Below are 144,179 nucleotides of genomic sequence, written 5' to 3'. Positions count from 1 at the left end.
TGCAGAAAGGAGTGCAGTATTCTGCTGCATCCATTTTCAATAAGCCACCACAAGAACTCAAGTCTTAGCAGTAGCCCAAACTCTTTTAAGTCTAAACTGAAGAGTTTCCTCATGGCTCACTCGTTCTATTCTGTCGAGGAACTCCTGGAAGAGCTAAAAAATTAAGCAAATTCCAGTGTTACATTGTTGATTTTCTTTATTTAAACTTACGACTTGTCACCTGAATATGTTTTTTTATATTTCATTTTATGTTTCTAATATCATGTTATAATTTCATGCATTGACTTGTTCCATGACCATGGAGACTTCTCCTTAATTTGGTCCCACGGAACAATAAATAAATAAATAAAAAATAAAATAAATTAAACTGACATTTGCCTAGGACAAGTATTTCATGGGTGGGCTGAGAACTTTTCAGTCACTCCTCTTAGATAAGACCACTAAAAGAAGTATTAAACTTTACACTGAGGTGGTAAAAGTCATGGGACAGTGATATGCACATATACAGATGACGGGAGCATTGTGTACAGAAGATATAAAAGGGCACCACACTGGTGGAGCTGCCATTTGTATTCAGGTGATTCACGTGAAAAGGTTTCCGACATGAGTATGTGGCATTAGCAAGTTGCATGGGATATTCCACTTTGGAATTCTTAAGGGAATTCAATATTCTGAGATCCACAGTGTCAATAGTGAGCCACGAATACCAAATTCCAAGCATTACCTATCACCATGGACAATACAGTGGCCTACGGTCTTCACTTAATGACTGAGAGCAGTGGCGTCTATGTAGAGTTGTCAGTCCTAACAGACAAGCGGCACCGGAGGAAATAATCGCAGAAATCAATGTGGGACTTACAACACATACATCCATTAAGACAGTGGGGTGAAATACAATGTTAAAGGGCTGTGGCATCAGACAATTGGCACAAGTGCCTTCGCTAACAGCACATTGCTTGCAACACTTCTCCTGGGCTCGTGACCATATATGTTCAACCCTATGCGAATGGAAAATCATGGCCTGGTCAGATGAGTCCCAATTTCAGTTACAAGGGCTGATGGTAGGGTTTATATGTGGCACAGACACCACAAAGCCATGGACCCATGTTGTCAACAAGATACAGTGCAAGCTGGTGGTGGATCCACAGAGGTGTGGGCTATGTTTCCACAGAATGGACTGTGTCCTCTGGCGCAACTGAACCAATCATTGACTGGAAATGGTTATGTTTGGCTACTTGTGAAGACCATTTCCAGCCATTTATTGACTTTCTGTTACAAACAACGAAGGAATTTTTATAGATGACAATGTGTCATGTCAGAACATTCTAGACAATTCAAGAGAACAATTTGGCCACTCAGATCACCCGTCATTAATCTCATCGAACGTTTATGGGACGTAATTGAGAGGTCAGTTTATGCACAAAATCCTGCACCGGCAACACTTTTGCTATTATAAACAGCTATAGACATGCAATGGCTCAATATATCTGCTGGAGAGTTCATGCCACATCGAGTAGCTCCAATATGTCAAACAAAAGAGGTCGACATGGTATTAAGAGGTATCCCATGACTTGTTACCTCAGTGTATGGACATCTAGCGAGTCACATATAGCCACCAGTGGACACTGTGATGGAGGCAGACAAGTTGGTCTAGGTACACCTTTTGCATCATGCTGAGCGTTGTTGCAAAGTGCTGAGCTGACAGCCAATTGCTGATTTACCATCATGCACATCTCTACAAGGGTCTGGACTTTGTGCTTCCCGTAGACTGACTTGGATGGCGAGTTACCATTTCCCCTCATAGGTTTGTGTTTCCCTGTTATTACAGAACCGCTGTTGGGCCGAGTAATACCTGTGCCGACAGTGCAGTGTAGTGACGTTTTCAGGCCAGTGCAAATACTGCAGACGCGATGAAAGACGTTCTTACATGTGACACCCCATTTTTTGTTTCCCTATCCCTTATGTTAATTTTGGGCCATCCTGGATTTGGCATTTCTGCAATGCTGGCACCTCTACAAGGAACAACAGCAGCACAAAGAGATGAAGGAGCTGATGAACCAGAATGCAGAGTTTGTTCATACCCTCGGCCAGCTGGTGGGGTGCTAGGTACCTCTTGTGCAATTTCCTTCTCCGGCCCCACCATCATTTTTGATAACTCGATGGAAAGGTTGGAGAATTACCTGCAGTGGTTCTTCTCGCACTGCCAAGAAGACATTACTGTTGATCCAGTTTATAAAGCCATCTTCTTGTCATCCAGCCGTACGAGTTCATGCAACCTTGTCCAAAGTTTGAAGCCCTCTACTGCGCCTGAGAAACTTTCCTTTGACAAGATTTGTCAGTTGCTGTTACTGTATTTCAGACACCAAACTCATGCTGTGGCAGCATGATTGCAGTTTAACCAGCACCACAAACACTGTGGGCCACTGTATGCATCCTGGATCCCCGATTTGCAGGGACTCTCAGCAAGTGCCGCTGTGAGTGTCCCAAATATGGTACCTCTACCACAGTCTCATGAATTTGGGATGCAACAGTCTGGTTAGCACCTGATCTTAAGGTTCGGACTAGGGAACTGACCTTGTTGATCCTTCTTTAGGCGATATTTCATAGTTGCGGACTTGCATGAGCTGATGGTGGGAACAAGGGACATCCTTTCTGATAATTGGCAGGTTACTCGATTGAATGGGAATGTTAAGCAGCTCCCAGTGCCCCTTGGGGTGCCCCAAATACCCTTGCCTCCTGCTGAGTGGTCATGTGTTGATTCCAGAGCAGAAGCATTGCAGCACAGCCTATCTTTGCCAAATTCGCAATGTCACAATTCCTGCCCACTGTGGTTTTTGAGTCCTCGGGGTCATTCTCCTTTCACTTGTTGGGTGAGCCAGTAGTCCTGTCCCAATTGTTTTTTTTTTTTTTTTTTTTTTCTCCATGTTCATTGAGAGTGCCTGCACACAGAATCCATGTGTGAGAATGCCATCAGACAGGACTTTTGGGAACTGTTCTGTGAAAATCAGCACGTCACATTTCAGACATCAGACACCCCTGTGTATTCACTGAACTGTCGGGGCAAGCCATCACCCGTCACATTGCTCCAGGGTATTTTTCTGATGCTGCTTGTGGAGGGGCAGCTGGTCAAATTTAAAGTCGACGAGAGTCAGGCAGCTTCAGTAACCTGGATATGTACAGGCTCTTGGGGTGCCCACAGTTTCAACAGCCATTGTGTCAGACTGTGTCTTACATTAAACAATGCATTTCTTGGCAGGGGCAATTCTCTATCCTCATGTGTTATAAGAATGAGTAATGGCAACTTCCATTTTTATTGGTTGATTCAAAGTTGCCACAAAATGTTCTGGGCTGACGCTTTTACTGTTTCCAGCTTTCAGACTGATAACGAAATGCATTTTGTGTCTCAATTGATTCCTTTTCGTGAATTGGACTTCTTACTGCAATCTTATGGGCCACTGGTTGACAATAATTTGGGGATGGCTGAAAATTTCAAGGAACATGTTTCTCTTAAGCTGTTGGCAGTACCTAAATTTTGTCAACCCCCCCAACCGCCCCATTCTCTTCGTGATGCATGATAAGGTAAAGGCAGAGCTGTAGTGTTGGCATGATCAATATGTCATTTATCCTGTTTTGTCAGCTCAGTGGACCACCACTTTGGTGATTCAAAATCCCAATGCCATCATGTGTCTTTGCTGTGATTTCAAACAGACAGTCAGTGCACAATATATCACAGATTCGTATCCAATTCTGTGGCGAGAAGAGTTGTTGGTGAAGCTGTTAGGAAACCAGTATTTTTCATGCATCGACTTGCATGATGAATACATCCAGTTGCCATTGGACACAGTCTCACAGACTTTCTTTGCCCTGAACACCAACTTTGGACTTCACCAGTTTAATTGCTTGCCTTTCAGAATCTCGTCTATGCTGGGAATTTATCAACAGTATTTGGAGCAGTTAATTTAGGACATTTCCTATAGCTTCAATTATCTTGATGACATATACATAATATACTATACCAGAGAGGAGCACTTACGAAACTTTCTGTCAGTTTTCAAACTCCTCCAGTATTTGGAGCAGTTAATTTAGGACATTTCCTATAGCTTCAATTATCTTGATGACATCTACATAATATACTATACCAGATAGGAGCACTTACGAAACTTTCTGTGAGTTTTCAAACTCCTCCTGGAGAAAGGCCTAGATTGTGAAGCGGAAAAGTGTAGTTGTTTGGGATACATGCTGAGCAAGGATGGCCTTGTCCTGACAGATGACCACAATAAAGCTGTCATAATCTCCCAGTACCCAAGTCCTGAAGCAGCTCCAGTCTTTTGTGGGTAAGGTTTTCTATTATGCTCAGTTCATCGCCTGGGTCACACATCTGCCATCCTCTTCACTGGCATTGCCAGAAGGGCATTAAGCTTGTTTGGTCTCCAGGTTGTCAATGGGCTTTCCACTGTCTCAAGCAGTGCCTGTGCTCTGCTGCCTGTCTGGCCTGTGACACATCTCAGTATGGCATTGATGTGGTCATGTCCCATAGGAATCTGGATGGCTCAGAGCAGCACATCATCTACCAACTGAAGACGATTTACGCAGTGTAATGTAATTATTCACAAGCGGAAAAGAAAGCACCAGTTATTATTTTTGCAGTTTCATGTTTTTTCGCATGGGGCGAGGCTCCTCCTCTTCACCAACCACAAGCCACTGGCTTCCATTAGAGCCCTCATTCCAAGGTGCCTAGCCAATTGGAGAGGTAGGTTCTCTTTCTCAGTAAGTACTGCGATGACATTCATTATCACTCAATCACCCAGCATGCTGATGCACTATCATAGCTGCTGGTGAGGCCTGATCCGCAGCTCGATCAGCAGGAGGCTCTCATATTTGTGTTGGATGATGCCTTGCAGCAAACCCTATTGGATTTTCCACTGAACCCGAGAGGTCGCAACGACCACGGCCACTGACCTGCTTTTCTGGAAAATTGTTCTAGCGGTGCAGAAGCATTGGCTGGAGTAAAGCCCGGTATGAAGGAAGTAGTGCCAACAGAGCGGCAGCTGCCATTACTGGGCCAAGCAGCTGGCATGCTCCCGTAGCGCAATAAAGGTCACAGCTTTAAAATGAGTTTATAATCACTTTCTGATGGAAGTGAAGGTGCAAACTACAGTGTAGTAATTAAATTCGCACTGCAGCAGCACAGTGTTTTGTCATTAAATAACAGAACTACAGAGCAGACAACACAGTAGAATTTGTAATCCTTCCACCACAACAAATTCTTAAGCACATTCTTTCATTTCTACTTCTACGAGGGTTGGAACTTAAATAGTGGCAACTATTTATTCACAACTGATACAAAAGAGTTACATGTTTGCACCTGTTACTGTCCGTCAAAGTAATCACCAGTGTTGTGTAGAACCCATTGCCAGTGATGCGGAAGGCATCGTATACCATTAGCAGAGCCTGTTCTGTTGATGGTATGAATGGAGCGATCTACTGACTGTTGAATCTCTGGAACTGTTATGAAGCGAATGCCACGAAGTGGTTCCTTCATCTTCGGAATCAAATCAAAGTGAAAAGGACTTAATTCTGAGGAGTATGGTGGGTGGTAGTGTACTTCCCAGTCCCATCGACCGAACAGAGCAGCCACAGCTTGCGCTCTATGCCCCCGCACATTGCCATGCAAAATGATGGGTGGGTTGCACAAAAAGTGTCGCCGCTTCTTTCGCAAAGTTGGTCGCAGGTGATGCTCCAAAAACGAACAGTAATACTGTGCACTGATAGTCTGCTGTGGAGGAACATAACGCGTTAGGATAATACCATCACAGTCGTACACGAGAATCGCCATAACTTTCACCATACTGGGGCTCTGACACACTTTCAACTTTCGTGGCAACCCATAATGATCCATTCGTTGGATTGGCATTTCAGTTTTGGCTCATACAATGTGGCCCATGTCATATCCAGTGTTACGATGCAGCATAAGAAAGCCTCTTCTTCTCACTCATAGCGCTCCAAGTGCATCTGAGCAGCGACGTAATGCATCCACTTCTGCATTTCCATCAAGTCATGCAGAACCCATCATGATGCAATTTTTCACATGCCCAGGCATTCCTTCAGGATACGAAGACCAGTCATATGTGCTAATCCGGTTTTGTGGGCGAGCTCACAAATCGTATTACATCGATTATTGTTCACTAACACAGCAACAGCATGCACTTCTTCTTCAGAGACACTAAGATGACCTGCCCAATGCATGTCTGCCACAGTTTGTTGACCTCCGTTGAAGGCTTTTACCCAACATGCCATGTTCTGAACGGCAATGCCGATTCCCTGCACACCACTTGAAGACCTAGATGACACTGTCGTGCTGTACGACCTCTGGCATATTCAATCTTGATCCAACTCCATTGTACCTGTTTCAAAAACATAGTGACACCATTACGTTAGACTGCTCACTCACAAATGACTGTTTCCCTCCATTGTGCGCATGTCAGTGATGTAGGATGGGTGAGTCCATTTGCTCGGAGGTAAGGAAGTTATGTCAACAACGTGTGCTATCTGTGACAATTGTAATTCCATTGGATAGTGTCTCCACAGCAGTGTTGCCACTATTTAAGTTTCAACCTATGTATATCATACTTCACAAGCCACATAACGGTGTGTGGCAGAGGGGACTTCTGGTACCACTAACAGGTCCCTCCTACCCTGTTCTATTCACAAATGGCCTGTGGGAAGAATGATTGTTGGTAAGCCCCTGTGTAGGCTCTAATTTCTTGAAATTCCATGTTAGCAGGAATGAAATCATAACAAATTTTGGTGACAAGGAATGTTTAATACCTTATTTAAATGCTGTCAAAAATTTTAGTAACAAGCATTTACAATTACTTTGAAATAACATATAGTAACATAACAATATAATGAAAGTTGCTACTCACCATATAGCGAAAATGCCGAGTCACAGAGAGGCACAACAATATGATTGTCAGAAAGTTTGCTTGCGGCCAACAAGGCCTTTGTCAATAATGGACAGTCACAGTCCACTCACACACACACACACACACACACACACACACACATGCAAATGCAACTCACATACACATGACCACAGTCTCTTGACACCTGGAGCAATTCATTATATTGTTATATTCCATCCTGGATTTCCATTGTTTGATACAGTAATATAACACTTGTGGAACTAAACGTTTTTGACAAATGCGCCACAAACAAAAGTTTTAGATTATAATTATGTTAATGTTTATGTCTTTCACTACTAGTAAGTGAATGAAAAGACTGACTTATAATAATAAATAATTATTTTAATGTGCTGGCACTTGAGTTATCATCACATATACAATTATTTACAATCTCATTTTACATTTTCCATACATATACTGTTGCTGCTGTGTTGTGATTCTGTTGCCATCTGAACAAGTTAATTATGCTTCAAGAGTATGTTTACCATTGTAATGAATACGAAAACAAAACTACAACAGAGCAACAGGACGGTATATTGTGAGCCAGGTCCTTTGCTGCTGCAACAGAGTTGGTCTCTAATACTTTTGTTGACAATTGGGAATCAGTAAATTTTTTATTTATACAAAAAATATTTACCGCCACTTTCAATGCACTAAAATCTGCTTCTGAAGGAATAATGCCTCACTGTTGTGTCATTAATTGAAGCTCAAGGATAAAAGCTATTCAAAATTCCACAAAGAGAAAGAACTGCAGAACATCGCAGGGTGTGGCTGCATAGAATTGGGAAAAGGACCAGTTCTCTTATGAATCAGCTAAACTGTGTGAGGTAAGAAACAGCACCTACGGGAAATTGTTGTACCCTACCAAGGAATGATACCACTTTCTTCCACTGAGTTCAATTGTTGTAGAATTATTCGAGTAAGCCATGAAAAAAGTTTAAATAAAGGGCCTCCCATAAATTCATCTTCTTTTTTTCTTTTTCAAACTTCATTTTGCACCTGATCAACTCAAATATAATCGAAATGATGGTGTTAGTAAGCTAAAGCTAAATGCTTTACCATCTATTTCCAGCCAGCATCCTGCAAAGAAAGAAAGACAGTCATTCTGAATTTTACTGTCTTACATTTACAAAAAGTTCAATCAAATGAAAATCTGCATTGTTCAGACCCATTATTTGTTTGCACTGTTATGCCTGTTACAAATTTAAAATAATAAACTTGGATGAGGACTGAATCCACGCAAAACACTTTCCCATTTAGATGCAGACAACTCGCACTACAGCAACAGTAGAGGCAGTAATCCTTTTACGCGATGTTGTTAATGTACAAATGGCTTTATAAGTAGACTATTGCATGAAATGATAGAATTACACAGTTATTTTTTGTTTTTACATTAGACAGCTTAAAAATATTATCGTAAACATCATACAGAAGTGAACTGACTTTTAGATTCCCCCCCGCCCCCTCCCCCGATACCGAAATATGAGCAATATCACTTACTGCACTACAGTAATTGATAGACAAAATGTTGTATCTTGCCTTGAATCCAATACCATGAACCAACGTTCTACTGTTAATTCAAAATGATCTTTCACAACACAAAAACCCTGTATAAAGAAATAAACCTTAAGTTAGTAGATTTCTGCAATTTCCAGAAATGGCTATGGAGTACCATGTGACATTCAGCTATCCAATGGCAAGATGCAATTGTTGGCAATTTACACATAAAATATTGTTGTCAACTTTCTATAAAGAGGGCTTTAGGTCAGACTGGGTATCTTTGGGTGCTGATCCAGCATGGCATAGGTTTTTTCTCCCACGTGAACAACTCAGTGTTGTCCAGGGGACCCTCATGCTTGCCAGAGAGCAGCAATGCTCTCGAATGGTCACCTTCCCCCATCACTCCACCCGCCCCTGCTGTTTCATCCTCACATACTCCAATTGCTGCAGGCATCACACTGGGACATGACTCGTATGAAAGCACTGACACATCATCACGTCTACTGGACTGCAATCGATCTTGACATGAAATATCTGCTCCACACTTAAGGTGCTTGCGCACAGAACCAGGATGCACCACAGTGCCAGTTACCTCCTTGACCATCCCTGGAGCACCTTTGGGATAGGGTGCACGCTGACTTCGCTGATCTGTTTTAGGGCAGCATGCGGTTGTTGGTGGTAACTGCATTATGCAACTTCCCATACGTAACATGGTACATTATTAGTTATTTTCTGGCTACTTATCAGGCAATTCTGGTCAACAAGTGAAGGCCAGCAGAATGTTTGCATGGGTGTCAGCCGCAGGGTCTTCTGTATTTGTTACACCCTGAGTCATATATGCTGGACCACAGTGGCCCCACCACATTTTTCTCCCAGGGCTGCCATTTAGACCTGATCCTTTGGCCGACTGCAGGGCTTTAGTGGTAGACTACAAAAGTTGGTATTTGTTTGTGGTGGATTGTATACTGATTGGTACAGTTTTATGATAAAGCATAAATTGTGTAAGTGATATCGAACAGGGTGATCAACATTTGTTCCGCGAGGTTGGGATTTCTGCCTTTTGCAGGTAGTGTACTATCAATTGCACTGTCTGTGTATACTTCACAACTCAACATTTCAATTTGCTGCTTGTGTCATTTCACACCTTCTAAGCTCTACAGAGACTCTCCTACTACGCTGCTGGACTAGCAACTGTAGAAGGAAGGATACAGCGGTGATTTAGACTTAACCACACCTTCGTGGTTGACGTTTTTCTACTCATTAACATAGCGTCCATTCTTATGAACATTGTGTTGCCTAAAAAAAGACTGGAACCTGGACAATTTTTGGTAGCTTGGGCTCAGTCACATAAAACTTTTCGAAAGGCGTCATTCCAGACACTGACTGTTGAAACTATTTATCCCCAAAATCCACAATACAGCAGTTTTGGTCGTATAGCCATTCTGAAGCAGAGCACAGCAAATATTTTGTGCTTCAGCACACGTAAAAATCATAAAAATTCCAGGCACATATGCAAGTCATTGGCACATCTGTAGACAGAACACCATTCACATACTTTGTACACTATTGGCCATTACAACTGCTGTCCATGAAGGCAGAATGCAACAAATGCCAAATTAGCATGAAATATGCTACATACTTTGGTATGTAACTTCAGTATAACTGCACAAAGTATGTAGCAAAAATGCTGTATACATTCTATATAAAAGGGAAGATCACGCAGTGGGTTTCTCATTCAGAAATAGCATTTGAATCTTGGCTGTTTGTGAGAAGATCTTGTCATGTCTCGTGTAATAAGGAGAATTGACTTCTGTCAGCAGATTGAGGACTACGAAGACTGTGGTCATTCTCCAATATTACTGCCTGCACTGAATAGGATCCCCTGACTGTCAAGTGAATACACAACTCATGGGTTTAGTGGCAACAGGTCATCTTTTCAGATCAGTGTCCACTCTGCATGTAGCATAACGATGTACAGAATGGGACAAATAAAACTGGCTCGGACGAGTGGATGCGACTGGATGTGAATGTACGTATATAAACACACATCATCACATGAACAGCACATGTATGCCCACCACATGATCTACACAAGTTCACACTAGTGCTGGATGTGTCAGTGTGAGTGGAACATTGGAAAGGGACAATTGTACTCACAGTGGAGCAGCGGGTGTTCATTTTGGAAAGTTATGTGGTAACAGTCATGTTATCAATTGTTTACTGAGAAGTCAACCCACAGAATAACAGGTTCTGGGCAGCGGAAAACCCACGCTTCCACGAAACACCACTGCATGATCAGAAGGCTGGGGTCTGGTGTACAGTGTCTGCACGCCGCATTATTGGTCCCATCTTCTTTCATCAGACACTGGCTTCAGCACATTACATTGCCAAAAAGCATTAACAGAGGAGGAAAAGACCTACAGTTACTTCCAACAGGATGGAGCAATTGCCCATACAGTCAGCCAAAACTTGGAGCACATTTACACAACCTTCACACCTGACAGAGCTGTGAGCAGAGGTCAGTCTGGTTGTGGCCCTAGCCCGCCACCCAGATCACCTGAACTGTCAGTGTGCAATTTTTTTTGTGTGTGGAGCCCTCAAGTCTATGGTGTATCTAACAACCCTCTTAGTCTTCAAGAAATACAAGCAGAACATTTCAGACAAAACTGCAGGGGTTACAGCAGTCCAGTTTTAATCCACCTTCAGTAACGGCACCTGACCTAAGTGTTTGTGGGTTCACTAGGTACACAAAACAATCAACTCTGGTCCACATTGTGGGTAATTTGCATAACAGCCATTATACTTCTGACATGTTACTGCTGGATTCTGTGTTCTTCAAGGCATCTAGGACATTATCTTTCAGTAAGATAATACAAGACCGCAAGTTGCCTGTGCTGCCCTGTTATGCCTCAATATGAAGAGTGTTCAATGGCTGTCCTGGCCAGCACGTTCTACAGATCCCAAACTCACTGAAAATATCTGATCACACATTGCTGAGAGACTGGCTTTCCACACTTGCCACCCATTATGATTGATGAACTCTGGAATAGAGTTGAAGCAGCATGAACTGATATATCCTTCTGCAAGCTCTGTTCAACTTGATGCCCTGCCAGACGGGAGTCATTGCCATTGCCAGAGCTGGAAGCACTGTGTATTATATTTTGCACCCTGTTTGCCCAATATTGCCCACAAATTTAATCACATATTGTTTCTACTATACTGTACATGTAAAATTTCATTATTTGCTACTCCTCCTGGTCTTGCTGTTTTAATGGCCAGCAGTGCAGTTATGTGAATCTCCAATATAAATTTGCTGAGTTACCCCAAAGTGGTTATTCTCACTAAGTACACTATACGATAATGGAGATCTGGAGCATTGGGCAAAAAGCTACCAGCTATATAGTAAAATCTTTCTCCAATTCATAAAAAAATCACATATCACATCAGCAGACTGCTAAGAAGACATTGTTTTAATAGATAATAAAGATGGATGAATATTTGAATACTGTAAATGACTTACACACCTCACTTACCACGGCAGGAGTATACAATGTAACATATCTTTTCTGGGTCGTGTTTTTGACCACTGATGGTCATTATTGCAAACAGCAGTGCCCATTTTCCAGTGAGACAGTAGCTATTCTATAGTCTGGAGCTAAACAGTGTTGGTCTGGTCAGACCTTGCTGTTTTCAAAATAGAGTGATTTCCACAGGTTGGCTGATGTAACACCTTTGGGAACAAACTTGTATGCGTCAGCAGGAAGCAGCTACTTACTGTGGTTCTATGAGCATTAAGGGGAAATCTCTGAACAAAATGCCTACAGTCTGCTCCGGAGGCTGACTGGCCAAAAGTCAGCATATCAAAATAATTATGGTGAGCAGTTTGAAGCTGTCAAAATCACGGTGTTTGCTGGTAGCCTACATGGAGCACACAATGCTAGTTTTGATCTCTCTTGGGCATAAGCAGTGTTGCAGAGTGGATTTTGAAAGTTGGTAGTCAGTGATCAATGAAGTAGTTTTCCCCATGTGAAAAATTTCAATACAGTTCACAGGTATAACCCTGTGCACAAGTGTAGATCCTGGATTAGTCGTTTATGTGTTTTCAAGAAGAGTGTTGCTGTCTGGTGGATGTAAACCTACTCTTTAGCAAGAGGCTGCATAACAAGCTGTGGAGCTTTCAGCTAGCTGGTGGTGTTGTTTAATGAATGAAACGGAATTGACTAGGTTATTAGGACACAATAAATTCAGTTTTGTTTCAATGGAAATTTGAAGCATGGAGTTTTTTGTATGTGCGCTTGTCATTTTTTACTTTAGGCTGTGATTCTCTGCTGTTTCATTTGTGGGCAGAGTAGTGACTATTTGCAGTGTTAGCTTGCCAATCCAACAGAGAGATCTGAGAGGCTTTTTAAAGCAGCTCGATTATAACATGGCACTGATCAGTGGTACAAAGGAAGTGACTCTCATGGGTCAGAGGCTGGTGACCCTTATTTAGCATGATAAGATAAGTATAGTAGTTCATAAAAATACTCCATGTTCGCCAATGGATATTTCCAAACAAGTCTACAGAGCACTATGTCATATAACTTTCTCACACCCTTATGGCACAAAAAGTGCACTGACTATGGCTACACTCGTGAGTGGGATATCACCAGATGATATGGGAGCTCAGTGGACAGGACACCAGAAGGCAAGTCTTATCAAAATCCCCTGTACATACAGTCAAGAGTATGTACAAACTACCATAAGAGGCACCATAACCTGGCTTAAAGAACATGAAAGTGATTGTTGTCTGGGCAACATGGATAAACCACCAGTAGCACATTGAGTATTTGGACCAGGTGAGTATCAAATTCACTTCTCTGGTATTAATGTTTCATCAAAATCCAGTCTTTAGTAACTTAGAATGCAGAGACAAACCTTACAAATTCAGGGACAGATAAACAGGACTAAGATTAGACAAGTTGTCATCAGTGTTCTGATTGCTTTGATACAGTCCACCACAAATTCCTACCCTGTGTCAACCTCTTCTACTCAGAGTAGCACTTGCAACTTACATCCTCAATTATATGCTGGATGTATTCCAATCTCTATCTTCTTCTACAGTTTTTGCCCTCCACAGCTCCCCCTTGTACCACATAAGCCAAACGCTGATGTCTAAAAAGATGTCCAATCATCCTGTCCCTTCTCCTTGTCAATGTTTTCCACACATTCCTTTCCTCTCCAGTTCTTCACAGAACCTCCTCATTCCTTACCTTATCAGTCCACCTAATTTTCAACATTCATCTATAGCACCACATCTCAAATACTTCAATTCTCTTCTGTTCCAGTTTCTGCGGTCTATGTTTCACTACCATACAATGCTATGCTCTAATCGCACTTCCTCAGAGATTTTTTCCTCAAATTAAGGCCTATGTTTGACACTAGTAGACTTCTCTTGGCCAGGAATGCCCTTTTTGCCAGTGTTAGTCTACTTTTGATGTCCACCTCGTTCCACCCATCATTGGTTATTTTGCTCCTAGGAAACAGAAGTCCTTAACTTCATCTACTTCATGACCATCAATCCCAATGTTAAGTTCCTTGCTGTTATCATTTCTGCTACTTCTCATTATTTTTGTCTTTCTTGCATTTACTATCGATCCATATCCTGTACTCATTAGACTGTTCATTCCATTCAGCAGATCATGTAATTCTTCTCACTTTCACTCGGGACAGCAATGTGATAAGCGGATCGTTTCTTGATATCCTTTCACCTTGAATTTTAGTTTCACTCCCGAACCTTTCTTTTATTTCCATCATTGCTTCTTCAATGCACAGACTGAACAGTAGGGGCGAAAGACTGCAGCCCTGTGTTACACCCTTTTTAATCCGAGCACTTCGTTCTTGGTAGTCCGCACTTAATATTCCTTCTCGGTTCTTGTACATATTGCATATTACCCATCTCTCCCTATAGCTCACCCCTATTTTTCTCAGTAAATTTACTAAGGCCACCAGTAGTGCTGAGCAATGTAACCATAACATGGTTGGCGCAGTGCCAGGGCCGAGCGGAGTACAGTGTAATACATTGGAAAATAACATCGCTACTGCCATAGCCAGTGCCAAGCGGGGCCTTGAGGAACAGTTTCGTCTATATAAGTAATGATCTTGTTAAGAAGGCATCAGTCTTCATGCAGCCATTCAAGCAACAGCATTGGACCGCTCACACAGACGATGCCACGATATTATAGGAGGAGAAGGTGTACCCGCCTTACAGTGTACAAAACAAAACCGAGAACTATTTAAGTGCACAAGTCATCTTGCATGGTCCATCAGTGTTCTGTAGTAGGGTTCTTAACTTTACCCTTAGCAACAATTATGCCAATCAGCACGGTAATGGCTGGGTCATTGTTGCCCTAGTATATGAACCTAAAGTCGATAAAGTTGCAGGTCTAGAAAGTTTTAACAGCCGTGACATAATTGCTTATCGGACATTTCAGATCGCAGAGGTCTACAATAGAGATATGGGTAAATCATAATACCTTTCTTCGATGCCTTTGGTTCTCAGGACCAGGAATCATCGTAAAATAGATGAATCTGAATGTGTGTCAGTATGGGTCAAAGGTGTTGATAACCGTAAGAAAATAAAAATAGTTGGTGATCTCACACATTATTACAGAAATTAAACAAATTTATCCTTGCACCATATTACACTGTCTTGATTTTTCTTTAGTCTTGCTTTCATTATCAACTGCAACATTAGACTCTGGTGCCTATACCTTTCCTAAAGCCAAACTGATCGCCATCTGACCCTTCCTCAATTTTCTTTTCCATTCTTCTGTATATTATTCTTGTCAGCAACTGGGATGCATGAGCTGTTAAGCTGATTAAGTAATAATTCTCGCACGTGTCAGTTCTTGCAGTCTTCATAATTGTGTGGATGACATTTTTCCGAAAGTCTGATGGTATGTGGCCAGTCTCATATATTCCACACACTAACGTGACTAGTCGTTTTGTTGTCACTTCTACCATTGATTTTAGATTTTCCGACGGAATGTTACCAATCCCTTTTGCCATATTTGACTTTAAGTCATCAAAAGCACTTTTAAATTCTGATTATAATACTGGTTCCGCTACCTCTTTGCTATCGACTCCTGTTTTTTCTTCTATCACGTCATCACACAAGTCTTCTCCTCGTAGAGGTCTTCAATGTACTCCTTCCACCTATCTGCTCTCTCCTCTCCATTTAACAGTGGAATTCCCATTGCACTCTTTATGTTACCACCCTTACTTTTAATTTCACCGAAGGTTGTTTTGACTTTCCTACATGCTGATCGTACTTCTGACAATCCCCGACCAGTTCCATGCACTTCTTGTTTATTTCATTCCTCAGGGACCTTGTATTTCTGTATTCCTGAATTTCCCTGAACATTTTTGTACTTCCTTCTTTCATTGATCAACTTAAGCATGTCTTCTGTTACCCATGGTTTCTTCACAGTTATCTTCTTTGTACGTAAGTTTTTCTTTCCAAATTCTGTGACTGCCCTTTTCAGAGACGTCCACTCCTCAGCCTTAGAGAACTTCAAGCTTATCTCGTCATTCCTTAGCACTTCTGTATCCCACTTGTTTGCGTATTGGTTCTTCCAGACTAATCTCTTAAACTTCAGCCTACTCTCCATCACTACTACATTGTGATCCGAGTCTATACCTGCTCCCGGGTATGTCTTACAATCCAGTATCTTGAGTTCAGAATATCTGACAATGATGTAATCTAACTGAAATCTTCCTGTATCACCTGGACTTTTCTGCGTACACCTCCTCTTGTGATTCTTGAACACATACTCACTACTACTAGCTGAAATTTATTACAGAACTCTATTAGTCTTTCTCCTCTCTCATTTCTTGTCCCACACCTTCATTCTCCTGTAAGCTTTTCTTCTACTCCTTCCCCAAAAACATCATTCCAGTCCCCCATGACTTTTAAATTTTCATCTCCTTTTACGTACAGTATTACCGTTTCGTCATCCTCACACACTAGCTAAATCTCATCATCTTCGGCTTGCGACGTCGGCATTTATACCTGAACAGTAGTTGTCAGTGTTGGTTTGCTGTCGATTCTGATTAGAACAACCCTATCACTGAGCTATTCACAGTAACACATTCTCTGCCCTAACTTCCTATTCATAATGAATCCAACTCCCATTATAACATTTTCTGCTGCTGCCTATATTACTCTACACTCATGTGACCAGAAATCCTTGTCTTTTTTTCCATTTCACTTCACTGACCCCTACTATATCTAGATAGAGCCTCTGCATTTCCCTTTTCAGATTTTCTAGTTTTCTTACCACATTCAAACTTCTGACATTACATGCCCTGAATCGTAAAGCATTTTCCTTTTTTTAAATTTTTATTTATTAATTTGGCCAGCTATGGACCGCATACAACTTAAGGCTTATGGTGTTTCTTTTTCTTCCATTCTTCCCAGTACTTCTTCATTTTCTCGCCAACTGCTTATCTCTGCTCATCTGTCCACAGTCTCTTGGGTCGAGGTTTTGGCTCATCTTCTTCATAGTTTGTTTTTTCTATCAGTAGCCTGAAGTGATTCATGTCATATATTATTTCTTCTGTGACACCTATTTTGTTGGCATCTTTCTTTACTGCTTCTATCCATCCTACAGATTTTTTCAGCTTACTAATGCAATTAAAAATTTTCTTTGTAATCCGTGTTTCTTCCATTCTTTTTAAATGTCCATAAAATTTTAGCCGTCTCTTACTAATTGTATCTGTGATCTTTTCTGTATTTTTGTATAAGTCTTCATTTCTCCTTTTAATCCACCTACTTTTATTGTTTTCTCAGGACCTAGAATGTTTCTTAGTATTTCTCTCACTCTTTTATTCTAGTTCTCGTAATTCGCTTTTTTTTATTCAATGTTAGGCACTCTGATCCATATGCTGTTTGTGTCCTAATAACTGAATTATAATGTCTAATCTTTACTTGTATGTATATTGATTTCTTATGGTAGTAGTTTTGTGTTAATTTATATGCAGATTCTAATTTTTTTATTCCTTCTTTATTTGTAGCGATATCCAGTCCATTGGCTTGGATTCACTCCCCTAAGTATTTGAATCTATCAACTCTTTTAATTTTTCCATACTTTGTTTTCATAAACTTTTCTGTATTATGTTTGGGGGTTCTATATACTCGATTTTTTCATAGGATATTTTTAGCCCAGTCTTTTCAGCAATCTGGTGTAACCAGATCAAGCATAACTGTTGCGTCAGTTCGGTTTTCATTTATCAATGCCATATCATCCGCAAAGGCTAAATATTTCACTTCAAATTTGTTCTTTCCTTGGCCCTTGCTTATATCCTTATATACATTATCCTTTTGTTGGTTATTTAATCTTTTTTCTCATGTTTACTTCCCTCCTTGGCAGCCCCCTCCTGGAGATCTGAATGGGGAACTATTCCGAAATATTTTGCCAATGGAGAAATCATCATGACACTTTCTCAATTACAGGCCACATGTCCTATGGACACGTTATATGTCTTTAAGGCAGTGGTTTCCATTGCCTTCTGCATCTCATGCCATTGATTATTGCTGATTATTTTGCTTTTAGGGGCAGTTCTCCACTTCCAAGGACAAGCGAGTGCCCTGAACATCTGATGCTCCTCCACCCTCTTGGGCAAGACCGTTGGCAGAATGAAGGTGACCTCTTATGCCAGAAGTCTTCGGCCACCAATGCTCATTAATAATCAAAATTTAAGCAGTGGTAGGTTTCAAACCTGGGACTAAGGACATTTTGATTAATAATCAAAGAGCCTGCCCCAGGACCACAGGTGTATTCTGCTGTACAACCTCCGTAATATATGCCTGCACAACTCTGCAATATTTGGCAACTGTCAGATGATGTCACAACTCAAACACTGCATGGTTGTAAATAAACAGGCTGACCAGATGAGTAAATTTATGTTTGACAATCATCTAACTGCTTCTGTGTATCCTCTGAAGACATCTCCTGTAGTGAGACATAAAAGATTAGGCACAAAATATGCTTTAAATCACAGCTGAATTCCCAGACACAGTTTGCTAATGATATAAAAGCTATGCCATATTTAATGTTTCTGTTGCATGTTACATGCTAAATACTATCCATTTGCTTTGTGTGTGTTGTAGTTCATGATTCGTACTTTAGTATCTTGTTTAATAAATAGTGCTCCTATCAGGCTGAGAAGTCAAACTTCATGTGGATGTCTTTCTGAAATATATCATGGATCTAACTATCACAAAGTCTAAGAGCAGAAACAGAGGAAGCAACACCACCAGAAGACAATGGCTAAAATAAAAATTAGAGTAGTAACTATTTCTGTACAAGAAATAATTTCAGCACAAGTGGTTCGAACATCTGTTACCACCCAAACTTTTAGGTTTTTATAAAATGGATCTTAGCTCTTTATTCTCTTGGAACAGTTCTTTTTAGGTTTTAAGAAAATATTTTAGCCTTTCTGGAGTCTTAAATGAAAAATATAACAACAGTAATGTTAACAGAGAAAATCTATTATAATTTTGACAAGTTATCCTAGTTCATTGTACAAAATAAACAATTAACTATTCCTATACAGGCACTCAAAAAAGTGCATAGCAATTGAGATATTTATCTGTGCCAAATTGTTTTCTCTTTTCATAATATTTTAATGAAAAGCCTTCCATGCAAAATGCTTTTCACGTGTAGTTACGTACGACCACAATACAGGGCCTCATGCTTCAGCTAACAAGAAATTTTATTTTACATTTTGCTATTGGAGTATACAATTAACCACATTTGTAAGTTTTGTAAGTAAAAATTTTTCTACTGTCTCCCACCACATTTCTGTAGGATGAGAAAGATCTCTCTACAGCACAAGAGGTCTATGGTACTTATTTCACTGACATAATTGCTTGTGGCCCCCAAAACATCCACCTCTGAACTTCTCCCCATAAATAATGGTAGACACTTTCTTTGTGTCTGTGGTTCCTTAGAAGAATATTCATTAATTTAGTGACACTACTGTACCCACTGAACACATCTGCACCATGTAGATCATATCTACAGCATCTTTCAGTGGTAAGATATGCACTCAAGGCAATGAACTCGAACAGGTAGGTGCCAAAGTGGGCTGTTCGACATAATATAAAGTTGCCTAGAGCCAGGTGCAACAACATGTAAGCATGGATTCAGGTGGGTGGGGAATGGAGCGATTTTCTTTAAGGATGGAAAGCAGATGGGAGCTTTGAGAAATACTTTTTTAACAGAGGAAATGATACAAAATTATTTCCGAGTTCCTCTCTTAGATGGTGTAGACCACAGACAAAGCAGGTGTGACAAATCACACTGGGATACAATAGTTTCAGTCTTGCTCCCACTTTTAACATATGGGCAGCACAGTCTGTCACCAACACCAAAAATTTCTCATCTCTGCTTCCTCCTGATCACTGCATGTAGAGCATCACTGACAATGTGGGCTATAATACTGTGATTTGTCTACTCCAATTCTTTACACAGGAGTAAGTGGGGTTTTTCTGGTGCAGTTAAATGTTAATACTGAACAGGATATAAAATCTGTTAAATCTGAGCTCAAGAGGGTAATCAGTAAGCCAAAAATTGATTATTTTAGGACACTCCTCAGAGACATTCACTGGACTGATGTTTACAGTGCTCATGGCATGAATGAAAAATATAACATTTTTGCTAATAAAGTGCTTACCTTATTTGAACACTGCTTTCCCCCAAAACTTACCAAGGTTAGAGCAAAGTCTACAAAGAAGCCATGGATTACTCGAGGAATAGGGGTATCTTGTAAAACAAAAAGAAAACTGTATCTGTCAATCCGAAACATTTCCAATGTTGATGCTATAGCACATTATAAGAAATACTGCAAAATATTAAAGACTGTAATACGGATGTCAAAGCAAATATATTACAAGGAAAAGATAGTCATATCAGATAACAAAATAAAGACAATATGGGATATAGTGAAGGAGGAGACCGGTAGAACCAGACATGAAGAGCAACAAATAGCATTAAGAGTAAATGATGCATTGGTGACAGATGTGTATAGTGTTGCAGAACTTTTTAACAAACATTTTATAACTGTTACTGAAAAGATGGGGTTGTCAGGTTCGGTAGATGCTGCTATGGATTACCTTAGACCAGACATTTCAAGTAACTTCCATAATATGAATTTGACCCTCACTACCCCAACAGAAATAACGTCCATCATAAAATCTTTAAAATCAAAAACATCTAGTGGGTATGATGAAATATCAACAAAGTTAATTAAAGAATGTGATTCTGAGCTAAGTAACATATTAAGCTATCTGTGTAACCAGTCGTTTATCAGTGGAATATTTCCCGAATGGCTGAAATATGCTGAAGTTAAGCCACTGTTTAAGAAGGGAGATAAAGAAATAGCATCAAATTTCCGTCCAATTTCACTGTTGCCAGCATTCTCAAAAATTTTCGAAAAAGTAATGTACAGTCGTCTTTATAACCATCTTATCTCAAATAACATACTGTCAAAGTCACAGTTTGGATTTCTAAAAGGTTCTGATATTGAGAAGGCTATCTACACTTACAGTGAAAATGTACTTAATTCATTAGACAAAAAATTGCAGGCAACTGGTATATTTTGTGATCTGTCAAAGGCATTTGACTGTGTAAATCACAATATCCTTTTAAGTAAACTAGAATATTGTAGTGTAACAGGAAATGCTGCAAAATGGTTCAAATCTTATATCTCTGGCAGGAAACAAAGGGTGTTATTAGGAAAGAGACATGTATCAAGCTATCAGGCATCATCCAACTGGGAACTAATTACATGTGGGGTCCCACAAGGTTCCATTTTGGGGCCCTTACTTTTTCTTGTGTATATCAATGACCTTTCATCAGTAACATTACCAGATGCCAAGTTTGTTTTGTTTGCTGATGATACAAACATTGCAATAAATAGCAAATCAAGTGTAGTCTTAGAAAGATCAGCCAATAAAATATTTGTGGACATTAATCACTGGTTCCTAGCCAATTCTTTGTCACTAAACTTTGAAAAAACACACTACATGCAGTTCAGAACTTGTAAGGGGTGTCCCAAGAGTATATGTCTAACATATGATGACAAGAAGATAGAAGAAGTGGACGGTGTTAAATTCTTGGGATTACAGCTTGATAATAAATTCAACTGGGAGGAGCACACCACAGAACTGCTGAAGCGTCTTAACAAATCTCTGTTTGCAATGCGAATTTTGTCAGACATAGGGGATATAAAAATGAAAAAGCTGGCATACTATGCTTACTTTCATTCCATAATGTCATATGGGATTATTTTCTGGGGTAATTCATCAAGCCAAGCTAAAGTTTTCCGGGCACAAAAACGTGCAGTAAGAATTATATGTGGTGTGAACTCAAGAACATCCTGCAGAAGCCTGTTTAGGGAACTAGGGATACTAACTACAGCTTCCCAATATATTTATTCCTTAATGAAATTTGTCATTAAAAATATATCACTTTTTCAAACCAACAGCTCAATTCATGGAATCAATACTAGAAATAAGAATAATCTTCACAAGGATTTAAAGTCACTTAGTCTTGTACAAAAAGGTGTGCATTATTCAGGAACACACATTTTCAATAACTTGCCAGCAGCCATAAAAAGCTTAACAACCAATGAAATTCAGTTTAAGAGAAGCCTAAAGGATTTATTGGTGGCCAACTCCTTCTACTCCATTGATGAATTTCTTAGGAAAACCAACTGATTTGTATATAAGTACAACATAACTTCTGCACAATTTCAGTGCAGTAATGTGTTCACTGAAAATTTGTGTGTGTGTGTGTGTGTGTGCTTGTGTGTGTGTAAGTGTGTAAGTATAATCTAACTTCTGCACCATTTCAGTGCAGTAATGTGTTCATTGTAAATAAGTATTACAGTAGTTGTATCACATGTTTCTTACCTTATAAATAAATAAAAAACTTTTTTATTTTAAATTCAGTGCAATAGTATTTGTAAAATGACTCTTAGTGTTCATTAAAAAATGACGATCATTCCACTTGGGACCTGTGGAATGGTACATTAGCTTATTTGTTTTAGTTGTAAATATTTGTCATGTATTGTTGTTTTTCTGACATGTTCCACATCCTGGAGGACCTCCTCACTACGGATCAATTGGAATGAAAGTAAATCTAATCTAATCTAATCTAGTGGATTCTAATTTCCCCACCATTATATTAGCTGTAAACCTACCAAATGTGTCGCCTGGAAGCCAAATATAGTGGTGACCAATGTCTGGTTTAATGTCATCAATGGCCTTCACAGATCTGTTTCAAACAATTTTTGCGAAATATTAACTCATCTGGTGTACTGCAACCACTGATATTCTCCTGAAACCCCTAAAAGTAGGGTTCTTTACCATATCCCATGGCACATTATCAGACATTAATGCCTCACAGAGCTCTAAATATAAGCTATTTACTGTGCTACTTGTCATAGAGCAAATTAATGACTGAATTTGTTTTTGTTATTCTTCCTAGTGATTCTCATAATGTGAGCTGCAGAATCTCTGTATTGAAGGAAATGTGACTTTGTATCATGGCTTACCTTAAAGTCAAAGCAAACTAACACTAATAGGATGGCAATAACTAAAAAATAAGAAAGGTCAACTTCAACTGAACCACATATTCATGTCAGTAAACTAATTTTACATTTTGACTTGAAGATCTGAGGGAAGGAGACTGGTAGATAAAATGAATGATAAAGTAACCTGTGTTTGCTTATTTGTTTCTGACAGGCTTGGCAAAGATTACTCGACCAGTTGTGAAACTGGCATCTACCTCAATCCCCTGCCAGAAATGACAAATTTTGGATGATTTCTGTTCAGGCATGACAAAATTACTCTCAAAGCATAATACTCAATGCAAGTCAACAAATCATGCAACTTTAATTCTTATGGATTCAAGTATCACCAATTTGTTCCTTTAATATACCCTTCTATTGTCCGATGGCATTTAAGTAAACGCTGGCTGGGTCTGTCCCAATGCAGCAATGTGTGGACAATGTGAAAGCATCATACACGGTGTGGCCTATATTTCTTATAACTTCTGAACTACAAAAATTAGTAACCTTCAGGTATCACTGATGCAGCAACATGCTGACACAGTATCAGGTTATAAAAACAAGAGACACTGTGCCACACACATTCTTGATTTCAGTGCAGTGTATAAATTTATTTATAATGTGTACCCTTAAAATGTGCAAATTGACAGTATTGACTTTCCTTAGTTTTAATTTAGAAAATATATTTAAAAACTATATTTTTCTGCAGATGTGCTCTTTAACCAATACTTTCTCCTTGAAAGTAATGTTTAGCCCCATTTAGAACTTTAACTATGATTTAGTCCTTTTTAAGTTCTCTAGGGTTAAAACCGCAGAATCACAGCTCCAGTTACCGCAGTCCAACAAAGGACTAGCATTGCAGCTACAACAGCAAACCCACAACCCTGCCATCGTTTGCCTCATTTGAGCAGTCCTACATACACTGTCCGAAGCAGTGTATCATGCCATCAGGTAGTAGATCCTGATTTACAATAGGCATTTTTCTCAGTCTCAAACTCATTATGAGGGCATCACTACCGATAGAGCCTAAATTTTGTCTTTTGGAAGCTTTGTGGAGTGCTGAAACCTTTCATACACACACAGAAACAACATGTATTTTCAAGGCTGCAGTTCCATGACTAAACAACAAGCAAAACTCATCTACTACATTAAGTGTCTCATTTCCTAATCTAATTCCCTCAGCATCACCCGACTTAATTCGACTACATTCCGTTATCCTCATTTTGCTTTTGTTGATGTTCATCTTACATCCTCCTTTCAAGACACTGTCCATTCCGCTAAAATGCTCTTCTGCTCTTCCAGGTCCTTTGCTGTCTCTGACAGAATCACAATGTCATCGGCAAACCTCAAAGTTATTATTTCTTCTCCATGGATTTTAATTCCTACTCCAAATTTTTCTTTTGTTTCCTTTACTGCTTGCTCATCATACAGATTGAGATAGGCTACAACCCAATTACAGAGTTATAAATACAAAATCAAGTAGGGGTAATGCAGGAGTAGGTTTAATAATGAATAAAAAATAGGAGCACAGATAAGCTACTATGAACAGCATAGTGAACACATTATTGTACCCAAGATAGACATGAAGCCCATGTCCACCACAGTAGTATAAGTTTATATGCCAACTAGCTATGCTAAGCATATGATGAAGGGACTGAAGAAATGTATGATGTGATAAAAGAAATTATTCAGATAGTTAAGGGAGACGAAAATTTAACAGTCATGTGGGACTAGAATTCAATAGCAGGAAAAGGAAGAGAAGGAAAACTAGTAGGTGAATATGGAATGGAGATAAGGAATGAAATAGGAAGCCGCTTGGTAGAATTTTGCACAGAACGTAACTTAATCATAGCTAACACTTGGTTTAAGAATTATGAAAGAAGGTTGTATACGTGGAAGAGCCCTGGAGACAACGGAAGGTTTCAGATCGATTATATAATGGTAGATTTATTAACCAGGTTTTAAATTACAAGACATTTCCAGGGGCAGATGTGGCCTCTACCCACAACTGATTTGTTATGAACTGTATATTGAAACAGAGGAAACTGCAAAAAGGTAGAAATTTAAGTAGATGGGGCTTGGATAAACCGAAAGAACTAGAGGTTGTAGAGAGTTTCAGACAGAGCACTAGGTAACGATCGACAAGAACGTGGGAAAGAAATACAGTAGAAGAAGAATGGGTAGCTTTGTGAGATGAAATAATGAAAGCAGCAGAGGATCAAGTAGGTATAAAGACAAGGGCTAGTAGAAAACATTGGCTAACGGAACAGATATTGAATTTAATTGATGAAAGGAGAAAATATTAAAAAAAAAAATGATACTGACAGGAAGTGCAAAATGGCTAGAGGACAAATGTAAGGATGTAGAGGCATATATATGACTAGGGGTAAGATAGATACTGCCTACAGGAAAATTAAAGAGACCTTTGGAGAAAAGAAAACCACCTGCATGAATATCAAGAGTTCAGATGGAAAACCAGTTCTAAGCAAAGAAGGGAAAGCAGAAATATGGAAGGAATACATAAAGGGTCTATACAAGGACGATGTAGTTGAGGGCAATATTATTGAAATGGAAGAGTACATAGATGAAAATGAGATGGGGGATTTGATACTGTGTGAAGAGTTTGACAGAGCACTGAAAGACCTAAGTCAAAATAAGGCCCCCCAGAGTAGACAACATTCCATTAGTACACCTGATAGCCATGGGAGAGCCAGCCCTAAAAAAACTCTACCATCTGGTGAGCAAGATGTATGAGACAGGTGAGATACCCTCAGACTTCAAGAATAATATAATAATTCCAATCCCATAGAAAGCAGGTGTGACAATTACCAAACTATCAGTTTAGTAAGTCATGGCTTCAAAATACTATTCTTTACAGACGAATGGAAAAACTGGTAGAAGCTGACCTCTAGGAAGATTGGTTTGGATCCTGTAGAAATGTTGGAGCACGCAAGGCAATAATGACCCTGCTACTATCTTAGAAGATAGATTAAGGAAAGCATTCGTAGAACTTACAGAAAGCTTTTGACAATGTTGACTGCAATACTCTCTTTCTAATTCTGAAGGTGGCAGGGGTCAAATAAAGGGAGCGAAAGGCTATTTACAATTTGTACAGAAACCAGAAGGCAGTTATGAGACTCGAGAGGCACAAAAGGGAAGAGCGGTTGAGAAGGGAGTGAGATAGGGTAGTAGCCTATCTCCAATGTTATTCTGTCTGTATATTGAGCAAGCAGTAAAGGAAACAAAAGAAAAATTTGAAGTAGGAATTAAAATTCATGGAGAAGAAATAAAAACTTTGAGGTTTGCCGACGACATTGTAATTCTGTCGAGGCAGCCAAGGACCTGGAAGAGCCGCTGAATGGACTGGACAGTGTCTTGAAATGAGGATATAAGATGAACATCTACAAAAGCAAAACAAGGATAATGGAATGTAGTCGAATTAAATCAGGGTGATGCTGAGGGAATTAGATTAGCAAATGAGACACTTAAAGTAGTAGATGAGTTCTGCTATTTGGGAGCAAAATAACTGATGATTGTTGAAGTAGAGAGGATATAAAATGTAGACTAGCAATGGCAAGGAAAGTGTTTCTGAAGAGAAATTTTTTAACATCGAGTACATGTGTAAGTGTCAGAAAGTCTTTTCTGAAAGTATTTGTATGGAGTGTAGCCATGTATGGATGTGAAACATGGACAATAAATAGTACAGACAAGAAGAGAATAGAAGCTTTCGAAATGTGGTGCTGCAGAACAATGCTGAAAATTAGATGGATGGATCACGTAACTAATGCGGAGATACTGAATAGAACTGGGGTGAAGAGGAATTTGTGACGCAACGTGACTAAAAGAAGGGATCAATTGGTAGGACACATTCTGAGGCATCAAGGGATCACCAATTTACAGGGTGTATACGCGGACAAGGAAAAAAAATTCCCGGATTTCCCGGTTAAAAATACATTTTCTCCCGGATGAAAACACACTTTTTCCATGTTATTAAGTGACAATATATTTTCCCTCGGAACTGTAAAACTTATCAATCCTTTGAATGGTTATGTTTTTATACACAGAATTAGAATTTCCCGGCACTTTAGAAAACGAAACTCAGGGAAGAAAACTCCTTTTGGAGAGATTTTGGATGTGCAGCAACATGTACGCTGCATATTTTCATATTACGAAAGTATACATTTGAATTCCACCAAACTCCGCATGTTACTTTCCGAACCATACATAGTGTTCACTATGCACTCATTCAACATTCAACTTATGATTTTTTTTTTACCTTGGGACTAAACTGCTGATGTCATCAGTCCCTAGGCTTACACGCTACTTAATCTAACTTACGCAAAGAACAACGCATACACATACACCCATGCCCGAGGGAGGATTCGATCCTCCGACGGGGGGGGGGGGGGGGGGGGGGGGGGTTATCAGCACCCATACAAATTCCCAATCTTTACTCAGTCCAATCTCGTTGCGAGCCATGACAAGTCACTTCAGACAGCACGGCTACCCCGCGTGGCTTATGATTCATTCAGAAATTAACTTACAGAGTGTGTTCAAAAACCAACAGGGATGCGCATCAAAATCATATGAGTAATCGATAGACCAACATGCTTGTATGAGCACTGTGTTTTGTTGTTGTATATGGCACATTTCCTTTGCAATTTATGTTTTATTTTCGTTTTTTTTCCTCGTTCACATTTTATGCTGCAGTATTATTCTGCAGTAACGGGATACAGTAATATCCTTTGTTAGAGTATTGATTCTTACCAGTCAAAATTACAAAAATTTAACTGAAAACTAGATGAAAAATTCTCGGAATTCTAAAAAATTCCCCTCCCAGATTAAAAAATTCCCGGGTTTTTCCCGGATCTCCCGGGTCGTATACACCCTGATTTAGTATTGGAGGGAAGCGCGGAGAGTAAAAATCGTAGAGGGAGACCAAGAGATGAATACACTAAGCAGATTCAGAAGGATGTAGGCTGCAGTAGTTACTCGGAGATGAAGAACTTGCACAGGATGGTGTAGTACGGAGGGCTGAATCAAACCAGTCTCTGGACTGAAGACCACAACAACATCAATAGTATTATGTTACTGAAGGAAAACAAGCTTCTTTCAAACAATAAGCACATATTCAGAAAATACGAATTGTATAGAACGCCGCTTGCTTCTTTCAAACACATTATCTTACAAACAATAAATGTAATAGAACAAAAAGTTTCCATCTTCCTGCACTTAGCACACAGTCAACTACTAACCAAGACACAATCATACACAGTATCCTTCCAAATATGCGAATGGACTGATAATTGTTCGACTAATAGGACTTACTATATTCTAGTAGATGGTGAATATTCTACAGAAACGAAAGTAATGTCAGGTGCGCTGTGAGATTACAAACTTAAGTTTGCTCTTAGCTGAAATACCAGCAAGCCATATGGCAATGAGACAGCCAAGCAAGGAGAGCTGAGAGTGTCGCACAAAGGTTTTAGGAGACAGGAAGCAATAGGGAATATCCGAAGATAGGGGAGATACGCACGTCTGTGGTCAAGCGACACTTCCAGCTACTGAATACAACTTGGAAATACAGGACATATACTTAAATTGAATTTAATGGAGTCTCAAAGAATATGAGGATATCAAATTGTGCATCTCAATGTCATAAGTTAATAGCAACAGTGCACTTTATTGTATGACCTCTTAAAATTAAACAACTGGAAAACCAGTGCAGCTACAGTCATCACTGATTATGTCAAATTGAAGCTTACACATGTACAGTAAACACATAACGACTTGGTTTATACTAGTGCAATGGCAACTTGTACCTTTAATCACTGAGGCCAAGAAAAATGCTTATTGTAAATCAGGATCTACTACCTGATGCCATGATACACTGCTTGGGACACATATGTAGTACTGGTTAAATGAGGCAAACAAATGCAGGCCTGTTGTAGCTGCAGTGCTAGTCCTTTGTTGGACTGTGGTAACTACAGCTGGGATTCAAAGGTTTTGAACTTACCCAAAGTATGTTTAAGGGGGGATTGTAATGAATTTTGGTCAAAAAAATCGATTTTTCAAAAACATTATTTTCTTGATCTACACATTTTAATCAATGTTGTGTGTGAATTTTATCATGATGTCAGCTTTAGAAACGCCTTTAAATTGTTAAAATGATTAATTCTGCACTGGCGGCTACTCCCACCTTTCCCAGTATTTGGGAAACTGCTTGCTTCAGCGGAATTTTCGTCAGTGTGAAGGCTATTTTCTTTCAATATCTTTGGCTGAGACCTACATCTCATAGATTTAGAACTTCTATGCCAAGCTATACAGTTTTCATGTTCATGTGTAAAAATATGGAACGTGTGGTGTCACCGCCAGACACCACACTTGCTAGGTGGTAGCCTTTAAATCGGCCACGGTCTGTAGTATACGTCGGACCCGCATGTCGCCACTATCAGTGATTGCAGACCGAGCGCCGCCACACGGCAGGTCTAGAGAGACTTCCTAGCACACGCCCCAGTTGTACAGCCGACTTTGCTAGCGATGGTTCACTGACAAATTACGCTCTCATTTGCCGAGACGACAGTTAGCATAGCCTCCAGCTACGTCATTTGCTACGACCTAGCAACGCGCCATTACCAGTTACTATTGATGCTGTGAAACATGTACCGTCAAGAGCGATGTTCACCATTTACGGATTAAAGTTAAGTATTCCGACAGCTACGTCTTTTTTGCTAAAGTCTAACTTCCTTGTCCTGTTCCAGACCTCACGCCAGCCTGCGTGAGCTAAAACGTGTGCCTTTCGGCTTCCTCTCATAGTGGGTTGGCTCTCTTGCCAATCCACAACAGAATGCATGATTGTTGTTGAAGAAAGAAGAATGGGAATAGTTTGTGATATTAAATTAACTTGTAACTCATGTGGTTATGAATTTTCATTTTCCTCCTCCAAAAAAACTGGCACTGGTACCTATGAAAGCAATTTTAGGTTAGCATATGCTCTGAGATGCCTTAGACATGGCAGGGAAGGAGGTAATTTATTGTGTGGTTTTCTGAACATGCCTCCACCTTGTGCAAGGTTTGAAAAAATAAATAAAGACATGTCTGATGCTGTACATGATACTGCCAAAGTTTCTACGAAGAAAGGAGTGGAGGAATTGGTGGAAACAAACTAAAAGAAATATATCCTGGGGTAGATATTCATGACCGTGAATCTCCCAGAAATGTTACTGATCTGTGTGTGTTTGTAGATGGGACCTGGATGAAGAGGGATCACACATCTCTGTATGGAGTTGCATCTGTTATTGGTATTCACCCAGGTAAAGTTTTGGATGGGGAAATTATGTCTAGGAAATGTCCAACAATGAAGACAGTGAGAAACTGTGGCAAGAAAAACATGCAGTAGCATGCTCTAAAAATATAGTGGCTCAAGTGGGGGCATTGAGGCTGCTGCAGTTGTGAGGATGTTCTCCAGATCTGAGGACCAATATGGTGTTAGATACACTAAATACCTTGGTGATGGGGAGTCCTCTTCATTCAAAGCTGTAACAGATAAAAATCCATACAATGCAACAACAGAAAAGTTGGAATGTGTTGGCAACATCCAAAAGAGGCTTGGTGGTAGGCTTTGTTGCTTACTGAAAGAGAAGAAAGGTGAAGTACTTGAGGATGGAAAACCATTAGGAGGAAAAGACAGGCTTACTCTGAAAGAGATTGATTCTCTTCAGTTACTTTATAGGAGAGCTATCACGAAAAACAAAGATAAATTTAGAGGCCATGAGGCGTGCTGTGTGGGCAATTTTTTTCCACAAACTATCCACTAACCGAACACCAATGCACAATCTGTGTCCGAAAGATGATTGGTGTCATTTAACAGAAATGAGACGTATTCACATAAACACTCAATACCAGAACCTGTTATGAATGCAATTAAGCCCACATTCAGGTTTCTTGCAAACCCTGATTTACTGAGGAAGTGTCTTCACAGAAAGACAGAAAATGTAACTGAAAGCCTCAATAATTTAATTTGGATTAGATGCTCAAAAAGGACATTCTGTGGACTTGAAGTACTCAAAATAGATGTCTATGATGCAGTTTTATGTTACAATAACGGAAATAATGGCAGAATTGAAGTGCTGAAGAGAGTTCCTACAGATCCTAGTGTGCTTACAACAAAAGCATTTTACACCATCGACGAGAGCAGGATCAAGAAAGCTAACAGATCAATGTCTTCCTTGCAAAAACAGGCCAGGCAGATTCAAAGAGGAGAGAAGAAAAACCTGGAGGATGAGGAGTATCAGTATGGAGGATTTTAAAATTGAGGTAAGCTTATTACTTGTATAAATATGAGAAGAAAATCTTCGGACCTCATTTTCTCTGTTTTACATTTTTTACATTATTAGAAGCGTTTCTCAAAAAGTATATTCACTAACTGTTCGCAACGTGTTGCTATCTCCCTGGAAATAAAAATTAGAAGATCCTACAATTACATTCTGATTTTTAGATGATTGTATGTAGAAAAAAAAGTTAATTTTGGATGATACAATTTGTACCATAAATTAATAACTGTAGTTCAGTGGTCTTGTAACCTTCTCAGGACACTACAATACAATTTTCAGATTAATTGCACGATTAGAATTCAAGTTATGGCTTTTTATAAAAAAGACAATAAAAAAAAATATTCAAATTTCTGACAAAATATTAATCCGGCATATATTATTATATTTTCCATTAAAAGCATCTCTTTTACTTTACACATGCAAAATTTTAGATTTTTACACTAATAAATACGGTTGTAATGATTTTTAAAATAAATGTTTACATTTTCCGTTACATCCGCCATTAATACTACAGTAGTTCTAAATTAACATTTATGTGCCAAATCATGTTGGTAGATTAAATCAACTTATTTTCTAAATTAGTCATGGTTTAAATCTGATGTGCATTAACTATGAACTGAATGTATCACAAGGAAGAATGTGTATGATCTGACACAGTCATTTAAATATTTATGTTTTACTTATCTTAAAGTAGTGCATGATAGCCCTAGTCAATGCTTTTGTCAATAACTGTTGCAATATTCTTGTTAGATTATTTTGGTACATGGGAGAGTAAACAGTGAGAGATTATTTTGGAACATAGGAGAGTAAACAGAGTGAGATAACGCTTATTTTGATATGTTTTGTGATTGTTAAATGTATATATTTGTTGATGATTGGTATTTTTATGAAAATTTTGTAACAAGTCATGAATCTGACAGCCACAGTTTGGTTTTTGAAGTTTGAAATAGGCAGTGGTGAGCATCTCATGGGCTTTTTCTGATGGCTCTTCATTGAGAGAGGGCTGTAGAGGTTGGTGGTCTGCAGTCAGCCTTAGATTTCTGAATGGCAATACAGTAGCACCATATCAACGACAGAAAATTCACAGGTATAGAACTGAAGCAACCGTGTAGACTTAAGTCATTGTCACTCTGCTCTGGAGTGTTGTACTTTTACTCAGACTCAATGATACAAGCTCAGCATGAGTGTTTGTGTAGTGTTATGACTTGAGACAAATAATGGTTTTGTATAACTGAGGAAATCTTGTTGTACAGTTTCTTTGGGATGTGGACTTCATTTTTACAAATAGGTTACTTCATTGTATTAGGCATTCTGCCAAACAGTTCACCCTCCTACCCATCTTTACCATACTGAGGCAGAACAGACACGATTTTAAAACCCTTTTGCAAGGCCATCGTTGTATTTGAGTGATTTTACTGGCAATGCAGTATTCTATCTTCAATCAACTTCGTCATTGTGGTGACTACATTATTCAGTCATCTGTTCCATTTATTTATATGTGATCAGTGCTTGCCTGTAAAACTTTTTGATTAAATAGTGGGTAATATTACTATAGAGAGAGAGAGAGAGAGAGAGAGTAGTGACTCTCCAACCCCTCAGACAAAGAATCAAATGAGTCTAAAAAGAGGAGCATCCACTCATGTGAAGTCTTCGATCCGCTATTAATTATTATGCAGTCAATAAAGACAATATCAATTAAGATGGGGGGTGGGGGTATAGAACAAAATTGTGGGAATAACTGATGAAAAGTTCTGAGAGTTGTAATGAGAAATGGGCAAACTTGCTTCTGAAGTTGGGGAGGTCAAAATTAAGGTCAGTAAGCTGGAACAGGGATGGAAGAGGAGCATCAATAAATTGCAGAGTGTGCAGAGTGATCTGGATCGTAGGTAGGCGATTGCGGAGCAGTGGCAAACTTTTTTGGAATAGGGGATGAAGTTAGTCACTGAGGTTGGTAAATATGTAAGAGAATGTCATGATGAGATTAAGAATTGAAAATTAGCTCCAGTATAGAAATTAGAAGTTGGGCTGTGCAGTACGCACTGCAAATTTAACAGGTGAAGGTGGCACTTGATTTGATTGCATCAGGTCAAGCAGCAAATTTTCTTGGTGTTGCAAAGTGCCCACCTGTTAATGGCAAATATTTCACAGGAGAATGTAGTAATCATCCCACTGATCTTCTAGCAGCATGTAACGATAATTTTGGTGCAGGAATGTCTGACACAGCTAAAATGCAATATACTGGTGGCACCTGGATGGCATTGCTTTTTCTTAGGCAATTCAGAATACCGAAAAATTTGTTGATTATAAGAGTTCTGTTGAGGGCTTTTAAAGTTTTGGAATAGCGCAAGGTAGATCACTTGCAAAACAAATTCTTGAATCGGCCTATATACAGAAGCGGTCAGAGGTCCAAGAAGGAATTTTGTGTTAGAGAACTGAGATGGTTCAGGCACGTGAGCAGACGCTAGGCATCTTGACAGAAATATCAGTTTTGAACGGACGACTATCACAGAACTTGCAGTGGAATCTAGTAGACAGTCTGACTGAGTCAATGGATCATTTCAGAGATTTTATTGAGAAGTCAGAGAATGTGCTGCATTACACACCATCGAGTGCTTACTAGCTGTAACAGTAATGAACCTAATAACAAGAGTTGGTGTGGAAATAATAATCTGCCACATCTGTCACAGACCTGGCACAAGGATAGGCCATATGATTTTTAGTAGACAGATAATTTCAATCAGCAGTATAGTGGCAACAGGAATAATAATCAGGGAAGGGGCAAAATTGACAGAATAATGGCAATAACAGGCAACAACAAACAGAAAAACAAAGCTGTGCGCATCTGTGGTTCCAAGATGTATTGAATGAATGGCAAAGAAAGACTATGTAAGCAGCAAGAACAAAAAAGTTGCCGAAAGCAGAAGAATGTACACAGAGCAAATGTACGTTATGGAGGCAATTCTGGGTGATGAACAATTCTGGGAGATTGGAGAAGCCATGTGAACAAGGAATCTCTGAAAAGGAGGAATAGCTTCAAATATATACATCTAACTGACTGACTGTTTAATGTTTCGGATGGTGATAAGGAGAGTTGTATGGCTGGAGTAAGTAATGAATCTTTTATGACTGCATTGGAAGGAGGATTAATCTGTATGATGCAGAGGTTACATGTGTGGATAAACAGAAAGATGTGACATGTAGTAGTGACAAAGACAATAGTAATGTTGGTGAGTTAACTGTTTGTGACATGAAAAGTGACAGTGCTGAGAGCACTTACATTAGAGGCCAGATTAAAAGATTAGAGTTTCAAGCAGATGGTGTTGCAGCAGGCACATCTGCTGATAAGCTTCAAAGTTCACAAGTAATGGGGAAGGATATGTTGTTTAATGAAGGGTTGCTGCAAGGTGCAGAACCAGTAAATAATTTATGTGACATGAATAGAGAATTATAAACTACTGCAGTTTACTCGGGAAAAAGTATCTGTACATTTGTGTCTGTAGATGGTGGCAAGCCATTGCTTTTATAAACTTAACTAGATTCTAGATGGTTGAGTACAGATGAAAGTGATTTTTGTGTAAATTATTGGGGGGAGGGGGGGGGGGGGGTGATAAATAGATTGTCTGGCTCAGGCTGGTGGGGGTACTGGATGAAGGGATTATTTAACGAATTGCTTTGTGATCTTGAAGATAGACTGTTGTGGGAAGAAGTGTTACAAGAGTTTAAATGTGATAAACATGAATTTAAAGTGTCATTCATATGAAACGTGATGACGGTGCAATGTATACATGGGAATACATAAATACATTTTGTGAAATAAGTATTTAAGTTAAAAAGGTTTGCTGGTTTACTTTGTCTTATTCATCAATATGTATTGTTTTGGTTGTAGAACAGGTGCATCGTGTCAATGTGCATAGTAATCCTATCTATACAAAGATGTTACGACAGCATGAATTAATTAGCAGATATTTGGGCATTTATTTATTTATTTTTGAGTTCCGTGGATCCTTGACGTGAATGTATCGCTACGATGTAGAACGTGTCAGGTTATTACAGTAATAGTCACATGCAGATGATTATGAGGCAACCAATTTAACATATAAGCAGATACATGAAAAGGGACATCCATATGTCAAATAATTACACACAAAAATTCAGATAACAACACAGATAATAGTACAGTAATGACATAGATGATTGCATAAATAAAAAAAGTGCAGTAATGACATAAATGATTATATAAACAAATTTAAAGTAATTCAGCTAAAAAATATTCTGCCAACAAGTGGTATGCTAATCTACATAACCAGTTCTATTAGAAATGTAAGAAACTAAACACAAATTCAAGAAGTATTACACATTATCAAAGAATTCCTGTAAAGAATAGAAAAAATTATCCAGTCCTTGTGATACATGATTGTGAGACCAACTGAGATGTGTGTTGCAATTGTGTGTCATAGCTGAGTTTGTGTTTCCTGGGGTTATATTGCTGTGACAGCTTAAAACTGAACATAACAGTTCCATTGAAATATATTAACAGTAATCATGTCAATTGAGCTGAGTGGCTTAATACATATGCATAAGTTGGTATGTGCCTTCTTGTGTAGGTCAAACAAGCTCAAGGAAAGAAAATAGAGCAATGTATTTGTCAATGTGATGCAGTGTTAGTCTTTGTTAATTCGGATGCTTGCATTTTGTTTATGTGTCTCTTTTCAGCAGGGTATCCACCACCTGACTCCATGGAATCCTATGTATGTTGAATTATTATCATAAAGTTCCAGCTTTGCCATATTTTGAAATCAGAAACACGGCTGATCCTGCAATGAGTTCTGGGAACGTGTTGCGTGAGAGTGGCCACATGATTTAGGACGTGGACGATCAGTCCGCATTTGCCGTTGTGTGTGCAGGGGGCGCATGTGCAGGGGGCGCTTGTGTGATATCAATTTTCTTTTAAATAATCAGGCAAACATCTGTTGAAAAGTATCTCTGAGTGGTTATCAAATTTCATTTATGGCACAATATAGTACATGTGCAAGTATTATCAAGTATTGGTATTTAAACTGCATAGGAATAAGGTTTTCAGTTGACAGCTTATGTTCCTAATGTAGTTCACATGCAGACATGTCACCACAAATAAATTATACATGAAAAAGCTCCGACAGGAGCTGCAATGAGGTGTATATACAGAACAATGAGCAAAAATTGGAACTGATTTGCATTACACGTACAGATAAAATGAAATGCAAATTGGGAGTAAGTGAGTTTAAAAGCTTGGTTTGGTCTTGGCATGAATACTGGCAAGCCACATGGCAGCGAGACAGCCCAGCACAGAGGTCTTAGAGCGCCACACAAAGGGATTTGGCGACAGGGAAAATCCACAGCTATGGAAGATGTGCACACCTTTGGCCAAGTGACACTTCCAGCTACTGAATTTAACTTGAAAATACATTGAAAGTACTGTACTTTGTTTTATGATTTCTTAAAATTAAACTACTGGGAAACCAAGGGAGCTACATTCAACACTGACATGTCAAACTGAAGCTTATATGTACAGTCAACACTTAATAACTTGGTTTACCTGAAACTCTTCTAATTCTAGAGTACTGAAGACTTTGATTAATATGTTTCGATCAAATGAATCATAGTAGAATGTAATCCATAGACAATCATAGCATAATGTCAGCATATGTTCCCTTATACCTTACTCAACATATATTTAGCATTGATTCCAAATAACATTTATGTGCCATATTTGTATTATGTCGGAAGATTAAATCAGGCCATTATCTAAAAGAGTCACAACTAAAATCTGCTATGTCTTAAATACGAACTGAGTGTATCACAAGGAAGAACAGAAGTATGTGCACCTTTTTACTGTGACACGGTGATGTATATATTTCTGTTTTACTCATCTTGAAGTAGTGCATGACAGCATCGTTCAATGTATTCGTTGATAACTGCTATAACACTCATGTTAGATTGATATGGAAGATGGAAGAATAAACAGTGCGAGAAGATGCTTATTTTGAAATGTTGTGTCGTAATTAAATGTACTCATTTGTTGATATGGGCATTATTTATTTAGTTATTTATTTTTTAGCAAGTCATGAAATTTAGACTCGTGTAGTTTGGTTTTAAAAACAGTACTAGAGTGCCTCACCATCTTGTTTCCTCTTGCTTGACAAGAGGGCCAGAAGGGTCAACAGTTGGCAGCCACTAGTTGAACTTCATTTTCTTAGCAGGGTAACTTCATGGAAATAATCCAGTGGCTGTTGCCCTTATGTCACAGATTTTTTCTGAAAATTTGGTGTAGTAATGTACATAATGAGTTAGGGTTAAAATATTTTTTCTGGAATTTTTTGACCAAAATTGTAATTAGGAGACCATTTTGAAATGTGGGCCCCTTCTACCAGCTGGTGTTGAGAAACAAAGTGCCTTGTAAATTTGTAACCGCTATAACTTTTTTATTTATGAATCAATGTTATTCAATTTGGTGTCATTGGAAAGTAAAAGAATAGTGTTATAATAAAAATTATTAAAGTGCTGTGTCTATTTTTTTCAGCAGAATCACAAGTTTCATCATCTGAATTTTTGTTTCAAATAATTCCTACTGCTATACTTTTCAACATAAAAAAAAAATCAGAAGGATCTTGCCCTCTATTGTTAGCTCTTACACTTTTTCAATAATGCTGTATAATTAATTGCTTCAAATAGCTAATCAACAATACATGAAACAACAATGAAAAATTCAGCCTAGCAGCAACACTCACATGCAACATAGGCTGTGTGTGTTAGGTTTTTGTGTGCCTGTGCACTTTATATATCTGAAGGACTTTTTTGTCTTGATTTTGTTCTTCTTACATAAGCAGCCATTCTGTTTGGTAATTAGAGAACAAGAAAAAGTTTCAAACCATCCAGTTCTTTTCTGCAACATACACAGTTGATTAAAAATCACAATGGAAAACAAATGTTCTTTAGGTTTTGTGTCAGCAGTTATGTGTCAGAAGAAAAGTAGTAGCAGTGAAGAGCTTGATTTAATAGATATGTCAACCCTGAATCAAGCTGATATTGATTATTGAAGCTAAGAAGCACCTGTGAAAATACTGAGTGTGTTTGTTCTTCTCACAAAAGGCTCTATTTGGGAACATTTGAAGACAGACAAAGAATTTTCTGCGACCCTTTTAAGAAGCATGGTAAAAAGACTGTTAAGAAATCTTTGAAACCTATTTCTTTAACCATGGCAAGGAAATATAAAACACTTGGACTTATCCCAGGTACCAAGCTGTGCATAACATGCTGTAAGGACATTTTATCTCCTATGGGGGATAACCTTCCGGGATGGATGAATATGAAGTTGAAGATCAAGAATATACATCAGATTCACCTACAACTCTTCAAAAACTTAATGAAAGTTGTGAACTACTTGAAATTTCACCATTTAAGGTTACCAAGAGAGCACAAGATACACGTCCAGAATACATTCGATCCAAGTCTCGTTGCTCAGCTTTAAAATTCCAGCAAACAGCATCAGAAGTGCTACATGTTCCAGTGAAAAATGTGTCTGAAGAAACTAGCAGTTCTGAATGTACAGACTGTAATATTTTAATGCAAAAACTTAAAAGAGAAATTCAGCAGAAGTTGTGTTAAGAAAAACTACAAATACTTACCATAGCACCAGCTTTATGGAGTAAAGAAAAATTCCAAATGTTTTTTAACATTACCGAAAACATGGTGAAGAAATCGAGGGTATTGCTAAAAGATGGCATTTTGTCAAAATGGAGTTATAAAGTGGGAAACAGAATAGGTAAGGATGTGGAAAAATATGTCCAGAATTTTTACTGTGAAGATGATATAAGTCGCATTTCTGCAAATAAAAATGACTGTCTGTATGTCCCTTCAGAAAATGGCAAAAGAGTGTATAAGACAAAAAGACTGATTTTACATAATCTGAAAGATGTATACTTAGCTTTCAGAGAAATATACCCTGAAGATAAAATCAGTTTTACTAAATTTTGTGAAAATAAATTTTGCCAAAATAATGTGTTACTGTAAACAGTCGTGGAACGCATAACGTATGTGTATGTATGTATCACCAAAACGTAAAACTGTTAATGCATGCTGCACATTTGAAAGAACCGTGCACTGAACATCTACAGAAACTTGTTTGCAATCTGGAAAACGAGGAGTGCATGCTGCATCGCTGTTCTCGGTGTCCTGACGAATATGAACTGCGCAATTTTTTAATTGAGCTAGAGTCCTTACAAGATTGTGAAAATGTTGTATTCAAACAATGGATGCAAACTGATTGACCTACACTGGAGACATTAATGAAGACGACCAATGAATTTGTTAAGTATCTCGTGCAAAAACTTCAAAACTTAACACAACATCATTATGTATCAAAATATCACAGTCACTACTTCAAATCAAGCAAAGAAACCCTCTCTGATACTACATGCATCACCATAGTGGATTTTGCAGAGAACTATACCTGTTTGCTTCAGGATGCGGCACATGGATTTCACTGGCAGAACATTCAAGTCACCTTTCTTCCTTTTGTAGTGTACTTTAAAACAGATGATTGCATTATGTCAATGTCATTGTGTTGTATAAGTGACTGTTTGCAGCATGATACAAACACATTCTATGTTTTCCAGAAAACTGCTCTCACTTATGTATTGGAACAATTACCACACATCCAGCATGTTATGTACTTCAGTGATGGCAGTTCTGCACAATATAAAAACTTCAAGAACTTTTTAAATCTGTACCATCACAAGTAAGATCATTGAGTAACTGCAGAATGGAATTTTTTTGCCACTAGTCATGGCAAAAATGCATGTGGTGGTACTATTAAACGTTTAGCAACAAGAGCAAGTTTACAGTGTCCATATGACAGTCACATTTTAAGCCCAAAAGATCTGTTTACATTTGCCAAACCTCATGTTCCAGGAATAGAAACCTTTTATGTTACAACAGAGGAGATAACAAAGTTTACAAACATGTTACAAAAACGGTATGAGACTGGTTCTACCATTCCCGGGACAAGAGTGAATCATTTTTTCAAACCACTGAATGAAAACAAAGTTGCTGATAAAGCGTGTTTCATCATCAAGTTGCTGATAATCCGTGTTTCATCATCTACTAAATTCATTCAACTTCCTCATGGAATTCAAAACACTGCCTCTAACACAATTAAAGAAGAAACATTTGTCGCAGCTATCTACGATAACCAGTGGTGGGTTGGAAAAATTCTAGAGATAAGTAAAGAACACAGAGATGCAAAAGTCAAGTTCATGAGTGCAAGTGGCCCTTCCTCAAGTAATTCATGGCCACTTCACACTGATGTTTGCTGGATACCTTATGAAAACATTTTAATGACTTTGCCTGCTCCTAGTGCAATCACAAGTACTGGTCGTTTATATACTTTTGAATCAGACATAATATTGTCCATTGAAAACTTGTTTGACAGAATCAATGCTTTTTAGAATTTTATGAATGTGTTTTATGAGAACTGATCATCATTTATGACCACTAGGTAAGAGTCACAAAATGAAATGTGTATATTATTATTTATTTTCTTTCTGTTTCAAATGATTAAACAGAACAAACACCCTCCTGATTTTCTTATGTTGAAATGTATGACAATAGGAATTCTTTGAGACCAAATTTAAAATGGTGAAACTTGTGATTTTGACGAAAAAAATTCATGAAGTTCGTAAAATATGTTTTTGAAAAATTACATTAATTACAGATTTGCACATATTTATGGGCACAGTTGCAGCATTTTTATAGTTTCTAATGACACCAAATCTTTCTAATGACACCAAATTGAATAAAATTGATTTATAAATAAGGGAGTTATAGCAGTTAAAAACTTTCAACCTACCCTTTGTACCGATGCCAGATGGAGAAAATGTTAGACATTTCAAAATAGCCCCCTGACTACAGTTTTGACCTAAAAGATCTGGAAAAAATTATTTTTTATCACTTTCTTACACCAAGTTTTTGCAAATGTCTGTGACATGTTGGCAATGAGATTTCTTTATTTTGGGTGATCTTAAATGAAATTAGCCAGCAGCAATACAACCATACTGTTTCAACGCTCAGAAAATTCACGGGTGTGGAACTGGAGCAGCCATTTGGACTGTGTCTGCTCTCGAGTGTTGTGTTTTTACTTGCGACTGAAGGATAGTAGCTGTATTATGGTTATCATTCACAATTTCCAGTTGACACAAGTCCATCAGTGAAGTTGATTAATCTGGATTCTTACGCTTGTCCAGCATCTTCAACAGTGTCGGGCACACAACATTATCCAATAGAGTGAGAAAATCAAGATATTCCGATTTATATATTAATCATCACTGGTCCATCATGCAGAAGTGTATCACAAAAGAAAATACAATCTACTTTTTCACATTAAGACACCTTCATGGCTTGGCGGTTTCCATCCAGAAAACATCTTATGACAACCCTTTCAAAGTGTTAGATGACTTATATAGACTCTTTCCAGCATTACTTTATGCAAGTCAGGTAAGAGAACAACTCTACAGCTGACCTGACCATGAAGCTACCAGCAGCACCAAAATTCTTTTAAGCTCTCACCAATCCCCTGTGACCGAAAAAGACATTGCAAAAACAGAAATCTACAGGTTACAGGATCAAGGTGTGGTAGAACAATCACTGCCGAGGCATTGGACACCAGAAGTGCCAATAAGGAAACAAAATAGCAAACTCCATCTACGTGGTGATTTTAAAATGGTCGTAAATGCTCAGGCTGCAACAGACCTCAAACTAGTGCAGTAAGACTACAATCTATCTACCTTTTTCTATCTTTTATTATTTTCAAAAAACCACTTCATACGGGTATTCCTGTAATTGCTGCCACGCACAGAAATACAACAGATTGTGATAATCAACTCATCTTTTGAACTGGCTCGCCAAAAAATACAAGAAAGAGAGAAGAGTTTCTGAGCAATCAGGGGCAACTGTGAAGGGATAACAACAAAGTAAATATGAAATTCAACAAGTAACCATAACACAGGCTTAACACATAAATGTATCTCAAAATAACTTGAAAGAAAAACTCATCATCACTCATCAATGCTGTTTTTAATTCATATTTCAGTTATTTGACTTACTATTAATCAGTTTTTCCCTCCCCCTTGTAGATCAATATGCTCAAATAAAGACATCAAGCCCAAGCAGCATTGATTCACAGGTATGCAGTGTTGATTCAGAGTTTCTAGATTTCAAGAAAGTTTCAGGTACGCAGATGTTACTGTCTCAAGAGTTTCAAAGAGGTGGAAGAGAGAGAGAGAGAGAGAGAGAGAGAGAGAGAGAGAGAGAGAGAGAGAAGAGGACATCAAGCAGTAATGACATCTCAGCTTTCTGCAGCCTTGAATAATTGCAGGATCAGTTACAGGACAACAGTTACATCCTGATAGATATTGTTGGAGGAAGAAATACAAGAGGTCCTCAAAAAACTTCAATTAAAATTAGAAGTTAAATTATTGAAAATTTTGCGATCAAATAGAACTATTTACAATTATTGAGAGGAGAAGGATACTGAAATAAAGAATCGATTTACAGATAAGAAACTGCAGGCTGCTATTGTTCATTGGGATGGTCAGTTGATTCCTGCATTAACAGGTTACAATGTCATTGACAGGTTTCCTGTGATTCTTTGTGGGAAATTTCTTAAGAGTGTCTGCATTACTCTCTGAGAGCTGATAGGAGCAGACAACAACTATCTATGAAATTCTTGCTGAAGAGGATTTTCAGTTATAAATGCAGTTTCTGACACAACAGCATCAAATGTGGGTCTTTTTAGAAAAGTGTGTGTTTTAATTGAAATTTTTCTGGAAAAAATGCCATGCGTTTACCTGGCAGGTATAACATGTGTAAAACAATCTCAGAAACATTTTTAAGAAAAAGATGGGATGTGCAAACAGAGGTGTTAACAGAATATCAGAACATTTGGTCTGAAATCCATGTTAATTAAATACCCAACTGGAATTGATGAAAAGGCCAAGGAACATTTCTACAGAGGACTACAGAGAATTTTTAGAATTAATCATGTCTTCAGGAGCTATTGATTATGCAAGCTGGATGGAAAAGCTATTTATTGCTTGAAAATATTTATTTGAATTATCACCACAAGAAGAGGATTCAGTTTTTAAAATTTGTATTTTCCTCATTAGAGTGTATGTCAAAGCATGGTTAAACTTTTCAGTTGCCAAACCAGGCAATTTGGATTTCAGCTTCCTTTAAAACTTTGGAAATCGTCATCTCTGAAAAACCTGTCACCCTAGAATTCTTTGATAATTTGAGTTCTGCATATAAAATGAAAAAGGTAAATATACAGAATTGTATGGCAGAACCATCAGGTGAAGATATTAAAAGGTTTCAGGTAGCAATCAACACTCTTAGATAACTGGATTAAACAGTTTTTGAGTAACAAAATATGACTATTTTTACAGACATAATTTGAGTGGCAAGTTATAAGTCAGAGTCATATCCTTTATAGTGGTATGGAAACAAAGAGTCTACACACTGTTAATACACTGAAAGTTCTAAATGATCCAACCAAGAAATACAACCAGCTCATGCAGGACTGCCATAAATTATTTACAAGAAATGTGAAACATGCAGGACTGCCATAGATTATTTACAATAAATGTGAAACAGAAACTGTGTGTGCTTCACAATGTAACCAGGTACCACTGCAAGTTTCCGGGGCATAAAACTGAAACTTCACACAATACGGATTTCTAAAACGAAATGCAATTTTCCAATCACATTTGACACACACGCATGGTATGTAAAATTACTATACAGTGTATTATCAAAATTAATACACCAATAGCAATATTAAACTGAATGTAACAAAGTTGTTACAACTTCCTTGCAGATTAAAACTATGTGCATATTTGGTTTCAAATTCAGAACCTTGCCTTTGGCAGGCAATCCAGACTGACATATGACCTTCTTCTGAGCTTCACTTCTGCCAACACAACTTACCTTCTCTGCAGTACAATTTCTTCCAGGAGTGCTAGCCCAAAAAACTATGTACAAGAGTTTCTGTGAAATTTGGAATGTAGGAGAGACGTAATGGCCGAAGTGAAGCTGTGTGGGCAGGTTGTGAGTCAAGCCTGCATGATGTCCAGCACATAGCTTTAATGTCAGGAAATTTCAAAACAGCACATATGCTGCTGCAGAGTGAGAATCTCATTCTGGCATAAAGTTGTTGGCTCACTACTTGGAGGTGGAGGAGGTGGAATAAGGGAAAGGAAAAAAGTTGGTAGGGGAATTTTAAGCAATCCCTCCCCCCCCCCCCCCCCCCCAAAAAAAAAAAAAAAAAAAAAAAAAAAAAAAAAAAAAAAAAAGGTGCAGGAGCCAGAAAGCAGTCCTTCCCCTATCCTTAAAATGTGGGGGCCTAGGGCACTCCTTCTTTTACTACTGCACCCAAATTATACACAACTCATTTTCTTGCACAAAAGTACCCAACTGGGGGAAGCACAAAAAAAAAATCAAAACTGAAAAAGTAGAAACACCTTAGTGTTTCTCATGGATATATGTCTCCAGCTGTGCACATGAGAACAATTAACATCATAATTTTACAAGCAGTATTTTATAATTTTTACAAACAAAGACCCTGGCTCCGTCATAGAAGATACCATCAGTATAGCTCCTCTTGTTTAGCTCAACTGTGAGATACAAAATGCCTTTATTCATGGAGGAATCTTTATAGAAGTTAAACTCAAAGATTGTTAACAAGTCAGTGCTAGAAAACTCTGCCTGTATTTTGCAACAGACTTACATTTTGGAAGGTTTAATGGAACATGAGAGTGTGGGGAAACCTATCAAACAAAAAAAGACATGGAAGGAGATTATGTATCGATAATTAACAATTACTTGGTTCTCTCAAATTATACAAATGTTTATTTCTACTGTAAACACACATTGTTAATGAACTTATAACAACAATGGCCCACAATAGATTATAGAAACTCAACCCAGGATTCTCATATTTGCTGCATGCATTCCTCTCCACTTCTCCCTGAACAGCTCTTGCATATTCAACCTTACTTGACTATCAATTTTACACCATGCTCAGCATAACAAAGAAAACAATGCCAGTTGCCTGCTTCAGCTTAACAAAAATTGAAATGTTTCGCAATATTTAAAATAAGTGTAATTTTAGAAAAGAATCCTTTTTAGGTCTTGAAACATTTCCTAGTTCCCTTTCTTTCCCTTTCATACTGTAGTCCTAAATATTGTATCTCTTCACACTTTTCCACTGTGGTCACCATTTCCCACTCAACATATGTTTTTGGCACACAACACACTGAACAATATAGGTGTTTTTTGGCACACAACTGACTGAGAAGATTATTATAGTAAGCTGATACACATACAGTCCATCAGTTTGATGTGATCATGTCAGTGACTCCACTCTTACACAGACTAAATCTCGATACCTGTAGAATGTCATTATTGGTTACTTTTCTCTTCTACTCATCATAAGTAGAACACAGTAAATGATCATTCACACTAGCGACAATGCTGAGACCAGTGGAACAAACAGGCAGTTATGTGGTCAATGATGGCAGAGTTAACCAAGTGAACGGCTAACTAAATGCAAAGTTCAGAGCACAGTCAAAGTAATCTTAAGTGTGCATGAGCAGTCCAGGGAGTGATCTGAACTGAAAAAATATAAACACAAGCAAGCTCAATCACTCTCCTATCTATGGCATGTATAATACACGTCAGAGAATAGCAAGTACTGCTGGACAAGTGCAGGACCATTGTATTTAACAGACTCTGTTACATCAGTAGACAGGTCCACATGACATGCCAGCAGCAGCAGCAGTAGCACCTTTCACAGGAGCAAGCTAGTGCCGTAGCACGAATCCTTACCATCTCTGACTTTTCCTCCATATCAATTCTTGGGCTGGTGGGTACTAAAGTTAGAATTTCCAATATCCTATAGAAACAAATGACATACAATTCTATTTAAAAGCATTAGTTGCTGTAAAAAATACTGTCTGAATTATATTCAGTGTTCAAGCTGGTTTTCACGACAGTACATGGACAACAGACGGGAAAGCAAAGCCTTTCAGCAACCGAGTTTGTGCTTCAACATGTGAATCTACACTCTGCAGAACCGTCATCATTCTTTAAACTGTAATGACTATTTTTCCTTATGATCATCTGAGATAATTCATCACACACACATATATACAATTAAAATTTTGACAATCAGTATCTAATTCTTAGTCATGAGATTGGAAATAAAGTTAATAACAATGGAAAATTATAAGTATAAGAAAAATATAAACTGAAACACACACAGAATTCTTTTGCTGTAATACCCAATTTCTGTTGTAGTTCTTACTCAATGAATTCTCAGTTTAACGTAATACTGGAAACAGACCACAAAAGAGAACAACTTTGACTTATAACCAGTAAAGAACCAACGTCAAGTTGCAGACAGGCACAATAAAAAGAGACTTATGTAAAGCCTTCAGGTACAGCCTTCGTCAATAACGAGAGACACACACCATTCACACACAAGCAAGCACACCTCACACACACGACTGCCAACTCCAGCATCTCGGGCTGGATATGTGTGCCTGCTTGTGTGTGTAAACAGTGTGTGTCTCTCTCTACTGATGAAGACTGTGGCTGAAAGCTTTATGTAAGTGTCTTTTAATTGTGCCTGTCTGGTACTTCTTTACATTCAGTAACAAACTGTCTTTTCCTACATTGTTGATATTCCTACTTGGAGTTTCCATTGTTTGATCATAACCAACAAATACAGACTAAAGTAATAATCCAGGAAATTACATGAGAACACGATTCTGTACCTAGAATTATTTAAGTTACTCTTAACTTGTAAAACTACAATATCTTAAAAACTTGTGTTTTCATTTCATCTTGAACAACACAAAAATTCACCTTTGAGTTTGAGGACAGAGTTACTTTACATGGTTTTTCTTTTGAAATAACTTCTCCTGATGGTGCTGGTGTCGTAGTTTTGTTAGAGCTCTGGCATTTAGGTGATAATTCATCTGCTTCAACTGAGGGTTCCATTTCCTTAGTACTGTTGGACAACTTTGGTTTCTTTGAAGTCTTCCTTGTCTGTGAAGTACTTTTCATAGTAGCTGAGCTATTTGTCCCAGACTGCGTTCTGTCTTTATTAACATTTTTCCTGCCTTTGTGAACAGTGGAATTCATTTCAGAAGTTTTTTTGCCTAATTTTATAAGGGATGACCCACTTGTCTTTGAAGGCATTTTATTTTTATTAACATTTTTATTGCCTTTGAGGACATTGGCAGTCGTTTCAGAAGATTCTTTATCTAACTTGATGGGAGATGCCTTTTCAGTAGATGTTGCATAGCATGTTTCATCCAAGTCTGAAACAAATACAGTTATATCACAAGTCTTACAAGCTTCTTTAACAATCAATTTCAAAATATAACTGAGAAACTCAGCACAGCCAGCTGAATAGATAAGGCATTTTGGTATATGCAACAGTTAGTCTCACAAGCATAAAATCTATTTGATATCATTCCAACTATATCCAAAGAAATCATGAAAATAATTAATTTTTTGAAAGCAAAAGTCATCCTAAGTTTTAAATCATTTCAATTAAAATATTAAGAGCATAGTTTTCTTGTATAGCTGCTGCACACAGCTAAAGAATAATTTTCACAATGTAACTTTCCAGGCAGACGGCAGTACACCATTGTTAGACTCCTACTTCAGGAAGGTAGTAAGAAAGACATAACTATTAATCCAATCACAATTAACACCTTAAAGTTTTGGGAAATATGATGTATTTAAGAATGGTTGAACATATCTGCAAATATGAGATTCTGAGCCAGTCACAATTTATATTTCACAAAGATCTCTTTGCTGAACATTTCATCTAGCATTCAATAAAAATTTTCTGGGTTTCTGATCACATAGTCAACAAAGACACATCAAAAAAAGTTTTGCATCACCTCGGTTCCGAGACTTCTGGAACCTGTACAGAAAACTGGAATAGTGACAAACATTGCATGTTGTACCACCATACAGCAAGACCTTCAGAGATGATCCTCCAGATTGCTGTACATACTGATACCTCTAATACCCAGTAGCACATCCTCCTGCACTGATGCATGCCTGTATTCGTCGTGACATACTATCCCAAGTTCATCAAGGCACTGTTGGTCCAGATTGTCCCACTCCTCAACTGCGATTCAGTGTGGATCCCTCAGATTGGTTGCTGGGTCATGTCGTCCATAAACAGTCCTTTTCAATCCGAGCCATAATCTGTAGGTAGCGGTCATCCACTGCAATAGTAGCCCTTGGGCGGCCTGAGCCAGGCATGTCATCAACACTTCCTGTCTCTCTGTATCTCCTCCATGTCTCCACTCTGGTTCACTCCGAGACGCCTGGACACTTCCCTTGTTGAGAGCCCTTTCTGGCACAATGGAACAATGCAGATGCAATCAAACTGTGTTATTGACCATCTAGGCATCGTTGAACTACAGATAACACAAGCCGTGTACCTCCTTCCTGGTGGAATGACTGGAACTGATTGGCTGTCGAACCCCCTCCATCTAATAGGCACTGCTCCTGCCTGGTTGTTTACATTTTTGTGCAGGTTTAGTGACATCTCTGAACAGTCAAAGGGACTGTGTCTGTGATACAATATCCACAGTCAACAGGTATCCTCAGGAGTTCTGGGAACCGGGTTGATGCAGAACTTTTTTTGATGTGTTTATATAAAACTACTGACATTTTGGTCCCTGTTGCAAGCGACCATCTTCAGGGTGTTTTGGTTTACTGCTGAATGAGAAAAACTTTGTTTCTTATATAGCTGCAGACATGGCTGTTATCTAATTCTGACACGCTGTTTAGAATGAAGGGGAGGGATGTTAGAAGTCTTTATTGGTGTTTTTATTATTTATTTTCATTGGTGGAAACCCGACCTTTTGATTAATGTTTGCATTACTGCTTGTGATTGGTAGAAATCGGTGAATAGAAAACCAGGCGGCAGCTGGAACGTGGTGTTGTTTTCCTGCCAGCCGAGGCACGCCAGTACTCTATGTATCTACAGCCGCTGCAGTATCCCGCGCGTCTGTATGTGTTGCTTCACGTGAGCTATTGTCCCATAGTGCTGTTATTGATGGCCGCCAAGACATTGGAAGTCGGTAGCCGTCTTCTCCATTCATGTTGGCCAGTCAAATTTTTTTCTATTGCGTCTCTAATCTTCCTCCTGAAAGTAAGATGCTGTTTCACCAATATGCATGCTTCACCAAAATCAATCTGTTTACTGCACTCATCGTGATGTTCTGCCACCATTGACTTGGTGTACTGTCTTAGTCGGATATATTTCTCATGTTCAGATATCCGTGTGCTGATGGGTCACCCCGTCTCACCTACATACATTAATCCACATTCACACCTGATCTCGTAAACTCCAGCAGCATATAGTTTGTCAACTGTATCTTTCATTGTGTGAAAAACATCTTTTATTCTGTTGTTGCTTCAGAAAATTGGCATGATTCCTGCTTGGTGGAGAATTCTGCCCTCCCCTGCTCGGCGGAGAATTCTGCCCTCCCGTTCAGTGACAGCTTGAACATATGGCAATAGAGCAATGTTTTGTGCTTCCTTTTGCTCTCCTCTACTGCCTTCATTCTTTGCCACGACAGTTTTATCTATTACTTCATTCCATAACCATTGGCACAAAAAATTGATTTGAGGTTTTATAGTTCACCCTTTAGATGTTCCTTATCGCTGATCCTGTGAGCCCTCTTGATCAAAGTGTGCATGGTGGATTTCTTCTGCATAGGGTGATGATGGGAGGAGGCATGCAGGTACCTGTCAGTACTGGTTGGCTTCCTATACACTCTATGGCTCAGTTTACCATCAGGCTTTCTGTGACCTTCCATCTCGAGGAAAGGCAGCACCCCATTCTTTTCTATCTCCATAGTGAATGCAGTGCTGTTGGTTGAGGTTTTGGTGGAAATTTTGTAGCTTGTCCTCTCCATGCGGCCAGATGATGAAAGTATCATCAACATAATGGAAGCAACATCCTGGGCATAATGCTGTGGACTGGAGTGCTGTTTCTTCAAATGCTTCCATAAAGATGTCTGCTGCAGTAGGTGAGAGAAGGGAGCCCATAGCTACACCATCTGTCTGTGGCATATAAGAAACAAAGTTTTCTCATTCAGCAGTAAACAAAAACAACCTGAATGAGATTGCTTGCAACAGGGACCGAAACATCGGTAGTTTTATATATATTAATAATGCGGTCACAAACCCAGAAAAATTTCATTGTATGTGACAACGGCCGCAGAAACCTGTTTATGTTTCATCTACCACTTTACTGACTTTGTTAAAATATCTATAAGACAAGAATTCATCTGCCAGGATCTTTAGTGATCTGTCTGAGGCATCTGACTGAGTAAATCACAACTTGGAGAAACTTAAGTTTATGGCTTTTGAGATACAATGAGTAACTGATTCATTTCATATTTAAAATGAGAAATGAAGAGCCATGTTATCTCATGCAACTTTCATGATGACTCTTCTTCTAAGTGGGAACAAATTACTTCTGGCATTCAAGAGGGTAAAATTCTAGGACCACTTTTTTCCTTGCTACACATAAAATACCTTTTATCTTACACTGATAGAGCACATATAGTGCTATTTGTTGGTGATGTAAGCATCATAATCAAGTGAAACAGCACTGCAACAACACAAGGAGAAATAAACAAAATATCCAGAAGTGTGTGTGTGTGTGTGTGTGTGTGTGTGTGTGTGTGTGTGTGTCATCGTCATAAACGTCGTTGCCCCCTCACCGCCCTCAACTGATTTTTTATTGGTCCAGTTTTAGTTGTGTTAGTGTCATGACTTGCCATTAGGTGCCAGTACTGGTATGGAGATGTAGGGTTGAAACACAAGCATCAGAGTGCATTCGGATTGCAGACAGTCATCATGGGTCTGCACAAGATGAGCAGGGCTTTATTCATAAAGCTATTTCACCATAACAACAGCAAAATGCGGCTGCTCTTTGTGAATACTGATGCGGTAAGGAATACAGAGAGGTCCTCTTCCAGCGCTTGGCTTGAAGAACATGATTCAAAAGGTTGAATTAACTGGGAATCTGAGAACTGTTCTTGGGAGAGGCCAACTTCTAATAGTGCCACAAATTGTTGCTGTTGCAACTGATGAAAATGCTGGACCCAGTGTGTAGTCGTAACACACATTGAAGGTTAAAAATGAAAACAGCTTAAATATCCCACCTGAGATGTTTTGAGCAGCAATAGAGTAATCTCTAGCACAGCTCCATGCTGTCGTGGATGCAGATTGTTGTCATATTGAACAATGTAACTTAGAATGTAAACATGGTACACAATTAATAAATGTTAACCTCTCACATGTAAATTAAAATGTGTATCTTTTCATGATTTATACAGTATTTCTCTTCTGGATACCCATTCAATTGTTTCCACAAAGTTTAGTTATAACAACCCTGTACTGTCCAGTTTTCTTGTAACAAAATACACAAATCTGATTGCAAAGGAGGTGTAGCAAATTGAAAATATGAAAGGTACTGAAAGCATGAGCCACATCGATGCAATGAGTTATGGAAACAGAGGAAGCTATGATTTACAAGCAGAAGAAACTGTTATTATTGTGGTCTTCAGTCCAAATAATGGTTTGATACAGCTCTCGATGCTACTCTATCCTGTGAGAGAATCGTTATCTCCAAAGAACTACTGCAACCTACATCTTTCTGAACCTGCTTACTGTATTCATATCTTGATCTCCCTCTATGATTTATACCCCCAAATTTTCCTCTCATACTAAATTGATGATCCCTTGATGTCTCAGAATGTGTCCTATCAATGGTCCCTTCTTTTGATCAAGTTGTGCCACAAATGTCTTGTCTCCACAATTCTACTCAGTACTTCCACATTAGTGACATAATCGACCAATCTAATCTTCAACATTCTTCTGTAGCAACATATTTCGAAAGCTTCTATCCTCTTTAGTCCAAACTCTTTACTATCTATGTTTCACTTCCATACATGGCTAAACTCCATTCAAATACTTTCAGAAAAGACTTCCTTACACTTAAATCTATATTCACAGTTAACAAATTTCTCTTCTTCAGAAATGCTTTTCTTGCCATTGCCAGTCTACATTTTATATTCTCTCTACTTTGACTGTCATCAGTTATTTTGCTGCCCAAAAAGCAAAACTCGTCTACTACTTTAAGTGTCTCGTTTGCTAATCTAATTTCCTCACCATCACCTGCTTTAATTTGACTACATTCCATTATCTTAGTCTTTCTTTTGCTAATGTTCCTTTTAAGACACTGTCCATTCGGTTCAAATGCTCTTCCAAGTCCCTTGCTGTCTCTGACAGAATTACAATGTCATCGGCAAATCTCAATGTTTTTATTTCTTCTCCTTGAACTTTAATTCGCACTCAAAATTTTTCTTTGGTTTCCTTTACTGTTTGCTCAATGTACAGACTGAATACTATCGGGGACAGGCTACATCCCTGTCTCACTTTCTTCTCAACCACTGCATCCCTTCCATATACCTCAACTCTTACAAATGCCGTCTAGTTTCTGCACAAGTTGTAAATAGCCTTTCGCTCCCAGTATTGTAGTCAACATTGTCAAAAGCTTTCTCTAAGCCTACAAATGTAGGTTTGTCTTTTTTTAACCTATCTTCTAAGATAAGTAAAAGGGTCAGCATTGTCTTGTGTGCTCCTACAATTCTCCAGTATCCAAACTGATCTTCCTCAAGGTCAGCTTCTACAAGTTTTTCCATTCTTCTGTAAAGCATTCATATTAGTATTTTGCAACCATGACTCACTAAACTGAGAGTTCATAATTTTCACACCTGTCAGCAACTGCTTTCTTTGTAACTAGAATTACTACATTCTTCTTGAAGTATGAGAATATTTTGCCTATCTCATACATCTTGCACACCAGGTGGAAGAGTTTTGTCATGACTGGCTCTCCTATGGCTATCAGTAGTTCTGGTGGAATATCACCTACCCCCAGGGCGATGTTTCGACATAGAGCTCTCAGAGCTCTGTCAAATTCTTCTCGCAGTATTGTATCTCCCATCTCGTCTTTAGCTACGAGACCTTCTCTTTCTGTAACATTACCTTATAGTTCATCTCCCTTGTATACAGCCTCTATATACTCCTTCCACCTTTCAGCTTTCCCTTCTTCGCTTAGGACTAGCTTTCCATCTGAGCTCTTGATATTTGTACAGCTGCTTCTCTTTTTCCCAAAGGCCTCTGTAATTTTCCTGTAGATGATATCTATCTTTCCCCTAGTGAACCATGCTTCTAAATCCTTGCATTTGTTCTCGAGCCATTCCTGCTTAGCCATTTTGAACTTCCGGTGAATCTCATTTTTAAATGTTAGTATTTCCTTTCACCTACTTCATTTACTTCATTATTAAATTCTCTCCTTTCGTTAGTCAAATTCAATACCATTGTGTTATCTGAGAATTTATACTAGGCATTGTATTTTTACCAATTTGATCCTCTGCTGTCTTCACTATTTCATATCTTAATGCTACCCATTAATCTTCTACTATTACTCCTTTCCCCTGTTCTAATCAATTGTTGCCCAATACTTCCTCTGAAACTCTCAACAACCTTCGATTCTTTCAACTTATACAGGTCACATCCCTTTAATTTCCTACCTTTTTTGCAATTTCTTCAGTTTTAATCTACAGTTCAGAACCAACAATTTCTGGTCATAGTCTACATCTGCTCTGGGAAATATCTTACAATTTAAAAACCAGTTCCTAATCCTCTTTGTTTCCATTATATAATCAGTCTAAAACTTTCCTGTGTCTTCAGGTCTCTTCCATGTATAAAACCTTCCTTTTTTTTATATGATTCTTAAAGCAAGTGTTAGCAATGATTAAATTATGCTCTGTCTAAAATTCTACCAGATGCCTTCCTCTTTCATTCCTTTTCCCCAGTCCATATTCACCTATTTTTCCTTCTCTTCCTTTTCTTACAACCGAATTCCAGTCCCCCATCACAATTAAATTTTCGTCTCCTTTAACTTTATGAATAATTTCTTTCACCTCATCATACTTTTGCTGAATCGCTCCATCATCTGCGGAGTTAGTAGGGTTATAAACTTGTACTAATGCGGGAGGCATGGGTTTTGCACCTATCTTGGCTTCGATAATGCATTAATTAATTATGCTGTTCATAGTAGCTCACCCACATTCCTATTTCCTTATTCATTATTCCGCATTACACCTACTTGATTTTGTATTTATAATCCTGTATTCACCTGACCAGAAGTCTTGTTCCTCTTGCCACCGAACTTCATAATTCCCACTATATCTAATTTCAACCTATGCATTTCCCTTTTTAAACTTTCTAACTTACCTGCTCAATTAAGGGATCTGACATCCCACGCTGCAATCTGCAGAATGTCAGTTTTGCTTCTACTGATGACAATGTCCTCCTGAGACATCCCCACCCGGAGATCTCAATGGCGGACAATTTTACCTCTGGAATATTTTACTGAAGAGGATGCCATCATCATCAATCAACCATAGAGCAAAGCTGAATGCCCTTGGGAAAAATTAGGATTGTAGTCTCTCCTTGCTTTCAGCTGTTCGCAGTACCAGCACAAGAAGGCCTTTTTGGTTGATGTTACAAGGCCAGGTCAGGCAGTCACCCAGACTGTTGCCCCTGCAAATACTGAAAAGACTGCTGCCCCTCTTCAGGAATCGCCTTGTCTGGGCTCTCAACAATTATCCCTCCATTATGGTGCCACCTATGGTACAGCCGGCACACAGGCCACCCCACAAACGGTAATGTCTATGGTTCAAGAGGGGGGAGAGGGGAAAGGGGGGTTTGGAGGGGTAGAAGAAACTACAGTCACATACACAAACAAAACATTAACTAAATCGAATGAGCATGACGGTTTGAATGAATTTAGAAATAAATTTTATATAATGAAATGTCAAAATAACCTACAAAAATTTTGATTCTACTTAAAGGTAACTGATATGTCAAAGCATCAGCTAACCGATAATTACATAGACAATTTTGTTCAGCAACATTACTACAGCACACATGAAAGCAAAGGTAAATTACAGTTACTATGTTTCCTAAGAACATGCAGTGCTAATGTAGGGTTTAATGATAATGCCATCCTCTTGGATAAAATTTCTCCATTTGGATTTCCAGTAGTGACTACTCAGAAGGATGTTTCCATAAGATAAAACAAATCTTGAATTCTACACACCAGAGCCTTGAATTTTAGATCCTTTAATCATGTAGACAGATTAGAAAACTTCAAAAGATTAATGAATGGGTTGAAATTAGATACAGTATGAATTAATGAAGTACTATGGCAGGTGGATTAGGATTTCTGGCCAAGTGAGTAGAGTGTAACCCATTCAAGCCCAAACAAGGGTAATGCAGAAAAAACTATATAATGAATAAGATGTGGTTGGACTGCCTCGTATACCAACCTCTGTCTTCTCCTACACTTTTTGCCCTCTCCCTCCATTTCAGTATTTTTTCCCCAAGGTATATGATTATTTTTTCTCCAAGGTATATGATTCCATTCCATAAAAAAACTGTGCTCCATATACACATTCTAGGAAATTCCTTTCTAAATTTAAGACCTATGATTGGTAATAGCATACTTCTGTAATTCTTCCTCACTTTCACTGAGAGTAGCAATGTCGTCCAGCAAATCTTTTCATTGTTATGCTTTCACCCCAATTGTAATCCCACTTTCACATTCTTCTTTTAATTCCTTCATTGCTTCTTTGAACAGGAGTGGCAGACTGCATACCTGGTCTCAAGTAAAATCGCTAAGGTGGTCTCAGGTTTCCATACAGACCCTTGTTGACCACTCTGGTGTGGCAGTTGAAATAATCAAAATGAAAGATAAGTTTTAATTTCATGTTCAAGAAATCATTCACACAGGAGAAGGGTGCAAACATACTGTCCTTTGATTAATGGACAGACTCCCATATGGACGACATAGTAATAAGCATCCCTCGTGTAGAGAAACGACTGAAAGATTTGAAAGCAAATAATTCACCAGGTCCAGATGGAATCCCAATTAGATTTACAAAGAGTACTCTACAATTAGATTTTACAGAGAGTACTCTATGGCCTTGGCCCCTTAACTAGCCTGCATTTATTGTGAATCTCTCACCTAGCACAAAGTCCCAAGTGATTGGAAAAAAGTGCAGACGACTCCAGTACACAAGAAGAATAAAAGAACAGAACTGAAAAATTTACTGACCAATATCCCTAATATTGGTTTGCTGCATAATCCCTGAACATATTCTCAGTTCAAATATATTAAACTTTCTTCAGTCTAAGAACCGTATGTCCACAAATCATCATGGTTTTCAAAAGCTTCGCTGGTGTGAAACAGTTCCATTGCAGGCTGTTAACAAAGGTACAGGCATTAGTTCACAGATATGTGAGTGGCTCGAAGACTTCTTAAGTAATAGAACCCAGTACATTGTCCTCAATGGCGAGTGTCCATCAGAGATAAGGGTATCGCCAGGAGTGCCACAGGATGTGTGATAGGACTGCTGTTGTTCTCTACATACATAAAATGATTTGGTGGACAGGGTGGGCAGTAACCCGTGGTTGTTTGCTGATGATGCTGTGGTGTATGGTAAGGTGTCAAAACTGAGTGACTGCAGGAAGATACAATACGACTCAGACAAAATTTCTAGTTGGTGTGATGAACTGCAGCATGCTCTAAATGTGGAAAAATATAAGTTAATGCAGATGGTTAGGAAGAACAAACTTGTAATGTTCGGATACAGTATTACTAATGTCCTGCTTGACACAGTCAAGTCATTTAAATACCTGCGCGTACTGTTTCAAAGCAACATAAAATGGAATGAGCATGTGAGAAACATGGTAAGGAAGGCAAATAGTTCTCACCTATTTAGTACTGGAGAAAAGCAGGGGGTAAAAACCGTAGAGGAGGATGAAGAGATGAATACAGTAATCAGATTCAGAAGGATGTAGGTTGCAGTAGTTACTCAGAGGTGAAGAGGCTTGCACACAGTAGAGTGCATCAAACCAGTCTTCGGACTGAAGACCACAACAGAACATAAGCGTTACAGAGATACTTCAGGAACTCAAATGGGAATCCTTGGAAGAAATGTAACATTCTTTTTGAGAAACACTACTGAGAAAATTCAGAGGACTGGCATTTGAAGCTGACTGCCACATGATTCGACTGCCACCAACATACATTGCGCTCAAGGACTACAACGATAAGATATGAGAAATTAGGGCTCATACGGAGGCACATAATTGTTTTTCCTTCGCACTATTTGTGAATGGAACAGGAAGGGAAATGACTGGTAGGGGTACAGGGTACCCTCTGCCATGCACCGTACAGTGGTTTGCAGAGTATCTGTGTACATGTAGATGTAGAAGTATGCTTTTTTAATCTGAGTATTTCTCTCTTATTACTCTCCTCCTTGTTTCTTGAATGTGTTGTTTATTATCAGCTTTTCATGTAGCTTATATTTATTTTCAAACATTTAGTAGCATTTTATTTGTTGAATTAAATTTTATAGGTCAATAAATCCTATGAAAGTGTTTTGATTTTCCTTAAGTCTTGCCTCTTATCAAACTCAGTGTGAGATCTGCCTCTCTGATGTCATTATCTTTCCTAAAGCCAAACCAATAGCCATCTAACATATCCTCAATTGTCTTTCCCTTCTTCTATATATTATTTGTATCAGTATCTTGGCTGCATGGGCTGTTAAGTTAATTGTGCAAGAAATTCTTAAATTTATCCACTTTTGTTTATCCTTGAGATTGTGTTTATGATATTCTTCCGATAGTCCTTATGTCTCCAGTCTCACAGATTCTACACATTAATTTGAATAATCGACAAATAGCATAGTGAATGGATATGATAGTCAAAATAGACACAAAGCCATAGTCCACCACAGTAGTGGTGCTCACTTGATCTGCAGATGATGAAGGAATAAAATAAAGCTCTGCAGAAGACAAAGGAATAGAATAAATGTATGACAAGATAAAAGAAATTATTCAGAACCCTGATGGAAACAAGAATTTGATTGTGATGGGAGACTTGGGTTCAATAGTAGGAAAAGGAAGAACACTGGGAAGGTGAAGGAACAAAAGGGGAAGCCAACCTGTCAGACTGTTACACAGAAGACAGTTTCATCAATGTAAACAATTTGTTTAACTATCACCAAGGAAGGATGTGTATCTAAAACTGACCTGGTGGCACCAGAAGGTTACAGACCCATTACATAATTATGTGGCAAATTCAGAAACCAGATTCTAAACTGTAAAATATTTTGAGAATGGACACTGACCATAACTCGTTAATTATGAAATGTAGAGTAAAAATTAAGAAATTTCAAAGGTTAAAAATCTAGCACATAAGTTGAAACAACAAGAGGCTGTTGAGCAGTTACACAGTTTGGTCTAAAACAGAACTCTTGGTTGGTGATTTGAGAGGTGCATCTATATTACATTTTCTCACCAGAAATTTGTTCAAAGTGACCTGTTTGAATGGAAAGAAGAAGTGGTACAGGCTTGTTTATACTGTGTTTCTTTCCCCAGTAGCCATCTGTCTGAGAGAGAATGTCTGTATTCACTACTTTTTGCACTACTTCCTTAAGTTTTGATGAGTTAAGAGTTTCAAGGTACATAGTTACACAAAGTTTTTGTAATTTTATAGACTAAGGACTCTTAAGTTTTTTCCATGCTAACTAGGATCAAGTCCACAATTGGTGTGAAGTCCTCCATTAAATTTGTGTACTTCTATCAAGTAACTATTAGGAAAACCGCTGCTGATTTCTGCATAATAATTATTTGTAGCTCATATTGACTCAATAACACACCAAGACTAAATTAAATTCTGCCTGTGTAGAAGGTCAAAAACAGTTATTGTGGTATGTTTCAGTTGGTGTAGAGATGTTCTTAAGGCATTGACACTATTCAAACCTTCATTGCGTAAGGCATCATTTGAACCCCCACAGATCACAATCTCAGCAAATGGACTCTCACTAAATTTTGAGAAATCACAATATATACAGTTCCGTACAGTAAAGGGCATAACACCACTGATAAATATAGACTTTGAATAGAAGTCTGTTACTAAGGCAGCAGAATATTCAAAATTTATGTATGTGTGCATTGATGAGAAATTGGATTGGAAAAAACATACTGATGACCTGTTGAAATGCCTGACTTCTGACCTGTTGAAATATCTGAGTTCAGTAACTTAATGCTATTAGGGTTAGTGCAAATTCTGGTAATAAACATATCAGTAAATTAGCCTACTATGTCTACTTTCGTTCACTGCTTTCATGTGGCAGAGTTTCATAAAATCTAACCTCTTTATATGGTTATTAGTGTTTCTAATTGCTCAAGCTATAATTTGAAGGTAACTGTCACTCAGCCAAATTATCCCCCCCTCCCCCCTGCTCACATCTGTCATATTTTTTACATTTTCTGTCCTAAAAAAAATCATGCACAGCTCTTACAAGAAAAAATAGATACAAAGTATACTCACCAAGCAGTGGCAGGAGAACACATATAAAGGTATAGAAATTACACATATAAAGGTATAGAAATTTGCAAGCTTTTGGACCCAGTGGTTCATTCTTCTGGCTGAAAGGTTTAAGGGGAAGGAAGAGGGGTGAAGGAAAAGGACAGGTGAAGTTTAAGAAATGGGGAGAGTTAGGAGAAGTTACCTAGAACCTTGGGTCAGTGGAGACTTACTGGACAGGATGAGAGGGAAAGGTTTATTGTTGGAGACTGAAACCGACAAGATTTGAAATCCTGGGAGCTTAAAGGTGGAAAATAGAGCAATATGCAAGATTCTTGACAAAACATTCTGTCCGAGTTAATAAGAGCAGAAAGCTAAGGACATTGTATGTAACACGGATGGTGGTGGGAGGGGGGAGGGGGGGGGGGGAGTGTGGAGAAAAATAGTCAGCTCAGGAAATAAAAGATACAGAAAACTAAAAGGAAGTGAAGAAAGTAATACTGAGACTAAAGAGGTTAACATAAATTATGACCAAATGGCTGGCAAGAACCAAGAGTCAGCCCCATCTGTGGAATTCTGAGAAACTAGGGGGGGGGGGGGAGGGGGGGGGAATCCAGATGGCACATGTGGTGAAACAAGGGCCAAGGTCCGGCTGTCATGTTGTAGTAGAGCACGCTCTGCAACAGGAGCCCTGTAACTGGCCAAACACACGCTATCAAAGGGAGAGCCACTTGTGAAACAACACGTCATATTCCAACTGTTATGTAAACACTGTTCAGTTTTTTAGACTGGCATGACTATCACCAAGTTATTAGCTAGGATGAGTGGGGATAGGTAGAGCGTGTATACTGGCAACAGAAAATATCCTGTTGAAATACTTGCTCTACGACATGGCAGGTTTCACCTCAGTGCCTGCTTCACTACATATGCCATCTGAATTCTTCTCCCTAGACATCATTTTCTTGGAACAACATGTCCTTGATTCTCATCACCACCTGGCCTTAATTTATGCTAATTTTTCTGGTCTCACTATTACTTTCTTCAGTCCCATTCAGTTTTCTATATCTTTTATTTTCTCACCTATCTATTTAACCAGGCCCCCACCTCTGCCATGTACTATGGTCTTAGCTTTCCACTCTTATTAACTTGTGCTTGATGTTTTGTCAGTAATCTCTGCCTTGTGTATTACCCTATCTTCCATCTTTAAGTTTTCAGGATTTCAAATCTTGTCTGGTGCAGTCCCCAACAATCAGTCTTCCCTTCTCATCCCGTCCTGTTAGTGTCCCCTGACCCAGGGTTCTAGGTAACTTCACTAACTCTCCCCTGTTCTTAAACCTCATAAGTCCATTTCCTTCATTCCTCTTCCTTCCTCTTCAACCCTTCAGCCAGAAGGAGCCACTGGCTCCAAAAGCTTGCAAATTTCTATATCTTCATGTGTGTGTTCTCATGTCACCGGTTGTCAAGTAGATCTTTTTTATCTATTATATTACATTCTCAAACATTGATTACTTTTATTGAAACCATTGGAGAAATGAGGAACAAATGTGTGAACATCAATATTTCAGATAGTAAGTCCACATCAAACAAGAAATTGAAGGCTAAAAAGTGGAAGTAAAATACTGATGGACCATAAAAAACAAAGGACCTTTAAGATAATGAATGGAAGCAAAGAGGAAGTTGATAAAAATGAGTTAGAGGATTTGATACTGCTAGAAGAATTTGAGTAATCATGAAAAGACACAAGCCAAAACAAGGCCCCTTGAGTAGACTTTTCCTCAAAACTATTAAGATCCTTAAAAGAATAAACAATGACAAAACTGTGAGATTTAAAACTTTCCTGGCACACATATTGTCCCACAAAATTTTGAAAGAACTGCCAGATGTTTGTAACTTCCTGCCACAATATTTCAGGGCAGAGTCTTCTGGCCATCTTCAGGTGATACACACTGAGCTCTGGTATTTAAGGCACAATACATGTCCACACCAAAGGACATGTATTATCTTCGTTTAGAATTGGCAGCAAGACTGTCTGTGTTGTTTTGGGACTGAGTGGATGGTGTGACATGGGCTAAAGCAAACTGGAGCCATGACAAGGCTATGATAAGACAAATGGCCAAGTTCAACTGACTTTTGACACAGATGCTGGAGGAAGTTCCTACTAGATGATCCATTATTAACTTGACGGGGAAACCTACAGATGACGTGACTACGTCTGAGCAAGAGGTCTCAATTTTACTCCTACACCTGTTCCATCACTACTGAACTGTGTCAGTTCCATCAAAGAAGCTGTGCGCCATCTTGCTACAGTTGAAGCTGAGGAAGTGCACCAAGAGTTTTGTCATGTGTTGACAAGAGCTGCACCGCCGAAGAGCAACATCTCGCCTATGCTGAGGGCAGCCCTCCAGAACTTGCGAGCAGACCTGGATACAGTGGTACTTAAATCAGACAAAGGTAATGCTACTGTTTTAATACTGCAGGAGGACTACATTAATAAGATCAATGTTTTATTAAGTGACTCAATATATCATAAAATCGATAAGGATCTTACTACACAAGTGGTGCAGAAAACAAGGAGGTAATTAACAAATTGAAACCAAATAGTTAAGTTCCACCTAAGCTGTATGGTTTGCCGAAGATCCACAAGGATAACATACCATTATGTCCAATTGTAGTAATATTGGAGCAGCCATCTACAACTTAGCTAAGTACTTGGCGTCTTTGCTCAAACCAATGGTAGGAAAGTGTCCACATCATCACGTAAATAATTCTAGTGATCTCATCAGCAGACTTAAGTTATTGCAGCTGCAAACTTATGACTTGTTGGTCAGTTTTGATGTGGTTTCTCTTTTTACAAATGTACCTCTTGTGGTCTCACTTCATCTCATTGGCAATAGGTTTGGAGCTGATATTACAGTGCTGTTTCAGCACACCCCCTCCTCTACGTATTTTTATTTAACAACAAGTTTTATGAGCAATCAGACGGTGTCGCCATGGGAAGTCCTTTGCCACCCCTGATGGCCAATCTTCTTATGGAAGATTTTGAGGAGAGAGTACTCACCTCAGCCACTTTTAAACCAACAGTATTCTGATTCTGGCAATATATTGACGATACTTTTATAGTTTGGCCTCATGGTTTGGATCGTCTGTGGCAGTTTCTACAATATCTGAACTCCATACACAAAAACATAAAATTTACTATGGAGTTGGAGAGATTGTCTTCTGATTTTAGATGTCTTGGTGCGACGTATGGCACACTTGGTCATTCAGTATATAGAAATCCACTCACACAGACCTTTACTTGCAAGCCGCTAGTTGCCATCATCCGGCACAAACGATCAGTGTTTTGAAAACCATGATTCACCAAGCCTACGTCATCTCTGACACCAATAGTTTGCAAACGGAACTGGAGCACCGGCAGACTGTATTTCTGAAGAATGGGTATTCGTCCCAGCAAGGGGAGAGAGTGCTGTAGACCTGAGAGCAACAGAGAAAAGAAGAGGAAGAGACTTTTAAAACGAGTGCCTATTTACCATATACTGGCACTATTTCAGCACAAATAGGCAGAATACTAAGAAAATACAAAGTGAAAGCAATATCCTGCAAAAATTTTGTCAATGTTGGAATTTGTCAAAGATGACCTAGAGCTGCACAAGGCAGCTGTTTACAGGATTCTGTGTGAATGCGGCAAATCTTATAAAGTGCAAATAACACTTACTGTGCAGGATCGCATTGTAGAACATCAGCAGCATACTTGCCTCCTTCAGCTTTGTAAGTCTGCCATCACCGAACACTGTATTTCCACTGGTCATGTAATGAATCACAGTTAGACAAAAACTGTGGTCCATATGTCTAACTTCTGGAGTTCTATTATTACTGACTCCATGGAAATACAACTGTCTGGCAGTGAGTCTCTTATTAATCAAGATGGTGGTTTCAAATTGAATTCAGCATGGAATCCAATCATTGATTAACTTCGGGTCCTCCGTAGCCAGCATAGTTCTGTGATAGAACTGCAGGAAGCAATCGAATTGATATAGATGCGGTGAGTTTTCACCATGGAGAGTGCACGGCGCAGCAGAATCAAATACGCTCAAGTAGCGTGAGTGGAACACCAAGTGAATCCACCACGCATGTGCCGATGGAGCCTTAAATATCATAGCTCAGTGTGTTTTCGCCAGTATCACCTGAAGATGGCCAGAAGACTTTGCACCGAAATATTGTGGCATGAAGTTACAATCATCCGGTAGTTCTCCCGAAATTTTCTGGAACAATGACAAAACTGTTCCATCTGGCATTTGGAATATATGGCACAGGCAATCCTCAGAATTGAAGAGGAATGTATTAATCCCAACACACCCCAACACTAAAGAAAACAGGTGCTAACAGGAGGATTAACTGCCCATTAGTTTAAAAGTGTTATTCTTTGTGAAATCTACAAATAAAAAAATAAATTTGAACCTTAATTATTCAGAATTTTGCAGTTTTTCGTCATTTTATTCTGCTTATCAAAATAGGGTGTACTCCAAAATTGTGTAATTTTTGTTGCTTTTGACATTTTAATGTGCCTGTATCTCAAAAAGTCTTTGACTCACGGACCTCAAATTCATTTAATTTTATTCAGTTTCTTATAATCTTTACAAACATGAGCTATTAGGGCATATTTATCAAAATGCTAAATTTCCCAAAGTAAAATATCTTCTTAACTCTAAATATTTCAAAATCGGAATTTTTTACAATGCTGAAAGAAAAAATGTATGTTCACAGTACACGAATCGTCAATGTGGGCCCAAAATTTCAGGGCGATATTTCAACATGAACATATTAAAATTAATTTTACTTTACTGCAATTTGGACTGCCAACTGTGCCACAACTGAGGCTCACTGCTGCTATGAACGTGTAAGTCTGAGTGTCTGTGTATGTATGAATGTGGTACTCCTACAAGAAAAAGAGCAAGAGTTCAAAGGCTAGTGTTAATTGTTATCTATTACGTGTTCCTATGCACTGCACATCAGTCCTCTATGAGTAAGTTGTTGCCTTTCCCGTATTTTACGTACTTGTCCATCCAAGAATTTCCATTGTACTGTACTACAACTGTAAATGGTTTACAAGCTGGCCCATCACACTAAAGTTGAAATGAAATTATTGCATACTCATTGAGAACACTTTGGTTTAGGATTTGAATAATGTAATAAGTCATGCCCTACAAAAATTAACATAAATATTTTAAAACATATTATGTATCTTTCATTTTACATAACTTTCAATTTAATTGTAGTTTATGTTTATAGCACAATAAAAAATATGCATTGTCAATAGATAACACCAAAACAAAATAGTAACTTCTACTGACTCTCTAATATACTTCACCAGAGATCAATTGTAGAGAAAAAACTAGCAAAGCACTGGAATGGGAGAGGGGACCAGGATGCTACAGGCTGCAAACTATTGATAAAAAGTAGCCAAATATTTTTGCAGACCCTTAGAAACAAACTCACACTGAGTGATGAAGGATCTTAGGAAGAACGTCTTCAATAATTGACATAGCTACTGAAGAAAGAATGAAATCAGCATTTTATGTACACTAAAATTATCTAAAGAAAGGAAAGGTGAACTGCTGATAATTGAATGCAAAAAATCTGATGAAAAATCCAACCAAGATATAGGCTAGCATGTCTGATGAACCTGAATTTATGGATTTATGAATGTCTAAAAAAGGCTTGCATTTGTTGTGCCTCCTTGACTTCAAGAATGGTAGTCTTTACTGAGTACATGTCACTATGGTGTATGTTAAAATATTTCCACTGGTAACATGAGAAAGCCTAACCTGAATTTAAACTTAAATACATCATTTATAAATTATTAATTAATCATATATTAATTAATTACATATTAATAAATTAGCTATCATCAGATAAAAAATAACAATGATTTGACACTCTTATATGGCTTTTTGCCTGTTAAGGTTTCCATTGCAACTTAGTAACAAGTCCAAAGTCCTACCAACTATGTGCTTCACTTAACAGTAAAAGAAAATGTATTTTAATATGCTGAGTTCTGGTTTGGGAAAATTCAGCATCTTTATGAATGCCAACCAGCATAGATTCTGAAAACACCAATCATGTGAAATTCAACTAGTACTGTTCTCATATGACATACTGAAAGCTTTGGATCAAGGCAGTCAAGTAGATGCAATATTTTTCAATTTCCAAAAAGCATTTGACTCAGTACCACACCTACACTTACGTCAAAAGTTCAATCATATAGGGTATAAAGTAAAATTTATGACTGGATGAGGACTTTATGATAGGGGGGACACAGCTTGTTATCTTGCATGGAGAGCCATCATCAGCTGTAGAAGTATCTTTGGGTGTGCTGCAGGAAAGTGTTTTGGGGCCCTTTCTGTTCATGTTGTATGTTAATTATCTTGCTAAAAAACTAAAACTAAGCTCCGCCCGAACGGGTCATGAAGACCCAATGGTACCGACAGGCCGCCGTGTTATCCTCAGCCCACAGGCGTCACTCGATGCGAATATGGAGGGACATGTGGTCAGAACACCGCCCTCCTGGCCGTATGTCAGTTCATGAGACTGGAGCCACTACTTCTCAATCAAGTAGCTCCTCAGTTAAGTCTCATTTGCCAATAGCGCTCCGCAGCCCACATGATCACCTATCCAAGTGCTAGCCCAGCCCAACTGCACTTAACTTAGGTGATCTGATGGGAACCGGTGTTACCACAACGGCAAAGCCGTTGGCTTAATGATCTTGCGGACAATGTTAATAGTAACCTCAGACTGTTTGTAGATGACACAGTAATCTATAATAAAGTACTGTTTCAAAAAAGCTGCTTAAATATTCAGTCAGATCTTGGTAAGATGTCGAAGTGGTGCAAAGATTGGCAAATTGCTGTAAATGTTCAGAAATGTAAAACTGTGCACTTCACAAAGCGAAAAATCATATCTATGACTATAATATCGATGAATCACAGTTGGAATTGACCAACTCATACAAATACCTAGATGTAACACTTTGTAGAGATATGAAATGGAATGATCAGACAGGCTCAGATGTGGGTAAAACAGCTAGTAGACTTCAGTTTATAGGTAGAATACTGAGGAACTGCAATCAGACTACACAGCAGATTCCTTGCAAATGGTCACCTGTTTGTCTGGCCTGTGAGAAAGTGTTACAAGGATGCTGAAAAAACTGAACTGATAGACTCTTGAAGACAGACATAAACTATCTCAAGAGAGTCTACCAAGAAGGTTTCAAAAACTGGCTTTAAATGACGATTCTACAAATATAAAGCTGGCTTTAAACGACAATTCTATGAATATACTACAACACCCTACATATCACTCACAAAGTGATCATGAGGACAAGATTAGAATGATTACAGCAGGCACAGAGACATTCAAACAATCGTTCTTCCCACGCTCCATAAGTGAACAGAATGGGAAGAAACTTGAATAACTGATACAATGGGACATACCCTCCACCATGTGCTATACAGTGTTTTCAGTGGTTTGCAAAGTAAGGATGTAGATGTCAATGTATTCAAGTATTTACCTGATAACAAAGGTGTCATTTTTTCCCAAATTCGTCATTGAAAAATACAGGGTTATCTTACATTTACAGAATAAACTATTTCTACTAGGATCAACGTTTTAAGATTGTGTAGTAGACTAATATAGGAGTCGTCTTACTTCTACAGATGAACTTTTGGAAACTGTGATCATGTGCAGATTTATTTTGAAGAATTCAAAGGTGTTGGAGGAGGACCGGCAACACCAGCTTAGCTGAGAACTAAGACAAATGTGGGAAAGGGAATGGTGAGCAGGCAGTAAATTTTATTATGCTGACAACCATGGGACTTTACACTGTGTACATTAGTTTTTTAGCACAGTATATATTTTTTGCCCCCCCCCCCCCCCCCCCTGGAACCATGGACCTTGCTGTTGGTGAGGAGGCTTGTGTGCCTCAACGATACAGATAGCCGTGTCGGAGGTGCAACCACAACGGAGGGGTATCTGTTGAGAGGCCAGACAAACGTGTGGTTCCTGAAGAGGGGCAGCAGCCTTTTCAGTAGTTGCAGGGGCAACAGTCTGGATGATTGACTGATCTGGCCCTGTAACACTAACCAAAACGGCCTTGCTGTTGTGGTACTGTGAACGGCTGAAAGCAAGGGGAAACTACAGCCGTAATTTTTCCCGAGGGCATGCAGCTTTACTGTATGATTAAATGATGATGGCGTCTTCTTGGGTAAAATATTCCGGAGGTAATATAGAAACCCATTCGGATCTCCGGGCAGGGATTACCCAAGAGGATGTCGTTATCAGGAGAAAGAAAACTGGCGTTCTACGGATCGGAGCGTGGAATGTCAGATCCCTTAATCGGGCAGATAGGTTAGAAAATTTAAAAAGGGAAATGGATAGGTTAAAGTTAGTGTTGTATACATAGTTCCGTGTAGTCAGCGCGTACACAACTTTCCCACTAGAGCGCGCCCCGCTAAGCACAACAGCGCAGGCGCAGCGCTCGTCCGTCTCCTCACTACGAGATGGCGCTGTCTTAGAGACGGACCAAATTCTGCTTCCGCCGATCCGTGTATCAATATGTAACGCAGCCAATGAGATTGCTGCTAACGTAGAACCTTTTCTCCTCGCGGATCACACTCGCGCAGTGATACCTGAGCGCACGAGGTATTATAACGAGTGTCCATACCTCCGATTAATTAGTCTGCATTAGTCTGCACCAGCCTGCATTAGTCTGTACCAGTCTATAGTCAAGTTTCAGTCTGTGCCTAATAAGACTATCCTATTCCTGTACATAGCCATGAAGATAAATGTATTGACACTTTGTCAAGTATCAGAGATATGTGAGAATAAGATTAATGTACCAAGACCAAAGGAACTTCAGATTGTCAATTGTAAATAGCATCCAGAATCAAGTAAGTAATTTTATGTTCTTATTATTTTAATAAATGTGTGTGGAAATTAATCAAGTTCTGTTTAAAGTTGGTCACCATCAATCTGCTACTCTAAGCGTGCAAGTGGCATTTCTATCGTCTGACCTAACAGCAGAAGATAAACACGCCACGATAAGACCACGAGACATATTGCTGACACTCGCCTACTTCGTTAGAGCGACAAGTCAAATAATCTGATGGTGTGTGTACCGAAGGTCTTACAGTACGCACACCACAGTTGGATATAGTGGGAATTAGTGTAATTCGGTGGCAGGAGGAACAAGACTTTTGGTCAGGTGAATACAGGGTTATAAATACAAAATCAAATAGAGGTAATCAAATAGGTTTAATAACAAATAAAAAAATAGAAGTGCGGGTAAGCTACTACAAACACCATAGTGAACGCATTATTGTGGCCAAGATAGATACAAAGCCCACGCCTACCACAGTAGTACAAGTTTATATGCCAACTAGCTCTGCAGACGACAAAGGGATTGATGAAATGTATGATGAGATAAAAGAAATAATTCAGATAGTGAAGGGAGATGAAAACTTAATAGTCATGGGTGACTGGAATTCGACAGTAGGAAAAGGAAGAGAAGGAAACGTAGTAGGTGAATATGGATTGGGGCTAAGAAATGAAAGAGGAAGCCGCCTGGTAGAATTTAGCACAGAGCATAACTTAATCATAGCTAACACTTGGTTCAAAAATCATGAAAGAAGGTTGTATACATGGAAGAACCCTGGAGATACTGGAAGGTTTCAGATAGATTATATAATGGTAAGACAGATTTAGGAACCAGATTTTAAATTTTAAGACATTTCCAGGGGCAGATGTAGACTCTGACCACAATTTATTAATTATGAACTGTAGATTAAAACTGAAGAAACTGCAAAATGGTGGGAATTTAAGGAGATGTGACCTGGATAAACTGAAAGAACCAGAAGTCGTACAGAGTTTCAGGAAGAGCATAAGGGAACAATTGACAGGAATGGGTGAAAGAAATGCAGTAGAAGAAGAATGGGTAGCTTAGAGGAATGAAATAGTGAAGGCAGCAGAGGATCAAGTAGGTTAAAAGCCGAGGGCTAGTAACAGTCCTTGGGTAGCAGAACAGATATTGAATTTAATTGCTGACAGGAGAAAATATAAAAATGCAGTAAGTGAAGCAGAAAAAAGGTATACAAACGCCTCAAAAATGAGATCGACAGGAAGTGCAAAATGGCTAAGCAAGGATGGCTAGAGGACAAATGTAAGGATGTAGAGGCTTATCTCACAAGGGGTAAGATAGAGACTGCCTACAGGAAAATTAAAGAAACCTTTGGAGAAAAGAGAGCCATTTGTATGAATATCAAGAGCTCAGATGGAAACCCAGTTCTAAGCAAAGAGGGGAAAGCAGAAAGGTGGAAGGAGTATATAGAGGGTCTATACAGGGGCGATGTTCTTGAGAACAATATTATGGAAATGGAAGAGGAGGTAGATGAAGATGAAATGGGAGACATGATACTGCGTGAAGAGTTTGACAGAGCACTGAAAGACCTAAGTCAAAACAAGGCTCCGGGAGTAGACAACATTCCATTGGAACTACTGACAGCCTTGAGAGAGCCAGTCGTGACAAAACTCTACCATCTGGTGAGCAAAATGTATGAGACCAGCGAAATACCCTCAGACTTCAAGAAGAATATAATAATTTCAATCCCAAAGAAAGCAGGTGTTGACAGATGTGAAAATTACCGAACTATCAGTTTAATAAGTCACAGCTGCAAAATACTAACGCGAATTCTTTACAGACGAATGGAAAAACTGGTAGAAGCCAACCTTGGGGAAGATGAGTTTGGATTCCGTAGAAATATTGGAACACATGAGGCAATACTGACCCTACGACTTATCTTAGAAGAAAGATTAAGGGAAGGCAAACCTACATTTCTAGCATTTGTAGACTTAGAGAAAGCTTTTGACAATGCTGACTGGAATACTCTCGTTCAAATTCTGAAGGTGGCAGGGGTAAAATACAGGGAGCGAAAGGCTATTTACAATTTGTACAGAAATCAGATGGCAGTGGTAAGAGTCGAAGGACATGAAAGGGAAGCAGTGGTTGGGAGGGGAGTGAGACAGGGTTGTAGCCTCACCCCGATGCTATTCAATCTGTATATTGAGCAAGCAGTAAAGGAAACAAAAGAAAAGTTCGGAGTAAGTATTAAAATCCATGGAGAAGAAATAAAAACTTTGAGGTTCGCTGATGACATTGTAATTCTGCCAGAGACAGCAAAGGACTTGGGAGAGCAGTTGAATGGAATGGACAGTGTCTTGAAAGGAGGGTATAAGATGAACATCAACAAAAGCAAAACGAGGATAATGGAATGTAGTCGAATTAAGTCGGGTGATGCTGAGGGAATTAGATAAGGAAATGAGACACTTAAAAGTAGTAAAGGAGTTTTGCTATCTGGGGAGCAAAATAACTGATGATGGTCAAAGTAGAGAGGATATAAAATGTAGACTGGCAATGGCAAGGAAAGATTTTCTGAAAAAGAGAAATTTGTTAACATCGAGTAAAAATTTAAGTGTCAGGAAGTCGTTTCTGAAAGTATTTGTGTGGAGTGTAGCCATGTATGGAAGTGAAACATGGACGATAAATAGTTTAGACAAGAAGAGAATAGAAGCTTTCGAAATGTGGTGCTACAGAAGAATGCTGAAGATTAGATGGGTAGATCACATAACTAATGAGGAGGTATTGAATAGAATTGGGGAGAAGAGGAGTTTGTGGCACAACTTGACCAGAAGAAGGGATCGGTTGGTTGGACATGTTCTGAGGCATCAAGAGATCACCAATTTAGTACTGGAGGGCAGCGTGGAGTGTAAAAGTCGTAGAGGGAGATCAAGAGATGAATACACTAAGCAGATTCAGAAGGATGTCGGCTTCTACCAGTTTTTCCATTCGTCTGTAAAGAATTCGCATTAGTATTTTGCAGCTGTGACTTATTAAACTGATAGTTCGGTAATTTTCACATCTGTCAACACCTGCTTTCTTTGGGATTGGAATTATTATATTCTTCTTGAAGTCTGAGGGTATTTCGCTGGTCTCATACATTTTGCTCACCAGATGGTAGAGTTTTGTCAGGACTGGCTCTCCCAAGGCTGTCAGTAGTTCCAATGGAATGTTGTCTACTCCCGGAGCCTTGTTTTGACTTAGGTCTTTCAGTGCTCTGTCAAACTCTTCACGCAGTATCATATCTCCCATTTCATCTTCATCTACCTCCTCTTCCATTTCCATAATACTGTCCTCAAGAACATCGCCCCTGTATAGACCCTCTATATACTCCTTCCACCTTTCTGCTTTCCATTCTTTGCAGTAGCTACTTGGAGATGAAGAAGCTTGCACACGACAGAGTAACATGGACAGCTGCATCAAACCAGTCTCAGGACTGAAGACCACAACAACAACATATATTTTTGCAGGAAATGGTAAAAAGCTAGATAGAAGACAGTGGAATACTTAGTGTTCTGTGCGGCAATGTTGCCAACGGTCACCATGAGGTCTACAATTTCTCTGCAATTAACACTTATGTGCCCAGCAGAGGGTTCATCGAACCACCTTCAGACAGGTGGTACTAAGTGGGAATTGTAGAGAGCTCATGTAGACATAGACCTCATGGCAAGCGTTTACAACATTGCTGCACAAAACATGTAAGTCTGCCGCTGGCTCCTAACTAGCTTTTACCATCTCCTACAGAAATGTACAAGATTATTCTAAATGATGGGCCCACTTTCAAAAATTCGTATATATTGAAGTACAAATCCAAGATGAACAAGCTTTATACCAATGAAAAGAGGAAGTTTCAAAGTTTTTGGTGGGCAGCAGCAACGGTTTCAGAAGCGGCTGGTAGGGTTCACACAGCCATAGGGCCATCATTCTGTTTCACTGACAGTTGTGAGTGAGATGGCAACTGTGGAGCACAGGGTTTTCTGCATTCTTGAGTTAGCGAAAAGTGAGTCGCAAATTGTAGTGCGGTGGGCATTTCGTACCACATTTGGTATTCAATCACTAACTCACAAAGGCATTAGCCATTGGTTTAAACTATTTAAACAGACTGGGGGTGTATGCAACGGAAAAAGCACAGGCCGACCGTCTGTGTCAGAGGATGATGTCCGACAGATTCAAGAAAGTTTTGTGTGCAGTCCCATTAAGTCTACCAACAGAGCCAGTCGAGAACTTGGAATACCCCAACCAACTATATGGAAAGTTCTGAGACAGCATTTGCTGTACAAGCTCTATTGATTACATATTATGCAGGTTCTCAACCCCAATTTGTGTTCATGTGCTAACAAAGATGGAGGATGACGCATTTCTACAGCGTGTAAGTTTTAGCAATGAAGTGACGCTCCACCTTAGTGAAAAAGTCAACAGACACAATGGTTGCACGTGGGGTTTGGAAAATACACATTCGCCATTACAACACAAAAGAGACTCACCGAAGATCAACGTGTTCTGTGCCATATCCCATACAAAGATTTATGGACTATTTGTCTTTGCAGAAAGAACTGTAACGGGAATCACGTACCTGGACATGTTGGAATAATGACTGTTTCCTCAAGTTATGGAAGATTTCCAAAACTTCATTTTCCAACAGGATGGAGCTCCGCCCCATTGGCACCATGATGTACGAGGCTTTTTGAATGACTCCCTTCCTCAGCACTACATCAATCGCAGGGGACATGAGGACCTGGCTCTGCATTTCTGGCCACCGAGATCTCCTGATCTCACACCCTGCGACTATTTCTTATGGGGGTTAGTTGAAGGAAGCTGTTTACATCCTGGCTATACCAACCACTCTGAACAATCTGCGGAACTGAATCACTGCTGTGCACTCAGTAACAGCAGATACACTTTCACGCATGTGGAACGAGTTTGGCTACCACATTGATGCCGTGCAGCCAACAGTGGCTAAACTGAACATTTAAAACATTTCGAATTATTAAATAATTATTAAAAACTAATTAAATACAAATTATTAAATTGATATCAAACATTTTGAAAAAACACTTTGAAACTTCCTCTTTTCATTGGTCTAAGGCTTGTTCATTTTGGATTTGTACTTTAATAAATATGAAGTTTTGAAACTGAGTCCATCATTTGGAATAAAGCTGTATACTACGTTAACACTATTAGGAAAAGGATGGACAGTTACTTACCACAGAGATGACTCGCTGAGCTGCAGAGAGGCACAACAACGAGACTATTATGCATTAATACCTTTTGGCCACAGACTTTTTCAGCAAGGATGAAACACACACACACACACACACACACACACACACACACACACACACCTCAATTACACATGACTGCTACTGCTACCACCACCAGCTATGGTAGGAGCTGTCAGACACATAAAACTCTAAAATGTAGAAGATTAAAGTTTTACCTTCGTTTTTACTTGTTTCCTTGCAGTGATCAAGGAAGTCATCTCTTCTTATTTTCTTTCCACTTTTGGCATTTTGGTGTTTTTGTTCCAGGTTATCCTTTTCTTTTGCCTTCTGTGGGCTTTCTGTCCAACATGTCATACAGAAAAGCTATACATTAAGTCAAGTGTTATAGTCAGACATGTAAACTCTAAAATGTAGAAGATTAAACTTTTACCTTTGTTTTTACTTGTTGTCTTGCAGTAATCGAGGGAGTCATCTCTCCTTATTTTCTTTCCACTTTTGGCATTTTCGTGTCCTTGTTCTGGATTATCCTTTTCTTTTCCCTTCTCTGGGCTTTCTGTCCAACATATCACACAGAGATGCTATACATTATCATACATGTTAAGTGCAATTTTGTGAAGATAGACAGCAAATTCAATCCAACAAACACTGAATCGGAAAGAAATTACTGGAATGTTATTCAGTTCTCAGACATCATCTTTAATAACAGCACGCATTACTATATACAGTGTGCACATAAAGTCCAATTATTTATTGCACAAGAATTAAACATTGCACAGTTTTTTTTCTCTTTTCTTTTCTTTTTTTTACAAACATTTGATATGCGTGGTTCATGGTGTGGGTTCCTGTTGTAATGCCCTAGTTCATGAACCACGGGCAACGTATGAGTGGTCAAGTAACTGGTCCTGACAGTCGGGATACCAGTTACTTTGGAATAAGGGTGGGCATCTCGGACATGTTCTGAGTTGTGGTCACCTTTGTGGTCAGACGGCAAAGACTACCAAATCCACTGGTTAGTCCCTCCTCAACCGTTAGGGGTAAAACTCAATGGGACCTGGGGCAATTAAGGCTAGCAACCTCAGGGTGTATACGTGGACAAGGAAAAAAAATTCCCGGGTTTTTCCCAGATTTCCTGGTTAAAAATACACTTTCTCCTGGGTGACAGTATATTTTCCCTTATCAATCCTTTGAATGGTTATGGTTTTATACACGGGCGTACAATTTCCCGGCACTTTAGAAAACGAAACTTCGAAGCACTTTTGTAAGCCGTTCGTAGCTCATGTCACGTGATCTCGCCAGCCGATAACAGCGGATATTCAGAGCATAGGACACGTGATGTAATCAGCCAACAGCAACATCACTGTTAAGTAGCACGAGCACACAAACAGGCAAAGTTAATAGTTTAAATTAATATACATAGTGTTGCTGCAAGAAAAGAAAAGCTTTCACATATAATATTGTTCTCAAGCTGCAAGAGAAGCTAAGCTTTCGCATATACTGCTGATCTTTTTTGCGCGTGTTACACTTTAAGATATATCACACAAATGTGGCAGTAAAATTTTAATAATGACATAAAAGTCTGATCTTTAGGGTTCGAAATTTTTCTAAATGGCTCGTCATCAAAGAGCAGATTTTTAAATGAGAGTCAAATGCTCCTTGATTTAATAAATTTATGGTACATTCTTGCACATAGTTCAACTTACGTAAAATGATATTTACTTTGGAAGTAACGCTTTTCAAACCACTATTCGCAATACTTTCCCGCGACCTGTTAGAAATAGGTTCGTTTCAGCAGTTGCCAGAGAGCGCAGATAACAGGCTTGAGGCTTGGGTAGGTAACATGATGTACGAAGCCCGTATGTACACACGTATAAAAGATTGAAAGATTATACATTATGTCATAAAAGAAACAAGACATCAGAGGATACCGCAAGAGTATCGGAATTTTGTGAACCATATTAAAATGTGCCCATTTAAAGTGCATACTTAAAAAGTGCACATTCGTATGTCCAGATTCTCAATGAAGTAGACCTCGAGCTGATATTAAGCTTTTCAGTGTGGTTTTGGGGATGTAAATTTTCTTGGAGCACCAGTACTGTAATATATCATGTTCGGTTCTTAATACCATACGTGCTAGAAAATGAAAACGTGCACTTGAAATGCAGCGAACCGTTGAAACTAGTCAGTACTGTGGAATTAAACATTTCATTTCAAATACATTGAATGCCTCTGCGGAAAAGGTTAACAAAAGTCAAAGTTCTTTAGCAAACAGACAAAAATAACTTCATTGTTCCGCAAGGCGATTAATGCTTGACTGTCAGAAAGGTGGAAATAAGATAAAATCTGAAACTAATGATATATTTTAGTCTTCCGTAATTATGTCAACGTGTTTTATTTCACTTGATAGCTCCCGGCCACAGATATCCATTTTGTTTTCATTTGACATTAGAGTAAACGAAGGGGAAACCGCAAAATCACTAAATGTAAATACAGGTCATGTGGAGACTGCCCATTATAACTCAGACTGCTCTGCGCATCAGCCTCGGATCTACGACATTTGCGAACCGGGTCAATACTAAAAAAAATTGAATTTTCAAAATATGTTCATCTTGTAGCACACATCTTTCCGAAAAGTCTGAAACATAAAACATATGTATTCGAGGAAATGTAAGACATATTATTTGCTCTTAAGTATGCCAAAGTGCAGTGCCACACCTCTTCATAAAGCATTTTTCTACTGCACGTCCAAACTATATTCAGGAGAGTGGAAATTAAAACGTCCTGTGGTGCCTCTCCTTCTCGCAGTCGGCGCGTTTGACAGCCTGCCCCTCTTTAAAAAAATCTCGCAATTAATAGCAGATGGGATTATTTGTAATTGAGAGAAAAAAACTCTTCAGAAAATTGAACTCTTTATTGCCTATTAGTTAATAACTTGCTGTTTTGTGTGGCATAAAATTAATATAATATATTGCAAGAAATTACACATTTCATCAAACCTTAGCTCCTAGCATTTTTTTCTCTCTAATCTTGCTACAGCTTTACACTGTGTGGTTTCCTTTCTGCGAATGAGTCTATTACCTCATCAAAGTTCATCAAACGTTTTGCTACATGAAAAATCGAAATGTCGTTATCTAATACTGAAAAAGGTGTTAAATCAAAGACTGATGTGGTTTCTCGATCTGATTTTGTCTATTTTGTCACTGTCTACAAGATAAAACATCATAGGCCTTTCTAATATGGTAGCAGTTTTGTAACACACCAAATAAACGAGCCTGTTTTGGCACAAATGGCCATTATTATAACACAAAAGAATATAATCCATGAAGTACCAATAACAAATGCCTATTAGGCCCGCTACAAGCAAAAAGCTTTGTTAGGAAATAGTTTCACATTTCATTCATACGCACCAGCTTCTCAAGCATCAGAACGAAAAGTAGTATTACGAAATTTGTATATAAATTTAGAATTGTCTTATTCTTCCATAATTTTTGTGATGTCCCCGTTTCTTCTCCTTCCTCATTCTAATAATCTTGTCATCGCCAATTCTGTAGCTATTGCTGCCATTGTCAAAATTTGTTCGCCGATTAACTTCACTAACCCTGCCAGAATCACAGGTTTAGTTATCCCGTGATTATTTTCAGGTTAGGCGTTATTAAGTGTTCAAACTACACGTTTTCTGCGTTACTTCCAGAATAGAAATTACGCAGCTGCTAGCCGGGGACTGTACTACTGGTCCTTACTAGTGTAGCGATCTGGCCAAAAATTTTCTGTCAAAATTTCATTTTCTTGGATACACCGAGAAGATAATACGTAATCTTTCTCACCTGTTATTCCTATCAGTCGTTTATTTCCATCCTGGTAGTCTGAATCTATGGATTTCGCTAGTAATTATAACAATGCTGATCATTCGCAAACCCAATCAACCACATAATCAGACAGCGATTGGCATTCATCTGTTCGGCTTTTCTCCCTCAGCTCGTATAGCCCCGTCCCCTTTTGTCTGCGGAAAGTTTATTTCTAGATGCGACGAGTATTCTCCTGACAGAAACATCACGTACACTATGCATGCTTTCAAAGGTCAACTTTTGATTCATTCAGAAATCAACTTAAAATGTGTTCAAAAATGTTCAAAAACCAACAGGGAAGCGTTTCAAAACCATATGAATAATCGATAGACAAAATTGTGCTGGATGCTAGGCGCTTTGTGAAACAAGTTTTTTCTTCAAGAATATGAATTTGGCGCTCCCTTTTCCCGATTGCATCTAGCTGCGACTGCTTGCACAGCCAACTGCCACATTCCTGTAGCCAGAAGCCGGAGAATCTACTACTCAAACACGACTCAACTGCGAATGCGCATGAGCTGCTAATTGCTAAAACGAATCTAATATAAAACGCTTTGACACATTTTGCTGTTGGCAGACGCTTGCATGAGCATTGTGTGTCGTTCCTGTATATGGCACATTCCCTCTGCAATTTAAGTTATTTTCGTTTTTTTCTCTTGTTTGTTTTTTATTGTTGAAGTATTATTCTGCAGTAGCGGGATACAGTAATATCCTTTGTTAGAGCATCGGTTCTTACCAGTCACAATTACAAAAATTTAACTGAAAACTAAAACAATGAAAAATTCCTGGAATTCTAAAAATATGCCGGGTTTTTCCCAGTTTTCTCCCGGATGAAAAAATTCCCGGGTTTTTCCCGAATCTTCTGGTTGTCCCGGATCGTATACACCCTGAACCTGCATCCCTGGTATTTTAAATATGATGCTGGCAACAATCAGAGCAAAATGCCTCAGACTTTTGGAGGTGATGGAGTCCCACCTTTAATTGACAAACCAGGGACTCCTAAGATACAACTCAGCAAACGAATGGTAACAAGATGGGGAGCTATTGATATCAATGGGGGCTACTCTGGGAAGAAGGTAGAGCTGGCAGAGGCTGCAAGTAAGATGGGGTTGGACGTTTTAGCTGTTAGTGACATTTGGGTAAGGGGTGAGAAAGAAGAGGAAGTGGGAGAATACAAGGTCTACCTGTCAGGAGTCAAAGCAGGAATAGCACAATGGGTTGCAGGGCTGTACATCAGGAAAGAAATGGAACCCAGCATAGTTGCACTAAGGTATGTAAATGAATGACTGATGTGGATAGATTTGACAGTGTCTTGCAAGAAAATTAGGATTGTGTCAGTATATTCGCATTGTGAAGGGACAGATCAAGATAAGATGGATAGTTTTTATGACGCACTCAGTGATGTAGTTGTTAGAGTAAAGGACAAGGACAGTGTTCTGCTCATGGGTGATTTTAATGCCAGGATTGGAAATCGAACAAAAGGGTATGAAAAGGTTATGGGTAAATTTGGAGAGGATATGGAGGCCAACAGGAACGGGAAACAACTCTTGGATTTCTGTGTCAGTATGGGCTTAGTAATCACAAACTCCTTTTTTAAACATAAGAACATTCACATATACTTGGGAAGGCAGGGGAACCAGATCTGTCATTGACTATATAATAACAGATCATGAATTCAGGAAGGCTGTGAGGGACACACGTGTATTCAGGGGATTCTTTGATGACACTGATCACTGTTTAATCTGCAGTGAAATTGGTATTGTGAGGCCGAAAGAGCAGGAGGTCAGGTCCATATGTGGGAGGAAAAGAGTGGAGAAACTTCAGGATACAGAAATCAGGCACAAGTACATAACAGTGATCTCAAAAAGGTACCAGTTAGTTGAATGTAGCCAATTACAGTCATTGGAAAAGGAATGGACAAGGTACAGGGACACAGTACTAGAAGTGGCTAAAGAATGTCTTGGAACAGTAGTGTGTAAAGGTAGGATGAAGCAAACAGCTTGGTGGAATGGCACAGTTAAGGCAGCCTGTAAAAGGAAAAAGAAGACGTATCAAAATGGCTACATACTAGAACTCAGGTAGACGGAGAAAGTTATGTTGGAGAAAGAAATAAAGCCAAACAGATAATTGCAGCATCCAAGAAGAAATCTTGGGAAGACTTTGGAAGCAGGTTGAAGACTTTGGGTCAAGCTGCTGGAAAACCATTCTGGAGTGTAATTAGCAGTCTTAGAAAGGGAGGTAAGAAGGAAATGACAAGTATTTTGGATAGGTCAGGAAAACTGCTTGTGAATCCTGTTGATGCCTTGGGCAGATGGAGGGAATATTTTGAAGAGTTGCTCAACGCAGGTGAAACTACGGTCAGTAATGTTTCAGATTTCGATGTACAACGGGATAGGAATGATGATGGAAATAGGATCACATTTGAGGAAGTGGAGAAAATGGTCAATAGATTGCAGTGCAATAAAGTGGCTGGGGTGGATGAAATTAAGTCAGAGCCCATAAAATACAGTGGAGCATCAAGTCTTAAATGGCTACACAGGATAATTGAAATGGCGTGGGAGTCGGGACAGGTTCCATCAGACTGGACGAAAGCAGTAATCACACCAATCTTTAAACATGGAAACAGAAAAGATTGTAACAACTACAGAGGTATCTCTTTAATCAGCGTTGTGGGTAAAATCTTCTCAGGTATTGTTGAAAGGAAAGTGCGAGTATTAGTTGGGGACAAATTGGATGAAAATCAGTGTGGGTTTAGGCCTCTTAGAGGTTGTCAGGACCATACAAAGTTTGAGGTTACGGATATGAAAGTAGCTAGGATGATTGTAGGTACTAGTAGATGGGAACAATGGCAGGAGGGTGTCCACAATGAGGAAATCAAAGAAAAACTGGGGATGAACTCTATAGATGTAGCAGTCATGGCGAACAGGCTTAGATGGTGGGGTCATGTTACACGCATGGGAGAAGCAAGGTTACCCACGAGACTCATAGGTTCAGCAGTAGAGGGTAGGAGGAGTCGGGGTAGACCAAGGAGAAGGTACCTGGATTCGGTTAGAATGATTTTGAAGTAATAGGCTTAACATCAGAAGAGGCACCAATGTTAGCACTGAATAGGGGATCATGGAGGAATTTTATAAGGGGGACTATGCTCCAGACTGAATGCTGAAAGGCACAATCAGTCTAAAATGATGATGATGATGATGATGATGATGACATCTGCTTTGCAAACTATGATGACCCGGCAGACGTCAATATGGTAATCGAATTCTTACCACACGCATCCCAGCAAAGCATCTTCGACTGTGGTAGTTGCTTCCCGTATTCTCTGCCAAAGCTCTGCTGTACAAAGTGGTAATGGCAGAACATACACCAGATCTTTAAGGTGTCCCCACAGTAAAAAATCACACGAAGTGAGATCTGGTGATCGGGGAGGTCATTTCATGAAACTTCTGTCCCCTTCTGTAACAAGGCCGATCCATCGATGCAGCAGCTCTGTGTTCAGGTACTCACGAAACTCACAATGGAAATGGGGTGGAGCCACATCCTGCTGAAAGATGAATGGAGAGTCCGACTGCTTTTGAGGCATCAGCTATTGCTGCAACATGTGCAAGTAGGAATATCCAGTGACAGTGCTCTTGGCGAAGAAGAATGGCCCATACAGTTTTCGATGTGACAAGGCACAAAAAAATATTTACTTTTGGGGAATCACACTCAAATTTAATGCATTTGTGTGGATGCTTTGTACCCCAGATTCAACACTTATGCTTGTTCACTATTAGTGTGAAAAGTGGCTTCGTTGCAAGAAATTAAGCAATCAACAATGCCATCTCTATCCTCATTCAATTGTTGTCACTGCGAACAAAACTCAAAACACCTGTCTTTGTTGTCGTCATTGAGCTTCTGCACTAGCTCCAATTTGAATGATTTCATAGACAGCTTCTGTCACAGGACTTTCCACACTGTAGCCATGCACAATGCATCGATTTCTTTAGACTCCTTGAATGTCTCTTATATGAGCTCCACATTCACTTCACTCACACTGGGATGTCTGCTTCTCTTTGCCGGGCACAAGCAACCCATCGTAACGAATGTGTTGTGCCAGTGGTACATGGCCTTCCTTGTTGGTGGCTTCTTACCATACTTGGTTCTAAACATCCATTTAACTGCTGTGTTTTTGTCGAACTGCAACACACAAAAAGCTCGCCCCACACCTTAACTCGTCATGTTTGTGACTAGTGCTGACTATCAGCAAATGACCAAACTACACCGTGGTGGTACACATGAAAAAAAGCTTTCAGGTATTCTCTTCAAAATGACATATGTATGATATCTGTGCTATGTTTTTTGTGCAATAAATAATTGAAAGTGTTTCCGGACTTTATGTACACCCTCTATGTTCCACTGACAATAATGGCAATTGACACTGCTGCTTCTTGTTCTTGTGCCTTTGTCCCACATCAGTGCAAGACTAGCATGGTTATTAATGTATTTGGCATGGTTAGTTAAGGGGCGGCCAGATGCCCTTGCTGTCGCCACCCCATTGCCATCAAAAGGAGTGAAATTGAGTGCTGGGGTGAAGGCGACCAACAAGTTCAAAACATATTTTGTATTACATAACTACATATTGGCCATGGCATTTCTTTTATTTTAATTATTATCTTTACTGTTTGAAAGTTCTTAGTGTGCGGCAAAGGCTAAATACAGAACATTACGAACCAGTACCTGAATACTAATATTTTTAGGAATGATTTTTTTAACTTTTTTTATAAGCTAAAACTTTTATTTGTGTGAACTGATTTAAAACAGTTCATGTGTCTACGTATTATGTATGTCAGGCACTGATCCTTCACAAAGACGACTATAACAGTAACAAATGTTCATCTATTATACTTGCCTATTAATACATATAAATAAAACTTTGCAAATTCTTGGTGGTCTCGGGGTGAAACTGACCATCAGCAAACCTTAGTGTGAAGTTAACCATCTTTTCCAAGGGGTTCTTTTACATACAGACATTCATGAATGCCACAAGAATGTGCCATAATGAATACAGCAACAATGAGACACAGTGAACGCAGCAACAATTCTACGTAATAATCTAGTGACAAGGTAAGAAAGTCATTGTGTCTGTAAGTTAATCTGTCTCTGTAAGTTAAACTACCAATTTGTCACATAGGCTGTAATTCTATTTATTACATCATACAGTTGAGATCATACAAGTTGTCAATGTGAAAATGCCATCACAACTGAGGTTCCACATTTAATAAATTAGCCAAACCCAATAAATAAATAAAAATTAAAAATATCGGTATTACCCAGATAACCATTAGTGGAGAGACTTTACCCACTGACAAAGAGGATGTGACATTGTTTAAAGACTTTCTTTCAAAGTTAATTGACAAGGACGGAATTTCTGGCGAACAGTTAAACAACTGCGATGAAAGTCGCTTAAATTGCAAGATGAACCTATGACAATCCTTCCTTCAAAACAGAAGTTGCAGCTCCTGGCTACAAGAAAAATAAGGAACAAGTTATCATACTGGCTTTCAGTAATGGAACCACATGCTTGGGCTTACATTAATAGGGAAATCACAGAAACACAGACCTTTCAAAAACCTGAAAAATCAGGAATCACTGCTCCTACATTACACTCATCAAAAGAAAGCATTAATGAATTCAGAGACCATTAAAACCTCGGACTAAAATGATTTTGTACCAGCTATAGGGAAATATTTGAAAGACACAATTTACTGAGGAAAGTTGTAACACATCTTGGGTAACACGCCTTCACATTCTGCCAGTGACTAACTCACAAATGGAATCTAAGCATTACTTTTTCACCACCAAACAAATTCTTTTAGACCTTGAAGGTGTATGGAAATTGTGCTATCATTTTGTTGCTCAAAATGTATTGGGTTGTGGGGATGTCAATGAAGAGGACATCACAGAATGGATGGCAAATGATGAAGTTGAACTGATAATACCATTGTGGAAATAGAGACACAGAGAGAAGTTACACAAGAGGAGGAGGAAGAGGAGGAGGAAATCTTAAGACAGGAGAAATCTCATCCTACATTTTGCAGAGTTCAAGATAACTGAGGCTGTGCTGAGTGAGAAGGATGAAGCAATACCAGCTGATATCATGTGTTTGCATAAGTGTTCGGTGGAGGGGTATTGGCAGCACACAAGAGCACTAAATGATGGAAACAACCAAAGACTTTTAAAAAAGCTCAAACCTCTCAGGTTCATATTTTCTATTAGGCCTGGCTTTTCACATTATGTAATATACATTCATATTTTTTAAAGTTTCCTGTAATAATTTTTGAAGAGTGCTGTATGTGCATAACAGACACATAATTAGCATGTATTATGTAAGAAATCAGAAAATGTTAATAAAATTGGCTTTTGGTACACATAAGAAAATGGGTGTTTTGAATGGTCACAAGAAATGTTTTATTGAACTCCAGCCTATCTGGCTTGACCCTCTGCCATATTAGGCTAGATAGTTGGAAGTCTACTGTATAAAGAATAAAATTTTATCTTGATGACTTTCCCTTGACTTATGGGAAATCAGTCTACTTTGTACGAAAAGCTGATTTTTTTTTTTTATATAAAAGGAATGTAGTAAGTTATTTCAAAGTACTGAGCCTTATGCTCTTTGTGTGAGATGCTAACTGCTGTCATTAAAAATGTTTAAAAAAGTATGGCAAATGGTGCTGTTATACGGGTTGGGGCAACAGTAATGACACTGATGTGGGTGTGCCAACTGTAAAAATTGTTAGTTCACCTGAACAGATCATTCCAAAGGATTTAAATTTGCTAAATCTCACGTTAGTACGTTGTCGAAGTGTCTGTACCAACAAAAAACCAATATTGTATTAGTTACCAAAAGTTGGTTGATACCAGACATAAATAGCAGTGAAATTTTGAACTCTGATTGGACAATATTTAGGAAGGAAGTGGACTGATGCTATGGGAGGTGGCGTGTTCATTGCAATTAAAAGCCGTTTAAACACAGTTGAGATCGATACTGGGTCGGACTGTGAAATAGTCTGGATAGAGCTGTCAATCAGACACGGTGTGACCATTGTATTAGGATGTTTTTATAGACTCGTTTCAGATTAAGTCTTGAGTATATAGGAAATAAATATCCAAATTATCCATTAGTTATATGTGGAGACTTTAACTTGGCGTCCATTGACTGGGAAAATCACACATTTATCACAGAAGGCAGATGCAAAGACTCATATGAAGTTATTCTAGGAGCGCTCTCAACATAAAATTTTAAGTAATTAGTTAAAAAACCAACTCGAGATGGGAACACATTAGACATCTTGGCAACAAACAGACCTGATCTTTTTGAGGAACTTAAATCTAGAAGAAGGTATTAGGGACCATAATGTCACTGAGGCTTCTATGTCAGTGGAAGTTGCAAAAAAGCCAAAGAAACAGTGAAGAGTTTTCTTGTTTTGGAAAGTAAATAAAAGTGTCATTAATGAATATCTTCATAGTCAGCTCCAAGCATTCGCCGTGGGACACAAAGATACTGAGCATCTTTAATCGGAATTTAAAGGTATTGTCCACCACGTGCTAGAGAAATATATGCCTAGCAAAAATATAGGGGAGGGAAATGATCCACCTTGGTCAACAAACACATTAGGAAGTTGCTGAGAAAGCAGAGAATTTTGCACAGTCGTTTTAAACGTAGTCACTGCCCCGCTTACAAACAGAAATTATGCGAAATGAAAGCAGCTGTCAAAAGGTCAATGAGAGATTCTTTTAACAAATTTGAACCCAATATTTTATCTCCAGATTCTATAAATAACCCCAAAAAATTTTGCTCGTACATAAAATCTATGAACGCGACAAATAATTCAATACCTTGTCTTGCTGACAGTACAGATAATGTAACGGATGGTGATAAACAAAAGGCCAACATTCTAAACCTAGCTTTCAAAAACTCATTTACGGTAGAGGACTGCAGCACCATTCCCCCTCTCAATTATTAAACAAACGCAAAGATGGTTGACATAGTGTTAAGTGCATCTAGGATTATAAAACAGTTAAGATCCTTAGATGCCTGGAAGGCATCTGGCCCAGACGGTATCCCCGTAAAATTTTATGTTGACTATGCTACAAATATAGCACCATTCTTACCCATCATCTATCAGAGATCACTGGAACATCGAAAAGTTCCACCAGACTGGAAGAAGGCCTAGGTCATAGCAATCTATAAAAAGGGTAGAAAATCGGATGCACAAAATTACCAGCCAATTTCACTAACATCGATTTGTTGTAGAATCATGGGACACATTTTGTGTTCAGACACAATGACCTTTCTAGACTCTGAGAAGCTCATCTGCGGAAACCAACACAGTTTTAGGAAACAGCGGTCATGCAAGACACAGCTGGCCCTCTTTGTGCATGATATAAAACAGACTCTAGATACCGGCTCCCAGGTTGATGCATTATTCCTTGACTTTTGAAAGGCGTTCGACACAGTTCCGCATTGTCGCTCGCTCCAAAAAGTGCGCGCTTACGGTCTATCTGATGACATATGCGATTGGATAGAAAGTTTACTAACAGACAGAGAGCAGTATGTCGTGCTGAATGGGAAGAATTCAACAGAAACAAATGTAACATTAGGTGTCCCCCTAGGGCAGCGTAATAGGTCCCCTGCTTTTTACAATTTACATAAATGAGCTGGTTGATGGTATTGACAGTGGCATTAGACTGTTTGCCGATGATGCTGTAGTCTGCAGGAAAGTAGTATCACACAAAAGTTGTGAACAAATCAATGAGGATTTGCAGATAATAAATGCATGGTGTATTGACTGGCAGTTATCTCTCAATATCAGTAAGTGTAACCTACTGTGCATAATAAAGCGAAAATCCCCATTAATGCCCAGTCTTTGGAAGCAGTAACATCCGTCAAGTATCTGGGTGTGATTATTCTAAATGATCTCAAATGAAACAATTATATTACACAAGTAATGGGTAAGGCGAACTCTAGATTGCGGTTTATTGGTAGAATCCTGAAGCGATGCTGTCCTTCAACAAAGGAAATTGCTTACAGTACTTTAGTTCGTCCAGTCTTAGAGTATTGTTTGTCTGTGTGGGACCCTTACCAGTTAGTCTGATTCAAGAGATTGAGAAGGTCCAAAGAAGAGTGGCAAGATTCATGACTAGTACATTTAGTCATCGTGAGAGCGTTACAAATCTCTTAGAAAGTTTGAAGTGGGACACACTTGCAGATAGGTGACGCGCTAAATGGAAGGGGCCGCTCACTAAATTCCAAAATCCGATCTTCGCCGAGAATGTATGTAGAGCATATATTATTACCACCAACTTTCATATCACGCAATGATCACCATTCAAAAATAAAAGGAAAATAATGAGTTTGTACTGAGGCATTCAGAGAGTTGTTTTACCCTCACGTGATCCGCGAGCGGAACAGAGGGGGGGATATGACTTTGGCGCGAATAGTGCCCTCCGACACACATTGCTTGGTGGCTAGCGGAGTATATATGTAAATGTAGATGTAAATAGTAGTTGGTGGCTGGATGCCCTCCTGATGTCACATCAGTACCAGCCTGGTATTTACTTAGCTGGATGTGGTAAACTGACTAAAAACCACATCCAGGCTGGCCAGCTCACTTATACTATACTCACAGTCAATCTACAAGACATTTGATTTCATGCAGTCTTGTCTCCCTGTATCCCGGAACTTTAATGTGATTTGTTACCCAGGATGGTCATTTGTTGTACAATCATGGAATACATATTGCGTTCATAATAGAAGTGAAGTACAGAGACATGTAAGTGGTTTACAGCATGTGCAGGAACAAACTGCTAGTCTTTAGTCAGGCCATTTATTTCACTGAAGAGTAACAGAGCAAAAAGGAACTCTTGTTGTAGGGTTAAAAACAATATTACATATATTGAAAGTATTTTAGACAGAAAAGCAAGAGTAGCTCTAATAAGGAAGCAGGTAGCCTCTACCAAGAGTTGCAGAGACTGATAATAGCAAATCTCACTGCAGGGGCATTTCATGCAAAAATAGGACAAACACGAAAGAATGATTCTTCAGGAGGAAATGAAATTTAATTTAAGGTAAACTGTGAAATACTACATCTAAATATTAAAGGCAAATGTAATTTCTATGTGGCTTTGTTTGAAGTACTGAATAAAACAACAGCTGAGTAGTATAAGAGGAGGTACAGTGGCCTTTTTCAGAACAACTGCTTCTCTTCTAATATATATTTACATCAAAAATTCCCATAATTATCAGTGTGGATAGATCTGCTCTATTCATAACTTCTTTTGTTCTACTTAACAGAAGTAGTCTGCACTGGCTGCTTCTGCCTCTGAATTTTTAACCTGCTTGTACCACATCCCTTCATGGGAACTCTTATCGTTGAATGAATTAATAAAAAAAAGGAAGTCAGATTATGAGTTCTTTAAATATAGTAAAGAAATTACACTGCCAGTACAGCACTCAGTCTAATAATACTGCTGTCATGTTTCTGAGTACAGAATACGTTCAACACTGCAGACACCTGCATTATACAGCATTAACTCATACTCACTTTCTTCATGAAGTCATTTTCTAATGCATCCTGAAAATAAGTGACAGCAGTTTTAAGCAACAGTGTGATATCAACTTTTATTTCATACACAGTCATATCATGGCTAAGACTTTTATAAAACTTCACCAGACATATGGAGAATGTGTTTGGCAAGGGGCCAGGTTTTCAAGTTGCTTAAGGCATTTTTGGAAGAATGGAATTTATTGATGATAAATATTACAGTGAGATGACAAAAACAGTGAGACAGAGATTTCTAGCTCTTCTATAGTGACCAACATTTAATCAGTTTTAAGATAATTGGAAATTAGAAAATTCTGCACAAAATGGTTCTGAAACACATTTATGAGGAACAAAAGGAAAATATAAAGAACAATTTTTTTATTATAAAGTGCTTGACACAATTTGAAGAAAAATTTTCAGTGTTGCGACCAAGTGTGGTAGCAACCACTGGCAATGGATCTTGACACACTGCACTGTCTGACATTGAATATTTGGCTATTAAATGTAACACCGTAGCTCTATGATCTTATTATTCACTGAACATTATTTCTCTTCAAAGTTTTCTCTCCCCGAAACAGGAAACTCAACTAAAGGAATGCAGTCTTAATAGTGGGCACAAAAACAACAGTAACAGGGCAGTTTAGGACACTTCCATTCACCACTTTGTAAGACTGCTACACAGAATGACCTCAACATTAAAAGCCAAATCTGTAATATACAATGTGTAAGACATTTATAAAAAATTTTAGGTAATTATTTTATTTACAGAGTTTGTTGATGTGTACTAGTTTATCAAACAACAGCTTTGATGTGGCTCTTGGAAATTATCTGCATGGGACACTTCCCTATCATCGAAACAAATTGTTGAAACTTTACATCACATTAACAACCCAATATTACATCATCATCAAAACAAAAAATAGATCCACCCCGTTTTTGCACATCTGAGAAGGTAGCAAGACAACAGCAGACCCAAACACATTATTGTCAAGCTGGAGGGTAAGCATATGTTTACCAAAGAAAAAGCAAAGATGACAAGTGAACATGTCCACAGGACACGTGACAGCAATTCTTCACCAATGATATGCTGTTTGCCAGATGAGGGAATGCTTTCTAGGAATAACTTTCTTGGCAGTTGTGTGGTCTTTCTGAAGCAAGCATTGCGAGTGGTACAAAATAGTGAAACAAGAATGTTGCAAAATAATGTAACTGAGAAGAAGAAGCACATGAGCTAGTCAGTTGGGTGTATGGTCACACCCAGGAAAGGAGCCCCACAGAATAATAAGAGAACATCCTTTTTAGCAATTACAACTCACAATATTTTATTTTGCACTAGATTGTGGCATCTGCATACTAAATAAAGGGAATGGGTGCAACAGCTGCGAGAATGTGATTAGATTGGAGACAAACATTTATTTTGATAAACAAAAGTCTTTTGGAGCACAGCTACACATATATATTTTACAAATTATTATTATTATTATTATTAGTGGAATAAAATAATAATATTCCACCTATCAACAACAAAAAGTTATGATAAGCAACAATGCAGAATATATAGGAATGCTGTCACAATTCATGATGATCTTTAAGTGCTGAATTTCATTCTTGTTTCAATGCTGTCCATGGCACAACATTATGAGGACTATGAACAGCACAACATATGTGCTCTACAGTCACTAAAACTTTTATAGGTGCACAACCATAGATTTATACTGTAATATAGGACAGCATTCTGGCCATTATTTCACATAAAACTATTTATACATTAGAGATTCCTTAAAGAAGGCTACTTGCAACAGGGGCCAGAACACTGGTAATACAAGGTGAAGATGTGGTCACTTACCTAGTAAAGTTTCACTGAAGATGACAATGGCTGACAAGACTTGCCCCTGAGCATATATAATAAAGAGATGCCAGGATACATGTGGCAGGTCAAAGTTCCTTGATCTGACAACCCACTTAAGAGCTAGAAAGGCGATGAACTTGTGTCTCTAAGGCAGTGAAGTACTCGTGAGAAAGGGTTCATCGCATGTTCTCCAACCTTAACATCTATAAAAGAATTACACACACTTTCTTCCACTAGGGAACTAAAATTGGCAGTCTGGGAGAAGGTCAACAGGCTGACCAACTAACATGCCACCTTGCCATATGAAAATATTTTCAACAGACAGAAGTAGTGCAGGGTAAGGCAGTCAAATGGGAAGACTTGAGGACTGCCTGGCATCTTTGTTGGGCAGTTACGGGAGTGGGGGACTTGACCTTTGGAGTTTAGACAGGTTGAAGTTTTAATAGTCATGAAGGGTTGGTCAAGTATGTAATGTCCATCTGCTGTGAAGGCATATTACAAAAATTCAGATAATTCTGTTGGAGCTCACCAATCTCCTATCAAGATTTCATTCAGACATCCCCCACCCACTCCTGTGCCACCTTCTAATGGTTTCAGCCTTTGGATGAGACACTTTGAAGCCACTGGCAGCACTACAAAAAACAGAACTCTTAACCTTACGCTGACCTATTGGTAACATTTTCTCTGTTTGAATTCGATTCATATCATCAAGATGAAGAAACATTCTTCCAGTAGGATGGTGGAACAGGCCATACTGCTGCAGTGTCAATGATTTGCTTTGACTCATATTTCGTGGTTGCCTTACTAATAGAAATGGCATACTTCATGGCCTCCCTGTTCAACAGATTTATCAGCTCCAAATTGCAGGTTGGGCATTTCTGAAGAGTTTGGATGGCAGTGTATCATGTCATTTCATCTTCATTGATTTAAACCCTATCAAAACATTTATTTCATTTCAGTGCATTTAATCTATTTCACGTATATTCATTGTGGCAGGGTCAGCTACAGTTCTCCACCGACTTCATTTCCCCTATGATGCTTCGCCCACATAACACATAGAAGAAGAAGAGAGAATAATATAACCTAATACTTAAGATGACTGCTCATCCTATGCTGTAATTCTGGGATTAAATCGCAGTTTGGTGTAAATTTTCAATTGTCTGAGCAAGTTCAATAGACTGAGCATTCAGCATATCAGAATGTTTAGCACTGATAGCATTTCATGTCAATGCATCTTCACTGGTTTCATCCTCATCAACCCATTCATTTCATTTCTTTGCTGATAACAGCAACATCGTAGTCACTGATACAACACCAGAACTCCTGTTATAGAAAGCAAATAAAATTCTCAAGGATGTCTACAACTCATCATTATGTAATAAATTAACATTCAACGTAAGGAAAACAAACAGTATGCACTATTGCATAAAGATGGAAAACAATCTGTTGCATTGAGCAGAGACAATAAATCTATAGACTGTTTAACAAACACAAAGTTTTTAGGGGTGAATATTGATTATGAACTAACATGACATGAATGCATAAAGATATTAAAAAAGAATGCCATCAGCAAGTTATGTTCTTATGCACTTTTGCATAAAGATGGAAAACAATCTGTTGCATTGAGCAGAGACAATAAATCTATAGACTGTTTAACAAACACAAAGTTTTTAGGGGTGAATATTGATCATGAACTATCATGACATGAATGCATAAAGATATTCGAAAAAAAGAATGCCATCAGCAAGTTATGTTCTTAGCAGTTTGTACCAGCCAATGTCTAGATGTGACATACTATTTCCATATACACTCAAATCCCAGCTATGTGATTCTTTTCCAGAGATGAAAGGCACAAAACATGGACACAATTTTTAAATTGCAGAAAAGGGCTTTAAGAATAATAACTATAAGCAGTGGTTGCACTCACTATAAAGAACTGTTTAAAAAAACTGGGTAGCCTTACTAAACCAGAGAGAATGTCTACCAATCTGTTGTGCGTGTGTCAGGGAAAACGTTACTAAGTATTTTAGTTTAGTAAAACGCCTATACATAATCATGGGACAAGAGGCAGTTTGGATTACATTCACCAAGGAAAAAAACAAACTTAAAAGCCAAAAAAGCATTTTCAATCAGGGAATAAAGTAATATAAGCAACTGCCCAAGGAAATGAAAAAGGTTTGTTTAAAAAGGCAGCTAAAACATTTTTTGTAAATAATGCTTAGCCCTACAAGGCACTTAAGGATTACTTAAGAGGTCTCACAGTGGTGGTTAATAGTAAAAGGTGGTAACATGTAACTACATAACATGATTACATTAACATGTAACGAACTAACTAAGAGGGCTGATCAACAAAGACTGAGACTGATTTTCAATATCAGAGAAGGAAAGTTGCTACTCACCATATAGCGGAGATGGTGAGTCGTGATAGGCACAACAAAAAGATTCACACAATTATAGCTTTTGCCCATTACGGCCTTTGTCAGCAATAGACACACCACTGAAAGCCATAATTGTGTGAATCTTTTTGTTGTGCCTATCGCGACTCAGTATCTCTGCTATATGGTGAGTAGCAACTTTCCTTCTCTAATATTGTTACATTCCATCCTGGATTTTCCGTTGTTTGAGACTGATTTTCTTTTTTTCGCAGATATTTATTACTACATTTGAATGTTTACATGACCCTTCACAAAGTATTCCCCTCCTATCTGAATGAATTTTGGTAGTGTCTCTGCCAGTCCTTGAACACATGGTGCAGCCCATCCTTTGTCAAGGACTTGAGAATCGTCTCACTTCTCTTGAGCACTGTTCCCGGGTTCTCAAATTGGTCGCCCTGGTGCTTTTTAGTGATATAAACAAAAACAAATCACAGAGTGCAAGATTGGCGCTATAAGACAGATATGGTACACAGGTAATGCTGAAGTGAATTAGAAACTGCTGGACTTGATTTGCTACGTGGGCCGCACGTTATCATGATGAAGTACCCATCCAGTCTGAGAAAGTTCCGGTCATTTCTATACAATATGCTTCCTCCGCATAGGCAACACAGACGCGTAATATGCTGCTGCAACAGTAGTATGAGGGGCAACTGCATGCTGGTAAATCATTCCTTGGCAGTCAACACATATGATCACCATCATTTTCCCTGCAAATTGAACAATTTTCGCTTTTCTGGGTATTGGAGAACCTTAAGACTTTTTCATTGTGCTGGCTTGTTTTCCTTCAGGATTGTAATGAAGCAGACATGACATACTACCAGTGATAATCAACTCTAGACACACATCCCTTCAGTCAGTAAAGAGACGAAGTACCTCACAGCTTGTCACCATCCGGACTTCCTTTTATTCAGGAGTCAACAGATGTGGTACCCAATGGGCACAAAGATGAGGCATATGGAGATGATCATGCATATCTGTAAAGACACTGCCATTTGAATTTCTCAACAGTTCAATCCAGTTACACAATGTTAACCATTGATCCTCAAGGACAATCACAGTATTTGTGTCGATGTTGATGTCAGTCACAGCAGAAGTCGAAACACTAGGCCCACCTTGCTTAAGACAAACAAGTCGGCCTTCTCTGAAGTCTCTGAACCACCTGAACACTGTTGCTCGACACAGTGCATCTTCCCTACACATGTACTGCAGCTTTTAGTAAGTTTCAGCTATACGGTTTAAATTAACACAGAATTTTATCGCCCCCGGCAGTTGAATGGTCAGCATGACGGATTGTCAATCCTCTGGGCCCGGGTTCAATTCCGGGGAATTTTCTCCGCCCAGGGAATGGGTGTTGTGTTGTCCTCATAATCATCCTATCATCCTCATCAACTGCAGGTCGCCGAAGTGGAGTTGCATTGAAAGACCAGCACCCGGCGAACATTCTGCCCAATGGGGGGGCCCTAGCCATACGATTCAATAAATAAAAACTGCATCGTACTGCTCCTCTCATGTCACCTCCGTTGTTTGGTATGCAAAAAACGAATTTTAGTGAGTTTTAGTGAGTTTATTCTGGTGATGGAAGCTTGACTTCTGAAACGCGTCAATCTTAGTGTTTTACACTATAAACAAGTGGTTGAGCCGATATATTTTTTAACATTGACATTCACAACCACGACCTCTCATCCAGTATGGACAAAATAAAAAAAAGTTCAGCTTGTATTTTTGAGCTATTTATTTTCACTGTATTACAGTAACAAATCCTATATCAATGTAAGATGATCCCTGAATAAATAAATAAAAATAAACTACGTTATATCTAAAGCTGTTGGTAGACTCCAGTTCATTGGCCCCATATTGGGAAAATACAAATTGGCTATAAAGACAGCTTACAAAACACTTGTGTAATCTGCCCTAGAATATTGCTCATATATGTCTATGTGGTGCCAACACAAAATTTGACGACAGACATCAGCTACCTCAAACCACTTACAATGTTTCAAGACCTAGGATTAAATGATGAATCTAGGAATAAACTGCAGCCCTCAGCTTATTGATCCCATTGTGATTGCAAAGAAATTATCATGCACTAATTATATTGTGCAGAGAGTAATTTAAGCACTCAGTCCATGTGTGAGTGGGACAGGAAGAAACCCTACTATGGGGTACAATCACAAGTACCTTCTGTCATTTACACTACTTCACAGTGTTTTGCAGAGCTGAATGCATACAAAGATAAAATGTTACTGTAATTAGATCTTCAGTGAAAATCACTCCATGTAAAATAGCCTATCACATGGATGTTGATTGGAGCAGAGATACTGGAGCATAACATTAAGAGAAAAACCATCCAAATATAATTGTACATGACATGGTTAATTGTAAAATATGACACAATATTCTTACTGTAACTATGTAAATAACTTAATGTTATAGCCATATGACTTAAATTCAGATGCCAGCTCGTGAAGAAGTACCGGATGATCAAAAAGTCAGTATAAACTTGAAAACTTAATTAACCACGGAATAATGTAGATAGAGAGGTAAAAATAGACACACGTGCTTGGAATGACATGTGGTTTTATTAGAACCAAAAACAAAAAAACAAAGTATTGCTAGACGCGTGAAAGATCTCTTGCGCACGTCGTTTGGTGATGATCGTGTGCTCAGCCGCCACTTTTGTCAAGCTTGGCCTCCCAGGTCCCCAGACCTCAGTCCGTGCGATTATTGGCTTTGGGGTTACCTGAAGTCACAAGTGTATCGTGATCGACCGACATCTCTAGGGATGCTGAAAGACAACATCCAACGCCAATGCCTCACCATAACTCCAGACATGCTTTACAGTGCTGTTCACAACATTATTCCTCGACTACTGCTATTGTTGAGGAATGATGGTGGACACATTGAGCATTTCCTGTAAAGAACATCATCTTTGCTTTGTCTTACTTTGTTATGCTAATTATTGCTATTCTGATCAGATGAAGCGCCATCTGCCAGACATTTTTTGAACGTTTGTATTTTTTTGGTTCTAATAAAACCCCACGTCATTCCAAGCATGTGTGTCAATTTGTATCTCTCTATCTACATTATTCTGTGATTTATTCAGTTTTCAAGTTTATACAGACTTTTTGATCACCCGGTACTTCAATTCACATGAGGATCATTCCATGTATCTCATAGGGAGCAATATGTCGATCTTAGATACACACACCTACATGTCCTAATAGTAAAACTGCCAAATAGCACTTTCCTAACTCGAACTTTTTTTGATAAAATCACTGTAGAAGGCTCAAGAGTGTGTAACCAGTTATTAGTCAGGCATGAATTTCAATATTTTCAGATATCTCCCACTTAGTAATGAGTTGCTCTACAGACCTCAATTTTTTTATGCATCTACAGTAGAACGCCTCTAATCCGTCACCTTCGGGACCGGGACCATGGTCGGAACGAAAAAAAGGTCAGATTATCCGAAAAGTCTAATATTTATTGCAAAAAATGTAAAAAGACATTTAGTACAAAAAATTAAAATATTGAAGAACTTTTTAAAAGACGTCTACAGTAATATAAACAGATGTTTTTTACACAGTGTTAAACAATATATTAACTAAAAAACGTTTACACACACTGTAATATGTATTGGTTTTAAAAGGAAAAACAACAAACGAATTACAGTACTGTACTGTACTTAATACAGTATAAACGATATATAATGTAAACTAAAGAATGTTTATAGCACTGTACATTAAAAAAAAAAAATAATAATACAAAGAAATAAACTACTGTATGTATAAACTAAGAAATGTTTATACTGTATGCATTGTTTTTATAGTGAAAACGAAAACAAATTAATTGTAACAACAGTCAGTGATACATTTTTATTTAACAGACGTTATTGTAGATTTAGCTGCAGTGTTCCTCCATTTTTTTTATCCACAAAACATCCATTGGAGTTGAAGTTGGATTCTGCTCGATGTACTGAAGGGCAATGTCAAAAGTGTTTTTTGCATCGTTGTGTAAAATACGGGTGGGGGGGGGGGGGGGGGTTCGTCTTCACCGTCCGAGTCCTCATTCACTGTTTCCTGGCTAACAGCGGCAACAATCTGGTCGTCATTGAGCTCTTCAAAAGTGTCACAGTCTTTGTCACATTCGTTGATCCACTCTTCAACTGCATTGGCAGGGACGTTCGGCTCCAGAGTTCATAGATCTTTAACGATTTCCAGTGTGTTGCTGTTTTGCTCATCTTCGGTATGCTCATTTTCAGTCATAACTTGTGGCCAAAGCTTACGCCACGATTTCCGCAGTGTGTCAGGTTTCAGTTCATCCCATGCTGCAGCGATTGTGTAGACAGCATCTTTGATGTTCAGGGATTTCATTGCCTCAATTAAGTTATGACCTCCTTCAGATTTTTCGAAGATTGAGCTGATATACTTTCTGCGATATTGCCTTTTTAACCATTCGATAACGCCCTGATCCATTGGTTGAATGAGTGAGGTCACATTAGGAGGCAGAAAGAGAGCTTTTATGTCCCCTTTCACCAAATCCTCCTCAGATGGATGTGATGGTGCGTTATCCAACAGCAGTCGAGCACGAACAGGCAGAATTTTTTGCTTCGAGTCTTTTTCGACAGATGTCACAAACTCGTCGAAAAACCAGGATTTAAAAAGGTTGCAGTCCATCCAAGCAGATTTTTGATTGCGATAGTAAACCTGCAAGGAAGATAAGTTTTTATAGTTTTGAACGCCTTTGGCTTCTTAGATTTGCCAATGACGAACAAGGGGAGCTTGTGGGTACCATCTGCGTTGCTACAAGGAATGACTGTTATTCTATCTTTTACAAGTTTCATTCCACCACGAATTCATTTGAAGCTGCGAGCATTTTTGTTGGGAACATTTTAAAGTTCAGCCATGTCTCGTCAATGTTATACACTTGGCAGGGTAACATTTCATTTTCTTCTACAATTTCTTGAAACTTAACAGAAAACTCCTTAGCAGCTGCGGCATCAGCAGATAGTTTTTCACCGGAAATAGAAACAAATCCGACACCATGACGAGTTTTCCAACGATCAATCCAGCCTTCAGTAGCAGCAAATTTACTTTCGGCTTCCAGTTTTTGTGCAAACCTATCGCTTTTTCTTTGAGAATTGGCCTGGATATTGGAGTTGCTTTCCTTCTTTCTGGACAAAACCACATCCACAATGTGTTATCAAGCAGTTCAAGTTTAGGCTTTTTGAATGTTTTGCGATTTTTCAGAGAGTTTTCACTATCAATCATAACTGTATAGGATTCAATATCTTTCCGATTCTTCCTCCAACCCTACATTAAGTTCCTTTGCAATTTTTTGGAGTGATTCTCCTTCATCCAGTCTTTGTAGCACTGCTAATTTTTCATTTAGTGAAAGAGTTATGTGTTTACTGTACACACAATGAATCTACAGTAATAAGTACTGCAGAGAACACGGAATAAAGCAAACAACAACGTTTTTTAATCTCAACAAAGGATAATACTGCACAATAACGTACAGTTTAACAATGTGCACAGTGGTAGACACAGCAACAGTGGCCCAACAGCCGTCCAGTCAGTGACAAGTCAGCACAGGCTCACGAGCCTGAGCATGGTCGGACGAACCGGAGTGACAGACCATCCAAGGTCGGATTAGAGGTGTTCTACTGTACTACACAAGTTGATATAATGTACAAAATGTATGATACATAAAATGGATTTTATATGAAAAATGTGAAAAAAATCACTCTTTTCATGCTGTGCTTTAAATTGGTGATATTTTAAAAAAGCATAACTTTATACAGGGAAACAGTATAGACCTTAACTTGTGCACTGTAACTCTTTAGTCCTATTATTGAGTATAAATAATAATAAAAAACATTTATCAATGCATCTAATAGTTCTTATCTTCAAATAAAGATGAATCCACAGGACGACAATGTCAAATTTGACGGGCTTCAAAGTCCCGGTGCATACCTACACAACTGAATCTCAACTTGATTTCTTGCTGAAATGTTGACATATGTAGGAGCAATCTTAGGTATAAAGAAGAATATCCTAACTCACTTTACTCATTGACAAAGAATAAAACGAAAACGTCACTTACGCATATCATCCACACTCAACATTAAAGTGAACTGGTAAATAAAAACCATGTTTATTCCATGAAAAATTGTTCCTAAAATATTTGTGGCTGACCTGTAGGTCAGAATTGAAAACAAGTGAGAGCTGAAAAGCATTATCAATAATTTTTCTTAGTGTATACCTTTATGTTGTATCTCACTGTTTTAGAATTACAACAGACAGCTTTGGTGCACAGGTATGGTGATATATCCATATTCTGTCACTATAAGTTAAAAACACAACTTCAGTAAAATAACATAAAGGAAGCAAGCTATAAAGAGACACATGAATAGGTATATATAGCCACACAAACTCTACAAAGAACAGTTCCATAAAAGAATTCAAATATAGAGAAGGAAATAGTATTTTTAAAACTCTTCCACAATGCACAAAAAATTGTTTTTTCTTGACATTTTAATTAATAAATGAAATACATTCACTTAAAGGTCAGAGACAGTATCTTTCCATAGTACTTATTGTCACATTTATAAAACAATGCACTGTGACTTTGTAATGATGGCACAATCACCATACAACACTGGAGAAGGGGACCCATACAGTACAATTCCTAACAGGCCATGTAAAGAATTGTCATTCAGCAGAAGCATGCTGTTAAGATCCAGCAATTTATGATACCTCAGAAATGTGCTGTGTGTAGCAGTTTTCGTCGTATCTGAAAGCCACGTACTGCCCCACTTGTAGCTGTTCCAACAAAGCATTTTCAAGAGCTGCAGTAGCAACAGTGGTCCCATTTGTATCTGTTCAGAGTCTCTTCACTACAATGGTGTTACTATTAGTGACTAAAATATTCATCGTGCAATCATGTTCCTGGAACACTGTACTGTACCTGCGTTCCAAGAAACCATTAGATCTGATTTGAAAAGAAATATAAGAAATATTAATATCCTGTATTTTGTGGAGTATACTGTTTACAACTCTTTCAGATTATCTAACATATGTATTTTCTGCATGGGGACCATCTTGTTGTCTACTATGACAGAAACATATCTCATTTCTGCACAAAGTCTTGAAAGATTATTATTTTTGCGAAACTTCACTACATCATGTTTCACAGTTTCATATAACGTCCTTTGGCTACTCCTGAATTATGTGTTTAACTTTTCTTGCTAAATGTATCGTGCTCTAAACACCAAAAGCAGCTGCTGTTCTGGCAATGCTACATGAAGGTGTAGTAAGTGTTTGAACTTATATCAGTTCACTAGAGGCTGAAATTATACACTTCTGAATGAGGAGCTTTGTTCATCAGCAAATATTTGCACTATTCACATACACACTCTACAAAATACAGGACATTAATACATTTGTTATTTCCTCACAGAAGATCAAATTCTGAGACTTCTTACACCACAGGAACATGAATTTAAAGATGTTGAGGTTAACTGCATGTATCCTCCTGAATCACAATTCCTTTCATGGTCCAACAGGAAGGATGCTACACACATAAAAAAAAGTTTTGTATCACCCCGGTTCCCAGAACTCCTGGAGATAGATATTGACTTTGGATATTGTATCACAGACACAGTCGCTTTGACTGTTCAGAGATGTCACTAAACCCAACCAAAGGTGTAAACAAAGATGCATAACCAGCACCTATTAGATGGAGGGGGTCTGATAGTCAATCAGTTCTAGTCATTCCACCAGGAAGGAGGTACACGGCTCGTATTGTCTGAAGTTCACCCATCCCTAGACGGTCAATACCATGGTTTGAGCGTGGATCTTGTCCGCATTGTTACATTGTACCACGAAGGGCTCTCTACAAGGGAAGTATCCAAGCGTCTCAGAGTGAACCGAAGTGAAGTTGTTTGAACATGCAGGAGATACAGAGAGACAGAATGTGTCGATGACTTGCCTCGCTCAGGCCGTCCAAGGGCTACTACTGCAGTGGATGACCGCTACCTATGGATTATGGCTGGGAGGAACCCTGACAGCAATGCCACCATGTTGAATAATGCTTTTTGTACAGCCACAGGACATCGTGTTCTGACTCAAACTGTGCAATAGGCTGTATGATGCACAACTTCACTCCCGGCATCCGTGGTGAGGTCCATCATTGCAACCACGACACCATGCAGCGCGATACAGATGGGCCCGACAACATGCCGAATGAACTGCTCAGGATTGGCATCGCGTTCTCTTCGCCAATGAGTGTCACATATGCCATCAACAAGACAACCGTCGGATACACGTTTGGAGGCAGGCTGAACACCTTAGACAAACTGTTCAAAGAGTGCACTATGTGGAGGCTGCCTGCTGTTTTGGGTTGGCATTATGTGGGGCTGACGTACGCCGCTGGTGGCATGAAAGGCACCATAACGGCTGTACGATACGTGAATGCCATCCTCCGACCGATAGTGCAACCATATCCACAGCATATTGGCGAGGCATTCGTCTTCAAAAAATGGCTCTAAGCAGTATGGGACTTAAGATCTGAGGTCATCAGTCCCCTAGACTTAGAACTACTTAAATCTAACTAACCTAAGGACATCACACACAATCATGCAAGAGGCAGGATTCAAACCTGCGACCATAGCAGCCGCGAGGTTCCAGACTGAAACGTCTAGAATCACTCAACCACAGCAACCGGCACATTCGTCTTCATGAACAACAATTTGTGCCCCCATTGTGCACATCTTGTGAATGACTTCCTTCAGAATAACGACATCACTTGACTAGTGGCCAGCATGTTCTCCAGACATGAACCCTATCAAACATGCCTGGGATAGATTGAAAAGGGCTGTTTATGGATAATGTGACCCACCAACCACTCTGAGGGTTCTATGCTGAATCGCTGTTGAGAAGTGGGAGAATCTGGACCAACAGTGCCTTGATGAACATGTGGACAGTATGTCACGACGAATACAGGCATGCATCAATGCAAGAGGACGTGCTAATGGGTATTAGAGCTACCGGTGTGTACAGCAATCTGGACCACCACCTCTGAAGGTCTCACTGTATGGTGGTATAACATGCAATGTGTGGTTTTCATGAGCAATAAAAAGGGTGGAAATGGTGTTTAGGTTTACCTCTATTGCAATTTTCTGTACAGGTTCTGGAACTCTCAGAACCGAGGTGATGCAAAACTTTTTTTGATACGTGTATTTGGGTCCCCTTCTCCAATGATGTATGTAAGCTGGATGTCACATCATTATGAAGTCATGATACAAGGTTGTATAAACTAAACAATGACTGCTATGCCTCTAACTCTTAAGTGAACTTTTTTCATCTTTTAATCAAGATCTGAAAGAAAACAATTATATTTGCATGATTGAAAAAATATTAAAAACATAATTTCGCTCTCTATATTTGAATTCATTTATGCAACAGTTTTTTGCAGAATTTTTCTCTCTCTCTCTCTCTCTCCATGTGTGTATAAAAATTTTTACTGTTTCTCATCATTTGTTTTTATTTTATGTCACTGAAATTGTCCTTTTAATTTACAGTAACAGAATATGGGTATATCACCATACCTGAGCATCCAGGCTGTCTATTGTAATTCTTTACGCAGAAAAAATATTAAGCACTGTAATAAAACAAATGTGTTATGGGCATAACCCATCTTACTTCAGGCAGGTGTGTTACCTTTATAGTCTCCCATGTTATTGAATTTAGTATTTGTTAGAATTCAGGAGTAAGTAACAAACACGTTTCTTTTTTCCTCCAAAAAAATTCCTGCCTCCGAAAATGACGCTACAAACACCATTTTGAAGATGTGATTTCGCAAAAATTTTTAAATGCTGTATCTCTGTAACAGTTCTAGATATTTTGTTAGAGTTTTTAATCTGAAAGATAATTGCTTTATGATTACAATGGTATCCTCCGTTTGGACATATCTATCTAAGTTTTTTACTGTTGCCCTTTGATTTTTTTATAATTCACAGACAACATTTTTTTTCAAAAATGCCAATTCAGAAAAGTTGGATTTTTTCTGTTGATTGGTACCATGTAGTAGTACTCTATTCTTTGTAAAGGGGAGCTTCCACTTAAGTTGGACAGGTTTTATTTTAAAAATCCTTTTTTTTAAACTTTCAAGGGTAATGTATGTCATCATTGAAGTTGTTTCTTACTAATTTCTTTGTTACAATGTTTATTTCTATTGTCTTTGTTACAGTTATTTCTTGTCATTTTCTTGTTGCAGTTATTTCTTTTCACTTTCATTGTTGCAGATATTTACACTTGGTTGTAGTCTCTTGACAGGTTCTTTGTCGTGGTTGTTCTTTGCAGGTTTCTGTATTGTAGTTGTTCAGTAACAATTTGTTTACTGAAGTGGCTTCTAAGAAATCTGGGACCATCCAGTGAGTTCTGTGTTTTTGTGAAGAATTTGCCTGTTGACACAGTTGCAGCATGTTTTTTGAAAAGGACTGTTTGAAATGTCTTCTGACTGGAACCACAGGAGAGTGAAGTGTGCTGACTATTTGCACATCCATAAAAGAGTGATATATAAGACAAACAAAACAACGGACTTTGTTCAGGTTGGGAATAAGTGTTCTCATTTGAAGACTGTTTCAAAGTGAAGATGTTTCCAATGACGACTTTTTGTGTTCTATATGTTTTGACAGAATAACTACAATGATAGTAGCTGAACATGGTGAAGCCTCTCACGGTGCAGATGAAGCAGATTTTGCATCAAAAGAGGAAGAATCAAATACCCTGAATCAGTCAACTACAGAGGTAGGTGGTAGCCCTGTTAAGTAATCATGGTCAGTGAAGTCGAGCCATAAGCTCTATGCTCAAGAAAGCGCAGAGAATTACTAAAGGTATGGATGAATACAGTACAGCAAAACTGGCCACACTTTTCAAAGTAGAAATGCCATCTTCAGAAGAAAATGAACAAAAGCGCTTTTGCACCTCTTGCCAGGAGTTTTTCACAAATATCAGTTCAGCTGTTGAATATTGTGAATCCTACAGTCAAAAGGTGCAAGTTTTAACTATTATTCCAGAATCATTTTCAAAGAAAACAATTGTGAACCATGTCCCAACAGTATAGAAGGACATGTTAGAGAAATCAAGAAATGTGAGGTCTGTAAAAGGAGTCTTTGGAAGACCAGATCCCTATTATGGTCATCCTGTAGAGGCAGTCATTTTATCTGGAAGGTAAATGGGACTGTTCTCACCAGAGTGCCAACAAAAAAGACACTATAATTGTAACAGTTGAAGGTAAAAAAGTTGTGAAAGTGAAGAGGTACATGACTCACAGTATTAAAGAAACTTTTGCAGTTTATAAGAGCAGCTATACGACTTCACATAATGGAAGATCAAAATTTTATGCATCATGAACTCAGTGGGTAGTTCCACACCCAACTAGAGATGTCTGTTTATGTGTGTACTGCACAAATTTTGAACTTTGTGTGGTAACTTTGAAGAACTTACTGGAGCATGACATATGACACCTTGGTTTGGGGTGTGAAGTCATTAGTAGTCTGTGATGTAAAGCGAGAGACTTGTTTGTTTCAAGAATGTGCTGACTGCCCTGGAAAGGAAGAACTGTCTTTATAGACACTTGGCCTGGAAGATGCAGCAGATAACTCTGCAGAAATTACATATGTGACATGGGAGAAAATAAATTAATTAAGAAAACTGTTGCCTTTGACAGTTTCATTGATGAACTTGGTAAATGGTCAGTGAAAGCAGTAACACAGCAGCATCTGAAGAAATTGCAACACCACATTGCAGAAATGAAAGGGTGTGTACAGGCTGAAGAACTATGTTTAGTGCTTCACTGTGATTTTGCGGAGAACTGGTCTGTAATTCTCCCAGAAGAAGTACAAGGGTATCATTGGAGTAATGAACAGGTTTCAGTTTTTACAGAAGTACCATATTTTCAAAACAAGTGTTGCAGTTGTAAATGATGACACAGAACATGACTCAGCACATGCTTTGCTAGTAATGTGCTAGTAATTCTTCAACTGCGAACGGGCAGAGAAGATAATCATTATTTCTGATGGCACTCCTAGTCATTTTAAAACTCGTTACCAGCTGTTTGAATTGAGTAAGTCACTTGTGCCAACTGACTGGGTATACAGTGCTACTGGTCACGGGAAGGGGCCTTATGATGGTATAGGAGGCCTACTGAAGCACCATGCTACAAAACATAATCTTTCCAGACCAAATACAGCTCCAATTCAGAATGCTGAGGATTTTAAAAGGGTCATGAAATGTTACACATCCACAGCCCTCATTCTTTAGTCCAAAGAGGAAATCAAAGAATTCCGTGCGCAGAAAAAAGAAGAATGGTCCAAACAAACTACTCCTATGAAAGGAATTCAGAAGATACATTTTTGGACTCAAAGTGCTGGGTGAACTCATATTGCATGCATTTTAAAGAGCAAGAAAGAAGAAATGTCATTCATTTGGCCAACTCCTCAGAAACAGTGGGATAATATTCACATTCATAACCTGAGAAGGGGGATGTTTGTGGCATGTATGTATGACTGTAACTGGTGGATTGCAGAGATTACAGATACCAGTTATGAGTTAAACGAAATTGTAATGAACTTTATGCTACTAAATGGACCACCTGCTGGATATAGGTTTCCAGCTGAAGGACAGCAACAACGCCATCAGTGCTCACTTCCTGTTCATAATGTTTTGAAGATTGTAGGTGCTCCAGTTCCTATCACTTCAACAGGGAGGCATCACTCTATATCCAAGGATAATACTGAAGCAGTGGAACACATTTTTATTTCATTGACTGGCTAAGTTCAGTACAAAACTGAGTGCACAGAACTTGTATAAATTGAAACCTTGAAGTCTTTGGACCTTTCACATACATTTTGGAACCATTTACAACACTGGAAAAATGAGTCTGTTACTCATCTTTCAAAACAAAAATTATATTAAATAAGGCTAGGTTCTGATTTTTATGAGCATGTTATGTGATAATGAAACAGGTTTTATGTATGGCAAAAATTTCGATCGTTTACAAAACCTGTTCAACCTAAAAGTGGAAGCTCTCCTTTTCAGAGAATGTAGAACTATATGGTACTCTTCAACAGAAAAAAAATCAAAATTTTATGGATTGGCATTTCTGAAAAAAAAATTTCCGTAAATTATAAAAAAGTTCAGAATGCTATAGTAAAAGAACATATTTGGATAAGTCCAAATGGAGGATTCTTCGGAAAAAATAAATAAATAAAAACTGGGACTGTTCTCAAGATATAGCATTTAAAAATTTGTTCCAAAATTCCCATCTTCAAAATGGTATGGACAGAGGGCTGTATCTCGTATCAGCAATTTTTTTTGCAGAAAACAAAAAAAAAAAATACATGTTTCTTACATAGTCCTTCAGTTTAACATACACTAAATTCAATAACATTCGAGACTATGAAGGTAAGATTTTTTCCTAGCCTGCCTGAATTGATATGGACTATGCCTATGAAAAATGACTGATAACTGTTTTCAGCTCTCACCTGTTTATATTTCTGACCTATGAGTCAGCCACAAATATTTTAGGAATAATTTTTCAGGGAATAAATATGCTTCTATTTATCAGTACCCTGTGGTGTCGAATGTGGATGACAGTTTCATTTTATTTTTTGCCAGTGAGTGAAATGATTTAGATATTCTTTGTACCTAAAAATGCTAAACATCTCAGCAAGAAATCAAGTTGAAATCAAATTGTCTAAGTATGGCCAGGGACTTCGAAGTTCATCAAATTTAATTAAAAGCCCAACTCGAAAAAGGTATTCTTTTTTTAATATTTTTCATCTAAAATCCAATTGATGTTACATAGTTCTTATACATTATTTCAACTTATTGGCCTATGTAGCAATCCACAAAAAAACTTATGTCTGTAGGTCACATAATTACTAAAAGGGAGATTCCGTGGTGATTCGCATTACATTTTGAAATCTATGTTTTATTGTGTTGACTTATTATCAATCTATAAACCATATTTTCTTTTGTAAATTATAATTATAAATTGTGTTATTCAGGCAAAGATCTTGAAGTGTTATTTAAGCAGGGAAGAGCATTAAAATTAAAGAACAAGAATGTAATTTATGCTGTACTCATGGTTACAAATTTTGGATATCCTGTTCCTAATGTGCATTTTAGGTCAATAGTGTCCTCAAACTATTAGGAGTATGGATCTGGTTTTTATCACAGAAAGTGCATATTAGGTTGGCATTCAAATTACAGAGTTACAGATTTCCAAAAATATTTATACCATGTGAAATATTGTAATATATTGAAAAAGGTGCGTGACTCAGTGTTACGTGACTCATGTTACTTCTACGTCTTGTTGGAAAAACTTTTTTCCTGCAAGCAGAGAAATGAAAATATGACATTATGTGACAAATAACATACACTCAACATTACCATTTCACTTTTCAAACACTATGAAAAATTATAAAAGCATGACATCTGGGAAAATGAACTGCAAATTCAATTAAAAAGTCAGAGAAGTGAAAATCTCCTCTTGCACTGACAACATCAAGTAGATTAATTTTCTTTATAATTTCATCACATTTTACAGGCCATTTCCAATAGTTACCAGCACACTCCATTGCACTGAGTAAGTAAGAATTTCCAAAAACTGCATTTACTTCTTCAGCATTGAATTTACTGTCATATTCTACTTTGTACCAGTTTCCAAATATCACACTTTTTATAATTTCTTCAGTATGATGATCTGCAGCAGCAAAATTCTTTAGAGACAGCAGGTATGTTCGTAGTACTCCTTTCTTGTACTGAAAAAAGTGAATGCTTTTTATGTTTGGTACTGATTTTGCTGAAGAGAATGTTTGAGCCAGATTAAGTTTCACATTGATTCCTTGAATTTCATCAATAGACACATGAAAAACCTGCATAGTTGTGGTACTTGCAGCTGCCTGAATGAAAGTTGATGCATCACCTACAATTAATTCTCGCTTTTTTACTGTATTCCCCACTCGCGGTTCTAGAACTGCACTAATTCCATCTACGGCTCCTTTAGCATGGGATGTAGCAAATAAGTTCCAATAGATCCCACATTATGAAATAATTGAAATCGAGGTAAAGCAGCAGTAATATATTAAATTGTGAGGAAGGTGCATCTGACCAGATTTAAACTACCTTCACATTTTCTGGTATAGTTGACAGTACCTTGCTAATGTAAGCAATTGCAGCACTGGAACCATGGCTTTATCCAATGCACTATGTGATTTATACAGTGACGAACTTGCTTTACTAGGTTTCTGATCTTGCATCTGATGTTGCCTACGTTTTCTAACTCTCTCTCTCTCTCTCTATTTTTAGACATTCTTTCTTCTAATAACAGTCTGCTTATGTTGAGTAACTGTAGAAACTTTTGTTTCTGTTTCTGCTGGCTTTTTCTAGCTTCTTCCAGATGCTTCTTAAATTCGTCATATTTTCCTTCACTCTTTAACTTTTCCCTCCTCCTACTCTGTTTTTCTGCAGCTGCTAAGAGCATCCTCTTCTTCTAATCTTAAAATAATACAATTGTGACTCAGATTACATAACTCACATTACACATTTAATTTTCTGTTTTTACAATACTGGTTGAAATTGTGAAACTTTTAGTAGTGATATTAGTTACACATTCACACTAAGAAGTAAATTACTGAACAAGATAAAGTTATCTCTAGTACCTCTCTTGGTATAAAAACTTAATTACATGAAAGTGACTCATGTTACATGAAAGTTAATGCTATTGTTTACCCCAACCTATAATTCACCTACTTCAGTTTTATACTCCTTTTGCAATACATTAGGGTATGTAAGAATAATATAAATAATGATATGCTATTTCTTACCTCCAAATTAGCTTAAGTGAATGTCAAAAATCTCGAGTAATTCACACTCTCATCACACGAAAAATATATACAGCGTTATAAAAATGGCTACAAATTATGGAGGGAAAGCACCAATGGGCCACAAACCGTCGTTTCCATACAGGAAAAAGTCCAGCCTTTCAAAAACTATAAACAGTAGCAAATTTTAAACTTTTAAATATCATAAGTGTGTCCTACTTTGCAAGTAGTAGATCTCTGAAAGCATAATTACTAGGTAATAGATCTCTGAAAGTAAAGAAACTGCTGCCTGTCTAATGACCAGGTGCACAACCCTGAGCCTTCAAACGTGAATTTATCAAAAGAGCCTTCAAACGTGAATTTATCAAAAGAGCCTTCAAACGTGAATTTATCAAAAATGGTTAGTTAGGACAGTGCTATTTGGCAGTTTTACTACTGAGACTAAACTCTAAGTGGTCACCTTACAATCAACTAAAACATCTGTAAGTTTATAAAGAATGATCCAAGAGCACATTCTCATTATAGTAATTCACAGGGGGTTATTCTACAATGACCTCTTCCATGGTGTAGTCACAAGGGTACATGACTATGAGCTACATGGCACAATTCCAACGGGTGACCCCGTGGTCCGGGTATAAAATTTTCACGTCTGAACTTCTTACAAATATAAAAACTTACACTAGCCTACATACATGTTATCCAATTATTCTTCACATAATATAGGCTTTCAAACTGATTAATATGACAGCACTTACTTTTTGTAGCATTATTTTCTGGATGATCTTGAATTTTCGTTTTCGGTTTACTTTTGAATACTGGAATAATCTTCTTTTGACCGGGTATCTCAGGAGCAGAAAAGAGCTTGACTTTCTTTGGTTTTTCTGAAACATTTTCCGTTCTGGTGACTAACGTGTGACTTTCATGTTTTGCTGTCTCCCCAGGTGTTAACGCTTCGTTTTCTTTAGGCGTCACTACTTCATCCTGTAAACAACATAAAATTAAAATAATTCCTTCTTCTTCACAGAACACATTGAGCTATGTAGAAGCTCGTACAGACCTCAACAGTTTTACGGTTATTGATTCCTTTGTATGCAAGTGATTTGCAAATATCGCCCACAAAACTGCTTTCCACTTCGTAACAATCACCAATGGCTGCTTTAAATATGTCTTCATATTCGGCATCAGTAAGTGACTTGAAAGGCATGTTACTGCAATAATCAAAACGCTTATTATAAAAACATCTTTCACGGATTACTTTCTTTACATTCATGTGATATCCGGTTTAGAGTAAATTAATAAATGTTCAACAATCACGATTCAAAACAATATCACTTAAGAATTCAGCTAATACTGTAAATTCCTATGAACTGGTAACTTACTACAATGAAAAAGGAAGCTTTCAGAAGAACTCGAAGAAAAATCTTCCGACGTATTACGAAAGGTGTGCTTCAATATCACTCAGAGTAATTCTTCTCCGTCCTTCCACCGTTCGCTGCTCAACAGTAAATATTTCAAATGACGCGGGAACAGAGATCTTCTTGGATTGCGTGATCGTCGAGCAAGAGGTCTTTTATTTTAACGTCCTTGGCGTCGAGGTCCTAGAGTCCATATTCACTAAGATTTCTTGGTTAATGTCGCGCGTGGAGAACACTTCCATCTGGAAAAAAAATCACACACTTCAACTTGAATTACTGATGAAAGCTTTTTTAATTCCTTTCCCACGTAATAACTACTTGCATAACCGGCAGAGCATCCAAAACATGAAGAAGTCGAGGCAATATAAAAATATGTGATTTTCAAATATATATCGATCTACCTGCCGCATAACTGCTTTGGTCGACATTGTTGGAGGGCGGAGGCATTTAGACAACAGGTACAGAAAAGAAGAAAAGATATATTCTGCATGTTTGTCGTAAAGAAGTGAACGAATTTCGCAACTTGAGTTTTCCTAAAACAGTCAGCTGAGATAAACAGATAAATTAACTGGACTGAAACCGCACCCTTTTAACAATCGATCCTCTGTCACACCAAAGTGGTTCTATGCCTACAAATCGACCACTGGAGCTCTTAATACGCACGCACACTGCTTAGTGTAAATAACTCCTCTGATCCACAGGTTGGTGGTGTATTCAGCATATGCTACAAACCAAGTGCTTAATTTCTAAAATTTTAGGAGTCAATGCACCACTTCAACCACAAAACCGCTCCCCTTCCCCTAACCGTAAACATCACAAGTTCCGATGTTGGAAACTTGTGATAAAAGTTTCCGTGAGAAATTAGTTATTACAAAATATCTTCCTGAAATTCAGATTTTTAAAATACAATTTCTTATAAACAAAAATAAAACAATAAGAGTTAATGTAAACAACAGGTACTGTCCCCATAGCAGAATCACTTTGCTTCCTGCATCTGCTCGATACATATGGCCACAGGTCGGCAGTCTTCGTCACTATGGCGTCATAATAGGTTATAAGGTCTAAGTGTCATTTGCCTTCTACTCCCAAGTTGTATTGCAAGTGGAATGATTTAAGTTCATATTCATTACTGCATATTAGCGACACATTTGAAGATGAATTCCCTGTACTACATCTTCAAGAAACGATATTTCCGTGTGCCATTTGTACTGCAGCAGCTAATCAGCGCGTGGCATCTGAGTTAATAGGGATGCGATGTTAAGAGAAAAACATTCGCTCGAATTCTCCATGATGTTCTTCAAAGCAGTCGAGAACAATTGTGGCATGGTGACGTGGCACATTGTCATCCATAAAAATTCCATCGTTATTTGAGAACAAGAAGTCCATGAATGGGCCCAAATGGTCTCCACGTAGCCGAAAATAACCACCTACAGCTAACCATCGGTTCAGCTGGGCCAGAGGACCCAATTCATTCCTTGTAAATGCAGCCCACACCATTGTTTTTGTTGTGGTCTTCACTCCTGATACTGGTTTGAAGCAGCTCTCCATGCTATTCTATCCTGTGCAAGCCTCTTCATCTCCCATTACCTACTGCAGCCTACATCCTTGTGAATCTGCTTAGTGTATTCATCTCTTTGTCTCCTTCTACGATTTTTACCCTCCATGCTGTCCTCCAGTACTAAATTGGTGATCCCTTGATGCCTCAGAACATGTCCTACCAGCCGATCCCTTCTTCTAGTCAAGTTGTACCACAAACTCTTCTTCTCCCCAATTCTATTCAATACCTCCTCATTAGTTATGTGATCTACCCATCTAATCTTCAGCATTCTTCTGTATCACCACATTTCGAAAGCTTCTATTCTCTTCTTGTCCAAACTGTTTATCGTCCATGTTTCACTTCCATACATGGCTACACTCCATACAAATACTTTCAGAAACGACTTCCTGACACTTAAATCAATACTCGATATTTACAAATTTCTCTTCTTCAGAAACGCTTTCCTTGCCATTGCCAGTCTACATTATACATCCTCTCTACTTAGACCATCATCAGTTATTTTGCTGCCCAAATAGCAAAACTCCTTTCCTACTTTAAGTGTATCTTTTCCTAATCTAATTCCATCAGCATCACCCGACTTAATTCGACTACATTCCATTATCCTCGTTTTGCTTTTGTTGATGTTCATTTTATACCCTCCTTTCAAGACACTGTCCATTCCGTTCCACTGCTCTTCCAAGTCCTTTGCTGTCTCTGACAGAATTACAATGTCATCGGCGAACCTCAAAGTTTTTATTTCTTCTCCATGGATTTTAATACCTACTCCGAACTTTTCCTTTGTTTCCTTTACTGCTTGCTCAATATACAGATTGAATAGCATCGGGGTGAGGCTACAACTCTGTCTCACTCCCCTCCCAACCACTGCTTCCCATTCATGTCCCTCGACTCTTATAACTGCGATCTGCTTTCTGTACAAATTGTAAATAGCCTTTCGCTCCCTGTATTTTACCCCTGCCACCTTCAGAATTTGAAAGAGAGTATTCCAGTCAGCATTGTCAAAAGATTTCTCTAAGTCTACAAATGCTGGAAATGTAGGTTTGCCTTCCCTTAATCTTTCTTCTAAGGTAAGTCGTAGGGTCAGTATTGCCTCATGTGTTCCAACATTTCTACGGAATCCAAACTGATCTTCCCCAAGGTCGGCTTCTACCAGTTTTTCCATTCGTCTGTAAAGAATTCGCGTTAGTATTTTGCAGCTGTGACTTATTAAACTGACAGTTCGGTAATTGTCACATCTGTCAACACCTGCTTTCTTTGGGATTGGAATTATTATATTCTTCTTGAAGTCTGAGGGTATTTCGCTGGTCTCATACATATTCCTCACCAGATGGTAGAGTTTTGTCCGGACTGGCTCTCCCAAGGCTGTCAGCAGTTCTAATGGAATGTTGTCTACTCCTGGCGCTTGTTTCGACTCAGGTCTTTCAGTGCTCTGTCAAACTCTTCACGCAGTATCATATCTCCCATTTCATCTTCATCTACCTCCTCTTCCATTTCCATAGTACTGTCCTCAAGAACATCGCCCTTGTATAGACCCTTCATATACTCCTTTCACCTTTCTGCTTTCCCTTCTTTGCTTAGAACTGAGTTTCCATCTGAGCTCTTGATATTCATGCAAGTGGTTCTCTTTTCTCAAAAGGTCTCTTTAATTTTCCTGTAGGCAGTATCTATCTTACCCCTCATGAGATAACCCTCTACGTCCTTACATTTGTCCTCTAGCCATCCCTGCTTAGCCATTCTGCACTTCCTGCCGATCTCATTTGTGAGACGTTTGTATTCCTTTTTGCCTGCTTCACTTGCTGCATTTTTGTATTTTCTCCTTTCGTCAATTAAATTCAGTATCTCTTCTGTTTCCCCAAGGATTTCTACTAGCCCTCGTCTTTTTACCTACTTGATCCTCTGCTGCCTTCACTATTTCATTCCTCAAAGCTACCCATTCTTCTTCTATTGTATTTCTTTCCCCCAATCCTGTCAATTGTTCCCTTATGCTCTCCTTGAAACCTCTGGTTCTTTCAGTTTATACAGGTCCCATCTCCTTAAATTCCCACCTTTTTGTAGTTTCTTCAGTTTTAGTCTACAGTTCATAACCATTAGATTGTGGTCGGAGTCCACATATGCCCCTGGAAGTGTCTTACAATTTAAAATCTGGTTCCTAAATCTCTGTCTTACCATTATATAATCTATCTGAAACCTTTTATTATAAGATCTTGTGCTAAACGTATTTCCACCGATTCCTTAATAACTGAATCCCAGAAGGATCTCATTGAGACCAGGATTTCCGTGCAGTGTAATCAATGCTCGGCTATGACTGACAGAAAGTGGATGGATCATTGGGGCATTCCATCTACCATAAGCCCACACATACAAACCTCTATTTGCAGGTGCCTAGCTGCCACCATGCATCACAAACTATAAGGGTCCTTCAAACGTTGGTGCACCAAGCACATGTTGGGTCTGATGGAGACAGCATTGCAAAGGAGCTGGAACTCCCACAACAGTTTCAAAGATAAGGGATATTCTCCACATCAGATCAGCACTGCTGTAAAGAAGACATGTCATACCACTCACAAGGGGAAGACTGGAAGGAAAGGTTTAAGTCTAGAGCTTTCCTCCTGTACGTCGGACATATTTCGTGGAAATTAGGCAAAAGAGTAAGAAAACATCATGTCAAGGTAATCTTTCTCCAACTTACAAAGACTTGTGCTCTTTTCGGTTTGGCAAAGGACGATCTGGGATTGAAGAAGGCTGGACTCTATAGAATACCTTGTCAGTTTGGCAAAGTGTACATTGGTCAGACGATATGCACAGTTCATGGATTGAACTTGATCACTAAACTCGCCTTCGCAACCCAGTAAATCAGCCACAGCCAAGCATTGTATTTCCAAAGGACATTCCATAGATTAGTCTGCCATGGAAATTTTGTCTTCAATGAGATGGGTTTTTTTCTTTATTGTGATTTCATTCCACTGCCTCATATAGGCAGGGGACGACTGGCAGTGGTACAATCCGCCGCTCTTCAGCTGAGTGACATGACAGTTAAAAAAGAGGAAACTATATGTACAAAAGGGAGACAATGGGGGTTAAAATATACACTGACTCGAAGACGGTCATTGTGGGACAGTTAAAAAAAGTAGACATAAAATGCACTGAAGTCACACGCACAAGTTAAAAGTTGGCCACAGTATAAAAATACTCCAGAATGAAGACACTTAAAAAAAACACTGTAAGAGACAGAGCACACACAACGAAGAATAAAAACTATCGAGAGGGACCTGCTGAGGGAGAAGCAGCTGGAAAACAGGGAAAAAGAGTGGAAAGGAAGGTTCAGCATGGGAGGGGGTGGTGGAGGGGGTGGTATGGAAAGAAAAAGGGGGTCTGGGCGCACCAAGGAGTGGTCGGGGTGGGAGATGGAGAGGGAAGGCAAGTCAGGCAGGAGCACAGAGACACAGAAGGGGTGCACAGGAAATGGAGGGGGTGGAGGAGCGAAGAAAACCGCTCAGAGGAAGGGAAAGGAACAGAGAGGGAGCCCTGAGGAGTAGGAAGGGGGAAGGAGGGTTAGAGTTGGTAGGAGGGATAGAGATCATGGCAGAGTTCACCATCCGGGCGCTGGAAGTTGCGTTGGAAAAGGAGGTGGAGGTTGTGGAGAGGGAGAGAGGGTGGGACACAACAGAAAAGGCACAGCTACGGGCTGGGGGAGGGGGGATCGACTCTGCAGACGTTGTATAGGGTATCGATGTGTTTGAAGAAAAGGAGAAGTTGTGGGCAGGGGATGAGGTCATAGAGGATTCGCATGGGGGACAGGAAGCAGATATGGAAGGCGAGGCAGAATGCATGGTGTTCAAGGATCTTGAGGGCTTTAGAGAATCTGGGAGGGGCCGAAATCCATGTGACACTGGAATAACAAAGGATGGGGTGGATCAAGGATTTGTGAAGGTTGGTGGAAGGATGCAGTCCCCATGTCCGGCCGGACAGGAGTTTCAGGAGGTGGAGTCTATTGTGTACTTTGTGATAGATCATAAGGAGATGGGGAGTCCAGATGAGGTGACGGTCGAGAGTGAGGCCAAGGTGTTTCAGGGTAGGAGTGAGGTGGATAGGATGACCATAAATGGTATGGTAAAAATCGCGGAGGCAGAAGTAGGGGGTGGCACGACCTATGATGATTGGCTGGGTCTTGGAAGAGTTGATGTGAAGGAGCCACTGGTTGCACCAGGCGGTGAACTGGTCAAGGTGGGTTTGAAGGGTATGTTTGGACAGTTGAAAGGTAGGATAAATGGCCAGGAAGGCGGTGTCTTCAGCAAATTGTAGAAGGTGAACATGCGGGGGAGGTTTGGGCACTTCTGCATTATACAGCAGATAGAGGAAAGGGGGAAGGATGGAGCCTTGGGGCATGCCGGTGGAGGGATAGGAAGTAGGGGAGTTGGTATTGTGGATAGTGACATAGGAGGGGCGATGGGAGAGGAAGGAAGCAACGAGATGGGCGAAATTGATGGGAAGAGCATAGTATAAATAGTGCATGTTCTTTGGAAGTCAGATCTGGATGCTGGAGAAATCTGTAGAGATTGAATAAGAGTCCCTAACCATTCTTCCCACCAACCCGTCGTCTTCTTAAGTTGCGCCCCCAGTGTAGAAGGGATCATCTTTGGCAGAAGCTGCTATGTCATCATCTGGAACATGTGACTGCGCTTTTTATGGGATGTCACTTGCCCAGGTTAGTCTCCATATCTACAGAGGGCAAGATCTGAAATACTGACAATTATGGCAGGTGACACTTCTCATTAATGTATCCTATTTTGTTACATTTTTGAATAATCACATTTTTTAAATTGTCTTTTATAATACTCAACATAGCTTTCTTAATTGTACAGTAATTTTTCTGACAACTTCCGATATAGAGTACAACATGTCCGCCCTGATATAGAGATACATGTCCGGTTCCGAAAAACGCCCAAAACAGTCTGACTAGCGCAGCCAAAGCACCTCACTTCGCATGCACGCCAGAGCAACCGGAAGGTGTCTGAAGCACTTCAGTTGCAATATTGTTACTCTTATGTTTCTCAAAACTAGTGAAATTTAATAGACAAAGATGATATCACACATCTCCCTCCATCTCTGAGTTCCAAAATTGGCCTGTTCTCAAAGACACCTAAGAAGTTTGGAAATGAGAAAATTTTGCCCCAAATTTAAAAAAAAATTAAGTTTCCAATGTCTCAGTAGCTCCCCTACCCTCTTATTGATGAATATTCTGTAAAAAAAAAAAAAAACTAGGAAATTGTTGCTCATAAAATATCACCCCAATTAACCAAAACCAATGGCTTACTAATGCTAAACATATACTTTCTCACCTTCATTCTTTCAAAAAACCTTAACTAAGCACACATTACATCATGACCTTCTTCTTACTACAAATCATCATTTATGATTTTCAGCACACAATTTTCCTTTAAATTTTCTGTAGTCTTGTTATTCAACAATAAATATCGGCACCTGGGCCATTAAATCTCCTCGTAAACACTCATTACACTTTTTGATGTTTAGATATGATAGGAACTAAACAATATATGTTGTCGGCGCAGTGCTGTCCATCTTTACACACCACACGTTTTTTGTCTAATATCAGCTCAGTGCCGTCAACTTTTATCTAACACTCACATTTTTTTCATCTAAAATCGGCGCTGTGCCGTCCACTTTTACCCAATAACACTCACATTTTTATCTAACATCGGCACAGTGCCGTCCGTATATGTTGTTTACTATCACACAGCACAGAAATACTCTAAATTATATCTCATGTAAGTGACCTTACATAAAATTCATACATAGATGTTATTTAGTTTTACAATATTCACAATGTTCCACTGAACAGAATACAACAATATTAACAGAGTCTTTGTTCCTGCTATGGTGACTACAGGGCTCTCATTTGAGCTCCTCAAGCAGCTATTGTTCCTAACCTTGACTCTTCAGTCAGTGCACTCTCGCACCACCTGTTAATGTTTTTAGTATGAAGGTTTTCACGACCGGATGACATATCTTCTGGTAAACCTTCCGGGATGTAAGGTCGTGGTCCATGAAACTCTTCAGCTCCTAACGTTTCGTCCACAGCTGCGCTGGACATCTACAGAGGGGTGTTTCTCCTCCGGTGAGTCTTGCCGACTGACGGGCCGGACGTCTGAGAGCGACTTATATATCGTAGAAAGTGGGCATGGCCAGAGTTACAAGTGATATGCAGAGCTAAACTTTGTTAGAGATAAAACTTAACTATCGATCGTGATCTCGTCATGGATAAAACTGTCTAGCAATTCTGTAGTGCTACTGTCCAAATATCACTAAGTTTCATGGTCTCATCTTTCTGATTAAAATTATCCCTATGTTTATATATTTCAATTGCTTCTCTACAAGGCCGTGGGTGATAGTTCGTCGTCGTAGATAAAATTTTTGTTTCGGAAAACTTCACTTGATGATTTCCTGACCGAAAAGCGTGTTCTGATATAGCCGATTTATCTGTTTTTCCTAATCGGCAAAGACTTCTGTGTTCTTTTAACCATGTATTTACGCTTCTTTTTGTTGTTCCAATATAAACTTTTCCACATGTACACGGAATTTTATATACGCCACTGGCTGATAGAGGAGCGCGTTTATCTTTTACAGACCGGAGAACATGACAAATTTTCTTCGTTGGTCTAAAAACAGGTCTAATATCATGTTTACTTAAAATCTTTCCAATCTGATCCGTTACTTTCTTTATAAAAGTGAGAGAGACTGTATTCTTCCATCGTTTTTCGGGCTTGTCCTTAGGCTTTTTGTTGTTTGGGTGTAGAATTCTGCTTACTTCTTTCTTTGAGTGCCCATTTTTCTCAAAAGCGTGCTTCAGATGTTTTAATTCGACGTCTAGATACTCCGGCGTGCAAATCCGTCTGGCTCTGTCAACGAGACTTTTAATCACACCTCTCTTTTGTTGTGGATGGTGGTTAGAGTTTTTATGTAAGTATCTGTCTGTGTGCGCTATTTTTCTAAAAATCTGTTGTTTCAATCTTCCATCTATCTGTCTCATAACTAAAACATCCAAAAACGGTATTTTGTTGTCATTTTCTCTCTCCATGGTAAACTGGATTCTTGGATTTATTTTATTAAGGTAATCAAAAAATTCGTCTAAGGCTTCTCTACCATGTGGCCAGACCACAAATGTATCGTCTACATATCGATACCAGCGAGATGGTTTCTTATCTGCTTTTTCCAAGGCTGACTGTTCGAATTTCTCCATGTAGAAATTAGCTACTGCAGGACTCAATGGGTTACCCATTGCTACGCCATTAAGCTGCTCTTAAAATTCATTATTCAACTGGAACTGACTGGAAGTAAGACAATGTCTGAAAAGAGCAGTCAGATCTTCTGGAAAAATATCCGTTATAAAATCCATAACATCGTTAACTGGAATCATAGTAAATAAAGATACTACATCAAAACTTACTAAAATATCTTCAGGAGTCAGAATTAAACCTTCAATTTTCTCTGTAAAATGACGTGAGTCCTTTATATATGAGTCAGTTTTTCCAATATATGGTTGTAAACGAGTTGCTAGATATCTTGCTATTTCATACGTAGGAGAATTGATAGCACTAACAATCGTGCGCTTTTTGTATTTGTACCTCAGTACTTATCATTGTCCGTGTCCTATGTGAAATTCGTGTCTAGTGTTCATTAGCTGTGTGGATAACATTTCTGCGTCGTGGTACAATTAATAATAATACTTCGGCGGAAATACCTCGCCTACTAATCTCTAAATGTGTGGCTGACTCGTATGTCGCTTATTACCTTCCTATCCATTTATATACGAGTGGTTGACCTCTGTGGTCGATCCAAAACACTTTCATTATCTTTTACACGCGAGTGATCGACTCTTTGGTCGATCCAAATCTCTTTCGTTATTATTTTAACTGTGGCTGGACTCATCCTAGCCCTAATATGTATGTACTGCAGCGGAAACCTCATCACTGATTGTAATCACTCGCAGACCATCTACCAGTTATTGCTAATAAAGTTCAATCTAATCGTCTCAGGACCATTGGGTAGTGTTTGTTCTAATTGTGTTCACTTACTTGGCTTGGCGTCGCCCTCTTCTTCTGTGTCAGCAGCAATCAAGCTAAACAAATACATATAGAAGATTGTTTTCACTGTATGTGTAATTGCTTTGTGTTTCGTGACGTATATAAAAAGTTTCCGTATGTAGTTTAGAGGGCGTTCTCCTGTCCATTTGGATGATCATCTTAGGTGTTATAGGATAGGTTCTGTACTTGTTTGCAAACTTTATGCCGCATGTTATCTTTTATACATAAGTATAGTCTTTCATTGGTTGCTCAATAATTCAATTAGTACAGTTCAATTGATCCCTTTTTTGTCTCTTTCTTTTATCTTGAATAGAGAAGAAGGATAGATGACAGATTTTAGTTCAGAATGATGAAGAGGGAAAAACCAACAGCGTGAAAACAAAGAAGGTAAACTGTTAGTTAATACGGGTACCTGGTATGCATCAGCTACCTAGCAATGCAAAGAGTGCTTTTGCCCCCTGAGGTTTTCGCTGTGGCGGTCTCCACGCCATTTGTTTTTATGCCAGCCAGGCAGCAGTTGTCTGTTACCTGAAAGCACGTCCAAATGTTCTGATACATACAGGAGGTTGTTAACCTCACTGTTGTTGACATGCATTAGTTCCCCCTGAACAGACACTGGAAACTTAAGAACTATTATTTCTACTGGGTCAGATTCACGTAAAGGAGCACTTAAATACTGTTTCTTTTCCCAGTAGTGCTGAAAGAACTCCTTATAATTATTGCAGCCACTGTTTTCAGATCTCCTAGCTTCAAATACACTCCTGTAAATGGAAAAAAGAACACATTGACACCGGTGTGTCAGACCCACCATACTTGCTCCTGACACTGCGAGAGGGCTGTACAAGCAATGATCACACGCACGGCACAGCGGACACACCAGGAACCGCGGTGTTGGCCGTCGAATGGCGCTAGCTGCGCAGCATTTGTGCACCGCCGCCGTCAGTGTCAGCCAGTTTGCCGTGGCATACGGAGCTCCATCGCAGTCTTTAACACTGGTAGCATGCCGCGACAGCGTGAACGTGAACCGTATGTGCAGTTGACGGACTTTGAGCGAGGGCGTATAGTGGGCATGCGGGTGGCCGGGTGGACGTACCGCCGAATTGCTCAACACGTGGGGCGTGAGGTCTCCACAGTACATCGATGTTGTCGCCAGTGGTCGGCGGAAGGTGCACGTGCCCGTCGACCTGGGACCGGACCGCAGCGACGCACGGATGCACGCCAAGACCGTAGGATCCTACGCAGTGCCGTAGGGGACCGCACCGCCACTTCCCAGGAAATTAGGGACACTGTTGCTCTTGGGGTATCGGCGAGGACCATTCGCAACCGTCTCCATGAAGCTGGGCTACGGTCCCGCACACCGTTAGGCCGTCTTCCGCTCACGCCCCAACATCGTGCAGCCCGCCTCCAGTGGTGTCGCGACAGGCGTGAATGGAGGGACGAATGGAGACGTGTCGTCTTCAGCGATGAGAGTCGCTTCTGCCTTGGTGCCAATGATGGTCGTATGCGTGTTTGGCGCCGTGCAGGTGAGCGCCACAATCAGGACTGCATACGACCGAGGCACACAGGGCCAACACCCGGCATCATGGTGTGGGGAGCGATCTCCTACACTGGCCGTACACCACTGGTGATCGTCGAGGGGACACTGAATAGTGCACGGTACATCCAAACCGTCATCGAACCCATCATTCTACCATTCCTAGACCGGCAAGGGAACTTGCTGTTCCAACAGGACAATGCACGTCCGCATGTATCCCGTGCCACCCAACGTGCTCTAGAAGGTGTAAGTCAACTACCCTGGCCAGCAAGATCTCCGGATCTGTCCCCCATTGAGCATGTTTGGGACTGGATGAAGCGTCGTCTCACGCGGTCTGCACGTCCAGCACGAACGCTGGTCCAACTGAGGCGCCAGGTGGAAATGGCATGGCAAGCCGCTCCACAGGACTACATCCAGCATCTCTACGATCGTCTCCATGGGAGAATAGTAGCCTGCATTGCTGCGAAAGGTGGATATACACTGTACTAGTGCCGACATTGTGCATGCTCTGTTGCCTGTGTCTATGTGCCTGTGGTTCTGTCAGTGTGATCATGTGATGTATCTGACCCCAGGAATGTGTCAATAAAGTTTCCCCTTCCTGGGACAATGAATTCACGGTGTTCTTATTTCAATTTCCAGGAGTGTATTTCTATTTTTATACAGTTTTGTGTATTTGTGGAGCAGGATTGGTTTAAGAATGCTCTAACAAATTCTTGGTATGTTTTACATGTGTCAGCTGCTCCTGTTCCCCATGTTGTTGCGTCCCCTTCGAAACGAATGGCTACAAATTTGATTTTCTGCTGTTCTGTCATGTTGTCAAGTATGATGCCCCTCAAACTGACGAATAGAAGCAACAGTGTGTATACTACCTTTGCTAGAAAAGTTATAAAATTTGCAAGCATTGACATTACTGACTTCTTCATTAATATGAACAACACCCTTACGTTTTTCTTGTTCAATCCACGTTTCGAGTTTCTGTTTAAACACAACTTCCATATTATCTGTGTATTTACTCACCCCACTTAGTTGAGGTACGTGTTCTACCTTCTGTTGTATTTCTCTCAAACGACCCTGAATCGTATTTGTGTTACCAATTCAAACAGATTCTATTCATGATGCTTTATGGCTAAGGACTACATTTTCGTCCTTTAGGACTACATTTTCGTCCTTTAAGTCTACGACTTGTTTGTTTTGCCTTTCATGGGCGTCTTTGCAAGTTTTGTTTATTTTACACTGATCATTACTTAATTTAATGACTTAATCCCTAAATAACAATATAAAAGTATCTTGAGCTTGCGTGAGATCATTTATTTTCGCTACTTCATCATCAATCTTATGATTAACCTCTTGCTTACATTTATCTAATTTGTGACTCCATTCTTTACTCTCATCTTCAATTCTTTTCTCACATGCTCCTATTTTAGTCTCATGAGAATCAATCCTGTTCTCTAAATGTTTAGGCTCATGATTAATTTTTGCTAAGTCCTTGTTTATTGTTTCTATTTTATCAGCAAGTAATTTCTGCCCTTGTTCCATCTTTTCTCCTAATTATTTTTGCCCCTGTTCTATCTTTTCTTCTAGTCCTATTTTAAATTTTTTTGCACAGCTACTAACTCAGTTAATCATTCAAACATCCTTTTATTGTTATCTTGTGTAGGCAATTTATCAGCTGTTGCTGTTTTACTTATATCACTAATTTCATCTGGCATCCACTGTAATTGGCTTGCCTCTTTCATTTCACTACCCTGAGGCTGCAACGCCTCTCTATTTCTCAGATTGTACTGAGTGTCACTTTTCCCCGAAAATTTTGCTATAAAAAATTATTACAAAACAATTTAACAATATTCTTAAAAATCCCTACCGGTTCCCGTGAGATCACCGAAGTTAAGCTCTGTCGGGCGTGGCCGGCACTTGGATGGGTGACTATCCAGCTGCCATGCGCTGTTGCCATTTTTCGGGGTGCACTCAGCCTCGTGATGCCAATTGACGAGCTACTCGACCGAATAGTAGCGGCCCCGGTCAAAGAAAACCATCGTAAGGGCCGGGAGAGCGGTGTGCTGACCACACGCCCCTCCTATCCGCATCCTCAACTGAGGATGACACGGCGGTCGGATGGTCCCGATGGGCTACTTGTGGCCTGAAGACGGAGTGCTTAAAAATCCATATGGTTGTCAATATTGGTTTCCTCTCGCTAGCTGTACAGTGATTAGTGTACACGCTACCTTCTTCTCCGGCATGATGTTGCTGCTTGCCACATTGTTTTTGTCATGTTGGGTGCCCCCAGCTGCCTTAGTCGACCACAGACGCCTGTCCCTGCCGTTCGCCTCTCTCTGATGTTGGGCTGCAGCTGGTGGAGGCGACAGGTGTTGCTTCCATGTCATTGGCCTCGCCTGCTGTATTCTGCTCTGCTAACTGCTCCCTGAAACATTGTTTCTCGTAGCGATGAAATGAAACGTAATCTCCCTGGACCGCGCACATAGTACGTAATACCTTTGGACCATGCACACACATAAAATCGCACTTCAGGTTGCGTTTTCGCGTTTTCACTTTCAGCTACGCGATGCGGATTAATTAGCGGCATTTATAGATTTTGTTGCCTAACAGTTCAAAGAAACTTACAAAAGTTCAAACAGGATATAATGTTACAGTTCACACAGTGTCGATTTTTATCTTTTTCACTGTTCACACGCTATTGATTTGGGCGTTTTATGATAATCATTACAGTACACTGTTCTCACTATGATTTTCGCATCTCACCCAGTTCACAGTTCTCGCTAACGGATAGTAGCCTCTCCTTTAAGTACACATTCCCCAGCAAGGAGATGCCGTGTATAAATTAAGCGTGTTCTTTGGATGTCATATCTGGAAGCTGGAGAGATTTGTAGAGATTGAATAAGAGTTCCTAACTGCTCTTTCCACTAAAGTTGTGTCGCCAGTGCAGAAGACTACTTATCTGTTGTGGGACGTTATTCGGCGGGGACTGCTATGCCTTTATCTGAAACCTGTGACTGCGCTTTTTATGGAATGCCACTTGCCCAGGTTAGTCTCCGTATCTACGGAGGGCAAGATCTGGAGTACTGACAATTGTGGTAGGCGACACTTCTCATTACTGTGTTCTGTTTTGTTATATTTTTGAATATATTTTGTTTTCTTATGTTTATTTTTATTTTTTGTTATATTTTGAATAATCACACTTTTTACACCGTCTTTTATAACACTCGACATAGCTTTCTTCATTGTACAGTAACTTTACTGACATATTCCGATATGACATGTCCACCTCTAAATAGACGTATATGTCCGTCTCCGAAAAACGCCCAAAACAGCCTGAGAAGCGCAGCCGAAGGCCTTCGCCTCCCAGGCGTGCCAAAGTGACCCAAAGGTGTCCAAAGCACTTCAGTAGAGATATTGTTACTCTTATGTTTCTCAAAACTAGTAAAATTTAATAAACAAAAACGACAGACTCATAGGGTAAGCATGAGAGATTGTCATACTAAAAACTTTGTTAAAAGCAATGAAAAGTATATGAACAACTAATAAGAGAAGTTAGGCGTTTTGGCGCCTGGCACCCGAATGTGCTGACCAATGAGAAGCAACTTCAGTATGGGACTGGTACATACTGTACCATCTGTTGCTTGTACATCCCTCCACTTTTGTACCATATGCTACTTCATGAGTATAAAGCTGCATCAAAGCAAAATAAAATAATGGCAGCCACAACCAGGAATATCACAACAGGTCTGGAGTTTCAAGAGCAGCCTGGGATGCCAGACATGGTTGTAGGCATTCTGGGGTTCAAGGGCAACAACGATAGTGGCAAACAGGAGTTAAGTTGGAAGGAAAGAAGAATGGTAAGGATAAGGAGCTGATCGTCAGCTGAAAAGGAGGGCTAGAAGCCACACTGGGTAAAGGGAAGAAGGTTCTGCTGGTTAAGGTGGTGATGAATACAGCGGGACAGGACAATAGGAAGAGGTGTCAGAGAGGAGTTTTTCAGCTTTAGGGGACAGCAGCATACGGAAAATCTTCCACAGGTCAGAGTAAAAGCCGGTGGAGAGGAGGACGTTATACAGGGTAGCAAGGGCCACCTGGAACGAGGTGGGGATTCCTTGAGGTGGCGGTAGGTGACACTTGTGGCCACGGACAGTGTTGCATTTGGAGTGGAGGACAAGTTTGATGTCATGTGCAATAATGGGAGTGTTTATGTCTGAGGGGGATAACTGATCCAAGTACCAGAGACTAAGGGAGAGTGGCAGCACAGACGTATCATTGCACTGAAGGTCTGTGGGGAAGAGGGAGTAATCAAAATGGGGATCGTAGGGAATAGAGAAGACCTCGGATAGGTGGGAAGTAAAATGGTTAGCCTTACTGAGGTTGTCAGGGAAAGGGCGATTGTCATGGAGAAGAGGGTAATGTGGGGCAGAATGGATACCAGAAAGGCGGTGGAAGGCAGACCAATACTTGGGAGGAGTTGACAGGGAGGGCAGATTTGAGGCGTGTTCTTGTCTGGCGCCTGTCATGGCGTTTTTTTGCTGTGAGGAGGTTTTGGATGTGTCATTGTAATTCCTGGTGGTGGAGGAGTGTATCCTGGTCACGGGTGCAGAGGAAGGAGCAGTAGTGCCTGTGGGATTCACGGAAAAGAAGGACAACCTATGGAGGAAGAGTAGGGCAGTGAGGGTGGATTATTTTGGTAGGAATGTGGGTCTCCACAGCGTCAGTGATGGTCTTCTGGAGGAAGGAAGAGGATGGATGATGTCAGTGGGATGGTGAAAGGTAAGGGGGGGCTTCTGACCTGTGAGGCTATGGATTTCGGTAGGCATCCCAGTTGGTGTGGCGGTAGTCATGGATGGACTTTGGAGGGGCAGCAGGGCGGGGGGGACAGAAGGTGGTGAGAAGGACTGGGAGGTGGTCGATAAAAGTGGGAGGAAGCGAATGTTTAGGTATAGGAGACAGTACTGTAGACATGCCAGCAGGCAGAAGGGGGGAGGGGGCTGAGGGAAGACGAGAGTGAGGCTTAAACAAGCTTGTCTAGGAGGGTGAAGGTGAAGTGGACCTGGTTGTGGCGCAGGTATTCAAATGGAAGACAGAACAGGTGGGCAAGGGAGATCTGCTGAATGGTGTGGGTGCACTGAAAGGGGTGGAATTTCTGGAGGGTGATGGTCAGGAACCGGGTGAGGTCTTTTTTCGTAGGGAGAGGGTGAAAGGAATTGTTGGGGTGGATGAGCTGGTCGATGTGGCAAACTTGGACAGTGAGCTCAGGATTGGTGGGAGAGGGTTTGGCTTTGCATTTGGATGAGTAGGTGGGGTGGTGTTTGTTGCAGGTGTTGCAAGAAGGAGGAGAGGCGAGGTTGGGCCACTATTTGAGGAAGTGGGAGGCTTTAAGGTGGGGCAGGTGGAGCGGTTTTTGCAGTTTTGGATGAGGTGGTCATTGTAGAGAAGATAGTGTTGGCAGTGTTAGGACTGAGAAGAGGAACAGGAGGAGTTAACAGGTTGGCATTGGCAGAAAGTCAGGGCTCCCTGATTGAGAAGGTGACCTATGCAGGAGACAGACTCTGTAAACACACACATCACGAAGGTAGGACTGGAGTTGTTGCCAGTGGATTTCCAGGGCAGGATAGGGATTCAGTTCCTCCAACACCTCCATCTCCATGACCACATGGCTGAGTTTTGTGATCACAGTGGTGAGAATTTGCAGACAACAGGGCAGTTGGGGCTGACGGGAAGAGGAGGAGGTAAGGAAAGGTATGAGGGATGAATACGGGCCATAGGGCAGTTTCCCAGAGGGTGGTAGTGGCGGGAGGGGACAAAGGAGCAGGACCAGGTAGAGGAGGAGGAGGAGGAGCATGAGTAAGAGCAGGAGCAGGAGTAGGAACACGAGCAGGTGCAGGAGCAGCATACAGTTGGTGTACAGGGGTGGGGAGGAGATAGAAGAGGAGCAGACTCCTCAGGGGGGGGGGGGAGGTGGCGTAGATGGGGGAAGCCTGGAGGAGGCACTCCAGGAGGTAATTATAGGTGCAGGGGGAGAGGAGGAATATACGATAGTGGTAGTGGGGGTGTCCATGGTAGACTGTGTTGTCTACTGGTGACAGGTGTCGCCAAATTGGGGAAAGAGAACAAAGATGGGCGTGGGGGTGCAAACCTTGCATCTTGAGGGTTGGATTCCCTAAATTCCAAGCTAAAGGATTACACTGCCTGGGCTACCCTCACATTACAATCTACACTTTGGAAGAGCCCCTTGCTGTTGCCGTCTGTCTGTCTGTCTGTCTGCATGCCTGGTGGCCAGCCACTGTTGTCCATCCACTGTCGCTGCTACCTGGTGCTCTCTGCTGTATGCTGTCTGTCATCTGTCTGTCAGCTGCCATCGCCCGGAGCTTGCCTCCACTGCCTGGTGCTCTACCACCTACTGCTGTTGTTGTCCATCCATCCATCCATCTGTCTGCCCACCTGCCTGCCTGCCTTCTCATCTGTCTTACTATTAGCCGCCACCTGGATCTTGCCGCCGCCTTTCGGTACTCGCTGCTGCTGCCACCCCTAGCATCCGGTGCTGTCCTCCACCTTCTATCTGTCCGTCTGCCGCCATCCATCCGTCTGCCGCCAAACACCACCGTCCATCATCGACGTCCATCTGTCCATCTGCTGCTGTCCTTCCATCACCACCAATCCATCATGAGCCTTCACACCTCTACTGTCATCTAGACCTCCCCCTCCACCACTTCCACTGTCACTTCCCACAGTGTCGCCTGTGGTGTCCCCCCTTACACCTCACCTCCCCTCTGCCCACTCATCGATTCCTCATCTCCTCTCCTGCTGTTTACCCGCACTGCTACACCTTTCCCCCAGCCCCATGTCCTCATACCTCAACTCCTCCCCCCACCCTCATGCATGCCTCCACTGCCACCTCTGTGCCATGCCTCAGGTGGTCGGCTTCACCTCTGTCAACCCCATCCCATAACTTCATCATCTGCCTCCCCCACCCGCATCATGTCATGCTGGGCCACAATTGCCACTACTGAACCGACAAAACCTCCCAGCACCTCCACCGTATCTACAGGATCTGCCACCTGCCACCTCCCTCTCTTCCAACTTCCTCTTCCCCTCTCCCAGCCCACCTTATCCAAAACTCCCCACCGGCCGCAGTGGTCTCGCAGTTATAGGTGCTCAGTCCGGAACTGCGCGACTGCTACGGTCGCAGGTTCGAATCCTGCCTCGGGCATGGATGTGTGTGATGTTGTTAGGTTAGTTAGGTTTAAGTAGTTCTAAGTTCTAGGGGACTGATGACCACAGATGTTATCGCCCATAGTGCTCAGAGGCATTTGAACCATTTTGAACCAAAACTCCCCAGAAGTGTGTCAATGCAGACTCTGCTCCCACCATTTCCCTCAAAAAGTCACTGCCGCTCCCCCTCCTGTGCTGACTCCATGGAAACCACCCCTCCTCCTGTTACCATTACCCCAGCCCCCACCCTCCACACCTTTGTCCTGCCCATTCTGGACCCCATGTTCCTTGACACCAGTACCCACACCATGGAGATACAAATGTATCTCCCAGTTATTCCCATCTTCCAACCTATTCCTCACACTCACAGGGACTCAGTCCTCATAAAGTAGCCCTCCCCCACCTTCCATACAAACCTCCTCCATAAACTCCCATGCATCAAGTTCAGCCCCCACGTGTCCCTGACACTCTTCCTCTCCTCACCAGCCCCAGCTTCCCTGTCACCCCCAACCTACACTGCCGTGATCACCAAGCTCAGCCCAGTGATCACGGAGGACGAGGTGCTGGCTGAACTGAACTCACCCCTGACCATGAAATCCGCTCTGCCCGCCATATCCACAATACCTCTGGTCCTACTTTTCGTAGTTCGTACCCTCCATCGACCACTTACTCACCCAGGGTGCCCTGATTTTCCACCACCACCACCCTGTTGAATCTTCCAAATCCCCTTTCCAACCCTACTGCTGCCAGTGCTGCCTGATGTATAACGACCACCTCATCCATTTCATCACCATAGAACTCCAAAACATTCACAATTTCCAACGCCCCCATACCATCCAACAGATCTCCCTCGCTGCCCACTCCATCTTTCACTTCAACACCTTCGCCATTTACTCCCACAACCAAGCCCACTTCACCTTTACCCACCTCTACACCCTAGTTTAAGTCTCTTCCCTCTTATCTCTTCCCTCCCCCCCCCCCCCCCATGGCGCAGCACAAGTGTCGCATCCTCTTTCAGAACATCCACTCTTTCTCCCACCACTGGGTCGACACCTTCCTCCTGAACGAAACCTTTCTCCAAGCCCACCATACTCTCCGCACCTCTCTTTATTTCGTCCACCAAACTGATGCTCCTCGTCCCTGAGTTCAGGGTGGAGTCACCATCGGCCACCTTAAGCATTTCCACGCTTGGCCACAACCCCTCCTCAATGACCCCACCAAACACCTTATCCTCAGCATCTTCTTGCTCTCCCTCACCGTTACCTGTGCCACCATCTATGTCCGCTCCACTGCTCCTATCCCCTATGACTTCATCTCCCACACTGTCTGGACCTTCTCCACCTATGTGATTGCTGCCAACATTAACATCCATAGTCACTCCCCTGCCACCCCCAGTGGTGGCATCAGTTCCTCCTCATGATCCAAGGTGATCTTGTTCTTATTCCCCAGCACACCCATCCCAAAAGCAGCAGCACCCCCCGATGTTGCAGTTACCTCTACCAGCCTCCTTGGGCATTTTGCCGTCGACATCCTTGACCCCACAGGTAGCAACCACCTCCCTGTCCTTCTCACCATAACGTCTGCTCACCACCCAGCTCTGGCTCCGAACCCTGCACCCCCTCCCAAGGCAGTCCATGTCTAGCGTTGTTCCAACTGGGATGCCTACCGGGAATCCATCGCCACCCAGGACGAAAACCACCCTCTTACCTATCACTATCCTGATGACATCATCCACGCCTCTTCCTTCCTTCTGAAGGCCATTACTGACGTCATGGATGCCCATATTCCTCCTAAAACCATCCATCCCCACCTTCCCACTCTCCTTCCATGGGCTGTCCTCCTCCTCCGTGAATCTCGTCGCCTCTATCGCTGTGGGAAGTCTTCCCCCGGCCATGGAAGATGCTAGTAGAGAGGATGACGTTGTATAAATTGACAAGGACAGTCAGGATGTAGAAGGGGCATTCTCTGAGGTGGCGTTTTGACTGGAGGAGAAGTTTAATGTCTTGTCCTGTGATTGGAGTGTTTGTGTTGGAGGGGGAAACTGCCCCAAGTATTGGGGACTGGGGGCAAGTGGAGTGACTGAGGTATCCATGCGTTCCATGACAGTGGGGAAGAGGGAATAATGAAAGTGGGGACCATCAGTGACAGAGAAAACTTTAGGAAGGTGGGAAGCAAAGTGGTTGGCCTTACTGAGGTTATTGGAAGGGGGGCGGTATTTATGGAGAATCAAGTAATGGGGTGCGGAATGGGAACCAGTAAGTTGATGGAAGGCAGACCAGTAATTGGAGCAGTTTATAGGGAGGGTGGCATTGAGTCGTGAACATGCCAGGCGCCGGTCCTTTGCTGTAATGAGGTTCCTAATGTGTCACTGTATTCGCCAGTGGCGTTAGAGTGTCATTGTCACGAGTGCGCAGGAAAGAGTGATAGATGCGGCGAGACTCACGGAGGAGGAGGACAGCCTGTGGAAGGAGAGTGGGAAGGTGGGGATCGATGGTTTTAGGAGGGACATGGGCATCCACGGTGTCAGTAAGGGCCTTCTGAAGAAAGGATGAGGCGTGGATGATATCAGGATAGTGATAGGTAAGAGAGTGATTTTCGACCTGGGTGGCGATGGATTCCCGGTAGGCATCCCAGTTGGAACAATGGTAGACATGGCCTGCCTGGGGAGAGGGTGCAAGGTTCGGAGCCAGAGGTGGGTGGTGAGCAGACGTTGTGGTGAGAAGGACAGGAAGGTGGTTGCTACCTCTGGGGTCAAGGATGTCGATGGCAATATGTCCAAGGAGGCTGGTAGAGGCAATGACAACATCGAGGGGTGGTGCTGCTTTCGGACGGGTGTGCTGGGGAATAGGAACAAGATCACCTTGGATTGTGAGGAGGAACTGATGCCACCACTGTGGGTGGCAGGGGAGTGGCTATGGATGTTAATGTTGGCAGCAATAACATAGGTGGAGAAGGTGCAGACAGTGTGGGAGATGAAGTCATAGGGGATAGGAGCAGTGGGGTGGACATAGATGGTGGCACAGGTTACAGTGAGGGAGAGCAAGAAGATGCTGAGGATAAGGTGTTTGGTGGGGTCATTGAGGAGGGGTTGTGGCAGAAGGAATGTAGGGGAGGGCTACTTTATGAGGAGTGAGTCCCAGTGAGGAATCAGTTGGGAGATGGAAATACCTGGGAGATACATTTGTATCTCCATGGTGAGGGTACTGGTGTCAAGGAACTTGGGGTCCAGAATGGGCAGGACAAAGGTGTGGAGGGTGGGGGCTGGAGTATGGGTAACAAATGGCTCTGAGCACTATCAGACTTAACTTCTGAGGTCATCAGTACCCTAGAACTTAGAACAACTTAAACCTAACTAACCTAAGGACATCACACACATCCAAGCCCGAGGCAGGATTCGAACCTGCACCCTTAGCGGTCGCGCGTTTACAGATTGTAGCACCTAGAACCACTCGGCTGCCCCGGCCAGCTATGGTTAACAGGAGGAGAGGTGGTTTCCATGGAGTCAGCACAGGAGGTGGAGGGGGCAGTGACTTTTTGTGGGAAAGGGTGGGAGCAGAGTCGGCATTGACACACTTCTGGGGCGTTTTGGATAAGGTGGGCTGGGAGAGAGGGAGAGGAAGTTGGAAGAGAGGGAGGTGGCAGGTGGCAGATCCTGTAGGTACGGTGGAGGTGCTGGGAGGTGTGGTCGGTTCAGTAGTGGCAATTGTGGCCCAGCGTGACATGATGCGGGTGGGGGAGGCAGATGATGAAGTGATGGGGTGGGGTTGACAGAGGTGAAGCTGACCACCTGAGGGATAGCAGCAGAGGTGGCAGTGGAGGCATACATGAGGGTGGGGGAAGGAGTTGAGGTATGAGGACATGGGGCTGGGGGAAAGGTGTAGCAGTGCGGGTAAACAGCAGGAGAGGAGATGAGGAATCGATGAGTGGGCAGAGGGGAGGTGAGGTGTAAGGGGGGACACCACAGGCGACACTGTGGGAAGTGACAGTGGAAGTGGTGGAGGGGGAGGTCTAGATGACAGTAGAGGTGTGAAGGCTCATGATGGATTGGTGGTGATGGAAGGGCAGCAACAGATGGACAGATGGACGTCGATGATGGACGGTGGTGTTTGGTGGCATATGGATGGATGGCGGCAGACGGACAGACAGCAGGTGGAGGACAGCACCGGATGCTAGGGGTGGCAGCAGCAGCGAGTACCGAAAGGCGGCGGCAAGATCCAGGTGGCGGCTAATAGTAAGACAGATGAGAAGGCAGGCAGGCAGGTGGGCAGACAGATGGATGGATGGATGGACAACAACAGCAGTAGGTGGTGGTGAGCACCAGGCAGTGGAGGCAAGCTCCGGGCGATGGCAGCTGACAGACAGATGACAGACAGCATACAGCAGAGAGCACCAGGTAGCAGCGACAGTGGATGGACAACAGTGGCTGGCCACCAGGCATGCAGACAGACAGACAGACAGACGGCAACAGCAAGGGGCTCTTCCAAAGTGTAGATTGTAATGTGAGGGTAGCCCAGGCAGTGTAATCCTTTAGCTTGGAATTTAGGGGATCCAACCCTCAAGATGCAAGGTTTGCACCCCCACGCCCATCTTTGTGCTCTTTCCCCAATTTGGCGACACCTGTCACCAGTAGACAGCACAGTCTACCATGGACACCCCCACTACCACTATCGTATATTCCTCCTCTCCCCCTGCACCTATAATTACCTCCTGGAGTGCCTCCTCCAGGCTTCCCCCATCTACGCCACCTCCCCCCCCCCCTGAGGAGTCTGCTCCTCTTCTATCTCCTCCCCACCCCTGTACACCAACTGTATGCTGCTCCTGCACCTGCTCGTGTTCCTACTCCTGCTCCTGCTCTTACTCATGCTCCTCCTCCTCCTCCTCTACCTGGTCCTGCTCCTTTGTCCCCTCCCGCCACTACCACCCTCTGGGAAACTGCCCTATGGCCCGTATTCATCCCTCATACCTTTCCTTACCTCCTCCTCTTCCCGTCAGCCCCAACTGCCCTGTTGTCTGCAAATTCTCACCACTGTGATCACAAAACTCAGCCATGTGGTCATGGAGATGGAGGTGTTGGAGGAACTAAATGCCTATCCTGCCCTGGAAATCCACTGGCAACAACTCCAGTCCTACCTTCGTGATGTGTGTGTTTACAGAGTCTGTCTCCTGCATAGGTCGCCTTCTCAATCAGGGAGCCCTGACTTTCTGCCATTGCCAACCAGTTAACTCCTCCTGTTCCTCTTCTCAGTCCTAACACTGCCAACACTATCTTCTCTACAATGACCACCTCATCCAAAACTGCAAAAACCGCTCCACCTGCCCCACCTTAAAGCCTCCCAATTCCTCAAACAGTGGCCTAACCTCGCCTCTCCTCCTTCTTGCAACACCTGCAACAAACACCACCCCACCTACTCATCCAAATGCAAAGCCAAACCCTCTCCCACCAATCCTGAGCTCACTGTCCAAGTTTGCTACATCGACCAGCTCATCCACCCCAACAATTCCTTTCACCCTCTCCCTACGAAAAAAGACATCATCCGGTTCCTGACCATCACCCTCCAGAAATTCCACCCCTTTCAGTGCACCCACACCATTCAGCAGATCTCCCTTGCCCACCTGTTCTGTCTTCCATTTGAATACCTGCGCCACAACCAGGTCCACTTCACCTTCACCCTCCTAGACAAGCTTGTTTAAGCCTCACTCTCGTCTTTCCTCAGCCCCCTCCCCCCTTCTGCCTGCTGGCATGTCTACAGTACTGTCTCCTATACCTAAACATTCGCTTCCTCCCACTTTTATCGACCACCTCCCAGTCCTTCTCACCACCTTCTGTCCCCCCCGCCCTGCTGCCCCTCCAAAGTCCATCCATGACTACCGCCACACCAACTGGGATGCCTACCGAAATCCATAGCCTCACAGGTCAGAAGCCCCCCCTTACCTTTCACCATCCCACTGACATCATCCATCCTCTTCCTTCCTCCAGAAGACCATCACTGACGCTGTGGAGACCCACATTCCTACCAAAATCATCCACCCTCACTGCCCTACTCTTCCTCCATAGGTTGTCCTTCTTTTCCGTGAATCCCACAGGCACTACTGCTCCTTCCTCTGCACCCGTGACCAGGATACACTCCTCCACCACCAGGAATTACAATGACACATCCAAAACCTCCTCACAGCAAAAAAACGCCATGACAGGCGCCAGACAAGAACACGCCTCAAATCTGCCCTCCCTGTCAACTCCTCCCAAGTATTGGTCTGCCTTCCACCGCCTTTCTGGTATCCATTCTGCCCCACATTACCCTCTTCTCCATGACAATCGCCCTTTCCCTGACAACCTCAGTAAGGCTAACCATTTTACTTCCCACCTATCCGAGGTCTTCTCTATTCCCTACGATCCCCATTTTGATTACTCCCTCTTCCCCACAGACCTTCAGTGCAATGATACGTCTGTGCTGCCACTCTCCCTTAGTCTCTGGTACTTGGATCAGTTATCCCCCTCAGACATAAACACTCCCATTATTGCACATGACATCAAACTTGTCCTCCACTCCAAATGCAACACTGTCCGTGGCCACAAGTGTCACCTACCGCCACCTCAAGGAATCCCCACCTCGTTCCAGGCGGCCCTTGCTACCCTGTATAACGTCCTCCTCTCCACCGGCTTTTACTCTGACCTGTGGAAGATTTTCCGTATGCTGCTGTCCCCTAAAGCTGAAAAACTCCTCTCTGACACCTCTTCCTATTGTCCTGTCCCGCTGTATTCATCACCACCTTAACCAGCAGAACCTTCTTCCCTTTACCCAGTGTGGCTTCTAGCCCTCCTTTTCAGCTGACGATCAGCTCCTTATCCTTACCATTCTTCTTTCCTTCCAACTTAACTCCTGTTTGCCACTATCGTTGTTGCCCTTGAACCCCAGAATGCCTACAACCATGTCTGGCATCCCAGGCTGCTCTTGAAACTCCAGACCTGTTGTGATATTCCTGGTTGTGGCTGCCATTATTTTATTTTGCTTTGATGCAGCTTTATACTCATGAAGTAGCATATGGTACAAAAGTGGAGGGAGGTACAAGCAACAGATGGTACAGTATGTACCAGTCCCATACTGAAGTTGCTTCTCATTGGTCAGCACATTCGGGTGCCAGGCGCCAAAACGCCTAACTTCTCTTATTAGTTGTTCATATACTTTTCATTGCTTTTAACAAAGTTTTTAGTATGACAATCTCTCATGCTTACCCTATGAGTCTGTCGTTTTTGTTTATTTACTTTTACTAGTTTTGAGAAACGTAAGAGTAACAATATTGCAACCGAAGTGCTTTGGACACCTTTGGGTCACTTTGGTGCGCCCGGGAGGCGAAGGCCTTCGGCTGCACTTGTCAGGCACTAACGGATCGGAGGTTTCATTCACTTAGCAATTTATGGCGGCAATAGAAGATAGCAAAAGAAAATCTGAAGTTTTAAATTTCGCGTATAAGAAATCGTTTACGCTAGATGACCATACAAACATACCGTCGTTTGAACATCGCACATACTTCCGCACTGAGAACATAGTAATAAGCATTCCTGGCGTAGAGAAGCAACTGAAAGAACTGAAAACAAATATGTCTCCGGGTCCTGGTGTGTGAATTCCAATTCAGTTTTTCAAAAAGTACTCTGCGGCACTGGCCCCAGTGCAATGTCCCAAGCAACATAAAAAAGAGCAGCTGACTTCCTGATATAAAAAGGGTAAGAGAACTGCCCAGCAAAATTACCGACTAATATAATTAACATCGGTTTTCTGCAGAGTTCGTTAATATATTCTCAGTTCTAATACAATAAAGTGCCTCGAGAAAACACCGCTCGTGCGAAACTCACTTCCCTTTTTCTTATGTTATATCCTACGAACTTTGGATGAAGGACAACAGGCGGACTCCATGTTCCTGGATTTTCGAAAAGCGTATGACACAGTGCCCCACTGCAGACTTTAGCGAAGGTACGAGGCTATGGAATAGTTCCACAGGTAAGTGAGTGGCTCGAATACTTCTTAAGTAATAGGAATCAGAACGTTTTCCTCGACGCCGAGTGTTCATAGAAACAAGGGAATCGTCAGGAGTGACCCAGGGTACTATGATAGGGCCGCCCGTAATCTTTGTGTTCATAAATGATCTGGCGGACATGTTGAACAGCAGTCTGCACCTGTTTGTTGATGATACTATGGTGTACGGAAAGATGTTATCGTTGAGTGACTGTAGGAGGCTGCAGGATGACTTTGGCAAAATTTCTAGTTGGTGTGATGAATGGAAACTAACTATAAATGTAGAGAAATTTAATTTAATACAGATGAGTGTGCTATTTGACACAGTCCAGTCGACTTAATATCTAAATGTAACGTTGCAATACTATACGAAATGGAACGAGGATTTAAGGATTGTAATGGAGAAGGCGAATGGTCGACTTCAGTTTATTGGAAGAGTTTTAGGAAAGTGTGATTAATCTGTACAGGAAGTCGCATATAGAACACTAGTGTAACCCATTCTTGAGTACTGCTCCAGAGTTTTGGATTGAAAAGCTACTGAGAAAATTTGGAGGACCTGCATTTGAAGTTGACTGCGGAGCTGTCCTACTGTTGCCAACGTACATTCCACGTAATGACTACGAACATAACGTAAGAGAACTTAGGGCTCGTACGAAAGCATACAGACAGTTGTTTTTCCCTCGCTCTGTTTGCAATTTGAACACGAACGGAAGTGATTAATACTGGTAAAACGTACTCTCCACCAAGCACCGAGCGGTCGCTTGCGGGATATGTTTGTTGATAACTGTTAATATCACAACTCTAGACGAGTTGCGTCGGATAGAAGTGAGATCTCACACCTCCAAATATCTGATTAAATTTTAAAAATTGTCTGCAATTACATCGAGACCTCAAAGTCACCTTGTAATAGTTTCTTTGAACACTAATCACGATGTCCAGGGACCCGTACTCGATACCAGCCGCTGCTGAGGTTTTGAATAAAGATATTCGTAAATCACTGCTTAGTTTTTGAACAAAAATCAGCAATCGCAGCGTAAGACTTATGGCATTATAACACTTACTGCTCAGTAGATACTACTGTAACGGAAAAGCCAAATACAACACTATACTGCGCCGTTTGTTATACTGGCTCAACGTGTATTACCAAATATGATTTTACGTTGCAGTAAATGTTACCCTCTGGGAGAATTTAAGTAAACTGACCGTGAGTTACCTAATGGACTTCGATTATCGAACCTGAATTTAATATAAAGTAGAAACCAGAAAACTAAAGATTGAAATTTGGAAAGTTTCTTAAGTAACCAAATTTACTTAAATGAAATAAAATATTGTCGCCAGCCTAATTAGGCATAGTAATATGAAACATTACTTTTAAAGAATCTGTATTGAATTTTGGTAAAGGAAAGCTACCATTACTTCTTTCTCAAAGAAGTGCAATGAACTCTATCATAAACAGACAAGTGGTACGGTGATGCTAGCAGTTATAAATAGTATATGCAAGTTCTCACAGAGACCATTAACGGCTTATTTCTTCTCAATAGTAATTACTTTATCATATATGAATTATGTGATCACCAAAAGTTATGAAAGTCAGTACTAAACCAGAAATGGACAAGGACTTAGTCCCATTTCAATAGCTACTTCCCAATTAGTACTTGCAATAGGATTTTTACACTCGTTAAGAAGTAATATTGTTTCTATTTTTATGGATAAGAGCAATTGCAGTAACTTCATCTGCAATAAGCAAAATTGTTGGTGGGGGCTCTCAAACTGAGTCCAATTTCCATCACACAAAGTACACAAAAGTCAAAATTGGGAACCCTTAAACTGTCCATTACCATAAAGCAAACTAACACACTTTTCTGAGACAATTTGGAAGATGCAAATTTTGATATTATGCCGGCAATTTGTCTCTATATAATTTTAAGTAAGACTTCAAGTGCATTTACACACTAACTTTTAAGACAAAGTGAAGCCTTATTGCCATTAATACAACCAGTAATTTTAACTAACAGGATTTAATGCAGTTAATCTTTAAAGCACAAACACGTTGAAGTAAAGCAAATCAATCACTTTGGAGGTTTTCATAAATGCAACACTTACTTCCTCCCTTAACTTCAATTAAAACCACAGTGTCTCTAGATATCTTTTTGCTTTCAGAATTATGCAAATAAACAAATATTCATTTTCATCAGTTTCATTCTCGGATGTCAGTATTTATGTGGAGTGGATCCTAAGAGGTATCATGAGAGGAACCAAATCAAGGATCGAACACAAGTTTCACAGAATTTTCCCTATTATTGCAAATTAAACAACACTTAAATGTACTGGTTCATTCTTTGAGCTAAATCTGATCTCTTAGATTTGCTGAAGTGATGGCGCAATATTGGTGGCGAGTACATGGTGGCTACTTGGTCTTTCCTCTGGATGTAATTTGCTCTATTATCTTCTTCTTGGTGACGACACTTCCAACATTAGAGCCTTTTCCATTAATAGAGCACCATTTCATAGCCGTACACACGTCCGAGGCCTTTCCATATTAAATCCAGATACTGGAAGCCTTGCTAGGCACCCGCGCAGTTCACTCTATTGTTGCTCAGACCAGTCCAGTAGCTAGCTGCCGACTGACTCGTATTCCACCTTTAAGCTCGCGCCAACCACATTTTGGCGCGCGCCAACTCACTTCCGTTGCAAATGGGAGGTACTGTTGCTTTTCATTTCATACAATGCAAGTCCCTAGGTGTGAACCAGCTTATACATAGTTGTAAACAAACATCTTTTAAAAAACTTAATATTTAAATACATTAACATGTCGACACAAAAGCCACATAATTACATAACATTTCCCTCCAATTACATCTACATCTACATCTACATGACTACTCTGCAATTCACATTTAAGTGGTTGGCAGAGGGTTCATCGAACTACAATCATACTATCTCTCTACCATTCCACTCCCGAACAGCGCGCGGGAAAAACGAACACCTAAACCTTCCTGTTCGAGCTCTGATTTCTCTTATTTTATTTTGATGATCATTCCTACCTATGTAGGTTGGGCTCAACAAAATATTTTCGATTCGGAAGAGAAAGTTGGTGACTGAAATTTCGTAAATAGATCCCGCCGCGACGAAAAACGTCTTTGCTTTAATGACTTCCATCCCAACTCGTGCATCATATCTGCCACACTCTCTCCCCTATTACGTGATAATACAAAACGAGATGCCCTTTTTTGCACCCTTTCGATGTCCTCCGTCAATCCTACCTGGTAAGGATCCCACACCGCGCAGCAATATTTTAACAGAGGACGAACGAGTGTAGTGTAAGCTGTCTCTTTAGTGGACTTGTTGCATCTTCTAAGTGTCCTGCCAATGAAACGCAACCTTTGGCTCGCCTTCCCCACAATATTATCTATGTGGTCTTTCCAACTGAAGTTGTTCGTAATTTTAACACCCAGGTACTTAGTTGAAATGACAGCCTTGAGAATTGTACTATTTATCGAGTAATCGAATTCCAGCGGATTTCTTTTGGAACTCATGTGGATAACCTCACACTTTTCGTTATTTAGCGTCAACTGCCACCTGCCACACCATACAGTAATTTTTTCTAAATCGCTTTGCAACTGATACTGGTCTTCGGATGACCTTACTAGACGGTAAATTACAGCATCATCTGTGAACAACCTAAGAGAACTTCTCAGATTGTCACCCAGGTCATTTATATAGATCAGGAACAGCAGAGGTCCCAGGACGCTTCCCTGGGGAACACCTGATATCACTTCAGTTTTACTCGATGATTTGCCGTCTATTACTACGAACTGCGACCTTCCTGACAGGAAATCACGAATCCAGTCGCACAACTGAGACGATACCCCATAGGCCCACAGCTTGATTAGAAGTCGCTTGTGAGGAACGGTGTCAAAAGCTTTCCGGAAATCTAGAAATACGGAATCAACTTGAGATCCCCTGTCGATAGCGGCCATTACTTCGTGCGAATAAAGAGCTAGCTGCGTTGCACAAGAACGATGTTTTCTGATATCATACTGATTACGTATCAATAGATCGTTCCCTTCGAGGTGATTCATAATGTTTGAATACAGTATATGCTCCAAAACCCTACTGCAAACCGTCGTCAATGATATAGGTCTGTAGTTCGATGGATTACTCCTACTACCCTTCTTAATTAATACAAAGAATTTAACTAGTAAAGAGAAAACATTTTATGCAACTTTTCACTTCAATTCAATAGGTCAAAGACATTACACAATGAAAAATATATACTTGATACTGAACAGAATTAATCAGTACAAAATATTTACAGTGTTAATTATAGTGTTAGAGTGTGAGGAATCGCACTCATTGTGCCAATGATCTGTTAAACAGAACGGAAAAGTGGGCACAGAGTCAGGACAGGCTGTCGCCCATATAGGTCTGCACGCCCATGCAACATTACGCCTCCTCGCACCATTAACACCTGGACCACCGAAATGGTCATCTTCGACATTTTTCCTGTGTATACTACGTGTTACTACCTCTTTCTATGTGTGGTTCAAGTTTCATCGAGCTATGTTATTTGGCAGTGACACATCATGCGAAAATTACTTGCTTCCTTAAGTTTTGCATAACGGTGCGGGTATTTTTCGCGGTAGATGTTTTATTAAGCCATGGTTAATCGGCGTACAGAGAATTTCAGGATTAACCTCTCCACCATACACACACACCAGAATAGTTAGTTGCAACACCGACGTCGAGCAATAGTATTTGAAGTGGTCAGTCGATGCACTACCAATTACTTTGCAAGAGTTCAGATTAAGTTGTGCACGTCTGTGAGCAGACATTACTGGTAGACCAGTCCTAATTGCGAAATGGCGAAACGTTTTTCTGGGACTTCTTTCCAAGGCCGCTCCTAACTCGTCTAGTTTGGCTGAAACCGATTTACCACCTGTCATAGACCAAGGAACGGATCGCAACATATGCCGTCATCGGAGCGTGTCTCTCTCCCCAGTACTGGGTCCCACGCTGAGCCGGACACAGAACTTCCTCTGTACTTTCAGTAGCTTCAGAAACTCACTATTGACGAAAAGGTAACATTAATTAAATGAAACCTTATTTGATTCCTTGTAAATGATGCGCAAAAGTTGCAGATGTGGGAGTAGAAGCCGACTATGACGATCGCATCTACCACATGTAAGATAAGCAGATGTGAGCCAAGTAGTTATTTACGACTCCAGTCCAGTCCATTTGCCTATTAGGCTCTGAGTAACTTTTGATTCTTCACTAGAAGCATTGTTGTTGTGAGTTGCCAATGAATGCTCAAGAACGTTTCGAAGAAATTCTGTGACAATGAACAGCACGAGGGTCCGACTAAGAAATCGTTCTCATCTTTTGTACCCAGGAACACGAGCGACGGCAGACGCATGAATATTTCATGCACTGTCCAGTATTACGACACAACATACAACCAAGTGTTTGGAGAAACGTTCAGCCATTGGCATCGCTGCTGCCAGGTGTACGGCGTGTTGCATATTGCCAAGGGGCACCCGCACCTACTGTTTCTACCAAAGCGTGTCTGCATTCCGCAGGAAGTCCGCTTCTCTGTCTCCTACAAGTTCGATCAAAAAAGCTGTCCAGTCACCCTTTCTCCTTTCTGCTATTTGTTACTAGCCTGTTAAGAAAAACGGGATGATGAAGCCAACGTAGCATTATATACATTGAGTGTCCCAAACGAAATGATCAATATTCAGGGACATGACAGGAAATATAATTTGAAGCAAAACAGTTGGTAAACATGGGCTCTAAAATGTATGCCTTAACAGCTATAAGCACTTCTTCATCTTCGATACTGTGAAACAAATTTCTTGTACTGCAAGCCCATCGCTTTCCATATTTTGAGAGGTAGTAGTATGGACTAAAACAGAAAAAAAGTCTTAAACATGGGCTCTGAAGCTCATACCGAAAGGGCCATGAGCACTTGTTCATCTTTGCTACTGTGGAACACATCTCTTCTACTAAACAAGTGCTCATAACTGTTAAGGTATGCATTTCAGAGTCCATGTTTACTAGATACTTTTTTCTTGTTTTGATTCATACTAACTCCTCCCAAAATATGGAAATCAAAGAGCTTGCATTAGAAGATATTTGTGTCACAGTATCGAAAATGAAGAAGTACTCATAGCTCTTAAGGTAAGCGTTTTGGAACCCGTGTTTACTAGACTTTTTTGCTTCGAAATGTTCGTTCCTGTCATATCCATTGACCATCTCTACTGGAGCACCGTATATACAGCGTTTTGTCTTATTCGATGGGAAACGAGAGAGGCTTGGAACACTTATATTGTACTCTAACGAATCAACGAGAAAGCACTGATCATCTGTAACTATTCCGTCTCTCCGCGGTACTGGTAGGACTGTTTCTCTTTCTTCGTGTTCAAGCATGTGTATCCTTCTGAGCCTTGGCGGACTGGCGCCAGCACCGGATACGCTCGTTATATCACTGCGATCGATTTCTGAGGGTATATGAGATCTTTGGATATCGTGTGGCTTTCTTCCGGGGTTGGCGGGCTTCAAGAGCCGGCCGTTAACTTTCAAAAAGAAAACATAGAGAGACGTGGGACGTCTCCGGAGAAAGGAGTCTCGACTGCGACCGGGTGTGCCCTATGAGTGTGATATACCGCGCAATTGTATTGGTCGGCAAGTCTGTGTTTTGGGGCAGCTCGGAGATCCAAGTTTCGTGATTTCTATCAAGGGAAAGGTCCATGAAGGAATGTGGTTAAGCTGTTTGAGCCACTGAATTGTACTATTTGCAAACATCAATTAAATTGGCCGTTAGTGTATATGGCTGAGCGACGCCTTGAGAGGTGTTTCACTCGCTAGATGATTGTGGAGCTTACACAGCCGTTAATCGAAAAGTATGTGGATGAGCTCCGTGTGAACTGGTTAAATGTTGGCTTCGCAGGGAAGTCTTAGTTATAAGTTATATCTGTATTAAATGATTGAAAAGTGCACCTAAGTGATATTATTATTATTGGTGAACCGTCCTTAAATGGTTTCAATTTAAACGGCAGTGATTGATATGGACGGAACATTTTGTAGACTGATGCACATATGTCCGATCCAAGGATTCTGCCCTGTATTTTGTGTGTGTTTTAGAGAGTTGCAATTGTCCTGTGTTTGTCAAAAGCTGCTGTAAGCGCCAACGCCTTGGCAGGGAGTGAGGTGTAACCTGAAGCCTAGGTCCTGCTGTGTTTACGTACCCTGCCACGGCTGGATTGCTTTGAGCGAAGACCCCATACAAAAAGATTAGTTTATTTTTTACTTCCGCCACGGCGGGTAAAACGTGTTTTGTAAGTTATGATTTTCTGATATTTAAACAAATGTTTGTTGGATTACATAAAGATAGACCTGCAACTAAGTGTAATCTGGGTTTGTTCCATGGCAATCTTTCTTGCTTGTTACATATATAGTTCTAGTGAATTGTGGTTAACCACTTGAGATTTAAGTGTTGTTTGAGCCGTGTAGTATTTAAATGCAATTAAGTGGCTGGCGCACTCTGATAGGAACTGTACTGTTAGATGTAAGCTTTTGTT

The 144,179-nt window shown here is 40.1% G+C and overlaps 1 protein-coding gene across 1 annotated transcript; it reads right to left on the bottom strand.

Moving 5' to 3' along the window:
• Positions 1-46,809: 46,809 nt before the first annotated feature.
• LOC124606845 lies at positions 46,810-110,818 on the bottom strand. Its single transcript, XM_047138922.1, has 7 exons — positions 110,773-110,818; positions 110,152-110,429; positions 109,830-109,980; positions 109,528-109,753; positions 74,605-74,727; positions 74,390-74,512; positions 46,810-47,835 (listed from the first exon to the last, which is right to left on the bottom strand). Exons 3-7 carry the CDS (start codon positions 109,974-109,976, stop codon positions 47,321-47,323), a joined length of 1,134 nt encoding a protein of 377 aa, XP_046994878.1. The 5' UTR covers positions 109,977-109,980; positions 110,152-110,429; positions 110,773-110,818; the 3' UTR covers positions 46,810-47,320.
• Positions 110,819-144,179: the final 33,361 nt, after the last annotated feature.

This window comes from Schistocerca americana, chromosome 3 (assembly GCF_021461395.2).
Source record: "Schistocerca americana isolate TAMUIC-IGC-003095 chromosome 3, iqSchAmer2.1, whole genome shotgun sequence".
Lineage (NCBI taxonomy): Eukaryota > Metazoa > Arthropoda > Insecta > Orthoptera > Acrididae > Schistocerca > Schistocerca americana.
Note: the sequence above shows the minus strand (reverse complement) of the source record. Positions and strands in the feature narration are given on the sequence as shown.

What these genes read in the sequence shown, in the direction of transcription:
- LOC124606845 (XM_047138922.1), bottom strand. Translation starts at nt 109,976, where the DNA reads ATGCCTTTCAAGTCACTTACTGATGCCGAATATGAAGACATATTTAAA. An exon ending in GACAACAAGTAAAAACAAAG is followed by an intron (nt 74,513 to 74,604) that starts GTAAAAGTTTAA and finishes CATGTTGGACAG; the next exon opens with AAAGCCCACAGAAGGCAAAA. An exon ending in GGAAACAAGTAAAAACGAAG is followed by an intron (nt 47,836 to 74,389) that starts GTAAAACTTTAA and finishes TATTTGTTTCAG; the next exon opens with ACTTGGATGAAACATGCTAT.